This window comes from Eulemur rufifrons, chromosome 8 (genome assembly GCF_041146395.1).
Source record: "Eulemur rufifrons isolate Redbay chromosome 8, OSU_ERuf_1, whole genome shotgun sequence".
Classification (NCBI taxonomy): domain Eukaryota; kingdom Metazoa; phylum Chordata; class Mammalia; order Primates; family Lemuridae; genus Eulemur; species Eulemur rufifrons.
Genome location: NC_090990.1, coordinates 49,487,208 through 49,608,751, shown reverse-complemented (window position 1 = coordinate 49,608,751; position 121,544 = coordinate 49,487,208). Strand labels below are relative to the sequence as shown.

Sequence of the window (121,544 nt, the reverse complement as noted above, 5' to 3'; positions counted from 1 at the left end):
GCCCTAATATCCTTGGAGCTTACAGAAAGACTGAGTTTTCATTTTTCTTCCCTTTACTCTTCTCTAAATACAAAATAGTTTGCTTTTACTGAGTACATTTCTGACTTTATAGCCGAAGCTTTAAAATGAAGAAAAGAATGGTTTATAAAATGAATTAGACACACATCAACCCCAGGGAGAGTCTTCAAGGTAGTATGCTCCTGTGAAAAGTTTTAAACAGGAAATCTTTTATTTAAAGACTGACACTGTGCTTCCTGGATAACCTAATTATTACTAGCGGAAGGAATTCATATCTACGCCATACAAGAGCTTTCACCCTTTCAGAAATGTTTCACCAAATCTCTCTCACACACAAAATGATCAAATTGGGGGTTTCCCTGAAGCATACAGATAATGGCATTTATTCTGGCAAGAACTGTGCAATTTGTTACAAGGAAGATAAGGTATGGCATATATAAACAATGTTAATTATAATATGTCTCAACGGATGCAGGAAGCAGTTTTTTTCATAGCTGAAATACAGTTTCACGGTTTCTCAACATCTGGGTCTTGCACACTTCTCATCTGGAAACAAGACTGGGCTAGTTATATACGGCAAGGAATGATAACTTACGACCAGACCACATTCCCATATTAAAAGACGTCTCCACTACTGGGTTCTTCTTTTGAAACACCAGACAGACCAAGGAGTTAGTAAAAATGGAAGAGGATAACGAGAGAGCAATTCGTACTGTGAACAGGCCTTCACCTTATGAATTGCCTCTCTGGCAAAATGGACTGCAGAAAGAAAAGACACTGTGTGTTAAACAAACGGTAATAAAGGAAATTCGTCAGGTGGACACAAATGCCTCCTGAGATCCTGCAACCCAGCAGAGTACAGATGAGATGGATGCCCTCTGTATACACAGTGTGCAACTACCATGGTGACCCACTGAGTACCCTTTTCCTGTCTCAGCACCAGAGCACCAAAAGCAAAGATTCCAGGCTGGAGCAAACACATCGTTTTATCTACTAATGAGAATGGGGAGCTCAACTAGGGAAAGGCACAAAAAAGGCCCTTTTAAAATTTCCTGATTAATCCCTATAGATACATGAAATGTTTAAATTAAAAGGATTATTTCAGCTTTTAAATATAAGGAGGCAAGTTAATTGAGATATTATCAATTACCAATTAATTACATTAGGTAGTTGTTGAGGATTTAATTAGACAATGCACGTAACGTGTTTAGCGTGGAGTAAATAAATAGTAACTCATAAGAATGCCTATGCATTAACACATTTGGAAATACATGATTTGAACAAAGACCTCCAGCAGGCTTAAACTCCTTAGATAAATAGATGAAGTCAAATAATGAACTCAGGATACACTACTTATGTGTGTGTAGGCATCTTTCTATCTAAAGTTATCCTGTCTCAACATTTTAAATAACAGAAAAGGCCACAGAAATGCCTCTCTCCATGAATCCTCCTTCATGGGTGCCTATTCTTACCTTTTTCCTTCCCTACCAAAGAGAGGGGCACACCTTGGGTAATGATGGGGCTCATGTGAGCTTGGCTGCTGGAGGGTGGCAGGGAAGTGACAGGAATAAATCTCCCTCTGGTTACTGCCACAATTGTTGCATGACAAGCAGATGGTGGGTGAAGGTTTGAATTTGGCATTCAGAGTCTTGTGAATGTGTAATATTAATATAATATAGGGCCGATGGTACAAAACTCAAGAGTTACCCTGTGTTAGATGCTCAGTCACCATTTGTTCACCTACTAGCACTTTGAGAAGGATTCGTTTTATCATCGGGACCTCGTTTGGAGAGGGAGTTAGGGAGTGATTTGTTCTAATCTCAGGGAAGAAAGTGAGCAGTGTCTGGATCTGTCCAAGGAGCCCAGGCCTATGTGTGAGCACCATGTCTGGGGATGGCTCAGGGACACAATGCAGTGGACACAGAAAGGGTAGGTAAGGAACATGAGCTCACATACTCTGCAGATTAGCCTGGACCCAAGCCCAGCCCACGTGGACAGCCTATTATTCTATCTATAAATGAGGACTTAGGGAGGAGGCCTAAGGACTCAGACTCTCCTCTAGCAGCTTCCTTTGCTTATGCAAAGGGAGGAAGAAAAAAAAAAAAAAGAACATTTTCATACAGAGACTGCTATTCTTGATGTGAGGCTACAAGCAGAACCAAGCAGGCTCAGGGTCCTGGGTTGCTTGGGACAGGACACAGGTAGTTAACATCCAGGAACAAACTCAAGTCTTCTGAGTCAGGAAAACCTGGGATTGAGTCCCAGCTACACTGTTCATTGGCAGCAGGAACCTGGGCAAGACGCTTCACATCCCTGACCCTTGCCTTCTTTGTTCATAAATGGGGAATCATGCCCATCTCATAGGATGCTAGAAACATGAGATGAGATGTTTGTAAAGGTCCTAAAGCTGCACATTTCACTAAATAGGCCTTCAATAAATGGCACCTGTCATAAGCTTGCATTAGTGTTGGAGGGTATTAAACACAGCAGCATTTCCAAGTTCTAAATAAGTGGGAAGCCTGTTAAGATAATGGAAGAGCTGAATTAAGAGCTGGGTTGGAATCTTAAAGACCATCCAAACTACTCTCTTTGCTTAAATATGAAAGAACTACATGTGTAGCAATAGAAGGAAAACCAAGAAAAGATGTTCCTTTAATTTTACTTCCGGCAAAATATTTTCAAGATAACTTTAATTTGTACAAAATTACTTAAGGGAAAATTAGAAGGTTGACAAAAACCAGAAATAGGTTTTTTTTTTGGTAAGGCTACTGACCATGAAACAAACATCATCTTTCCAAGACCATAGAAAAGGTGTTTCTCTTGTTGGTCTCACCTAACAAAGGATCCTCAACTGCTAGGCAATCTCAGCAAAATCAAACATTGCTGAGACTTACTGAGTGACTCAATGTTGGCTGCAACTGTCTATTTAGCTGGAAGGGAAGAAGGAGGGAAGGATGGATGGAAGAGTAGAGTATGGCAACAGGGATCAGGCCTTTTCCCATTCCCTTCCCCAAACCCAAAGGCAGTGATCACATTAGAAGGTCTGCTAAACACAAAGATAAAGTGAAGAAAGAAGTTTGAGGATTTTCCTGCTTTCAATAAAGCACATAATTTCCTCTTTTGAGTTATCCATATAATAATTTAAACTGTCTACTTTTCCTAGTTTACAGAAATTGTCTCCATGGCAGTACTACTCTAATTGTGCAATTTGCCTCAGATCAGACTTGTTTTTCTCTGTACCTGGTTCCCCAGGAAACCTGAGCTTTACCTACATGTCTAATATTCACCCTGTCTCCATCAGCTGGCATTCAATTGCAATTCTAAATTCTAAAGTGCTCAGAGTCAATATAATGCACTGATGTTTCATAGACGTGAACTGGGCATTTTCACTGTACAAATCTAAAAGGCAAATAATCTTACTTCACTGTCATTGAGAGAACGAGGAGGGGACTGGTCTAAATTTCCACTAAGGTAGCCAAAGAACATTCAAGGACAAAAGGAAAGGAACTGGCAAGAGTAAGGAAGATGTGCTCATATCATATATCAGACAGTGAATTGACTCAGATTCACTGGGACATCCTCAGAAAGTAAATAATGTGTTTCAACACCACGGAAGTGCTGAAATAAGCTTGTTTTTTTCCTCACCAGTATGAAGGGTTAGACAGAAGCCACTCCCAGGAATAGTAAAGGATGCTCACTGGGTACAGTCATGATGCATGAAGAAGGGATATGTATTTTTAAGGCAGCAGGAATAAATTTAATTGTCCTTCCCAGAGGACAGAAAGAATTATTCAAGGTGGCCACCAAGTCTGGAAACCAGGCAAAGCTTTTAACAAATGGCTTATTGATATTCCATTACGATGAATGACAAAATATTCGTATCTAATTCTAGACTTTATGGCCACCCCATAGAATGCATCTTTGGAACAGAAAAAAAAATTAAAGATTTTATTTCCCCATAATCCTAAAGCTGTTATACCTAGTCTAGGCACAGTGAGTGCAACATTCTACTCAACTGCACAGGCTCCATTCTCTGTAACAACTATTTATAATATGCTTGGGCCACTCACAGGAGCAAAACACTGTCAGCATCAATAGCAGCATTTTTAAAATACATTTTGTTGTCTTGAATAAAAAGCTTAACTATTTATTCTATTAGTCCAGTAATTCCATATGGTCTTATTACTTCTATATATAAGATATGATCTTTCAACATTTAGGTAGGTAAATATTTCCCATGTTTTTTTTTTTTGTTTTTTTTTTTTTGAGGATTCCCAAAAGACTTTTAGGAGTTTAATTTTTTCATAATAGAAGAAAGAAGCGGTGTCAATTTATGAGAGTCAGACAAGCAAGTTTAAGTAAGACCCTCTGCATAGCTCAATTCCTGGTGCATGAAAAGATTCAATACAGCCCCTTCATTCTCCGTTCTTAGAAGAACTTGAGAAGGATAACAGCAATAACTATCTGTATTATTTAATAGCCTCGGAAGAGAGAAAACAGATGTAAAACATATATAGTCTTAAAAAAAATAGAAGCTAAATCCTCTCATCCCAGGATGTCTGAAAAGGAGATTCTATATGGAGCATGGATGCAGAAAAGGAGTCAATCCTACCAGAAAAAATGAATTGTGGACATAGTCACTCAAGACCAGAGAAACAACCACTGAGAGCAATTAACTTCAATTTCATTGTCACCAGGAGGGCACACACCAGAGAAAGCCTGGACTAGAGCCCTTGCCATTCTCAGGCTTACTGGTACTATGGTTCAACAGTCTTTGGGGGGATGGAGAGAACCAGAGACCACCACCATAACGTGTAAAAAGACTACTATAGCAACAACATGGCTGTCAAAAATCAGCTAGAGCTCTGGTTATGTATCATTTCAAATCCAGCCTGTACTTGCTTCCTTGTGAGAGGCTTGAAACATGTGCAAAGACACCTTAAACATAGGTAGGTGACCATTCTTTTGAAAGACAGAGGAGGGCCTCTTCGTGAATTCTTTCTACTCATTAGTTTTCCTATCAGTTCATCATTTAAACTAGAAAAGATGCTGCAAGCTATCTCGGCTAGCTTCTAATTTGGACACAGCACCAATACTACACACACGATTGGATGAATGACCACATCTTCCTGATTCTTCCACTGGGCAGGGTCAGTATGCTTCTTTGGACTGAATAGGTGTGATCTTGTTCGAGAAAAGCGTGTAAACGTAGGGCCAGATTTTGTTAGTCTCCGTCCCAGAAAATTGGTGGAGCACTCCTCGGCTCCTGAAAAACAAACAAAGTCCAACATACAAAGGCATTTTAGGTTTCTGTTTAACATATTAGGACAGAGGAGGATCTCAGATATAAAACAAACACAATCTCATGGTCTACATCACAGATCACTAAGTGCCAAAACAGGCCCTTTCAAATGTATAAATACTTCCACTGGGTGTCCCTAAATAAGGCCACAGCTTCTGCAATTCTGGTATGCTTGCCATGATGTCACCATTTTCTCTCCCCTTTAAAACATATCCAAGAATGACATTATAGGGGCAATGCAAAATGTGCTTTTCAAAAGCAAACCATTAAAAAGTTTTGGTATGCTAAAACCCTATTCCTTAGAATAAGCAATCACAGAGCATAGGCTATTTTATAATATAATCAGAAAACTCAGATCTAAAGGTTTGCTAGATTATTTGGGGACTACAAGGTCAGAAACCAATTATATCAGAGGCTATAAACTGCTCTTTCGAAGGCGGTGAGCATATGGTTTTGTTTGGCTTGCACGTTGTTTAAAAATGGTTAATTTGTTGCCAATATAAAAATTGGCATTTTTTTCCCCCACCCAGAAGGCCAGATTTCTGCTTCTCCTGAAAAATGGGAATTGTTAGCCACAGTGGGCCTGCATGCCTCTGGGGTGATTTCTGCCTGCACCAGCCTAGGAGCTGTCCAGTTCAACTGTCACTCATTGCCCAGCTTGACACATCCCCCACATTTCCAATACCTGCCTGGCCCCTATAGTCATTTGAATTTTCAATCTCTAGTTTATGATTTTAGCTTTTATGTGTTAAACTCCCTACAGACATGTCAAGAAGGGACACACCAAACGTCCCCAATCTTCTATCCAAATCAGGTATTTAAATGTGGGACCATCAAAATATAGACCATTATCTCAGCCACTTAAAAAAGAAAATGAAAATAAGTCTCGGTGCAATTTTACATCTAAAACACACAGAGGTGATGAGGTTTTGTCCCTTAGGCCCTGATAGTTTCAGCATAAAGGCATTGGATTTTACCTCACATGTACAACTCCAATATTTCATCTGACTTCTGAAGAAGTATTGGGTCTTTAGAGTTTATCTAGCCTCAAGAAACACTACTCTGCCTCAGCCCAATGTCCTTCCCAGTAGGCTCCACACCTTCCTAGCTGGCCCTTTGTGATTAAAACATTGAGGCCTACTCACTTGTATAATTCAATGACTGGCTTTGCCACATCCTTGTATTGTCTTAGCCTGGCAGCAACTGCTTCGGGTTTATCATCCTCCTGCTGGACTAACGGTTCTCCAGTGATGTCATCGATCCCCTACAAATTCCAGAAAAACAGTTAATGTGAACAGTTGGGCCATTCCATAGGTAAAATCTTTCCTGTGCAAAACTATATATAAATTCACCTTTGACTCCTACCACATGGTGAATTAGGTTTCGGTGACAGCGGTAATGGTGAGGGTAGTTGAAAAAGAAATAGCACACTTAACAGTATGTTAACCTTATTTCTTGAGAGCTGACATTAAATCTTTATTAACTGCTAGATCTTTCCAAACATCTTTCCAGTGGTGTTGACGAATGGTACTTTCAATTCAATCTAAAATTCCATGTAACAGCCAGGCGTGGTGGGTCGCCCCTGTAATCCTAGCACTCTGGGAGGCCGAGGTGGGAGGATCGCTTGAGCTCAGGAGTTCGAGACCAGCTTGAGCAACAGCAAGACGCTGTCTCTACTAAAAATAGAAAAAATTAGCCGGGCTTGGTGGCACGTGCTTGTAGTCCCAGCTACTCTGGAGGCTGAGGCAGGAAGATAGCTTGAGCCCAGAAGTTTGAGGTTGCAGTGAGCTAGGCTGATGCCATGGCACTCTAGCCCAGCCAACAGAGCAAGACTGTATCCCAATAAATAAATAAAATTCCGTATAACATTCCCCAGCAACAAACGTTAGACAATGTCACCTTGGCTCTCTAAATATTCCTAAAACTGCCTTGCTTTCTATAGCCTGAGTTCTTAATATGGAAAATAAAATATCTCAAAGAAGCAACCTGGCTTAGTTAGAAAAAGTATTAATGAAGGAGAAGACACTTTAGTACCATCTCTGACAGATTTCAAACTCTATCATGTAGTTACTCTGAAATTTATTTTATTCGGGTTATTTTACCAAATAATGACATATCTAAAGGTGTTTTAAAATAGGTATGATTCAAATATCCATGATAATCACAGACAAACATTCTGAGACCTGAAAAATTATAATTTTTTAAAAACCCGATTTTCAATGTGCCTTAACCACCCCAGGAATGATACCTCCTTGCAAATTGCAAAATGGACACATATTTGATTTTGCCTCCCATGTCCATGGCTATTACTCACCAGGAGCGATGGCCACAAGAAATAAATCTGTCAAAAGTAGACTAGAACAGAACCAAAATGCTCAGGCAACTCAACTGGATAATCAGAAACAGGCTATAAATTTGAAATGCACTAAAATTCCATTACAGTTCAGGGCCCTGGGCATATGGCTTATGTTTGGGATTTATTGGTGAACCACATAATTATCATATGTATATGCCATGGTTCTTAACCTGACACAACAAGAGAAGGGATGGGAGAAGGGTGTGTATCCACCTACATTCCTCTCTTCTTACAGCCACAAAGCTCAGAAGTCATTTCCAGGATTTCAGAGCACGAGCAAATATAGCACTGCTTCCAGAAAGAACAGAACGAAGCTAGAGCAACAGCATCCTGGGGAGCTTGGCCACCATAGCTGGTAGGGTCAGGCCAGGTTAGCATTTTCACTGCTGTCTTTAGGAGCAGCATTGTAATTGTAGATGTTCATTTAGGGAAACTCAGACTTTGTAAAGCAACTCAATGGTCAAGGTGTTCAAATTTTATGAGAATATATTTACATCAGCGGGTCTGGACAAACCCAAAATGTGAAGCACCTGTGTTGGACTTCAGTGTTCCCATCTGCATTTTCAGAACTCCTTTTTTTTCATCCCCACACATTTTCCCCCCTATTATAACTTCTTGAGATGGAAACAAGGAAGGGATCTAATAAAAAAAGTTACAGGCCAGGCACGGTGGCTCACACCTGTAATCCCAGCACTCTGGGAAGCTGAGGTAGGAGGGTCACTTGAGCTCACAAGTTCGAGACCAGCCTGAGCAAGAGCGAGATCCCATCTCTACAAAAAATAGAAAAATTAGCTGGGCATGGTGGCTCAAGCCTGTAGTCCCAGATACTTGGGAGGCTGAGGCAGGAGGACAGCTTGAAGCCAGGAGTTTGAGGTTACAGTGAGCTATGATGATACCACTGCACACTAGCCGAGGTGACAGAGCAAGACTCTAAAAAAAAAATTACAGAACTATATATATATATATATGGTTAATATATGTGTTTTTTTTCTAATTTTTGGTAGAGATAGGGTCTTGCTCTTGTTCAGGCTGGTCTTGATTTCCTGAGCTCAAGCGATCCTCCTGCCTCGGACTCCCAGAGTGCTAGGATTACAGGTGTGAGCCACCTAGCCCAGCCTATTTATATTTTTAAAAGATGGCTTCAAAAGGAGACTAGTGCTTAATCCAAATGAACCAGTCTCACTGGGACTTTACTGACACAATGGCACCCAGGAGTTGGGGAATCATCCTTAGCCCTTGAAGTAATTTTCTACAGTAATTATTGCCTCCATCTATATTCAAGTCTAATCTTTTCCATAAAGATTAACTCAGTATGACACAGTGCCACTTCTTCCACATTTGGATAACAAGTAATACTATCACCCAATAACTGGACTTCAGTATTATCAGACTGAATTAATGTGTTAGTTCAATTTGTCCTTATCAGAAAAATGGAGAAAGTGGTTATCAGAAAGATAAATCAGATAGTCTTTACCAGAAACAACAATAACTCTTTTAAGTGAATCTGTTCATGTATCTTTATACACAGACCATTACACACGTTTAATTTTAGGTAGTTATATCAACGTTATATTTTGAACTTTTTAAAGGCAACATTTTTATTCCTTTAGCCCTGGCCAGTCACCTTAATCCTCCCCTCTACCCCCAGGCACAGCAACCCTAATGCCCTTCCCTCATCCGGCCCCAGCCTGGGCTGCACGCCAGCCCTGACAGAGCCTTAATGACTTTCTCCCTGATCTTATACAGCGGGAAAGCACATACACACTCACAAACAGATAAACATAAAGAGGTGTGGTCACTGCTTACAAAAACGAGATCATTCTGCTGTTTGTTTTTCTCACTGAACAATATCTTCAGGAAATTTCTCCATGTCAAAAAAGTATAGTGCTAATTCATTCTTTTTACTGACTACATTACATTCCAAGATAATGGGGACGTTCTCAAATGTATTTACGAATCCCTTACAGATGAACATTCATTTGGGTTTGGGGAGGGGGGTTGTTTTTGGTTTTCTGGCCACTACGACAACATTGAAATAAGCACCAGGTGACCTTACCTGCAAGCTAGTGCTCCCATTTCCATAGGCCATTCTCCCAGAGGTGGGGTGGATGAAATATTTACTCAAAACTCTTAATGTACATTGCCATGTTGCTTTAAGAAGATGCTAGCTAATACTTTACCTAACAAAAATGAGAGTACCACTTTTCTCAGATCCTCATCAGCAATAGACGTTACAATCTTTTCAGTTTTGCCCAGTCTAAAGGATCCAGACTGATATCCTATTTTGACTTAAATTTCCTTTCCCTGACTACTGCTGAATTTGAACATTTTAAAAACGATTTTTGGCCACACAGATTTGCTCTTTTTTGAATAGTCTATTCATATCCTTTGCCCACTTTTCAGCTGAAATTGTTTGTCTTTTTCTTGTCAGTTGGCAAAAGCACTTTGTATATTCTTACATGTACATGAGGTGGATTGAAGTCCAGGTTATACACCCTTCCGCTAGGAGGGTGAATCCAACGACGGCTGAGACGATCTTTAAGCGTTTCAAATGGAATGTTCAAAATGATCACTAGGTCCAGGTCACAGATTTTGTCCAGGGCTTCAGCTTGTCCTAATGTCCTAGGAAAACCTAAACACCAAAAACAAAACATGTCAAATGCAAGATACTGTCCAATTCTAATTTGTCCTTGAAATATTTTCAGTGACAGAATGAAATCTGCATATGCTATTCAAAAAGGAGCTTAAACCGAGAATTTATATCAATCTCCATAAATTTAATATTAAAAGAATATGCTATTTTATAACCTAACTTCTACATTTGGAAGACTCAAAGATTAGCAGTCACATGATAAACTAAAAATCACTAAATCTGTCCTGGCTCTAGTCCCTTCTCTGCTCTTAACCACCTGTGTGACCTTAGGCAAGTTACATTGCCTCCATTTCCTCTTCTGTTAAAGAAATGAAGGGACAAAATTACATCTGTGTCCTTTTAACTCTAACAGCTTATAAGTAGGTTCTTAGGTTAGCACAATTTTATTCAGAGTATAAATCAATTAGCGTAGGGATCCCTCACCACACTTAACCAAGATGGGCAATCTATTTACAGCATGGTGACTATACTTAATACTGTCCTGTATACTTGAAATGTGTCAAGGGAGTAGATTTTAAGTGTTTTCACCATACACACATGAAAAAATCGTACCTATGTAAGGTGAATATGTTAATTAAGCTTGACTGTGGTCATCATTTCACGATGTATACGTATATCACAATATCACTTTGTACACAATATGGATACTTTTTATCAAGTATACCTCAAAAAGCTGGAAAAATTTAAAATAAAATAAAATTTTTAAGTCTAATATTAAAAAATTAGTGTGATAGTGTACACCTATAGTCCTAGCTATTTGGGAGGCTGAGGCGGGAGAATCCGTTGAGCCCAGGAGTCCAAGTTCAACCTGGGCAACATAGCAAGACCCAACTCCAAAATAAGTTTAAAAAATAAATAAATAAAAGGCTGGGTGTGGTAGCTCATGCCTGTAATCCTAGCACTCTGGGAGGCCCGGCGAGGTGAGAAGACCGCTTGAGGTCAGGAGTTGGAGACCAGCCTGAGAAAGAGTGAGACCCTGTCTCTACTAAAAATAGAAAAAAACTTAGCTGGGCATCGTGGCGCATGCCTGTAGTCCCAGCTACTTGGGAGGCTGAGGCAGGAGAATCGCTTGAGCCCAGGAGTTTGAGGTTGCTGTGAGCTAGGCTGATGCCACAGCACCCTAGCATGGGCAACAGAGCGAGACTCTGTCTCAAAGAAAAAAAAAAATTTTGTTTCCTTGTCTGATGAGGGTACAAGGCAGTTTGCTCAGCTGAACTCTGGCTCCCTCTGGAGGAGGAAAATGGAAAGTGTACAAAATAAACTGAATTCAGCTGGACTAGATTTCAAAATATATTGGGTAGTACCTACCTATTGGACTTTCACATTCAGACCTGCTAGCGACCACAAGGAATAACTAATTCTGGTGGTTTAGAGGTCCTCTGTTAGGACAAGAGCTCCTTTTCATGTCCTTGCACCTCCAGAATAGGATTAAGTTTAAAGAACCATGGAAAATACAGAAGCCTAATGAATAAGCAATAAAAGTTAAAATAGAAGAGTTACGTTTTAAGATGTTACTATTGCTTAGATGCAACCATGTTAACAGTGTAGACTACAGAAATAAGTCATCCCACAACTTCGAGGGTCCTCCACTTGATGGGACATAACAAAATCACCAGGGAAGATTTAAAAAAACAAATGACTATGGATACTCAGATTCTGTCCCAGACTTCCTAGCGTGGAACGTCTGAGAGTAAGATTAGGACTTAGGTATTTTTTTAAAAAGTTATCCAGGCCGGGCGCGGTGGCTCATGCCTGTAATCCTAGCACTCTGGGAGGCCGAGGTGGGCGGATCGTTTGAGCTCAGGAGTTCCAGACCAGCCTGAGCAAGAGTGAGACCCCATCTCTACTAAAAATAGAAAGAAATTATATGGACAGCTAAAAATATATATAGAAAAAATTAGCCGGGCATGGTGGTGCATGCCTGTAGTCCCAGCTACTTGGGAGACTGAGGCAGGAGGATCCCTTGAGCTCAGGAGTTTGAGGTTGCTGTGAGCTAGGCTGACGCCACGGCACTCACTCTAGCCTGGGCAACAGAGTGAGACTCTGTCTCAAAAAAAAAAAAAAAAAAAAAAAAGTTATCCAGATGATTCTAATATTTACTGCCGATTGATTAAGCCACTAAACTTCTCAGTGACAGCAACAGTGGAAGTACAATACTACATACTTGTTATTGGCCCCATCCTTCTTGGTAAGCTTAACTCCACTTCCAAGCAGGCACAAACTACTTTGAAGAACAAGTCTCCTTTACCTCAGTTCACTGGAAGAGAACTGGGAAGGAAAGTCCCAAACAGACAAAAATCTTTCCACATTTACTAAGCCCCTAACTTAGGAACCTGTTTGGGCCATTCCTGTCCAGAGAAATTCATGTACTCGTCAGTGTCTTACCCCTAAGGAAGGTGGTGTGGCAGAGGAGAAAGCAGGTACATTAGTGAAAACAATGCACAAGAAGTCAAAGATCTGGGTGCCAGTTGCTGTTTGAAAAGTGAAAAGAAGAACGTCTTTTTTTTCCTTCAGGTAAGTACCCAGTAGTGGGATTGCTGGATCAAATGGCAGTTCTACTTTTAGTTCTTTAGGTACATTCTATAAAAAAGACATCTGCACTCGAATGCTTACAGCAGCACAATTCACAATTGCAAAGATGTGGAAACAACCCAAGTGCCCATCAATCCATGAGTGGATTAATAAAATGCGGTATATGTATACCACCGAGTCCTACTCAACCATAAAAAAAAAAAAAAATGGGGAACTGGTACCTCTTGTATTACCCTGGATGGAACTGGGGACCATTATTCTAAGTGAAGTATCACAAGAATGGAAAAATAAACACCAGATGTACTCACCATTAAATTGAAACTAATCGATCAACACTATGTGCACATATGGAAGTAACATTCATAGGAAATCTAGCAGGGGGGAGTGGTGAGGAGGGGATGGGTAAATTCACACCTAAGGTACAATGCACGCTATCTGGGGGATGGGTATACTTATAACTTTGACCCAAATGGTACAAAAGCAATTTATATAACCAAAACGTTTGTACCCCCGTAATATTCTGAAATAATTTTTTTTTTTAAAGTGAAGAGAAGACACACTCAGGAATCATAATATGTTAGTTATGGGTACAAGTTTTGGAGTCAAACACACCTGGACTTAATCCCAGCCCTACCTAGCCATAACTGTGAGAATTTTGGCAAGTGTCATATCCTCTCTGATCCTCAGTTTCCTCAGATGTAAAACAAGGGTTTTTGTTCAGGCTGCCATAACAAAGTATCACAGACTGGGTGGCTTAAACAACAGAAATTTATTTCCTCACTATCCTGGAGGCTAGAAGTCTGAGATCAAGGTGTCAGCAGGGTTTATTTCTTCTGAGGCCTCTGTCATGGGCTTATAGATAGCCTCCTTCTCCCCGTGTCTTCACGTGGTCTTCTCTGTATGCATCTGTGCCCAAATTTCCCCTTCTTAAAGGACACCAGTCAGACTGGATGGGGACCCACCCCAATGACCTCTTTGTAACTTAATTACTTCTTTACAGAGCCTATCTCCAAATATAGTCACATTCTAAGGTACTAGGGTTAGGGCTTCAACATATGAGTGTTGAGCGGGGGAGGGGGGAGGGGAGAGACACAACTCAGCCTATAACAAAGGGTAATGCCTATTGCAGTCTTGAGGATTAAAAGAGAGAATTATAATGTTTAGGATGCAAAATGCGAGGCATACAGCAAGTACTCAATAAATGGTGGCTGCTGCTCTTGGTATAGTTCTCCTAGGAGCTCTGCTGGTTTCCCAATTCCATCAAAAAGCAGCAGGAAGGAAAGGCCCCCCTGCCCACCCATATTTAACTTCCCACATTTGGTTCCTTTTCTGAAATTTTTTAATAGTTTTGGGAATTGCTGGTGCTCTGTGCTCTCTGCGGCAATTACAGCTCAGCACTTGCAGTCATTAGTCACACCGACTCCACATTCTGGTCCCCACCCACCAAGACGGGAGCCCTCCCTGGGCACAGAACAGAACAGAACCTGGCACAGCACAGCCGCCACTTCCATAAGCTTCCCGCACCATGATTTTCGGTTTGCCCCTTTCATCACCTACCTCATTTTTTAATAGCAAAGCTCCTTAATCTACTCCCCTGATCCTGCTCAATACCTTATCGTGATGAGCTTTTATTTGGGTTACAGACGGATAAATTCAGCACAAAGACTCAGTCTTAAGCTGCTGGTAGTATAAGAGCACCTTGAGGCAGCAACGTGACACAACTTCAAGGAACGTGCACATGCAGGCTGTGTTAACTATAACAGAGAATCCAAATCAAGAAAGGCGAGAGAGCGCTTTGCGGTATTTTCCAGTAGTGAGTGCCCCTTTTCTAGAGGCATGCACACAGACAAGACAATCATGCTTTGGAGGAAGCTGAACTAGGTGGCTTCCAAGTCAGCAATTCAGCAAACACAGCCTTTATGCTTCCTACATATTGTATTAGTTTACTGTTCACAAAGCATTTATATAAATTTGCTTATGGCAAATTTGTTATGAGATGGGCAGGGCAAGAATGATCACCTTCAGTTTAACAGGTTAGTTTAGATTCAGTGAGGGTCGGCAGCAGAATTCAGATTTAACATCTCTGGATTTCTACTGAAGTGTTCTTCCTACTGTGCTGCTGTTTCAGGGGTATGAAAAAATAATTGTTAAAAGAACCCTAAAATGTTACCCCATCTATCTTTCTTCCACCAAAAGAGCAGAGCACTATTATGACACCCTCATCATCACGGTTACCATTTTGTTGAGCATCCCTGATCTGCTAGATAGATTTACATGCAGAGAAAAAGCTAATTTTTTTTACAGGCCTAGAAAATCCTTCCCATCTGGGCCCCTGCCCTGCCACCTCTCTCACCTCATTTCTCCGTCCACCTCACTGCGCCAGCCACACTAGCATCCTCGCTGTTCTGAAGCAGGCAGACGTGCGCCCACCTTGAACATTTACAGTTCATGTTCCCTCTGCTCAGAACGCTTTTGCTCCAGGTATCCGTGTGTGTCCTCCGTTCCTGTAAGTCTTGGCTCAAATCATGCAGTCAGTGAGGACTTCTCTAACGGCCCTATTAAACCGCACCTCTGCTGCACGCCAGCACACAGACTCACCCCCTATTTTTTCCTTCATAATGTTCATCACCATTTGTCATATGATACATGACTGACAATAAATTTATTGAGTGTTTTCTATTCCCACTGGAATGTAAGCTAAATTAGAGCAGAACTTTTAAAGTTCTTGATTACTTCTATAGCCTTAGTGCCTAGAACACTATTTGGCACGTAGTAAGTGCTGAATAAAAGTATTTGTTGAATGAATGAATAAATACTATCTCAGATGTCATAATAATTCCACAAGGTAAGGCATTATCCCCATTTTAAAGCTGTAAAAACCAAGGCTGAGAAAAGTGACTTGCCCAAAATCACACGTTTAATAACCTGAGTGCCATCTGTCTCCAGAACCACACACCGTGTACCACACCACACTGTCTTTCTCCTGCAGAGAAAACTACCGACAATGAGAAGGAAATTCTCAGACAAGGAGAAATAACCGATCGTGATGTCTGCAGCATTCACCTTATAAAATAACTTGAGAAATCCAAATCCTATGTAACTTCAGGAACTGCCTGATCCAGTGCTGCAGACAAAGACATACAAGATTTTTTCCCCACAAACCCACAACAAACACTCTGTGCCTTGCTTTTTCCTTTTACTATATGGAGATTTCTTTCTACATAGTTCATATTACTGTCTCATTCTCTTTAATGACTGCAAAGGACTCCATGGTTTAGATATACCATAATTTAACTGATCTTCTAATGATGGACATCTAAGTTGTTTTCAATCATACTGCGATGAATATCATCACACACGACCTGAAAACACGACTAGGACAAAGTAGCTTAGCAGGCAGGAATCTAGACTTCAGAGACAAACTGTCTGCAGCTGAGGTCCAGCTAAGCCGTTTTCTCACTTTGTGACCCTGGTGACTTAACCTCTCTGTGCCTACAAAATGAGGATAATAATGCCTAATTCAAAAAGCCGTTGTGAGAAATAAGCAAATTACTACGTGTAAATCCCAGAATAGTGGCTGGCTCAAGGTCAAGTGCGTGGGGAGGGGTGACACAGGGAAGAGCCAGTATTGGGAACAAATGAAGGCAATGTAGGGCTGGAGGTAAAAAGGCAGACAGCTCGTTTGATAACAAGAAAGACATGAAGGATAAAGATAGATTTGAGCTTTTTTTTTTAATAAAAGGATGAAAGAGGCATTAGGGAGACAGAATACCACCATCACGCCACATGAGGTTTTCACATAGGAGAATAAGTCCTCAGTAACAGAAAAGATAAGAAAGAAAGTAGCATCCTAGGGGGAAATCCAGGTCCTCTCATTACAGAAGGTGGAGAGAGTATTCTGCAAAGCGTTAGGCAGCATGTGTATGTAGAGAGGAGGGCAGGGGAAATTCTAAGGAAAAAGGATTCCAGAGGCTACAGTGATGAGGGGAATCACTAATAGAGAAATGGAAGAGGATATAATAGAAAAAAGCACAGGAGGGATGGCTCACCTTTCCAGGAATGACCAACGATCACAGAGCTGAAAGGCACAGCTACCAGCAACTGGTCTCAAACAGTGCCATTTTCAGGGCAAGTGTGGTTGCTGTCCTAGGCTCTAAGTGGTCACGAAGGCCCTAGAGATGGGCTAGGGCTCCCACCGAAGTCTGGGGTGCTGTGTCACAGGCCTGGGGTATCTCAAGTCCTAGAGAGGAGCCCTCTGTCACTCTGGTTAGGCATAAGGGCAAGGGCTCCACAAAGTGAGTAGCGGTACTTATCTGTCTTCAAGACTCTTACAATATGGATGCTCTTCAATCTACTTATATCCTAACTCTAAGGCTTTACGGCATAAATATGAAATAGCATCCTAAATGATGGATTCTGTAAAGCAACATGATAGCTGTAGATTCTTCCAATTGATTTGTATCTGTGTCTGAAGTTGGGCTGCACAAGGCATCAAAGTAATACAAGTGCACCTCTCACCTCAATCAGCTGCCAAGAACACAATGTCTGATAAGGTACAGTCAGACCAGCATATTTTAAGACATTTTTAGCAGAGTATCCAACCATACATATTTTAAAAAACAAACAGTGGAACACAGTATGAAGGTTAGTTGATGCCTATCAACCAATAATCAGGACATGAGATGCTCATACTGCCTTTGGATGAGAAGAAATGTGGGCATTTTGTTCTCAAATGCATTTAGTTGATGTGTGATATCCGCTGATCCGAGTTCTCTTCTAGAGATCTAGGATATTGGTTCTTGAAAGAAATCCCTACCATGAGTGGCAGGTTAAAACATGATCCGTGGAGAAATCTGGTAATAGAAAAGCTTTACCTAAATAAGAACAGCCAATCTGAACCTCAGGGTATTTAAATGTTTGTATAAAGTACTTAAATGCATTCTATTCCTTCAGTGTGCATCTCACAAAATAATAAATAAGTGCACGCAGGCATGCATTCTAAGAGAATATTTCCACTTAGCGAAGAGACTAGGCAGGCTACTGATTACACATTGGTGGGCCACAAGAGAATTTGCTAGTCTAGCCGTGGGCGTGTATTCCTCCAAACATGCTTCCTTGTAGCCCCTATTAGAATTGCAACTTCCTTGAGGGCTGGCGCTGTGTCTATTGCTGAAGTGCCCAGGACACAGAAAGATCCCTGTGAGCAGGGATCACTGACAAAGTGGACTAGATGCACACTGAAATTTTGACAACAGGTGGCAGTATTATAATTTTTTCATTTAGAGAGAATTACAAGTTGAGGGATGCTTTTTGCATTTGTAAAAAAGTAACCCTCAGAGACAGGCTTTCTAAATGACTGAATAGCAGTATTCCAGCTTCCCTAATTAGACAGCCTGTTCCAAGTGAATATATGCCATTAACTGTTGAAGAGGTGGAGAAGGTAAAGTAAAACGAAAGTCACGTTTAAGCATGGATAGCTTGCTTTCCTCCCTTTAGCTGCGGAGGGGGCTGTTCTGTCGCACAGGTTCTTACCACACTTCCACACCAGGCTATCCCTATCCCTCTCCCCTAACCAGGCCTAGAAAAGCTGCTCTGTTCTTTTCATTCAAACAGCCAATCCACTAACTATGGTACCTACCAGTTGTTTTTTAGATCCCCAAAAAGACTCACTAGGTGCAGTGAGATGCCGCTAAATTCCTGACTGGTGTTGTGCTCACAGCAGTGCTGGCCACTGGACTTTGGCCCCTGCTCCTCCCAGCCATGCCAAGCGGCTGACGGAGGGCAGCTGAAGCAGGAGGTGCCGCAGCAACAAGCTGAGGCAGTAGAGGGGAAGAGGAAGTAGGACACTTCTGCTTTTCTAATTTGGAGTGCATTCATTCCACAGGAAGGGTGCAGAGTCAGAGTCCACCACCACACTCCCAGGCAGCAAAGCCTGACAGAACTAAAAGGGCAGCTCTGGAGGGTGACTTCCAACATCCGTCTGGGGTCGGCAGCTTGTGAAAAGGCCATACAACGGCAGCCCCCTTCCCACCTCCATAAAGATCTGGAGCCAAAATGGTTGATTCTGACTGCCCATCTCTTCCCAGTCGTTGGGAAAGCAAGAACCAAGTTACGAATGCAAGTGGCCGTGCAGCGCAATTAACCACTGCATGATTAACAAAGCTGAAGGCAGGCGGTTATTCTTCCACAGCCCTCCCTAGCCCAGAGGAGTTCAGACCATTCCTACCATCAACCAGAAGCCTCAGTAGCAAGTTAAAATTAATCACCATCAAAACCTACTTCATGAAGACCTTTTCTCTATCCTATCTTATAATTACCTTATCTGTTTACACAATGTTTATTTACACAAGTATACAAGACCTCCATATTCCGTTTCATCCAGTTTCTATTAACAGATGGGGAAAAGCAGCAGCAGCACATCACTTCGTGAGCTCCACATCTCCCACTGTGCCGAGAGCTCTAGGACGCACTTCCCATTTATTGAAAGCTCCCTGGGACACTTGCAATCTACTCTGTTATATGCCCTAGAGTTTAAGAGATTTCTAATAAGTGGGTCCTGCCCTCAAGGAGCTTACAGGTTAGTAGAAAACGACTTAACAACCTAGATACGCTACAATCACTACTGAGTGATCCACTGATAAATAGAAGATAAATTATACTACAGAAAATTTGGCTTTCAACCACGAGTTTGTGTCTTCAAAGGGGCTTAGTGAAATGCAACATGAATCCCTTTTAGGCATGAATTCTTGGGGAAGTTCCCAAATGGCAATGAGATCCTCTGGCATCATCTCAATGATTTTTCCTGTATACGGACACAGATAAAACTACTTACCTTATAACCCTTAGTGTAACCTAAGTTTTACTAAAGTCACTGGAGCCCTTTTCTCCACAAGGGAAGATTCATACTACATTGAGGAAGGAGCTGTCACCTGCAAACCCCTTGCTTCAAGGCTATTCTGTTTAAGAATTCGACTTGTTTGTTCTTTGAATATGTGTCTCCATAAACAAATTAGGGAAAAACTAGTCCCACTGTATCTCAATGAAGACAAATGGAATTTGTAAATGATTTCAACAGAGGCCCAAATTTCTACCCCAAGGAAAATAAAAGAGGCCAAGTATACCCTATTTAGGCTCAGCTATAGACTGCAGGTAAGACCTGTTTATAATTGGGCATATATTTTTAAGTCTTTACTATGTGCCAAGCACTGTTATAGGTACTGGCAAAACCTCTGCACATAACCGCTGCTTTCTGGGGCCCGCACTGTGGGTAGAGGGATAGGGGAGCAGCTAAAAATGAAATTTGCGGTTAAATATGTAATGTCATATGATTATAACATAAGAAGAAACAGTAATGTGGGTAGACAGAATGATCCAAGAAAGACCTTCCAAGGAAGGGATATCTCAGTACAACACTGAATTCAGCAATCTACATGGATATCCGGAGCACAGTGATGCTGGGAGAGGGAGGAGGAAGTGCATGGGCCGGGCCCACAGCACCAGACACACAGGTGGAGAAATCATGACTCACATGGATAGAGAAATCATGCAGTAGTTATGGAATGTAAACAAGGTTTTGTTCTCTCTTGCCCTCAAAATAAAAGGTCTAAATATGCATGAAAGCAGAAGGAAACTCAGAAACAAGAAAAATTCAAACTATGATAAAGACAAAGAATATTCAATATAATATCCAATATAATTGGTATTCTTGAAATAGGAACACTAAACAAATGGACCGGGCTCAGTGGCTCACACCTGTAATCCTAGCACATTGGGAGGCCAAGGTGGGAGGATCACTTGAGGCCAGGAGTTTGAGGCCAGCCTGAGCAAGAGCGAGACTGTCTCTACAAAACATAGAAAAATTAGCTGGGCACGGTGGTGTGCATTTATAGTCCCAGCGACTCAGGAGGCTGAGGCAGGGGCATCACTTGAGCCCAGGAGTTTGAGGTTGCAGTGAGCTATGATGACGCCGCTACACTCTACCCCAGGCGACAGAGTGAGACCCTGTCTCATTCATTCATTCCTTAATAAATAAATAAAAGAACCAGTGCCCAGAATTCATTTAAATGCTTGGGACAAAAAACTTGGGAACTGCATTTACAGAAGAAAACTATAATAAATGTTATGACAACAACAAAAGCCAACAAAAATTGAGAGGGAAGAAGGTGGAGAGCAGATCAGAGGAAGTATAAGTGTATTAATCCCCTCACCATTCATTGTAAAGAAATGAATTCTGTCTAAATTTGAAATGTGAATTTTTTAAAAAAACAAATGGCAGTCTTCTAATAGCTTTTATACTCTTAAAGAGTTCCCACAGGAATGAATATCTTTGGTGATGAAGAAAGATCTGATGTTCAGTTATAATTTCTTCAGGTTCACTTTAGTTTGGCTATTGTTGGTATATTTAAGTGAAATTAAATATTTTTTAAAGTATGATGCCTTCTTATACATTTCTACCTACATATACACACAGGGAAGTGTCTAGAATGATGCTTTTCAATTGTTAACTCTGGCTGTTTCTGGCTGGTGGGATTTTAGGTGATTTGTTGCTTTTCTTGCATTTCTCCATATGGCTTGAATGTTTTATAGTGATCATCCATCATGGAAAAAGATAAAATTAAATGCTCTGCATTTTTCCACATCTCATTCTCCTTTTAGATCTAATCAACCTGTTCATCTCTCCAAAATCTGGGTTCTCTTATTAGTGATGGGACAATCAGAGCTTTATACTGTTTTGTTTTCTATTACTAGGCAAGGTTTAGTGGAAGATGGGTGATTTGTTTACTTATGTTTTGCCCAAATACACTTAATGGGGGCATGAATATGTTGATCCTTATTCATTAGAATGACAACATTTTTGTTAAGTTTCTCAGTTTGTTATTGAAGGTTAAGTTCTAACATCTATATAAGTATCAGGATATACACATTAGAGCTTAACATCAATAACAAATAATGATAACATGTATACTCTTTGACCATCTACTATGTTCCAGAACTCCACTAAGAGTTTTGCATTTGTTAGCCAATCCTTGCAAACCTAAGCCATAAATGTGCCTATTTCATGGATGAGGAAAAAGAATTCAAGAAAGGTAACTTTGCTTAGTCAAGATGATGGAGGGGATGGGTGCGGTGGCTCATGTCTGTAATCCCAGCACTTTGAGAGGCCAAAGTGGGAAGATTGCTTGAGCCCATGAGTTCAAGGCTATAGTGATCTATAATCCCACCACTGCACCTAAGTCTGGGTATCAGCCCTATTGTCTCTAAAAAAAAATAGAGAAGAAGAAAGAAAAAATAAACAAGACCACAGAACTAGCGAGCTGGTGAGTTACAGACTTTTATTCAGGTCTGGTTCATAAGGCCATTGTTTTTCCACCACGCTAATGTTTTCTTAGCATGGTGCTTTATTAAACTAACAAAGTATACCTCAAATGCTTTGGATGAAGCTTTGCAATGAATTTTCTTAATTCATCCAATTCCCAAGATACCTGTTTCATAAATTAGAGAAGCTGACTCTTAACATCTAAACTTAGGAGATGAAGTCAGTTTCATCTTGTGCCTTACAGACTTCTAATTAAGTAGCAATAGCAAACAGGCCCAGTGCATCTGAACTTGTATGACAAGACATGCCCATTTACAGAGAAACCAGTTTAATGTCTAAAGTATATCTAAATTTAAAATGTTAAAAATACAGTTAATTTTTAAATGTTAGTTGGAAAGTTAAAAAATAAGTTGTTCATACTTTTAAACTCAAAGTTTTAAATTTTATTTTTATTAGGTCATTAAATATGAAATGTCTGATTTCGAATCCAAAGTTTATTATATATCTCAAACAAGAAGTAGTACAATTAATCAAATTATGCACCTGAACTATCAACACAGTTTTGCCATCTTAATGGTAGCTTGTTTATGCCAGCAGCAAAGAAGTCTGGAGAGCAAGTGGAGAAGAAATCACAAAGGTGGTTTCCACAGCTTCTTGAGAACTGAATATTTTCTTTTCCTCAAAAGAAGTGGTCTAAAGCCTAGAAGAACGGGCAGTCAGTTGGTGCAAGGTCTGGTGAATATGGTGGATGACAGAGAGTTTACAAGTTCATCTTCCCTAGTTTGAGCAGCATTGCTTTTTGTGACACATGGTCTTGTAAGAGGGTTGGCCTGTCTCTATTGACCAATCTCAGCAGCTTAATTGCAAGCATCCTCATCATTTCGTCCAGTTGGTTGCAGTAGACATCCGTTGTAATGGATTGACCAAGTTCCATGAAGGTATAGTGGATACCACCAGTGCTGGACCACCAAATAGACACCATTAGCTTTTTTTAATGAATATTTGGTTTTGGACTATGTTTCCATACTTCATTTTTATCCAATCATTGTGCCAAACACTTGCAGTTGTCAAAAAGAACTCATTTTTCATCACACATAACAACACAGTGTAGGAATGGTTCAGCTTTATGTCATGACAGCAAAGAAGGGCAAGTTTCAAGATGATTTTTCTTCTGACACTCGTTTAATTCATGTGGAACCCATCTATCCAGCTTCTTTACCTTGCCCATTTGTTTCAAATGGTCCAGTATTGTTGGAATAGTAATGTCAAACCTTGCTACTATTTCACAGCATAGGTTGAGATGGATTTGCTTCCACTACAGCTTTCAGCTCATCATTATCCACCTTGGTCTCAGGTCACCCATGTGGCTCATTTTCAAGACTAAAATCACCAGAATAGAACTTCTCAAACCACGGACATGTATTCATTAGCCACGTCCTTCCCAAACACTTCGCTGATATTTCAAGATGTCTGTGCAGCATTGGTTCCACGATGGAACTCATATTTGAAAGTAATATGAATTTTCAACTTGTCCATGATTTCACAAAAATTGCTCTAAAAAAATAATCACAAGACAAACCATACGTTTGAAAGAATGAGGAGGTACCTTCACAATAAAAATAAAACAAGAAGTGTCAAAGTGAAATGTCAGATATAAACTGTCAAACTTAGTACTTAAGGAAATCGGACATTTCATATTTAATAACCTAAGGACTTCCAACTCATTTTTAATATTAATGCTGACATTTATTCAACTCCCTATTTTTTGAATTTCATGAAGGTTTAATTTTTGTCCCTGTCCACTTGTCCAGCCTCATCTGCTCATATTTTCAGCTCAAGGATTATTAAATTACTTGTGGCTTCCAGAACATACAATGACATTGCATGCCTCCATAGCTTTTCCATATAATATTCCCACCATCTAAAATATGCTTTATTCCCACCTTCAAATAATGGCTTAGTTGGCCAGATGCAGAGGCACACACCCATAACCCTAGCACTATGGGAAACCAAGGCAGGAGGATTGCTTGAGGCCAGGAGTTCAAGAACAGCCTGAGCAACATATCGAGACCCTGTCTCTATAAAAAATAGAGAAATTAACAGAGTGTGGTGGCACATGCCTGTAGTATCAGCTACTTGAGAGGCTGAGGCAGGAGGATTGCTTGAGCCCAGGAGTTTGAGGCTGCAGTGAGCTACAATGGTGCCACTGCACTTCAGCCCTGGTGACAGAGCTAGACCCTGTCTCAACCAACCAACCAATCAATATATGGCTCACTGTCAGCTTCTCCAGAAGCCTTGCGAAGAGTTGCCTCCCTCACCCCCAAAGGAGGGTCAGTCACTTTCTCCTCTGTGCTGGCTCTCACCTTTCACCCCCTTCACTGGTGCTCCCAAGACCCTACCTACACTGCAACTGTTTTTGCAGCACTCCTGGACTATGAGGTCAGGAAGTGTGCTACTCCCTCCTGGGACCGACCGATGCCTCATTCATTGGGACCCACAAAAATGTACAATTTGTTTTTTGATATCTGAACCAAGATTTTCTAGGGTCTGCTCCAATATCTGTATACATATGTTTTCCATATGGCCCTTAATGCCTTTTAATGTCAAAATCTAGTCAATCTCTGAGGACACAGAATAAACCAAGTCACCATTGTCTGTTACACTGAGATTGTTCCTCACCCCAAGGCAGCATTCAGATCAATCAGAAGCTACCAGAAATGGACACAGAGGACAGGATCTCAGAAGAGAATCAACATCCAATGAAGAAGAGAAGAGACCCAAGGCTTTACCATGTTTTTCTGTCGGGTACTCTGAGCTCACATTGACATCAAGGGTGCTGAATGCAGCAAAAGTCACTAAGATAAAAAACAGAGTTCTTACGGTTTGGATGTAAATGAAAGAAATAAAAAATGACCCTGTCTAGGGTAGCAAAAAGGCTGAACACCACTAGATTCGGAACACTAGGAGGGCCAGGTCCTGCCCACTTTCTTTGTTGCTCTACTGTGGTGCCTGGGCACTGCCTAGCACAGAGGTGGTATTCAATAAATACTTAGTTATAGGAAAAATTGAGTGCTTAGCCCCAAAAGAAATTCACACAATTGCACGGGACCACTAACAAAGGAGCTACAATACCTTTAATGGAATCAGCAGCTAGATATGAAGTCTGAACAAGCTATGCTCTTTGAATAAAGTGTATCATAAGATGGGAATATGCCAAAATTTCAGGTCACATGTCACCCAAATGTCTCTTCATAACCTCACCCCAATGAGTAGTGGCCTTGCCTGTGTAATTCAACCAGTATTGCTGTGTTTAGAAAACTGTTACCTAGTCTTATTTAAAAGAGATACATTCTTTCTTCTTATTGCCCACCTTCCCTGGTGAGGTCATATGCTTTCCCTCAGTATACTATTCAACTTGAAATTAATTATATGTCTATAAATTCTTTCATTTGAGAATATCCAAATACTTAACAATCATATTAGAAAGTACGAGTATTTTCCTTAATCTGAAAACCTGAATGCTCCAAAATCTGCAACCTTTTGAGCACTGACATGACACTCAAAGGAAATGCTCATTGAGGCATTTTGGATTTCAGACTTTTACATTAGGGATGCCCAAATGGTAATTATAAAGCAAATATTCCCAAATCCAAAATAAAAAAAAATACAAAATTCATAACAATTCTAGTCCCAAGCATTTCAGATAAGGGATATTCAACCTCTATAATCAAACACAGGTCCTGGGTTTTACAATTCCTTCTTCCAAGATGTTAAAAATTGTCAAATCTGCTTTAAAATACAAACTTAAAGATGCACCATTCTGGGGAACACTATTATGCCTATCTGGCTACAAAAACAATTTTTTAAATCAATTATCCCAATAAATAGTTACTGATTCTTCCTGAAAACCAAACACACAGTAAAGAGATGTCTTAAACACTATCTTCTAAGTCCCCCCCCCCCGCCCCCGCAAAGAGTGTTAACAACAAAGCCACAAAGAAACTGAGCAAAACATTCATTTAAGGGCTGCTACCCAAATTCTCTCCTCAAGTCAGAAATTTGGATGCAGGAAAAAAGATTTGTCAGATATATTTACACCGTCTTGGGGCATGGATGGTTATCTCTAGAAATGTAGCACTAAGACTAATCTAAACACACACCCATCTTTTTAGATGCTGTCGTTTTGACCAAGAAGGCCACTCCTTCTTATAAATGATCATTCCATTTATTTCTCAGAACACCTCACCTGTACCATGGTTGGCTGCATATGTGCCTTCCACACCTCCCCTCCTGTGTCAGGACTCCTTGACAAGCTTACTCTACCTCTACTCTCTCTTTCCAACACACTTTCCCTCCTTTTCTCCTTTTTTTTCACTGCCACTAGCCCAGGGCAAAATCATTCATACCTGCACTTTATTCACTTTAGAAACATCCAGGGCCTGACATGGGTATGTCAAGGACAATCCTAGTGAGGGACTGGAGGTTTCAATGTTCAATCCATGCTTGGCAGGCAGGGATTGTCACAATACCCTAGCAGAGTTCCATAAATTCTATAACTGCTCTTCATTCCTTAGGAATCACTCCAATTACTGCAAACCTTCCATTCAAGAGATCAGAGTATCCATCACTGCCTTAATAATGATATAAGATAGAAAGGTTATCCAACAATAATTTTTCAGGACTAAACATTTGAAGATACATGGCTAAGATAATCTATTTTTACCCTCTTCCATACACACAAAGAGAAAGTCTGATTCATTTTTATTCAAAAAGAATTCTTCAGTGACCTCTGAACAAATTATATATTTTATTCTTGAAACACATCCTACATTCACAAGGGTAACAGAAACATACCCTACATTCACAAGGGTAACAGGAAAAAAATTGCCCTTGGCATTTCCAAAAACATGAGATTCAGAAGATGCTGTCAGCTTTTTTCTGTAGACATATGCTGCCCAGTGGGATGTGACCCTCTGCAGAGGTCTGATTCAGAAAGAAAAATATGGAGGGGATAAGGTCAGAGCAGGTATATGTACCAGTCTACTATGGTAAAATGCACTTGCAAAATCAGGGCAAAATACTCTGGGGCTCCAACATCTGTAGTTCAGTTTCTAGACACATACCCTTTAACTGGGCCACAAGAGTTCTGAGTGATCCTGTACCCAGGAATATCTCAGGTCTGAGATCATTTACTCTCAGGAAAAACAAACACACACACACAAACACTGCACACATTCAGGGAGCTCTGACTTCTGCTAAAAACAAACAAACAAAACAGAATTACCTTCAGAAAGCACCAGTTAGTATTCAGTACTACTCAGATGAAATAAATAAAACACAGTCCAAATACAACCACGGACCAAATGATGACGCTTATTCTAAAGGTATCCGTTATTTCCAATGAAAAGGTTTAAATTATATTCCACTTATAATTCCAAAATTTAAAGCCACTTTCCATGAAACCAAACCTCGACACCAAGTTTAAAATGTTTTGATAGCTACACCTAAAATCATATGGCAGATAATTCAATTACATCTTGGTATGTGGAGAAATTAGAATTCAGTTGTAGAACTCTTAGGTTACCATTTAAACGTACAAGTCAGCGGTCAAGTTTAGAAATGACAAAACCAATTACTAACACACTTCTCTACATCTCTACCTTACTGGCAGCCCTTTTGTAAAAAGTGAAGAACATATATTTGTTTTTAAATAGCTTACTATTGTTCTCTAGTTATTATTTTACCTCAAGATCACCTAGTGAGCAGTAAACACCCTTTCTATAAAACTTAAAAAAAAATCCATGGTTTATAATAAAATTAGAAGACTTGTGCATCACAATCCTCTGCTAGAATATTTGTCTTAAAAATTAAAGGACACTAACTAAAAAAACTGCTGTCACTGACACACTAAACTTCCAAGGAAATAAGAAAAAGGGAAAAGAGTGGGGGTCGGGGGGAAGAGGAAAAACTCCTTCCATATACACCACACACACACACACACACACACACACACACACAATAACACACATTAAAGAGTATTTTTTACCCAACTCCAAGTACCGTGAAGGCAAAGTTGTGCTGAACTTTTTCTTAAAGCAAGGACAGAGCCGACCAGACACAGGGCACTCACCATCTCTGAGTCCTCCCCGTGCCCCCAACTTGAGGTTCCCTTGGCTTGGATCAACTCTACCCATTTTCACCCAAGATTTGCAGGATGCCTCACTAGAGCCATATGGGCCAAGATGATGAGTCATCTGTCATCCAGAATTCCTTTCTGGACCTTTCCACATTCAATCACCTTTAGCACACTTAACAGGCACGTCCTCCGCAGAGCCTGTGCCTGTGTGACAGAAGGAGTTTAAAGCTGAACACAGGAACTAGGCATTCCTTACAGGCCACACTTTGCCAACTGGATTGATTCCAGAGCTTTAAAGAAAAACTGCAACTGAAAAAGTGACCAGATGGGTTTTCAAGGAGAAAAATACAAACTAAGTCATTTCTGAGAGGCTGACGCACATTACTAAAAACAGGCCTATGATGTCAAAGAACTTCAGTTATTCAACCCTGAGAGGAAGAATCATGGCAAAAAAGCAAGCACTGAAAAGATATATAAAACATTCTATAACTGAAATGGACTTTTCAACTCTAAATGGCTAAATATTTTTAAAGCTATTTTTTGAACTTAACACTTCAAACAGTCACCCCCCTAAAAATTCAGGACCTACACAACAGCCACAGCAAATAATAATGACAAAATGTCATACTTACATGTCACCTACTATATGACAAGCTTTCTTCTAAGCACTTTATATATATGTTCACTGCACCCTTAAAAATTCTTTTCTGACCCATTTTTCATGAGCAGTGAGATGTAGAGGATGGTGACCTGCCAAGGTCACACCACTGCCAGCAAGCGGCAGGGCTGGGATTCAAACCAGGCAGTCTGGCTGCAGGGCTCACGCTCTCAGTTATTGCACGAACCCTCTTTCCAAAGGACTTTAACATAGATGATCATTTTTTAACACAGATTTTTAAGTTCACTAAAACCATGCAAATTCATTTTATAAGATGAGAAGCGCTACAATTAAAGAATTTAAACTAGAGAAATTACTGTTAGGTGGTGGCAAAGCCAAAGTTTATTAGTTATGGCAAATACCCACACAAAAAGTATTGGGGGTGTCATGGTTTGAATGTCCTCTCCAAAACTAATGTTGAAATTTAACTGCCAATGTAACAGTATTGGGAGTGGGGCCTTTAAGAGGTCATTAGATCATGAGGGCTCCACCCTCATAAATGGATTAATGCCATCATGTTGGGAGTGGGTTGGTTATTGCAGGACTGGGCTCCCCATAAAAGAATAAATTTGACCCCTACTCCCCCTGTCTCACATGTGCATGCATATGCTTTCTCACCATGTTATGATGCAACAAGAAGGCCCTCACCAGATGCTGGTGCCATGGTCTTGGATTTCCCAGCCTCCAGAACTGTGAGAAGTAAATTTATTTTCTATATACTCAGTCTGAGGTATTCTGTTACAGTAGCATAACACAGCGGCAGGGCATGGTGGCTCATGCCCATAATCGTCGCACTTTGAGAGGCCAAAGCAGAGAGGATCCCTTGAGACCAGGAGTTCAAGACCAGCCTGAGCAACATAGCAAGATCCCATCTCTACAGAAAAATAGAAAATTTAGCTGGGCGTGATGGTGTGTGCCTGTAGTCCCAGCTACTCAGGAGGCTGAGGCAGGAGGTCAGCTTGAGCCCAGGTGTTTGAGGTTGCAGCGAGTTATGATGATGCTACTGCACTCTACCCCGGACAACAGAGTAGGAAAAAAAGCCCAAAAAACCAACAACAACCAAAAAAACCAACTAAGACAGAAAATTGGTACTGAGACATGAAGCTGTTGCTATAACTAATACCTGAAACGTGGAAGTGGTTTTAGCACTGGATAATGAGTAGACGCTGGAAGAATTTGGAGGCGGCAGCTATAAAAAGCCTAGACTGTCGTCAGTGGGGCACATTAAGAGCAACTCTGGTAAGGCTCGGAAGAGGTGAGCTGGAGGAAAAGTATGAATCTTTTTAGAGGTTACTTTAGTGTTCATGACCAGAATGTTGGTAGCAATATGGACAGTAAAGGCCATTCTGATAAGGTCTCAGATGGAAATGAGGAACATTAGCTATTGGAAACTAGAATAAAGTCCATCACTGTTATACAGTTCCAAAGACCTTGGTGGAATTATGTCCCTGTCCTAGGGCTTTATGGGACGTAGAACTTAAGAGAGATGAACTAGGATATCTGGCAGAAGAAATATCTAAGCAGCAAAGCATTCAGGCTGCTGTGTTGGTTACTCTTAACCACATATGGTGAGATGCAAGAGCACGGATGACTTAAAGACAGAATTTACAATTAAAAGAGATGCAGATCAGAAAAGTTTGGAAAACTTGCAGCGTGGCCATGTAAAAAGTGAAAAACACATGTAAAGGAGAGAATACTAAGAGCCAATTAACCCTTTGCCAAAGAGAGTACCATGGTTAGAAAGAAGCCAGGTGCTACTAAACAGGACAACAGGAGAAATACTCTAAAGTCATTCATAGATTTTTGAGGCTATCCCTCTCATCACAGACCCAGAGCTCTAGGAGGGCAGAATGATTTCAGGGAGACAGACCGAAGGCCACTGTGGGACTCTGCTCCAGCAATGTGCACTCCTTGGCCACCCCAGCCTTGGCTTAAGTGGCCCCAGTTGCAGTTCATCCTACTGCTCCAAAAGAGAAAAGCTTAGACTTGGTGGCATCCACATATTATTATGTCTGCAGGCTCACAGAATGCAAGAGCTGTAGGGACATAGCTTCTTCTACCCAGATTTCAAAGGATGCCACAGACCACATGGGAGCCCAGGCAGAGACTTGTTGCAGGGGTGAAGCCACCACCGAGAACCCCATTAGGGCAATGCACAGCAGAACTGTGGAGTCTGGCTGCTACAGAGTCCCCATTAGGTCCATGCTTAGTGGAACCATGGGTGCAGAGCTGCCATCAAGACCCCAGAACTATAGGACTATAAGCATGCAACTCCAACCCATGAGAGCTGCTGAGCGGACTGAGCCCAGCATAGCCATGGGGTGGGGCTGCCAGAGGATGAATCATGCCTTGAGTCTCACCATATCTTATTCAGATGAGACTTTGGACTTTTGCGTTGATGCTGGACTAAGACTTTGGGGGCTATTGAGATAGAATGAATGTATTTTGTATTCATGACTTTTGGGGAACCAGAAATGGAATGCCATGGTTTAAATGCCTCCCCGCCCAAAACTCATGTTGAAATTTAATTGCCAATGTAATGGTATTGGGAGTAGTGCCTTTAAGAGGTCATTAGGTCTTAAGGGCTCTGCCCTCATGAATGAATTAATGCCCTTATCACAGGAGTGGGTAAGTTAGCACGGGAGTGGGCTCTTGTAAAAGGAGCCCACGTTTACCCATTTCCACTCGCATGTATGCACTTCTTCCCCACGTGACTCCTCCGCATGTGATGTGGCAAGAAGGCCCTCACCAGACACTGGCACCATGCTCTTGGACCTCCCAGCCTCCAAAACCGTGAGAAATAAATTTCTTTTCTTTATAAATTACCCAGTCTGAGGTACTTTGTTATAGCAGCAGAAAAGAGACTAGGATAGGGGGATAAATTTTGTGAGTTAAATGTAGAGTCTGGAGAAATTAGCATGCCTGGGGAAGTGCAGGGAGGGTGATGAAAGCCAAGAAACTCAGTAAGTCTGGAAGGCAATGAAAGAAAACCCCAGGGCTGTAGTACCTAACATCAGTCACAGTGCCCATCACTCGTGAATGGTGCCTGTTTTCCACCCCACTGCTTTTGCTCAAATTCAGGCCTTTGACATCCCTTAGTCCAGTTATTCTAATGATCCCTTATTTGGTTATAGGCACCACCCTCCTCTTCCTGATCCAGTACCTAATCTCTCCTGTGCTGCTAACAGAAGAGTTTTTCTGAAAGATAAATCTGACCATGTTATGCCCCTACTTAAGTCTTCAGTGATCCCCACAGCCTACAATTTCCAGTTCTACCACCTTTTTACAGAATCAAAGGCTATCCACCTCAGAATTTCCCCTGCCAACCTCTGCTCACAGGCTCAGAAAAATACTAAGCTAAGTCATTTCACTCTTACCCTGTTCGAGTAGCCCTTCTGCTGAAAAAAGTCTTCTTCTCAACCCCCATGCACCACCCCCCAACATCTACCTGTTCTTCACTCTCCATAAAGTTGTTCCAACACCTCCTCCCACCAATAGAATAGATAATTTTCTCCTTTATGTTCTCAGGGTACCACATATATATGATCCTTGTATAGTGTCAGTAACTAATTTTTTGCACTTCTTTACATAACTGTCTCCCCTACTGGGATATAAGCCCCTTAAGAGCAGGCACAGTATCTTCCTATTTGTCAATAATGCTGAAATAAACATCCTTGAATCTTTAGGTAGAAATCCCGAATGGACTTGCTGGATTGAAAAGGATATATATTGCTAAACTGCTCTCCAAAGATTGCCCATTTTATATTCTCAACAATACTCGTTTCTTACATACTCACAGGATTTTCAGATGTTCTATCCCTATTAATCTCACAGGTGAATATGATGACTCGTAGTTTTACTTTGTGTGGCCTATGGTGAACGAAAGAACCTCGGATTGAAGACGAGTTACACTTAAGATGACTTATTTATGGAAACAAAAGGCATCATCAAAACTGAAACAACAGTAGCTGCAACCCTAGAAAGATGGCGGAGCAAGAGGAAAGGAAAAAAATCCCTTTGGTTCCAGAAAAATCTCCTGAAAAAGAGGAAGGCTTACCAAGCCCTCAAAGCCACCCAGGCAAAACAAGCACTTTTGGCAAAGAAAGAGAGGAAAGGAAAAGGGCCCAGGTTTAAGCGACTGGAATCACTTCTGCATGACTCCTGGCGGCAGCAACGCGACAGGGTGCGTCTCAGACAACTAAAAGTGAAACCTCATGCCTTGGAATTGCCAGATAAACATTCCTTGGCCTTTGTTGTACGCATCCAGAGGATTAAGGGGGTGAGTTCACTGGTGCAAAAGACCATTGCAAGACTTCTCCTAAAGAAAATTTTCAGTGGCGTCTTTGTTAGAGTCACCCCGCAGAGCCTAAAATTGCTGTGTACGGTGGAACCTTATGTGACCTGGGGATTTCCAAATCTGAAGTCCGTCCGTGAACTCATCTTGAAATGTGGATAAGCCAAGGTCAAGAATAAGACCATCCCTCTGACAGATAACACAGTGATCGAAGAGCACCTGGGGAAGTTTGGTGTCATTTGCTTGGAAGACCTCATTCATGAAATGGCCTTCCCAGGGAAGCATTTCCAGGAGATCTCATGGTTCTTGCGTCCTTTCCAACTCTCAGTGGCCCGTCATGCTACCAAGAATAAAGTGGGTTTCCTCAAGGAGATGGGCTCATCTGGCTATCAAGGTGAACACATCAATCAGCTCATCCGCCAGCTGAACTAGACCCAGAATATCTGAAAGCACAGTGCATTGGGAGCATGTGTTTTTGGGTTTTGGAATTATCAAGTATCTTCAGAGAAGATAATTTTCTGCTCTGTCTTCAAAAACGAAGGGAAGGGTCAGGGAAAAGACAGTCGGTTATGCTCATGGCAGGAACGTCTCATCACAGTCCAGTTCCAAGGAAAAATTCAGTGTTTTCTACTTTGGCTGCTGCCACCTCTGAAATCACATGCCATGGAGAAAGGAGTCCTGCTTTGTCAGATCTTGCTTTGTCAGATCTTCTATCCTGCGGTTAAACATCGGTGAATGAATGACTCAAGCATGTGTATGAGGATCCCTAAGACTCCTGCAACAGTGGACCAAGCCCAGGGGCATACTTGAATCTGGGTATTTCCAGGGCTTTGTTTTGAAGATTTGAAATACAATTAGAAAGGAGAATGCAAAAACAAGTGCTCAGTTGTCTCTTTGAATCCATGTTCCAAGTTCTCAGTGATGGCTTTGAGAACTCTCAGACTTGGCTGGCTCTAAGTGTATCTGGTGGCTTTTGTATCCTAGTCTTCAATTGGTTTAGTCTCTTTCTCTAGTTCAGGATTTGAGGATGAAGGACCACTTTTGACTGGTACATGCATATACTCAAAATTTTGCTTACAATTTTAGGGTGTTCATAGACTCTTCTCCCCATGGACCGTAGTAGCACTTCCTGTGAGGAAGTCCAGCTTTTCCCAGGATTGGTCGCCCAAGCCCTGATCTTGCTAGTCTCTGGTTCCATTGTCTTGTGGAAGACCAAAGCTGACCAAGATAGCTTTTCCCCTTCACAGTGGCAGACTGTGTTGCCCCTGCACCTTGAAGTCTGGGAAATGCCCACCATTCCTCCCCCTCTCCCTAAGGTTCGGGATGGAATTTCCTGGTTTCTGTGATGAGCATCTCCTTAAAACCAAGATCAGGAAGGAACCATTTTCTTGGTTTGGCATGGATGAACTTAGCGCTACTTGGCTTTTTGAGCATCTGGCAGGCAGCTTAATTGACCTTTATCTTGCATATTCGGGACTCCAGAAGTATTGCCCTTTGTCCTGGTGGTAATATAGACACCAGCAATAGGCTTTCTGAGGATGTTAACCTTAAAGAAGTCAGTCTGATACTCCTTGTGTTTTTTCATCAGTGTCCACTTCTAAGCGGGCCTTCACTTGGTTGCCTCACAGTTGGTGAGGATGTGCCAGGCCTAGGTTAAATTTGGAAATAGGCTTGACCACTGTGTTCCTGGTCCTTTCAGATCAGCTTTGCTGCAATTTTGGCTCATGGGGCCCTCAAATATAGCTGTGAAATTGAGTTAGAGGTATAACAGTGCCTGAAATGTGCCAGGTTATGAGGTAATTAATTAGGTTGGTTGGCTCCAGAGTTAACCTGCCAGCAATAGATATTATAGATGTTACTCTTATGTTTTAAAGCATTGTGAAATCAGATTACTTTAAAATGATGTATCACAAAGTCACGAGAAAAAAGCTGTTGTGAGAATGGAAACTCAGGTCTTAAATTCCAGCTATCTTATATAAATATGGGAACAGTATTTCCATTCTTGCCTGTGAAATGGAGATAATACTCTCTAGCGTGTGTGCCTCATGTCATGGTTAAAAGGTTTGAGCAAAATAATAGTTTGTAATTTATAATTCTATATAAATAAAAGGTTATCACAAAAAAAAAAAAAAACACCTGAAACAATATGGGGAATTCAGTGAAGGTTTGCTTCAAGTCAGCGGTTCTCATTATGGTAGTCTGGAGACAGAAGAATTAAGAGGCTTTGCCACAGTGGGTTTCTATCATGTTGCCACATTAGAATATCAAATAAGTGCCACAAATTTAGAAAGGGGTGCATTTTCCAATTGGCAAGAAATTAAGGGAGGATGCAAGGTGACCACAGCCGACTATTCCCAGAAATCCAGTGTACCAAAAGTTCCAACTCACCATCTAGTAGCCAGGGCTGGCTGCGCCTATTCTCCAACTCTGACATCATGAGGCGTGTGATCACATGATCTGGAACCAAAAGACCTTTCTCTATGTACTGCTTTGCCATGTCACCAACTTCTGTTAAAAAAACAAGAAAAAGAAAAACACTCAAGAAAGCTTCAAAAAAAAAAAAAACTTACAAACTTTTCTGACAGTTTTGCCTTCTATCTCATCCTTCCTAGCATCGGGCAAAATTGTAGGTAGTTGTAGACAGATATTTTTAGTGTTTAATATATAGGCTTCAATAAGGGTAGCACTGTTGCTTATTTAACCCATTTGTCTTCCAAAGACTTATAAAAGCAGCTCTTGACATACACAGCCAAAGGAAGGCTTGGGAAGGAAGAAGAGAAAGAGGGGAAAATATATAAAATGGGCAAGAGAAAATAAGAGTAGAAAATACAGTTGGAGCCAAGAGGGAGGACAGTACTCAAAAGATTGAGAAAGAAGTCCTGCATATTTCCAAGAGGTGAGCCACAAATTTGGCATTGGACTTCTCAACAGTTTATGGTAACAAGGAAATGTGATCAACCACATGGCGTATAGAGACTAGAAAAAAGTTCCCCTGATCTTCAAAAAAAAATGCTGCATAATACAAAATAGCAAGTTTATTCCTTTTCATGAGCCTCAATATGAGCAGATGGCACCTTGCTGACATAGCTGTAAAAGCAACTTAGGATTATTAGTGCAATCTCAAGTTCATAAAAGAAAGAATTAAAAAAATAATAATTTCAAGAGTAAAACCACTTCTATCTTAATTTGAAATAACAATTTCTCATATGTAAAATTTTTGGGGGGGCGGGGCGGAGACAGGGTCTGGCTCTGTCACCGGGGGCTAGAGTGCAATGGCATCATAATAGCTCACTGCAACCTCAAACTCCTGGGCTCAAGTGACCCTCCTGCCTCAGCCTCCTGAATACCTGGGACTACATGCTCGCACCACAATGCCTGGCTAATTTTTCTATTTTTTGTAAAGATGGGGACTTGCTCTTGCTCAGGCTGGTCAAACTCCAGCAATCCTGAACTCGAGCAATCCTCCTTATTAAGAGCAACAATAACAACCGTTAAGCTGAGTACCCACTAAATCCCAGGCACTGAGCTTTAAGCACTTTATATGCATTATTTCATTTAATCTTCATAAGATCCTCACCTTCAGACAGACGGTTAATACCCATATTTGTTTATGACAGCTTAATTGAGACAATTCACATACCATAACACTTGCCATTTTAAAATGTACAACTCAGTGGCTTTTAGCATATTCTCAATGTTGTGAAATCACCACCACTCCCTAATTTTGTAACACTTTCATCACCCTAGGAAAAAAACCTGTACCCATTAGCAGTCACTCCCCCTTCTCCCCTTCCTCCAGCCTGCAGCAGCTACTCATCTACTTTCTGTTTCTATAAATTTGCCTATTCTGGACATTTCTTATAAACGGGATCATACAAAATGTGGTCTTTTGTGTCCGGTTTCTTTCACTTAACGTAATGTTTTCAAGGTTCATTCATGTTGAATTAACCACATATCAATTCTTCATTCCTTTCTAGGGCTGAATAATATTCCACTGTCTGGCTATACCACATGTTGTTTATACATACATAAGTTACTGGACATTTGGGTTGTCTCTAACTTTTCCACTATTATGATGCAGTGAATATTCATGTACAAGTGTTTGCATGAACATATGCTTTCAGTACTCTCGTGTAATGAGAACTGCATAGCATCCATGTTCAATGTCTAAACAATCACTATCAGAAAGGATGAGGGAGTAACAGACAAGCTGGGTGCTGTCCTACTCTGCAATGGTTAGGCCAGGCCCAGAGCCCTGTTCTTAGTCCCACCTACCAAACTTTAAGGTGGATATAAACAACAAATATACATCTTCCAATGCGAGAAACCAAGATGTGTACTTTGCATTGTTTACTAGAACTTCAGATCTTAATATTATACACTGATATACTTATTCATTCGCTTTTTGCCTCCCCACTAGAATATTATTTCAATGAGAGAAAAATGAAACTATTTTATTCAATGCCATATCCTCAGTGCTTAGAATATAGTCTGGCATGTGTTAGATGCCCCAGAAAAATGTGTTGCCAGAATAAACACCCTAAAAATAATAAACAATTTTCTTTCTTTCTTTTTTAAGAGATGGGGTTTTGTTTTGTGCCTGGGATGGAGGCAATAGTGTGATCACGCTCAAACTCCTAACTCAAGTGATCCTCCCACCTCAGCTCCCCAAGTAGCTGGGACTACAGGCACATGGCACCACACCCAGCTAATTTTTTTCAATTTCTTTTTTCTTTTTTTTTTTTTAGAGATGGAGTCTTAATGTATTGTTGAGGCTGGTCTCCAACTCCTGGCCTCAAGGAATCCTCCAGCCTCAGCCTCCTGAGTAGCTGGGATTACAGGTGTGAGCCACACCCTTGTCAAGAATTTTCTTTTACCCTGGCAAAAATCAAGATGATCTTCCTGGAGAGTTATTACAAAACCATTATTGCAAAACTAAATATGGCCCAACCTTGCCAGATAGCAACTTTTTCAAAGGAGGTATGAGACAAACAAAGTACGATCAGGACTAGTTGAGATGGCCATGTTAGGTTTCACAGCCCAATCTTATTTCTTCAGCATTTCAAAACATGAACCAGTTTGGGTAGGGGAAATAATAAGGAAATAACAAGAGCAAATGTGGCAGGGGCATGGGGCCACTTGGGATACCTTGAAGAACTTCAAGCAGTGACAGTTGAAGAAAAGCACACCATTGAGAGATGGTGTTAGACAGTCGAGATGAGGAGTATGGACTTTGAAGGATTTTTTTTTTTAACAGATAGATTTAGAAATGCCACTCCCAGCGCCAAGACCAGCTACTTAAATTGTAGGGACTAGTGCAAATTGAAAATGTGGAGCTCCTTATTGGAAAATTAAGAATTGCAGTATGACAACAGCAGAGCACTAAAATAAGGCAGGGCCTATGTGACTGCACAGGTCACATGCCCACGGCAACGTGACATTTGGATGTGAGTAGCATGGTACAGGCAAAGGAGGCTGTGACAATAATCCAAGTACAAGATGAAAGCCTGAATGAACTAAAGCAGAAGCAATGGAGGAAGACCTTCATCTGCCCCTTGAGAGAGTGCCTTGAGTTAATCCAACACAGGCTGTGCAACCCGAAGTTTAAAATAACTCTGTGGAAGACTTCCAGAGCCATCTTATTCCAATTTACTAATTAAGAGAAACCTCTAAGTGCAGCATACTTTTCCAGCTATTTTTGGCAGCCTTGGCTCCTCTCTGGAGCAGGACAGGCAACATGTCCTCTAACCTGATACAAGATCAAACTTCTACCACATCTCTCAATCTCTACCACAAAAACCCAGAAAGACCCACAGCAAAAACAAAATGAACTTAACGTATCTGCATCTGAATGAAGACTTCATCACAATAGCAAACGGAAATAAAACATCTTATCAGAAGACAGAGGCCCATTCCAGAAAACTGCACCTTCATCTGCCCTTGTCAGTTAGCTTGGAAGAGAAAGCAGTATCACTAAATGCCAGTGCTAGCATGTTTGGATAAAATACATACCTACTCTAATTTCTCAGGTAGCCTTCCAAAGAAAGGCTGTGGACACACATACATTGTCTTACACAGCTTTTGCACCCTTAGCATGCCAAAAACAGGTTAACAGCTTTGCATTCCTTTTTAAGCTTTACAACACACCCAAGAAATAATTCCATCATGTACTTATGAGATCAAACCAAACACCAATGATTAAGGCCGCATACAGGAAAACTTTCTCCAGAAAGAGAAAGATGAAGTGTCAAATTACAAAACAGTATATATTATAACATTATATGTATGTGTGTGTATGACAGATATATGGAATCATCACTATGTTAAATATATTAGAAGACAATCAATGCTCCACTTATTTTACAACAATATAAATTTTGTGGCAACGTATCTTTTTTTTCTTTTTTTTTGAGACAGAGTCTCACTCTGTTGCCCAGGCTAGAGTGAGTGCCGTGGCATCAACCTAGCTCACAGCAACCTCAAACTCCTGAGCTCAAGGGATCCTCCTGTCTCAGCCTCCCGAGTTGCTGGGACTACAGGCATGCACCACCATGCCCAGCTAATTTTTTCTATATATATATTTTAGCTGTCCATATAATTTCTTTCTATTTTTAGTAGAGATGGGGGTCTCGCTCTTGCTCAGGCTGGTCTCGAACTCCTGAGCTCAAATGATCTGCCCACCTCGGCCTCCCAGAGTGCTAGGATTACAGGCGTGAGCCACCGCGCCCGGCCGTGGCAACGTATCTTAACAGCCAGTCAATCACTACTAAATATAAATTCAAATGGATATAATCTTGGTAACCTTGAGAAATATACATTTTCAACTTCTAACAAGCTCAGATAATATACAAATTTTTAGAATTTAAGACTACCTATTAAATTGTGTATTTAAGATAATACCAAATTTAAAATTAGAACATAACACAGAATTTACGATTATCTATTAAGTTGGTCATCTCTCCAAAAAATTCATGTTTCCAGGATATGGAAAAGACATTTTATTAGCTTCAATTCCTTCACATTAAAATTGCCCACATTCACATTAACAGACTGAAACAGATCATTGTACTCAGGGCAGCAAATATGCCAAAACACTGTCAACTGCCAAAGGGGTAGGATGTTGGACTCACATTGTGAATTATCTTAAGACTGGTTAAAAAGAAAATATCTCTTTCTAAATAAGTAGGAAAGCCAATAAGGAAATGATATTTCTTTAGAAAAACCATGAGAATACACACACACGTGCACACACACACAGATAGTGTGGCATAAAATCCATTCTACAGCCACCCTAGACACTCAGGACAGGACAGCTAAACATTGCACAGACTGAATGACTTCCAAACAGAAATAAATCCATAAAGATCCAAAATGTAAAAGACTAGACTGATTACTGTCATGACATTGGGGGCGGGGAAGGTGCACTGCTCCCTGACGGGGAACTAGAGAATATAAAGTATGGTTAGTTTTTTGGCTTAAGTACTCCCTAACTTCACCAAATATTCATTCAGCTAATATTTATTAAGCATTTACTATGTGCCAGGCCCTATACCAATCTGGTATGAGGCTTGTCCCAGAACTTAGAGCCTAAACACTGGAATTGGGTGCTAATCTACCAAAAGTTTTCAACAGCAAAATTGTACTCCATGTCAGACAGAAAAATTAAAGTCAGTAGTTATCACAATTAAGTTACAGAGGCTCTTACATTACCAATAAAGTCCCATGCAAATAGTCCAGGCATGGTGGCTCACACCTGTAATCCTAACACTCTGGGAGGCTGAGGCAGGAGGATCGCTTAAGTCCAGGAGTTTGAAACCAGCCTGGGCAACATAGCAAGACCCCATCTCTACAAAAAAATAGAACAATTAGCCAGGTATAGTGGCAAGCACCTGTAGTCCCAGCTACTCGGGAGGCTGAGACAGGAGGATCGCTTAAGCCCAGGAGTTTAAGGTTGCAATGAGCTATGATGATGCCACTGCACTCCAGCTGGGGAGACAGAGCAAGGGTCTCTTTCAAAAAGAAAAAAAAGTTCCATATAAATATATTATGAAATACAAATAGGTTATAGGTCACAAACTAAATGAAAGTGTTTAGTCAAACACTGAATCTGTCACCTAATGCACTTTTGACTACCAAAGAGTTATCCCTAAAGTACTAGTCCAGAGTTATAGAAAGCTAATCAGGCTCTCAATTTCTTGACATTGGAGACAAAAAGATTTATTTTAATGGAGGTGGCGATTAAGACCTCAAGATAATCGAGTTTAGTCCAGTAAAATCCATCAACTTGAATGGAAGTCTCTCAGTATCAAACCTCAATTACTAATACTTTAAGCAAAGTCACGTGAGGTCTTTTTATTTCATTACAATATTTGTCTTGTTTCTCCCTTTCTCACATACTTTTTCAATAAGTAGCCCAGGAAGTGCCAGCATAAGGACAAGTGTATTTTGTGGCACAGACAAGGAAAACTACATGCTAGCAATCTGCTGTGCGATGACCCTGCCCAGCACGCGAGGAGAGAGCTCCGTGTTACTCCAGATCATCACCTCGACCCCAAAGTCACTCCATTACTCAGAACCACAGGTGAAAATTCTGTTTTCTTTTTATGTTTTTGTAATTTCATTATTACTGTTATCTTATTTCAGAGTATTATGGGGGTACAAACATTTTGGTTACACAAATTGCTTTTGTACACTTTGAGTCACAGTTACTGCACCTTTTAGGTGTGAATTTACCCATTCCCCTCCCTCCACCTGCTAGATTTCTGATGAATGTTATTTCCATATGTGCCCATAAGTGTTGATCGATCAGTTCCAATTTAATGGTGAGTACATGTGGCGTTTGTTTTTCCATTCTTGTCACACTTCACTTGAAAGAATGGGCTCCAGCTCCATCCGGGTTAATACAAGAGGTATTAATTCACCATTTTTTATGGCTGAGTAGACATACACATGGTTTACATATACCATAGTTTATTAATCCACTTATGTATTGATGGGCACTTGGGTTGTTCTGTTTTCTGCACATCTACTATATGCCAGGCACCATACAAGGCACTAAAGATACAAATATAAAAGTACTCTCGGGAAGCTCCCTAATGAGAGAGGAGTCGAACAGACCCATGAAGAAATAGTTATTTTAAAAAGTGTGTGCTTACTAATATAAGGCCAGTCACAAAAAACCAAATATTATTACATGATTCCACTTACATGAGGGCTAAAGAGTAGTCAAACTCACAGAAACAGAAAGTGGAATGGTGGTTGCCAGAAGCTGGAGGGAAGGGGAAAGTGGGAGTCTAGTTTAGTGAGTATCAAGTTTCAGCTGTACAAGATGAAAAAGGTCTGGAGATTGGCTGCACAACAATGTAAATACAATTAACACTACTGAACTGTATACTTAGAAACAGGTAGGGTGGTAAATGTTATGTGTTTTGGGTTTTTTTTTGCCACTAATTGTGGCAGAATAAATAGGAAAGATATTGTAGATGTAAAAACAGCTTAGGTGTGAACAATCTGCACGTGGAGTAAGGGACAGAGGAGGAGAGAAGTCAAGGACAACCTCAAAGTTTCTAACCTGAGCAACCAGCAGGACAGAAATGCCATTCATGGCAAGGCTGAATCCCTGACACTACTGAAGGAAGGAAGGGGAGATAGTTAGTAGCTAGTCCGAAATACAAATTGAGAGCTGAGGAGGGAAGACAAACTAGAGATAGATGTGGGGGTTCCTTGTGAAACCATGGGAGCACATGGGGACATCAGGCACAGTTCGTGAAAGAAGCCAGAGTTCTTCTGGGCAAGTCCAACATACAAAAGGTGAGCAGCCCCACAGAAGAAAACACTTAGGGCCTGCTCCTAAAATGATTCAGATTTGTTCAAACAAAACACCTGCCTTATATCTAGGTCAATCAAATTAAATTCTTTAAATGATAACTTTTAGGATCTGGCACAAATTTTCAGCAAACACTGAAGCAATGCACACAAACAATCCATGACATGTGTGGAGATGGAAGTGAGTGGTTTTACCCAAGAAGGACTCTCCATTTAATCTTCAGTTTAACCTTGGAAAAGACACAGCAAACAGAGGGTTCATTACTAGGCTAAATTCTAAATGTCATTTTGCCTCTGGCATAAATCTCAAACCGATTTTTTCCCCTTTAAGGCCAGGCTTCAAAAGATAGGATTTAATATTCAGTAGCTCCCTCCTAATGCTACCCGCCCTCCCTTTTCCACAACTCATGCCACTGTTTTCCACCCTGCAGTCAGAACGGTCCGACTCTCACATCTGATTGTGCAGCACCCCTGCTTAAAATGCTTCAACAGGGTTCCACTGCCCATTCAGCAGCGTCCAAGTCCCTCCAAGATCTGGCGCTGGCTACACCAGCAGCCTCATAGCTTTTCTCTCTTTATCCATGTGCTATGCTCCGCCCCACCCCATTTCTACTCTCCAGCCCCAGGGCCTTTCTTCCCTCCCAACTTCCCCAGATGAGGTCAGCACCGCGCCCCACATGCTCCCATGGCATCCTGTCCTCCCACCTTGCGGCACTCATCACATCTGTATTGTCATTTTTCATGCCAGTCTTCCCTATCATACAACAGAGAATCATGTCTGCCTGATACATCACTGTCTGGAAAGCACGGTGAACAGTGTCTGATACAAAGCAGATGTTCAATACGCATGTGAAGACTGACCATTTTCCTTCCAACTCCATTCATTCCCTGGAGGACCAGGGCTAACTGGATCATTTTTTAACACTGGTAGCTACTCATAACAAAACAACCAGATCTATCTATAAATACTTCAACTATCACTCTGTATGCTAGATTAAGAATCTGCATTGGCAGCCTGAGCAATATAGTAAGATCTTGTCTTTATAAAAAATAAAAAAAAATTAGCCAGATGTGGTGGCATGTGCCTTTAGTTCCAGCTACTCAGGAGGCTGGGGCAGGAGGATTGCTTGAGCCCAGAAGTTTGAGGTTGCTATGAGCTACGGTGATGCCACTGTCCTCATGCCCAGGCAACAAAGCAAGACGCTGTTTCCAAAAAGAAAAAGAAAAGAAAAGAGAATTTATACGGGGATTCTTTTCCCAGTCAGGACTTCTACCTAACAACTATATGGATGTTTTCATGATAAGTACAGTTCACTGGCCTTGCTATTATAATTAAGTCATTCATTCAAAAATATTTACTGAGCAACTACTGTGTACCAGGCGATGGCACATTTCCCTAGGTATCAGGGACAGGTAACTATGAGGGGAGCCTCAGAAGTTATCTGATTGATCTGTTTCTGACAGCTTAGCCAGGCATCAGACACCTGACATGTCGACCTATTTCAAAACAAAGTCAATGCTTTCCTATCTTTTACTTGGCATAACCCCAAAATAAAAATAATGAATGCTTAATTCTATGGGGGTTTTGCCTAATGAATCAGCCCATTTATATAAAAGTCTAAAACAGACAAAATTAAACAATATAACATTAAGCACTGCACACATATGACAAAAGTATGGTAAAGCAAGAAAATAATTACCATACAATGCACGATAATGGTGGGGGTGGCGTTAATGAAAAACGAATGTACTGAGACTATATATTGAGGTAATGTTCTACTTCTTAGGCTGGGTGGTAGATACACAATCGTTATCCTTTAAAACACACACCCCCACACACCCATATCCTTTTTTGTTCTAATTGCCTATAAAGTGAGGGCAAACTGGATACAGAAGACAAAGCTGTACAAATGTTCACAAAGCAGCAAATTCCCAAGATGCCTAAGTCACCAGAAACAGATAATTGCTCAATGTTCTTTTCTTTGTTCAAACCAGAAAATGCTGAGAGTGGAAGACCCCTATAAAAGAGCCTGACTCCCTTATAAGGCTGCCCTACCCTGAATGTGTCAGACTGGGCGTGAAGAGCAGAACTAGGAGAAACCTTGCTCACCCCAGTATCATCCCTTCTCCAAAACATCACTGAGAACACCAACGCACACACACAAACACACATACACACACACACACACACACACACACACACAGGCCTGGTCAAAAATGAACTGTAGCTTTGTGATTCTGCAAACTACAAGTTTTTTATCTCCCCACTTGTAAAAATATTTTGCCACTGAAGTACTTACCTGGAAAAAAAAAAACAAAGTTCAAAAAACTTCCATAAACTGTACATCTTTGATATCACTTCGATGAATCTCTTCTAGTAAGAAAATAAGCTTTAAAAAATCTTTGTTAAAAAAGATAGATGTCAAAGTCCTTTAAAAGCAGAAATTATCAAAGAAATTCCTAAATGTAAGGCACTTGGCACATAAATGACTAATTTCAGATGTCCAACATCGACCCTTCTAATGTCCTTTGCTCAAAATCAGGCTTTCTTTTCCTTCACACCAAGAATACAGTTTTAAGCTGGGCGCAGTGGCTCATGCCTGTAATCCTAGCACTCTGGGAGGCGGGAGGATTGCTTGAGCTCAGGAGTTAGAGACCAGCCTGAGCAAGAGCAAGACCCTGTCTCTACTAAAAATAGAAAAATTAGCCGGGCATAGTGGTGCAGGCCTATAGTCCCAGCTCCTTGGGAGGCTGAGGCAGGAGGATCGCTTGAACCCAGGAGTTTGAGGTTGCTACGAGCTAGGCTGATACCATGGCACTCGAGCAGGTGACAGAGCAAGAGTCTGTCTCAAAAAAAAAAAAAAATACACAGTTTTAAATCACACCTTGACACTTATCTGAATCCAGTGTAATGGTCAAGAACATATACTTTAGAGCCAGACTTGGGTTCAAGTCCTGGCACTGCCACTTAAAGGCTGTAAGACTTGGTCACCATGTACATTTTGCCTCAGTCAAGTTTGTGCCCCAGTTTCCTCATCTATAAAATGGGAATAATACCACCTAGGGTTGTTTTGAAAGCTGCACGTGATTAATATTTGTACAGGAGTTGAATGATGCCTCTTTGCAAAGTTCATTCAAGGTCATGGAGACAATAAGTGCTTGCTCCTGTGTGTGTCAAGGGTTGTTCTAGGTAGTTTATATACATGCACTCCTTTAATCCTCACAAATACCTAGGAAGTCAGTGCTACTATTTTCCCCATTTCTTAGATAAGGAAACTGAAACACACAGAGGGTAAGTATCTTGCCCAAAGTAATTCAGTTAATGACTGGCAGAGCCTGGACTCAAACTAAAGCAGGTTGGCACCAGAGTCTTTTTTTTTTTTTTTTTTTTAAGACACAGGACTTTGCCATGTTGCCCAGGTTGGAGTGCAGTAGCTAGTCACAGTTGTGATCATAGTGCACTTCGGCCTTGAACTCCTGGCCTCAAGTGATCCTCTGCCTTCAGCCTTCGGAGTAGCTGGGACTACAGGTGAGTAGGTGGGACTACAGATGTGTGCCATCGCACCCAGCAGAGTTCATTTTCTTAAACCCTATACTACACTGTCTGTCAATGTTTGTGAGCATTTCCTTGAACAGAACCCTTTGGATGTTAGTGTACATGCTTCTGGAATGGTGAGCACCTGTATAAAATGGACAAGAACATAGTAAGAACTGAGCTTCTTTGCGAATTCAGAGAGTATTACTGGTGATAATATGCTCTGTGAGGAAATAGCTGGTCCTGCTCTGAGTAACCACCTTGCTTCCATTAGGCACTTGTATCTATGACTAAATAAATGAAAAACTTATAGCAAGTGTATCAGTGTAGCTGCTTCCTACCAAACCACAGGCACCCTGCAATCCTGTACCTCCTAACTAGTCAGCCTTCTCTCTTCTCTCAAAGGCCCTCTGCCTCCTCTGATCCATCCTCCATACAACTCCCAGAGGGACCTTCCAAAAACCCAAGTTGGCACAAATCACTTCCTCCCAACACCAACAATGTGTTCCCTGGCCTACAGGATGGCATGGATGGATACTCTTTAGGACAGCATTTGAAGTCTTGTCTGGCCAGGCACGATGGCTCATTCCTGTAATCCCAGCACTTTGGGAGGCTGAGGTGGGAGGATCACTTGAGGCCAGGAGTTTGAGACCAGCCTGGGCAAAAAATCGAGACCCCGTCTCTACAAAGAACTTTAAAAATTAGCCAGGCATAGTGGCACACACCTATAGTCCCAGCTATTCAAAAGGCTGAGGCAGGAGGATTGCTTGTGCCCAGGAGTTTGAGGTTGCAGTGAGCTATGATGACGACACTGCACTCTAGCCCAGGCAACAAAGGAGAATCTGTCTCAAGGGAAAGAAAAAAAAAAAAAAGTCTCTCTGATCTGGCCTGGATCAAACCTCACCTTCTCAAACCTCACTTCCCACCATAGTTCCTTTACCGCCTAACTTCTGACCCCTTGTCTGTGCCAGGCACAGAGTTAAGTGAGACTGTGGTCCCTTCCCTCAAGCAGTCTACAGATTCATGGAGGAAAGAGGACAGAACACAGAGGTGGACATCCCAATCTGACCTCAGGTCCAAGGAAAGCTTCTTGGCCTTGAGGTGGGCTTTTGAAGGGCTAGGAAAAGTTGGCTGGAAGAACCACCCTTCAAGTACTACGTGTACCAACCACCTCACAGCCGTGCATTTTCCCACCTCACATACATTGATTCAGTCTCCCATTCCCCACTTACTAAAATCACTTTTATTCTCCAAGGCCTCCGAGCTTCACCTATAAAAAGCTTTCCCTGATCATTTCCTCTTCTCTTACCTTCAGAGTAATAATCTCTGCTGTAATCCACCAGTCCCTGGGCTGAAGACAGTCCATACGGTGTCTCTGTACTACAGACCAGAAAGACACATTCCCTTTGGGCAGAGATAGCCCTGTGGACACCAAGCTAAGTAACCATGTTGTGCCTATGTACACAGTTCTAGAAGATGCTGTTTCTCCAGGTACACTCAGCTGTGTGTCAACAAATACAGCATGGTGGACAGAACCAGGGCTGGACTGCAGGCCCCCCACACCCTCCAGCCAGGATTCCCCCCGCCCTCCCTATGCAGGTCATAGTTTGTGCAATCATACTCTGTGGCCTTGTACCTTTACCTGACATTTTACTCTTCTTGTTGAACAGGGACTGTTTACAAATCCTCCATGGCAGATTATAATTCCCTTGAGGCCAGAAACTATCTTATTTTAATAATCAATAAAGAGCTACTCTACTTGAGATGAAGAAATACCATACCTTTATTTATTTTTGTTTGTTTGTTTTGTTTTATGTTTTTTGTTTTTTTTTGAGACAGAGTCTTGCTTTGTTGCCCGGGCTAGAGTGAGTGCCGTGGCATCAGCCTAGCTCACAGCAACCTCAAACTCCTGGGCTTAAGCAATCCTCCTGCCTCAGCCTCCCAAGTAGCTGGGACTACAGGCATGCGCCACCATGCCCGGCTAATTTTTTTCTATATACATGTTAGTTGGCCAGATAATTTCTTTCTATTTTTAGTAGAGACGGGGTCTCGCTCTTGCTCAGGCTGGTCTCGAACTCCTGACCTCGAGCGATCCACCCCCCCCTCGGCCTCCCAGAGTGCTAGGATTACAGGCATGAGCCACCGCGCCCAGCCCTGAAATACCGTACCTTTAAACTCTCCATCTTTATCCACAGGGCCCCATAAATCATTGAATTAATTTTCTTCTCAATAAACCCCATACCATATCTTTTATCTATTGTATAGTTCAACCATCCTGATAGCCATAGTTATGACTTTAAGGCAATTAACACTCAGAAAAGCCTTCCCATTCACACAGTAAGAATCAAAATTACATGCAGCAATGTTTTCTTTAAATGCTATCTTATAGTCTAATCCTTTGACAAGCCATGAATAACTGAGTAAAATAGACTACCGAATTAAGCAAAGCATTCTGTTACTCAATTAGACTACATAACTGGGTGTTTAGTGCATGTTGTCAGTGGTTCTCACAACTACTGCTTCAGTCTACACAAGCTGGTGCAGAAAGGTCATTATCACAGGTTGCATCTGGATCCCAAGCCTGATCTCTTAAACAAGGAAGGATCTGTTCCTGCAAGTGGATGCTTGCCTCTCCTGAAGCTATCTGACATTCTTAAACACCCACAAAATGCATGAGTCAACTCTTAAAGATTTCTGAGATTAAGACTCCAAAGTGTTCTCTAACAGAAGAAGCAGAAAGTTCAGCATTAAGGAAATAACTTATCATTTTCCAACTAACATGTAGATACCTGGAAGTCACCTCAACTGAGAGATTGCACTAGGCTAGACCACCAAAATACCAGCTGCTTCTCTTTGAGCTGTCTCTTCTTCTAAGTGTCTGTGTGACACAGATAAGCTTTACCCTAAAAGTTTCCTAATAAATCACAAGCCAGCAGGGATTTGTAAGCTATTTCTAAAGAAGATAACAAATATACGTTTATAACTTGTTTACTATAAAACACAATTGTAAAACTTTTACAACCATAAAGTAAGATTTTAAAACCATAAACTAAGATTTTAATCCTATTCATTTTTGTTTCTTTGGATATCATCAGACTACGATCCCCGTGGGATCAACCCACTGACCACATGCTTCTGAGGGAAAGAGAGACTTCACATGGAGTGCACCCGTCTCCAATACCTTTTTTCTTTGCCATTCAGTCTCAGGCTACGATATTTAGCTCATGGTGAGAAAAATTACTATTGGTGTTTAACCAAAGGAAACTGTAGCTAACATTATTCAAATCTGTGTAATCAATTTTCACCTAGGTCAAAAGTAGGTTAATAGTAAAAAACAAAATTTATCATTGAACCTAGATTTGAGTCCAAAAGTACAAATGTGCATCTCTTTATCACGAATTGTGAGACTGAAAATAAAAGAATTTATAATGTGATTTACTTCCTGACATCTATATTTTACCAAGGGACAACACCCTTTGAAAAACATTAGAATGGCTTCATTAAGAGGCAAAGAGCAAATATGAAACAAGGAATTATCTCCCGGCGGGGAATCCGGAATTTTGGCTTAGTTCTGCTTCCAACTCACTGCCCACAGGACTCCGGGCACATCAAAGTATTTCACTTATCATGGCCTCAAGTTTCCTCATCTGCAGGAAGCGAGTTGGGCCATTCTACCTGTTACCTCAGCGGGAGGATTTCAACCCCCTGCCTGGCTTTGGGCCTGCGTGAAGGGTAGAGGACCCACCTCCCCAGTATGCCTCAAACCACACCAGCTTCCTTTAAGCCACAGAAGTTCCATCTCTAAGGTGAGAAGGACTTTAAAGAGAGGCCAGGCACAGTTAGTCACACCTGCAATCCCAGTGTTTTGGGAGGCCAAGGTAGGAGGAATGCTTGAGGCCAGGAGTTTGAGATCAGCCTGGCCAACATTGTAAGACCCCATCTCTACAGAAACATTTTTAAAAATTAGCTGGGCATGGTAGCCAGCACATATACTCCTAGCTACTCGGGAAGCGAGGCGGGAGGATCATGTGAGTCCAGGAGCTCGAGGTTACAGTGAACTATGATCATGCCACTGCACTTCAGCCTAGGCAACACAACAAGACACTGTCTCCCAAAAAAAACCCCACACACAAAACACAAAAACACCAAGGAGAGTCTCTTTGCTTTCATGGGCAGCCAAGGAACTAAACACTGTACCCATCCTAGACATGAGGTGTGGAGTCAGGACCAGAACTCAGGCCTGAATCATCGGTTAGTGTTCTTTCTACCACACTTTCCCTAGAACACTTCCTGGGAATAAGGGTCGATGCTTTGTTAGGCCTCTTTGCTCTTTCTCTCTAGACAGACTGGATATTTATATTCACTTAGTCTAATTTTGTACCCTGGGTCCAGAAACGTGTTGGCAGTGGGTATGTTTCTATAACAGCCAAGATAAAAAGATGCATGGACGATAGCCATGACTTTGGGTAGGGGTGGGGCTGGCATTACTGAAAAGGAAGGTGATCCACTCTCTAAGTACAAAGGACACCCAGCAGATTCTTCACCCTTAAGCTTTCTCACCCCACCAGCAGATCAATTATTATTTGACCCTTCATACTGATTCAAAGAACAAAATAGTGTAGTAGCCTCATTTTAAAAATAAATAAATCATGAAAGTAAAAGACGTTGGAGTTTCATAAGCCAAAAAATTTTGGATGTCCTGAGAGTATTTTCTTGGCCCAGGATAGGAACACAGGCATTTATAAACACACCATGAACATCTGGTGTAGTACCACATGCTGCTTTATATAAGCAGCAGAGGAGAAAAGCAGATTGGAATGGTTGCAACAGAAGTTGGGCAAAGGAGCAAATAGGAAAAAGGCAAGTAATCTAAAAGGTTTGCCAAAATCGTAGAAGAGTTTTAGACCCAGAGTGTTTAACCATCTTCTCAAACTCACATTCTGCAAATCTGCCCTGGTATCCACCATGTGAGACACTTTCAGCCCCATGGAGTAGGATTACACTTGAAATCTCATGGGCTCTCTAGATTTTCTCACTCGGCATAAACCACAGAACAGCCTCCCCGAAACCTGAGCACAGCCCAAATACTAGCCCCATTCAGAGGACAGGGAAGCATTTCACTTTTAAAGCAACACAAACAGTAATTCCTTGCCATCACAGAAGGCCCAGAGCGTGAATCTTGCTGTGTCGTGCACCTTGCCGGCTGCCTCCTGAGCAGGATCTTGGCTGCAGACCAGCGTGAGCCGAGCTGCTGTTCTCCAGTGCCATCTGCTCAGACAGGATGGATTGCTACTGCTGCCATGAGAGAGCACCAAAAATGTGTTCTGCTCACGAGCCTCCCAAAGGGAAGGGGGGAAAGGGAGAGAGCAGATGCTGACACTCTCTTCCGACAGGGCCTGCTCAGCTTGCAGCGAGGGCAAGGGGTTGTCTGAGTGGGCCCACATGCAATCACCCATCAACACCCAGCAAGAACAACAATAATGACACCAGATGCAACAGTAATTAAACACTTATTAAGTACTGGACCAGTCGCTGTCAAATTGCCATCAAGACCACTCTTTTGGTTTCTTAAAACGAAAAAGTGTTTTGTACACAAAAAGGGAAAATATTGTAAATCTTAAAATGTGCCTCCCTTACTTGCAAGGTTCATCTAATTCCTACTGTTGAGTCACATTAAAAAGATATAAAAAAATATTGGGCCAAATCTTTATACTCCCTTATATGCATTATCTCATTTAATTCTTACAGCAACCCTATGAGGTAGGACCATTAATTATCATTCTTAGTGTGTGGCTAAAGAAGTGGAGATAGAAAGTGTCTGAGTAGCTTGCCTGGCTTGGCTGGCTTCCCAGGCAAAGCGATCCCAGAGCCTGTACTCTGCCTCCTCAGCCTTCCCTCACTTCCTCAAACAATTAGTCTCTTCCTCCCCCACTATCATACTTCGTTCAATCATCTGGCCCTGTCCCCTAGTGAACTGAGAACACCTCCGGGGCAGGTCTTGTTCAGCGGACTGACTTCAACAAAGGTTCAGGGGCCAAGGGATACCATCAATATTTTTTAAATTGAGTAAGTGAATAAATAAAGAAAGGAAAAAGGAAAAAGGAAGAAAGAGAAGCCAAATCAAGTATAGTGAGAAAAAAATAATAAAAAACCCTGACACTTGAGGGTCTGTCTTTGCCAAAGGGAAATTCAATCTCTGTAATGTTCCTCTCTTTCTCAGGCACTTGGGGGAAAATAAGAAACTCTATCTAAAAATTTAATCAAGTTTAAAACAAAATCCACTAAAGTGTCAAAACTTCTGCCTATGCTTTGTTCTGAGCCCTTTGTTCAGGGAAAGCAATTTAACCAGTGTTTGGTGAATCAAAGGTAAGGCTAGGGTTTATCTTGGGGTTTGAGGGTGAAGAAGGAAACTGTTCTGGATTAGAAAGCAGCAGGTATTAGAGGGTTGAAAGCTGAGAGACAGAAAAAGAGCAAAGTTTCCCAGAAGGAAAAAGAGCAAGAAGTCAACAAGTTGAACCCTAAGCTAGGGGAGGGGCAGGCACTGGCTGGAGGGGTGGATGGGGAACAGCTGATGGGTTTTTAGGACACTGGTGTCTAATATGCCACATCAAGTGCTTGTGCCAGACTCTAGTCCCCATCACCCCAACCCTTCAATACAACCACCTTACATTAGCAGTCCTTTGGGAAAAGGAAAAAATAAGGGTAGTGTCTAACATGGGGTGAAGTCATGCAGAAAAGGGCAGCCCTTGCAAGACTGTAAAGCAGAAGTGAAAAATTCCAGAAGCATGAAATCTGAGGATGAGGTGACTAGGGAGAATAGCCCGCACTACAGACAGTAGTGTAGTTACTGTGTACCCACCGAGTAAACAATGAAGGCCACGTCTTTCTAATTTAATAGATAATGCTGGAGGACAGGGATACCTGATATTCTGGTTAAGTAAGAAAGACGTTGGTAATAGGACCAGCCGAGTGCCACAGACCAGGGGTCAATAATCACCCCCACTGTGAGAACATGTCCTCCACATAGCACAGTCACCACCATGCCGCACATTGGAATGACTCAACACTAACGACCAGAATCTGTGTTTCGAAAATCTTTTGAAAACTCAGTGCAAGCGGGCCCAGAAGCAGAAGTAGTGAGAAGAAAGAGAAGAAAGCACTGGGTTTCATCTTGCCACTCTGGAAGTCTTACTTCACTAATTAATCTAAAAATGAGTCGCTAAATTATCCAATCGGAAACACTAAACTCTGCCAGCTTGCTTTCTGGGTAGGACAACCTATTCCCATGGTTGTCTCCATTCCAGTGAGTTCCTGGATATCTGCAGGTGTTTCCCTCATAAATCAAACTGCCTGTAGTATTATGAGCTCCTCAATCTCAACCCCTAAGCTTATCCTATACCCAGGTCTCTACCATCTTCTTCTATGCCGTACTGCTATTCCAAATAGCACATATGTGAGAATGAATGCTCCACCAGATATACTAATTTTAGAGTCACTGTAAAATCTTCACACTTTCTCCACCTGCCAAATGAAAGGAAGAAAACAAAGCAGGCTTATATAGTTCAGCAGCTGCCACAGCTGCTCTCTAAAAATTGGTACAAAGAAGGTGACACATTCTCTTGAGACAAGAATTTCCCCTCCACCCCCTTTTTTTTCCAAAAATGCTAAATCAGAAGATACCTGCAGTCTCTAAAGATGATCAGCTTGGTACAGTAGAGCCACCTCACCGAGGCAGCAATGTCTGGCCACAGCCAACAAAATAAAGTTACATTTTAAACTCATTCCACTTCTCAAGTATACAATCAGATTCCACTTCTTTGCAATTTAAAAGCATGACAAAATCTTTAAGTAAAGTTAAACTGGATACTGCTAATAATCATTAGTCTATTCAGCCCTACATATTTTATGAGAAGCATCAGCAACATCCAGTTTACAGGACCTTACAGGCTCTTTTAGGAGCAGCTATTTCTGCTACTTTGTACAAAAAGAAACATCAAATAAATCTGTACCAAAAAAAAGAAGGATCAGGCTCAGTGGCTCACACCTATGATCCTAGCACTCTGGGATGATCACTTGAGCTCAGGAGTTCGAGACCAGCCTGAGAAAGAGTGAGATCCGGTCTCTACTAAAAATAGAAAAATTAGCGGGATGTCGTGGCACACGCCTGTAGGCCCAGCTACTTGGGAGGCTGAGGCAGGAGGATCTCTTGAATCCAGGAGTTTGAGGTTGCTGTGAGCTAGGTTGACGCCTCGGCACTCTACCAAGGGCAACACAGTGAGACTTTGTCTCAAAAAAAAAAAAAAAAGAAGAAGAAGAAAACACAAGACAGACAAAGGGCTACAATAGGAATGACACCCCACTGGGGAGCTGCCTTACCTGAAACCCCAAACAGAGCTGCTTTGCCTGGAGCAACACTTGGGACCATCAAGAACAAAGCTTTGAATAGTTGATTCTGCTGTTTTTATTTTTATTTTTGCCTTTCATTAGCCACTAACCATGTAACAGATTTCCAAGATATAACTAAGGCAAACAGGAACAGAACTAGCATTACAGAGAGATTCTATCATCATAATGTAACTTCTAGAAACATCACTTGCCACCCCCTAGGGAGTTCCTGGCTGCTGTCACTTAGAACATCTTCTGCCGACTAACAGTAGTTCCAGCCAGCTCAGCCACCATCTGTGGCTGTCTTTCACAATCCCAGCCATCAAGGAGAGGCAGTGTTTCAGGGCTGTTTGGTTTGGCTAGGCTCCTCTGCGCATAAGTGCATGCATTTTTTATTTTCTGGAGTTTGAGCTCCACAGTGTTTAAAACGTGACATTCAAATCACCTGTAATAGAAGACAAGAAAGCATGACATCTCTAATATCCTAAAATGCATTGTGGTCATGAGATTTGGATGGGCACTGAGACAACCTAACAGAAACATTTATCCTGGGGGGGAAAGAATCTTTCTAAGAGGCTCTGAAAATTCATTACCTCTACCAAATTAACCCCGTAGTAATCAACTACTAACAATAAACACCAACACACACCTCACACTACTGAGGGTAAGGTAGTGAGGGACTCGCCTTGGGCCAAAAATTGAAGAAGTCACCAAAAAAAAAAAAAAAAAAAAAAAATCACAACCAATGATCAAGATAATTAATATTTAATGCAATGTTTTAACACATTAACTGCCATGAGAGTTGTATTTAACTCACTCTAGTTTTGACCCCAGAGCCACATAAAGCAAATATAAAATCTTACTTGTTGATGTTTTATTGTTACAATTAATGTTGACAATTCTCAAAATATGGATTAAATGAACAGAAGTCAATATATTTCATTTTTCTACTTATGTTTACCTTCAAATTATACTTGAAGTTTTAATTCTATTTTCGTGATAACATGCTGTGGCTCCAAGGAAAAGTTTCTGGTTTTTGTGTGGCAGTCAATGTGTTAAAATATCAAAATTAATGCCCAAAAAAACTATGATGAAAAACTACCAAAATTTTAAATAAAAACAGGATCCAACCTTGTACTTGCCCAACTCACTCTCATTTATCTCATCCTAATTCCAATACTGTTGGACCTGGAATTTATTTAAAATCTTGGTATTCTGTCCATTTTATTGCATTCAACTAATACTTGATTGCTGAATGTTTTGGGTGCCCCCTTAAATTTTTCACTGGAGGACAATGCCTTACTCACTTCACTCTAGCCCTGGCCCTGCCAACACGTATTAACCTGTTTAATATTCACAAGAAAACCCTATGAGGTAGCTCCACCATTACTCTCACTTACAAATGAGTAAATATAAAAATATTGGCTACTTTGCCCAAGGTCACAGAGTTAGGATGGCCAAGTCAGATTCCAAATCAAGCTATCTGGGTCCAGAATCTATACTCTTTTTGGAGACAGGGTCTCGCTCTGTCACCCAGGCAAGAGTACAGTGGTATCATCATAGCTCACTGCAGCCTTGAACTCCTGGGCTCAAATGATCCTCCTGCCTCAGCCTCCCAAGTAGCTGGGTCTACAGGTGCACATCACCACACCCAACTAATTTTTCTATTTTTTTGTAGAGATAGGGTCTCATTCATACTCAAGCTGGTCTTGCACTCCTGGCCTCAAGTAATCCTCCAGCCTTGGTCTCCCAAAGTGCTAGGATTACAGGTGTGAGCCACAGTGCCCGGCCCAGAGCCTACACTGACTCTTAAACACAACTCTACTACCTCTCTGAGTTTTGCACCACCAAGACATTTAGCATAAATCAGTATGTTCTGAATTTCCAAAAATAACAATATATAGAAAACAATCCAAATAAACCATAATTAAAGCAAATTTGAACAAATTTAGTCACGTGTTGTTCATTGCTGATAGATGTCCTGCAATATTTAGGCTAAGGGTTAATTCCACCATGCGCTCCCAGCATTTTTGTCCTGCCATCATTTCTAGACAGCCATCCTATTCCTCAACATGAACCAAGGGAGAAGATCTGTGAGCCCTAACTCAAAGGGTAGTACTACAGATCTGAGTACCCTAGAGTAGCCAGTGTCTATACTTAGGTTCTGAGATGACCCTAGCATATGCCCCCCAAATGCCACAGGCTCTCATGAGGCTAACCGAGATAGAATGCACACTGCAGGACAATGTTCAGAAGTACTCCCCAAGCTCTTTTTCCGGCTGGAACCATGGAGGGTGTCGAAGAGAAGAAAAAGAAGGTTCCTGCTGTGCCAGAAACCCTTAAGAAAAAGCGAAGGAATTTCGCAGAGCTGAAGATCAAACGCCTGAGAAAGAAGTTTGCCCAAAAGATGCTTCGAAAGGCAAGGAGGAAGCTTATCTATGAAAAAGCTAAGCATTATCACAAGGAATACAGGCAGATGTACAGAACTGAGATTCGAATGGCTAGGATGGCGAGAAAAGCGGGCAACTTTTATGTACCTGCAGAACCCAAATTGGCGTTCGCTATCAGGATCCGAGGTATCAATGGTGTGAGCCCAAAGGTCCGAAAGGTGTTGCAGCTTCTTCGCCTTCGTCAGATCTTCAATGGAACCTTTGTTAAGCTCAACAAGGCTTCAATTAACATGCTGAGGATTGTAGAGCCATATATTGCATGGGGGTACCCAAACCTGAAGTCAGTAAATGAACTAATCTACAAGCGTGGTTATGGCAAAATCAATAAGAAACGAATTGCGTTGACAGATAACGCTTTGATTGCTCGATCTCTTGGTAAATATGGCATCATCTGCATGGAAGATCTGATTCATGAGATCTATACTGTTGGGAAACGCTTCAAAGAAGCAAATAATTTCCTGTGGCCCTTCAAGTTATCATCTCCACGGGGTGGAATGAAGAAAAAGACAACCCATTTTGTAGAAGGTGGAGATGCTGGCAACAGGGAAGACCAGATCAACAGGCTTATTAGAAGAATGAACTAAGGTATCTACCATGATTATTTTTGTAATCTGGTCAGTTAATAAACAGTGACTGCTTTCAAATTGAAAAAAAAAAAAAAAAAAAAAAAAAAAGAAGTACTCCCCAAATACTGCGTTCATTTAGAAAGAGAACAGAATATGGAGAGTAAATCTGCCACAGCTACAATGGTTCCACCACTTAGCCAGTTTTCAGCGGTGACCATCATAGTTTAAGAGGGTCATGGTGAATGGTGAAAAAGAAACTAGAAATGATATCATGGGAAGAATGGTAGAAGGAACTAGGGCTATTTTTCTGGGGGAAAAAAAGAGACAACTTAAATCAGGGATGTGGTGCCTAGCAACCATTTTCAATTATCTGCAGAGCTAGTGGATTTAATTTATGTGACACCAGAAGACTGAGTTGGACAAATGGATGACAGTTTATGGATGGCAGTTTCAAGGAGTTTGCTTTCATCTCGGTATAAGGCAAAAAATCTTTCAACAATTAGACCTATCCAGCAATGAAAGAGCCTGCTTCCAGAGGAGGCGAGTTAGCTGTCAGCTGCTATATAGAAGGGATCCAGCACAGAACGGCCACTTGAACAGAATAATTTACAATCCCTTCCAATTCCTCCAATTCTAAGACATTAAGAAATGGAACAAATAATTAAACTTAACTCATGGTTATGCACAGTATTTAGTCCCTAAGAACCCTAGAAAACCAAACAAAACAATCAGTTCAATGGAAAAGAGATCTTGCACTTTTGTCTTGCTCCAAGCTAGATTTTTGATTTTTTAAAACTAAGCCACTGAAGTAATGCAAGTTAAAAAATCAATCCCCCTTTTGGAAAAACCAAATTATGTCCTGAGACAGTATTTATAGTTACCATTTAAGAAAATTGTGAAACTGTACTCATACATGCAATCAATATTTTATAGCTCTCCTGCAGATTACATTGGCTATTCTTATCAGGATCTATTGGGGTCATATAGCAGAAAAAATATAAAAGCAGTTGAGTTAGGAAAACAAAGCAGAGCAAAAGTTGAATCAGATATATCAGCAGCCCAGCACATTAAAAGACCTTGAGAAAAATCTATCCAATCAGACAAACAGGTAGACTTAGAAAACTCTCCATCTTAATTATGACACAAATTTTTAAAAGCAATTATAAATCCCGGGAGGTACACATGTTACTTTAACACAGGTATTTGTTTGGACAAGATTGAACACAATACAAGTTCAAAGGAGAATAAAAAAGAGGCCACCACAATTAATAGAGGGTTCACAAGCAGTGAGCAAGTGTTCGTAGCCTTTGCTGGGTGGTACACATAGCCTAAATCCCACTGGACTGAGCCAGTGCTTCCATTCAAAGCACCACATTCTCTGGGAAAGATTATAAATGAAATCAAAGCATTATGAGTCCAGAGAAGAAAGGAACAAACAATAGAGAAAAGCCTCCTACTTGCCAGGCATTTTTACATAGATGACCCCATCTGACCCCTCGGAAATCAAGATTAATTAACTTCCCCCAAAGTTTACAAAGACAGTTAAGAGCTGGACTCCAAAGCCCAGCTATCTTTTCTCCATGACATATAGACAATTCCTGTGCCTACTACTTGCTATGCCAAAGGCCAATGGATGCCTCCACCCAAAAACTTCCCACAGGTATGTTAAGATCGTTATCCTCTTTAAGTATGGACTGCCCTCCTTCTGTTAAATGGGACCACTTTCCCCACAACCATTCAAGTTCAAAGAGCCGCATCTGGCTCAGCCCCGGACCACCACCTCATATAGTCATATCAGGTACTGCCATCACTACCTCCTCAATCCCCTCATATCCCAACAGAGGGAATGGCCTGGGGGTGGGGGAAATGGTGAAAATATTTTCTGTCTCTTTAACACATCCTGCACTCTTTTTTGAGAACTAAAGCCTGCGTCCCTGCCTCCCTGCCTCCGTCCCTGCCTCTGGCCAGTGGTTGGGAGGGGTAGGGTAAGTCTTTTGTTATCTGTAGAACAAGAGACCACCCAGCCTGGACCCGGTTAAGGGAGGTCCTAGGTAAAGGTCACAAGATTGTCTTCAGCTGAGATGAGATGATCAGAATCATTAACTTTAGTTGAACAGTAATTGCCTGAAGCTGAGAACCCATCCTTTAAAAGCTCTGTTATTTCTGCTTATTATTAGGACGATGGCATTTCAGACAGGAGTCTCCATCCTCCTCCTCTGCTGGCAAAGTAATAACATGTGTCTTTCCTTCCTCCCCAAACTACTTGTCCTCATTTGGCCTCATGGACAAGTGCTAAGCTTTTGGTAACACCCTCACCAATCCTCTGTTATCCGTTACTTTCACCTTAGGTCTCACCTAAATCGCTGTGGCATCATCTGAGCTGAGCTCCAGTTTCTTTCCACTACAATCCCTCCACACTTTGCTATGAAAAACAATGACAATTATGCCACCAAAGAAGTTTGAGGAAGGCACTGACTACCCAAGACCCTCCTACTTATGAAGAACTCAATTTGGAATTACATGTAAACCCCAGAGGACATTTCCAGCTTCCCTACCTACAATTTCTCCAACTCTAGGTTTCAATTAAAGTTACCTTAAGTTTTTTTTAAGAGCTAGGATCTCACTATGTTGCCCAGGCTGGAGTGCAATGGCTACTCACAAGCACGATCATAGTGCGCTATAGCCTTGAGCTCTCCAGCTTACGTGATCCTCCTGCCTGAGCCTCAGCAGGGACTAAAACCACGTGCCACCACACCAGGCAGGGTACCCTTAATTTAAAGCACCTACTCCCAGGCATGATGTCTCCATTGAAAACATCCTGCTTCTACTTTTCCACCTACCTACCAATAGGTTACCCATCCTTCATGGCTCAGTTCTAACGCCATCTTTTCAAAAGAGCTCTTTAAATCTTTCATCCAGAAGTGTAACAAACTATTAAGCACTGTATGTTAGACACTAGAGATTTTAAAAATGAACTCAATAAATAAAAGTTTATACAAGTAACTCTTCTCACCACTGTTTTTACAAAAAAAATTTTATTCCTATTTTTACAGTACTCAATATAATTTGCCTTATAAAGCAATTAATTGGGTGTATTTTTATCTTGTAAATTGCTGAAAGGCAGAGACCATTTCTTATTCTGCTTAATGGGATGCTTTTGGAATACCCTAATTTTACAAGTGCTTAATGAAGTTTAAAGTCTACCCATCTGTCTGCTGCTACTGTAACATCCTCTCAACTGGTCTCCCTAGTTTCACTCTAGAACCTTCCAATCCAATTTCCAAATAGTTTCACAGATATATTAAAAATGTGAATCAGATCTGATGTCAGTCTGTGTTTAAAAACAATAGATTCACTATGGATTAGGCAATGGTTTCTCAGCTATGACACCAAAAGCATAAGCAATTAAAAAAAAAAATCAACTGGACTTCATTAAATCAAAAACTTTTGTGCTCCTACGGACACCATCAAGAAAGTGAAAAGACAACATACAGAATGGGAGAAAATATTTGCAAATCAGGGCTGGGAGCACTGGTCCATGCCAGAGGCATGAGGACAGGAGTTCAAGACCAGTCTGGGCAACACAGTGAGATGCCATCCCTACAAAAAAAATTTAAAAAATTAACTGGGCATGGTGGCACATGTCTGTAGTCCTAGCTACTGGGGAGGCCAAGGTGAGAGGATCACTTGAGAGCCCAGGAGTTCACAGTTGCAGCGAGTTATGATGGTGCCACTGCACTCCAGCCTGGGCTACAAGACCCATCTCCTGAAAAAAAAATTTTTTGCAAATCAAACATCTCGTAAGGGACTCGTATCCAGAATATGTAAAGAATTCAATGATAAGAAGATAAAGGAGCCAATTTTAAAATGGGAAAAGGATTTGAATAGACATTTTCCAAGGAAGATATGCAAAACATCAGTAAGCATATGAAAGGAAGTTCAACATCATTAGTCCCTAGGGAAATACAAATCCAAACCACAATGAGATACCACTTTACCCTCATTAGGGTAGCTAAAATCAAAGACAGACAGACAGTAACAAGTATTGAAAATGAAAGAGAAGTCATTGCTTAAGTCATGGCTGGTGGGAATGTAAAATGGTGCAGCTGCTTTGGAAAACCATTTAGCAATTCCCACAATATATTAAACATAGTTACCAAATGACTCAGTAATTCTAGTCCTAGGTATATACTCAACAGAGATGAAAACACACATCCACACACGAACTTATATACAAATGTCCATCAGCTAATAAACAAAATGTGCTACACCCACACAATAGATTATCTGGCAATATAAAGGAAAGATGTACTGATACATACTACAACATAGATAAACCTTGAAAACATGCTAAGTAAAAGAAGCCAGACATAAAGTCACATTTATTTCTTGCTGAACACTGCTGACATGGTGTTCAGGCGCTTCGTGGAGGTTGGCTGAGTGGCCTATGTCTCCTTTGGGCCTCATGCCAGAAAGCAGGTTGGGACTATAGATATTATCGATCAGAACAGGGCTTTGGCTGATGGACCTTGCACTCAGGGACGATGATAAGCCATGCCTTTCAAATGCATGCAGCTCACTGACTTCATCCTCAAGTTCCCACACAGTGCCCACCAGAAATACTTGTCCGACAAGCCTGGCAGAAGGGAGATATAAATGTAAAATGGGCAGCCACAAGATGGGCCAAGAAGATGGAAGCCAGAGAAAGGAAAGCTAAGATGACAGACTTTGATCGTTTTAAAGTCATGGAGGTAAAGAAAATGAGGAACAGAATAATCAAGAAGGAAGTTAAGACTCTTCAAAAGACTGAAAAGCATCTCCCAAAAAAAGCACCTACTAAGGGTGCTGTTGCTAAAGTTCCAGCAAAAAAGGATGACTACTGCAGGCAAGAAGGCTCCAGCCCAGAAGGTTCCTGCCGGGAAAGCCACAGGCCAGAAGGCAGCGCCTCCTCCAAAAGCTCAGAAGAGTCAAAAAGCTCTTGACCAGAAAGCACATGTTCCAAAGGCATCTGGCAAGAAAGCATAAGAGGCTATTATAAAAGTAATACAGGTTCTTTTTGACCAAAAAATAAATAAATAAATAAATAAATAAAAATAAAGTCACATTGATATGAAATATCCAGAATAGGCAAATCCATATAAACAGAACTAGAGTAGTGATTGCCAGAGGCTGGAGGGAAGTGACTGCTAACAGATACAGGGTTTCGTTACAGAGTAATGAAAATGTTCTGAAATTAGGCAGTAGTGACGGTTTTATCGCTCTATAAAATATACTAAAACCACTGATTTGTACACTTTTAAAGGATAAATGATGTTGTATGTAAATTATATCTTAGTAAAGCTGTTATTTATATAAAAAACAAAAATACCAACCAAAATCCCAATGGATTCCCATCCAGTGACATGCCTCAAGGTCCCATCTTTCCAGCTTCCTCTTCTACCATCTCCTCCTCACTTACAGTGCTCCAGAGACACAGGCCTCCTCTCTTCTCCACTTATTGAAAGTTCACTCCTACACTAGGGTCTTTCCACACGCTGTTCCCTCTGCCCTCAAATCTTCACATCCCTAGTTCCTACTCTCATTCAGAGCTCAGCTTAAATGTCACCTCCTCAGAGAGGCCTCCAACGTTACAAGCTCAAGAAGTCTTCCCAGTCATTCTCCATCACTGTGCTACCTTATGTTCTTCACAGCACTTACAGGAGATATCAGGTACAAGGCCTAAGGTACACAAGGTGTTTTATTTTTCCCTTGTTTATAGTACATCTCCCCTCCTCCCACAATAGGCTATCAAAACATTTGTTGAACTGAAATTAATAAATTTACTATTCACATGCCAAGAGACTATCACTGAAGTTATGAAATAAAATATCTTACAGGGAGAGGGTAATACATAACAAACTAGAGGTACAGATGGGTGTGAGAGAATTTCAGAGAAGAAAATGACCTGTAGCGGCAACAGCTGTGGAAAAGGTGTGTAGAAGCAATAAGAGTGGAAACAGACTTTGAAAAATTAACATAAGTGTGAAAGGAATTACAGGCAAAATGCACAGCTGAACAGTGCACGTTGTCTATGACCTCTATGTTCACCCACACACATGCACACCACCGCCCCTCATGGGCACATAATGTGGACCTTAGAACTTGAACCCTAGACTGTAAGGGCCTCAAAGACAGAGAACAAGTTTTCCTTTTTCATGCCTCCCCATACTGATGCAGGGACATTTGTCAAATGAATAATAAAATAACACCGAGTTCAGGCATTATTCCAGAACTTTTGCCATTATGATGAAAAGCAATCTAGACCTCCTCACAACAGAGATGGTTTCTATTTTAGACCTTGTGGTCCTTTTGGAGGGGGGGAGAATCAGTGCTTCCTTTAGATTTTTTTTTTTTTTGGTAATGTTTTAGGGACAGAACAACAAAAAGCACATACCTCTAGCCCACCCTTAAAAAGCCTTCTGAACCTCAACGTACTTGTGGAGAGATTCCCTGGTCTGAATGTGTCCCCCAAAATTCATATGTTCACACTAAATCACTACTGTGACAGTAGTAGGAGGCGGGGTCCTTAAGAGCTGATTAGATTACGAAGCCTCCTCCTTTGTGAATAGCATTAAGTCCCTTACAAAAGAGGCTTCATGGAGAGCTTGGCCCATCCTTTCTGCCATGTAAGGATGCAGAGTTCAAGGCTCCATCTTGGAAGCAGAGACCAGTCCTCACCAGACACCAAACCTGCCAGAGCCTTGCTCTTGGCCTTCCCAGCTTCCAGAACTGTAAGAAATAAATTTCTGTTATTTATAAATTACCCAGTCTCGGGTATTTTATTATAGCAGCACACACAGACTAAGACGTGCTGACTCCATATGGCATTCACAAGACATGAGTATTTCACTAGTTTCCGGGCACCAGGATGGTAGCATGACATAATGGGAAGTTTAATCCTAGCAATGGAGACTCAGGTTTGAATGCTAGTTTCCCTTTAACTAGCTTTTTGACCTAGGGCAGGTTACTCGACCTTTCTGAGGCTATTTATTTGTAAATGATAACAATTGCTCTGTAGATCTGTGTGCAGATCAGAAAAAATATGCATACATTAGCCAGTCCAGGACCTGACAGATGCTTCTTCACCCACTGCAAATGTTGGTTGGGCCCAAGTCACAAGAGTTACAAAGGGTCAGGGTCTGGGTCTGCTGCCCAGAAAGAAGGTGCTGATGGAAGATCATAAAATAGTTGATTTTTAGCTTCTTAGAAATTTGATGAGCTGGAATGACTTTGCATTATTTCAAAATTATCTGGCCAAGTAAGGGATGCTTGCTGCTAGACCTGTTGTTTAACTAGAACAAGAATTCTTAGAACTTGGAGGTGAAACTGTTAAAATATAACATCCGCCGTCTAAACTGAACTTCATGAAGCTATACAAATGAGACCTTTTGTACCATGTCTTAAAGGCCAACCTGAGAACTAAACATCATGTGAAGAGGGGAAAATATACAGAGTAACCCAAAAGCCTCTACTACCCACTCATGCTTAAAAACAAATTTTATTAAAGTTTGCTAAAGGGAAATACACAGTTGACATATCTGATCTATTGTCTATTGTCAAAGTACATTGCTTAAAACCTTACAAGGAAAACCAAATTTCTAAGTCCTTAAATCTTTTCACAACATAGACCAATACAGCAGACTAACATAATATGATACCATTTAGCAATTTACTTGGTAGATTTTAAAGCGTACAAGTAGGCCGGGTGCAGTGGCTCACACCTGTAATCCTAGCACTCTGGGAGGCTGAGGCAGGAGGACTGATTGAGCTCAGGAGTTCAAGACCCGCCTAAGCAACAGCAAGATCCCTGACTATACTAGAAATAGAAAAATTAGCAGGGTGCTGTGGTGCGTGCCTGTAGTCCCAGCTACTAGGGAAGCTGAGGCAAGAGGGTCACTTGAGCCCAGGAGTTGGAGGCTGCAGTGAATTAAGAGGATGTCACTGCACTCTACCCAGGGTGACAGAGTGAGACTCTGTCTCAATAAAATAAGATAAAAATAAATAAAGGGTACAGGTAATTCGATATGTTGTTCATAATGGTTGAATTTATACCTAATAGTTTGAAACCCAATTTAGTAGTTTAATGATTGCTTGCTATCACTTGAGTTCAGGAAGTTTGAAGCAGAAGTTTAAAAGCTTCATAAACTATGATGCCACTATATTTATGTGTATCATAAAGGAAAGCACAAGTAATGGGAGCCAAAACAGGTGACATGGAGCAGGCATGATAACTCTTTCCTGTGACAGTATAATTAGAGATGAAAGCAGATTAAAATGATGATATATAAGGTATGAACAAGCCATAAAAAAGCAAGGACCTCTTGTGGACCACAAACAAACTTTAGAAGAGGCATTCCAGGTATGCCGTGACAATGACCACCTCATCTCTTCCCCTGGTAGCTGCACTCACTTGTCTAAACTCAGCTCAGGAATCACCTCCTCTAAAAAAGCCTTCCCAAATCCCACCTTCTAAATGCTGGGTAATCTGCCTCCTCCCTGTGCATGCACATCTTCCAGCCTCAATTACTTTATTTTCTACTTGTTTGCCTGCCTCTTCTCACAAAAAAAACTTAGCAGCTCCTTCAGGGAACAGACCTTGTTTCACCTCTTTGCATCCCACAAGCCAACACTGCCTGGCACTCAAACATTTGTTGAAAGACGTATTTACCAGGACATTCAGTGCAGCATGTTTTGTACACCAAAGGACTGTAAATAACCTAAATTCCCATCAACAGGGTGCTGCTTAAATTGTAGGTTTTCGAAGTATGGTCAGAGGGCCCCTGAGGGTCCATGAGACCTTTTTAGGGGTCCATGAATTCCACCTTTCACTACTACGTATCTGTATTCTCTAAATACTTTAACCGAAACAACATAGCACCAAAGACTGAAGAACCAGATATGAGAATGATGCTTTCTTCTATTAAGCCAGAGATTTGCAAATATGCAAAACAATACTACTTTTCTCATTAGATTTTGTTTTAGAAAATTGCTGTTTTTCATAGAAATATGGTAACATAAAATGGATGGATTTATTAGTTATTTTTATTAATATTTTTAAATTTCTCAGTTTTAATTTCTATTAAAATCTAAAATTCATATAAACAAAGGCTCTTTGGGGTTCTCAATATTTTTTAAATGTGTTAAAAGGTCCTGAGACCAAAATATTAGAGAAAGGCTAGCTAAAGAAACTGTGGTACATGTGTACAAGAAAAGAGAATGTGGCCAAATTTGTAAAAGAAGGAGGTAGATTGATACGTGCTGATAGAAACCAATGTCTAAGCTATAATGCCAAGGTAAGAAAAAGAAGTGCAAAAGAATAAATTTGTTCTTTAAGAGGCATTACCGTATGCTGTAGATGTACATATAAATTCTTTGGATGAACACCCAAAAAATGTTAAAAGCAAGCACCTCTGCAGAGATGAACTGGGGAGCCAGGGGTCAGGGAAGGGAGGGAAACTTTCTACTCTATTCTTGGTGTACTATTTGAAAATGTCTGCATATTTTACCTTCAAAAAATAAAAAAAGGAATAAATTATATTGGAAAAGAGAAATAGTACATGGGCATTAAATTCACATTAAAGAACAGCATTTAATGGCATTGGAAAATGTTAAATGACACATTGTTAAGTAAATCAAGCAATTTTAAAAATAGTAATGCTATAATACTATAATACAATATAGTAATAATATAATTCAAAGACTCTGTGTGTATTTCTGAAAAACAATCTGGAAGGATATGCTGTATATAAAAGTAGTAGCAGTGATTTTTTTCCTTCCAGTTAGTGGATTACAAGTGATTGTCTTCATCTTTCTCAGCTTTCTACACTTTTGATAACCTACACATATTATTTCTATAATCAGAAAAACAAAGAAAGAATTCACATATGTATGAATGTATATCTATATTTACATAAAATATTTATTGAGCCAAAAAGTACAGAATAAAGTAGCACCTGAAAGCTACCAAGAACTTAACTGGGTGTCTGTAAGTTAAGTTTAAAACTCTCTTCTTCCTCTGTGGTTTTTGTTTTTTTTTTTTTAGACAGGGTCTCCCTCTGTCACCATGGGTAGAGTGCAGTGGCATCATCAAAGCTCACTGCAACCTTAAATTCCTAGTAGGTTCAAGTATTGCTCCTACCTCAGCCTCCTAGAGTGCGAGGACTGTAGCTGGGACTACAGGCGTGGGCCATCACACCCAGCTAATTTTTTCTATTTTTGGTAGAGACAGGGTTTCCGCTCTTGCTCAAGCTGGTCTTTAACTCCTGAGCTTAAGCAATCCTCCCACCTTGGCCTCCCAGAGTGCCAGGATTACAGGCGTGAGCCACTGCACCCAGCCTAAAAACTATTTTGATTCAATAGTTTTATTCCTAGAAACCTATCTAAGGAAAGTATATTTGTCCAATGTTATGCATACAGTGACGTTCATAAGAGCTTTCTAAGCAGCAAATAATGCAAATAAACCAAATGTTCCCCATAAGATTGGTGAGACACACTCTAGTTCAACTCTATGGCACATTTACCCAGCCAGGCACTCAAGGCCAAAATTCTAGGACTGGTTGTACACATCTTTCTCTCCATCACCTGTCACAACCAACTCATTATGTCCAGTTGGCTCTGCCTTTACACATATCTCAAAAGCCCTTCATTTCTCTCCTTCTTTGCACCACCACCCAGTCCAAGCCAAAGTCCACTCTATTCATCCATGTTGCTCTTCCTCTTGCTCATCTGGAGCTACTCCTCCACAAAGCATGCAAAAGGTCACCTTTCAGAAGGTTAATCCATGCATGTCACTATCCTACTTAAAACCCTTCCATGGCTTGCCAGTGCCCTTACAATAAAATCCAATCCTTACCAGGATCCTCAAGACTCTACCTGATCTGGCACCTGCTCATCTCTCTGACCTAACTTACTTCTGCATCCCTTCTGCACTAGGCTCCAAACATACTGCCTTTTCTCTCTGTTCCTCAAGCAAGCTGTTTGTTCTCACCTTAGAACCTTTGCACTTACTGTTTCTTCTGCCTGAAACACTCTGCTCTTAGATCATAGCATGTTCATTTATTATGATATGAATGGAGGATACATTCACCTCCCAGAGAGGCCTTCCTTAATCACACAACCTAGGACAGCCACCTTGTCCCAGGTCACTAACTCATCACCATTTCATTTCCTTCGTAATATGCACTTCTCATACTATCCTTTTTATCTCACACATGCTTACCTTCTGTCTCCTGAATCCCCTCAACCCCTAACCTCCCTGTGGACTCTCACCTCTATGGACAAAGGAATATTTGAGTAAATACTCAAAAATATCTGCTGAATGAATGGAATATTTATATGGATATTTAAAATATTTTTGAAGAAACTTTAAGAACACAGGGAAACTCTCACAATACATATCTTAGTGGAAAGAAGAAAAGTTATCAAATACTATAACACCAAGTTTGTTGGGGATAGTGGCAAATACACAGAAAGGAAAAAAATAACTTCTGTTAGCATTTTAAAGTGTCAGGGTGGTATTAAGGGTAATTTTTACTTGCTTCTGCAGTTTCTTCTACCATTTCACATTTTCTAAATTTTCTACAAAGCATGACTTTGATTAGAAAAAGCTACTTTTAAAAAATGATCACACTCGAAGAATGTGCAAAGATTCACATATGCGTGTGGCTAAGACAGACTTACTGTCATGGGATGCCTTATTCAGGGCACAAATAGCACTCTTCAAATATGTGTAAAAACCCTCAAAGAAACAAACAAACACAAGCAAGCGGATGTGGAGTGGACCTTTGGACTGGAGAGAGGCCTCAAAACCAGTCAGACCCTTGCTTGACCTGTGCTACATCCTGAATCTCACCAAGCTAAGGGAAAAAATGGAATACAGTATACTCTAGAAATCCTGTAATAAGCCCAAGACCCTGTATGATGTATGAAAAAGGTTAACTCTTACAGTGAGCTATTAATCATGCAACGGTGCTCTAGCCAAGGCAGAGAGAAGTGCTGTCTCAAAAAAAAAAAAAAAAAAAAAAGGAAAGAAAAAGAAAAAGTTAACTCCTGAAAGTTGTTTTGGATACATTGTTGAGCCCTGACTCTTAAGTCTCTCTGATACAATTTCTCTATTCCTCCCTTACATAAGAAAAGATACACATTTATACTTAATCTGCAACAACAACAACAAAAACAAAACCCTAGCCCTCTGAACTAGGCCATCTTTTCAGAGAGAAGAGGCTCAGCCCATAAACTACTTTGAAATGCTAGTCCCATCTGCAAACTCCAGCAAGAACTGTACTTAATATTAAGAGCAGAAACAGGTTTGTTCTTGAACATATTTTCTCTCAATCAAGTCCAAGAGGCTTCCAGATGGAGATTTGCCAATTTTCCTGCAATTGAAGATGATAGATCCAGTATAAAATAATGTGCTTTTTAAAAACTATCACTATTTGTCCAATCCTTAAAACAGGATTTTCATATCCTTCAGATATGACCCAACAAAACAATCTACTGCTAAGTATCAGTATTTTTAACAGGACTCACTCTCACTCCATTGAGTGCCAGCCCTGTGTGTGTATGTACTCATACATGCATGTGCATGCACATACACAAGGAAAAAAGCTAATATTCCTTATGACAGAGTATGGGACCCAGATCCTGGTAATCTAACATAACTCTCTGTTCTATTTACTCATGCAGTGTGCTAAAGAAAATCTCAGTGAAAGATCTGCGGGTGTGTCTTCAAATAAGGTAATTGATAAGCCTCAGCCCTACTGCTCCAGGCAGTCTAGGAAGGGCCAACTGGGTGACAGCTATCATGAAGCTAATCTCAGATCTATACTAAGTACAAACTTTTACCATAAAGCTGACTAAAAAATAAGGACTCTATGCCCGTAGGCTGTTTGATTTCTGTGGGAAAATGTAGACCAAATTTGTGACCCATGCACTTCAACAGAAACTTGATGAACTCCTTTTATGCGTTAGATACTTTGCCAGATCCCTGTCCCTTAAGCTTGAGAGTGGGAATCAGAACATAATATAGGTAGAAGGACAACAAGGGGCACACGATAATCTTAAACAATGCTACTGCTCCCAGTATCTAGAACACTGACACATGGCAGGTACTCAGCAGATACCTACTGTATGAATTAGACAGGCATTATACCTGCATCTTACCCTGCATTATAATTGTATGTGACAGTAGCAACATAATCAACAAGATATGCGCAGAGGAGAGAGATGAATTCTGCCAGAGCAGGTGAGAGAAGACTTCTCAGAAGCAATGACATCAGAGTGGCCCTTTCCTGAGGAGTAGCTTTTCACCAGGCAGTGGCTGCAGGAAAAGGAAGGCCATGTAGATAAAGAGTATGCCCAAATCCAGGCTGGAGCAGATGGCCTGAAGCACTTTCCAATTCAAATTCCTACACGGTTCTATTTCCTGGGCTTTGTTATGCTGCATCATCTCCTTCAAACTTTCAACTATAAAAGGGTACCTACAGAGAGGGTGGTTGTGCTCCTCTAGCAGGAAATTAGCTAAAAGCAAACAGCAGGTAACAGAAAAATGAATACTGTGGAATGTTTTATTTACCAGGCAGTGAGCCTGTAAGATTCTTAGACTTTCTGAGAGAGAAAAACAACCCGATACGAACCCCTAAGTCCACTAGAAGCACATCACTTTAAAAAAAAAAATTGATGCCCTTTATTTTTCTTCTTCTTTCCCCATGAACGGTTTTAAAATTGGTTCATGCAAAAACTACTTGAATCAGAACAGAAAAAGAAAATATAAATACTTCTGTCACTTCTTACTCCAGGGTGAAACACTAGGGAGGAAATAAATGAAGGCATTTGAAAGAGAGCAGAAACCAAAATTCAGAACAAAGTTTTTTGTTTGGTTGGTTGGTTTAGTTTTTTTGAGACAGAGTTTCACTCTGCCTCAGCCTCCAGAGTGGCTGTAACTACAGGAACGCCCGGCTAACTTTTCTATTTTTTGTAGAGACCAGGTCTCACTATGTTGCTCAGCCTGGTCTCAAACTCCTGGCCTGGAGTGATCCTCCCGTCTCAGTCTCCCAAAGTGCTGGGATTACAGGTGTGAGCCATCACACCCAACCAAAGGAAAAAAATGAGAACAAGGGAAAATGGCAAGTGGAAAGTTTCCAGAACTCCTAAGAAAGTGCAGAAATAAGCTATTTCCCATCACATCCTCTTTAAAAATGGAAAAGACCACTAGTCCAGTCCGAGAATGGACAGTATGAAGCCCTTCATGCTACAAGGAAACAGATCACCAAGTCAGGTATAGGGAATTATGGGATGGGCTCCAACCCACCCTAGCCACATCCTCCCTCAGTGTCTCTCCATCTCCCTACCACGAAGCCGCCCAACCTAAACACAAAACCCTTAGGTTGAGAGCCAGCCTTCCCTCTTGGGCTGCCCCCCCCCCCCCAAACTGCATTCCAAACACAGCATTCCAAGAATAAAATGCATTTGAATGTAGTATTCAAATCAAAATAGACCCACTTGAAGTAACAATACCCACAAGTGAAAATTCAAGTGCAATCCGGTACACAGAACTCTCCCTTCCGAGACATGGGGTGGGGGGAAGTGTTTGTAAATGCTTGCTTTTACAACCCGCTTAAGAGGTAATGAATTAAACTCTGCCTTGGAGATACTTTAACTCCTTGCTCTCAAGCTTTCCTTTTGTTTTAAAGTACAGTTCTCCACTCACCTCTTCAAACTAACCTGTGCTTCAGAAATGTAGATCCTTGGATAATTACCCCATGATGGGCAATAACCACCCTGGACAAAGCGAAGACCCGTCTGCAATACAAGTTCTCGCAAAGGAATTGCTAATTAGGAGCACCTGCATCCCAGAAGGGTTACGCGCCTCGCAGCAGAATCCCCGCTACCTCTCGCCTTTTAACGCCAATTCGTCTGACCGGTGCGAAGGCGGAGCGGGAGGAGCGGGGGAAACGGACGAATTGAACACTGTCAGACGATCTATATTCCCAAGTTCACCAGGCCAGGAAAGGGAGGCTTTTCTAGCCAAGGGAGGCAGCTAAAGAAGCCATTTCCAGGAAGGCTGGATTCAAATGTAATTTATCAGAACGAGTCTCCTATTAATCTCCTAAACGCCAGGCCCCGGCTTGGGGAGGAGGGGGAGTTGGTGGGGAGAGTTTACCTTAGAAGGCGACAGCGAACAGACAGGCCTCTCAAAGCCACCCCGGGCTCACTCTGCCCAGAGGCCCGAGGCTGCGCGGAGGGGCTGGAGGGCGCGCGGCTGCGAGCCCCACCGCGCCACAGGTTCCCCGGCGCGCAGCCCGGCCGGACTCCCACAGGTGGGCGGCGCTCCGCCTCGGGGGCTCGAGCCAGAGGGGGCGCGCGGCTCACTAGGGACTCGGGGGAGTGGGCCGGGGACCGAGGGGCTGGGGGACGGCTTTGCCTTAAGGAGGCAGCGTGAGAGGGAGGCTCGGGGTTTTTCGCTGCACGGTTCTCGTTCCGTCAGCCGGGTGGTTGCGGGCTTTTCCCCAAGGCAGGAGGAGCCGGGTGGAAAGAGGAGCCGCAGGCGCCTCCCACCCTCCTCCCCGCGAGCGTCAGCCTCCTCCCCGGGCGCGGTTAAGCCGCGCGGCCGGGGGCCGCCGACTGCATGCGCCCCGGCACGTACGAGCCTGCACGACCACACGCGGGCGGGGGAAGGGCGCCGGGGATTGAGGAACCCGGCCCCTCTTGGGCCCTTTCGCGCCCCGGCCTAACCCGATCCCGCTGCGGCTCACCCCCGCCCCTCGCCCCCGCAGCCCCTCACCGGTGTTGGCCTTGATGTTCTCCCGCAAGAAGTGGCCGCTGGAGAGATGCTGGAGGCCAAAGTTCTGGGCGATCCTCTGGCACACGGTGCCCTTGCCCGAGCCGGGCGGCCCGAGGATGACCGCGCGCAGGAGTTTGGAAGCCATTGCCTTCGCGAGGAGGAGGGCGGCCAAACTGGCAGCCCAGACAGCGGCCCCGGAGGGAGCCCCGGGAACTTTGTTTCTTGGCCCCTACCTCTGGCACCCTCAGCTCGCGCTGGGACTCGCCGGCCGCCCCTACAGGGGGAAGGAGAGACTTTTGAGACAACCCCTCCCCTCAGCCCTGCACTGGGACCGACTCAAAGGCGGAGTAAGGCGCCACGCTACACCTCCCCGCCCTCCTCCGCCCCCTCCGCCCCCTCGCCCCCACGCAGAGATTCTGGAGAGCGCCAGTGCCCCCGCCCTGCGTGGTCAGCCTCCGGGGAGGTCAGAGGTCGGCCTGGCCAGTCCCACCTCGGTCTTTTCCTCTGTCTCGCTCCTCACGCCGCGTTCCAAGAAGGGAGCCGGGCGGCCGGGCATCCCCAAGCCAGTCTCTGCCGAGCCAGGGAAGCTGGGAGAAAGGGGTGACTCGAAGCGCGGCGCCCGCCGTCCCACGCACTAGGCAGCCTAGGGGGCTGAGCCCCTGTCTGGTCCCGGCACGTGGGCAACGTGAAGTCCGCGTCTCGGCCCCTCCCCGGCTGCTGTCACATCCCCCGGGGTCTCAGCGGCCGCCGCCTCCCGCTTGCACTCGGAGGGGCCCACCTCCGCCTGGGGTTGCGGATGCGCTCCCCAGCTGTGGGGCGCACGAGGAGCCCGAGCCCGGCGCCTCTCCACCAAAGCAATCAAATAAACACACACCTCAGCTGGAGGCTGCGCTCGGAGAGGCTTCCAGCCCGGATCCCGCAGGGCGGCGCCGCCTCCGCCCGCCCAGCCTCCGAGCCCCGGCCGGACGCGCGGGACTCGCTCCTTACGTAAGCCGGGGAGGCAGACTCCGCGCGAGCCGCGGGCCGGCGCCCCCTCCCCTTCCCACCCCGCCTTCCGGGCCCACGTGCTCCCCGCGACCCAGTGCGGGCTGCGGGGGCGACGGCAGGTGGAGACGACGCGAGGGAGAGACACCCCTTTTTTGCGGTCGCCTAGGGACTCAGCCCACTGTGAAGGAGAAGGAAAAATACAACTTGTTGAGCGCCTACTATGCGTCAAGTTCACAGCTAGGTGATTTCATTATGCAACAGCCTTTCCAGGTATGGCATTTACAGATGAGGAAAGGAGGCTTGGAGTGTGACCATTCATTCATTCATTCAACAAATGTTTATGGCGCGCCTAATATGTGCCAGACACACTGTTCTAGGGCCTTGGGATAGAGCCATGAACAAGAGATCGAATCCTGCTCTCAGGAAGTTGCGCTCTAGCGGGAGTTTTGAACCCACGACTGACTCCAATGTCCATATGCCCTGAGGAACAAGGAAGAAGAGGATGTCATTCACCGTGCTCAGGACCTTATAGGTAAGTGATTCCAGGACTTACACGTCCATTATGTTGGTGCTATTCCTACAACTCGCCAAGTCCAAATGGAAGCAGGCTCTCTCCCCCTCCTCAGCCTCCTCCGCATATCCCAATCCATATGCTGTTAATTCTGGGTCCACCTTACACACAGCCTTCAATTTCCCACCCCAAGTAGTGCCATAACCACCCATAAGACTCCAACTTCTGTGCCATTCCATTTTCCATACAGTTGCCAAAATATTGCCAAAGTAAAAATCAATTTGTATTATTTCCCCGCTTCCAATATTATCTTCCCTTCAGGATAAAGTGAAAAAAATCTTCAGAAGGGGCGCACAGGTGCCTTCCACACACCTTCACATTCTGCACACTCCTCCTTCACCTCCATTCCACCGGCCACCTGCCTGTGGAAATCCATTGCAGAGTTCTGAACGCCACCACCGCGGCTCAGAGAGTCTGAGGAACGCAAATGGTGGGGATGGTGTGGAAAAGAACCTCCTCTCAATTCCTGGCTGCTCTGTTGTGGGGCAGGGGTCAGAGCCTGACATAACATCCTGCCACCCAGCCCCTCTCCCCCCACTCCTCCAGGCACAAAATTGGCCAGACAACACACTCAGGCCACAAATGTCACGCCAGCATTTGTTCCATAGACTCATCTCCCTCTAAGATATCTCAGAGTGCTGTAGACCTGAGAATGAGTCCCTTCCACCCTTCACTGGGAACAAAGAGAAGAGCCTCTGTGGGGGCAGGGGTGACTTAAATGCCCCTCTTCCTCTTGCCGTAGGCTGTATAATATTAATATATAGCAGATACTTCTTTGGAGCGGTTCTCAGATGTGAGCATGTATCAGAAACACCCAGAAGACTTGTTAAAACCTATTGCTGGAATTGGACCAGGAAGTGGGGACAGAAACAAAAAAACATTGCTAATTCAGTTGGTTGGAGCTGGGGTTTCTAACAAGTTCCTAGGTGATGCTAAGGCAGCTGATCTGGATACTACACTTTGAAAACCACTGGTGTCGTGAACAGAGCATTGACACACCGGAGGTGTGTGGTATCTTGACTACTCTGCCTGCTCTTTGACCTATGGCCCTTAACCTCTTTTCTTTGTAAAAATTTTGTAAAATGAGGAGGTTGGATTTAACAAATCCCGAAGATCCCTTTGAATCTATTAAGAATTGATTCTGTAAGTTCCCACAGGACATAACGGCTTTTAGCCTACACTAGTTAGATGAACCTTACCCTAGCACCCAGTTCTTTTGCCTACTTTTGAAATATCTTTACCAATATCACCTTATAATATCATGGAACAGTGCTGCCACTCACATGATCTTGGGACTTTATGCTTTGGGCAGCTTAAATTATGAAACAGAGTTGTGACATAGGCAAACACATTAGAGAAACTCAGCCAACATCGGAATCTAGCATTTCACAAAAGAGCCCTCAGTGGATTATCCCTGCACACAGCCACCTCAAGGTCCCCCAGCTCAGCTTCTGACTTGCAAGTGCAGTGGAAAAGGAAGAAATGGGCTTTGGAGCCAGACATAGGACAACAGCAAACATTGACTAAGATTGCAACAGCATCATTCACTAAGTCTGCAAGCCTCATGGTCTCTGTGAGCCTTAGTTTGCTTAAATGGAGATAATACCCACCCCAAAGGCTTGCGGTGAGGCTTAAATTAGATGTATATAAAGGACTTAGCACAGTGCTAGGCATATAATAAGTATTCAGTCATAAATATCATCATCCCCATTATTAACCATGGGTCAGTTATTTAGCCTCTTTGAGCTCAGTTTCTGAGTTATGAGGAACAAATGAGATAATAGGTACTCAGTAAATGATAGCTATTCTTATCATGTATATTCATGTAATTAACTTCTTCCTGTGTGTCAAGGGTTTTTAACCCATTTAGAACATTTATCACAGTCTGTGAGTTATTACACAACTATTTATTAATGTGTTTCTGTCTCCTCTGCAACACTGTAAACTCCAAGCTTTCTGTACTCAAAAATATATGGCACTTTGCCTGTAATAAATAACCTTGTAATGTTGACAAGTCTCCCTCCCCCTCATAACACACTCAACATCAAGCTGCATCGCCTCTCTGGGATGGTAGTACAAAGTCTACATTTGATGACACTTTTACACATTCCTTCGTCAGATTCTGACAAGCTTGCAAACAAGGTAGGGTACAGATTATCATTCCTTTTCACAGACAAAAAAACTAAGGTTCTGAGAGGTTAGGTGAACTGCCCAAGGTACCAGAGCTAGCTGATGGTGCAGCAGGGACTAAAACACAGATTTTCTCATTCAGTGCACAGTGCTCTGTTTTCAGTCATTTCCATACTACTTGCACAATTTTGCCATAACCTTGTACCACCTTGGCTCTTATCTGCTTATCATGTTTCTTTATATTGACTCAATTTGTTTAAATAATTTATTTGAAAAAGAAACTGTATATAACTCACTAACCATAAGTAAAAGGACACACTAAAATAAACGAGAAAAATCAAATAAGGGTCAGCTGGAATCTACCGCCTGTTGATATTCTGAGCTTAATCTTTGTTTTAAAAAAATGGGACAAGGGGTAGGGGGTTTGTTTACCAAGTGTTAGATATTTAAGACATATAGCATGTAAATTAGACTTTCTGCTTATCTGTGATCATCTGGCTCAAAATAAAATTAGAAAGGGAATTTTTTTTTTTTTTTTTTGAGACAGGGTCTCATTGTTTTGCCTGGGCTAGAGTGCAGTAGCACCATCATAGCTTACTGCAACCCGCCAGCACCTGCACTCAAGCAAGTCTCCTGCCTCAGCCTCCTGGTACTACAGACATGTGCCACCATGCCCAGATAAATTTTTATTTTTATTTTTGTAGAGATGAGGTCTCACCATGTTGCTCAGGCCAGTCTCGAACTCCTGGCCTCAAGAGATCCTCTTGCCTCAGCCTCCCAAAGTGCTAGGATTACAGGTGTGAGCCACTGCGCCAGGCTACCTTTGAAATTTAATTTAATATGACTCACCAGATTTTTTGAAATTGTGTAATCTCTCAAACCACAGTTCATGGATGTGACACCGACCCCACCTCTAAAAGCAAACCCCCATTGTTCCAGCTATCACACCTCTCTGTCATTGTCTTTCTATCATAATTTCATGTTTATTTCCGTTGTATTTAATGGAGACTGTAGGCTCCTTGAACGCAGTGGCCTCATCATGTTCCTCATGGCCTCCGCACAGCTTGGTAGAAAGTGCAGCAGGTGGGGAACACTTAGCAAATATTGTAGAAAGACTGACTTACTGCTGAATGAATGAGTGGATAGAGATATTTCTCTCTTTGCCTTCTGTGAAGCTTCTCTGGACAGATATGAGAAAGGCTAGTGACTTGGGCCCAGATTCAGAAAAGAAAATTATGGGAAGAAGGGATGAGATATCTGTCTCAGTGTGCGCTGTGCCTTTCTCCCTATAGGCTCTCCATAAATACTCAAGAAGCCAAAAGGTTGTATTGAGAGAAGAATAAATGGTGGATAAAGGACTAACATGGTATTATTTGTGACCTTAGTATAGTCTTACAAGTGAAAGAACCATCTTAGCCCCCAATTTTACCAGCCCACATGGTTATTAACCTATAACATCTTAATAGTGATTAAAAAGAGGCAGCAGCATTTATTTTACAAACCTGCTCTCACATCACAGCTCTCTCAGACCATAAATAAATAAATAAATAAAGTTCCCAAGCAGTTAAAAAAAGATGGAATTGGGAAGAAAAAAGATCAGCATACCTGGTATGACCCACTATTCTCCCTGAGCAACAGACTGGAAATCATTCCTAGGATAACAGTACATGACAGAGGCACTCTCTTAGGAGATGAAGATGTTGACCTCCCACCCTTGGTCTTTTCACTTTGAAGCACTAGAAAGCAATTTTACAATCTGTTACGCTCCTCCCTCCAAACATATCATAAAATGATAATGTCATGATGATGTCTTGCCCAGAATTTTGCTTTGATTTGTACATCTGATAGTGAGCATGGACAGGACTGTGTCATTCACATTCTTCACCCTATCTTCCCAACCACAATCGATAGCAGATTCCTTCTAGAAGTTGCCTTGCAATTAGTAGGCAGGCCTGGAGATCAGATGTGTTTGGGCGTATCTTTCCTTTGTGCAAAGTTAACTGCTAGAGGAAGTACAGCTTTATTCCTGCTGCAGCTGGATGAAGGGACTGGAACTGAATACTGAGCTTATTCTGCTCAAGTCCAGCTCATCCAGGCTGGGTGCGGTAAAGGGGATCTCCCTTGTGGGAGCTTTCTAAGTTTGGGCTTCTGGTAAGAGCACTAAAGATTATAGTTAGCATTTATTGAGTACTTGCTATGTGCCAGAGAAATTCTAAGATATATTAATAGATAGATATTAATAGAGATATAATCATAAAAGTATATAAAATTATTTTTAATGTACAATTAACTATTCATTTATTTTTTGAGACAGAGTTTCACTCTGTCGCCCCAGCTAGGGTGCAGTGGTTTGATCAGAGGTCACTGCAACCTCAACTCCTGGGCTCAAGTGATCCTTTTGCCTCAGCCTCCCTAGTAGCTGGGACTACAGGCATGCGCCACAATGCCTGGCTAGTTTTTCTATTTTTAGTCAAGACAGGATCTCACTCTTGCTCAGGATGGTCTCAAACTCCCAACCTCAAGCAATCTTCCCACCTAGGCCTCCCAAAGTGCTAGGATTACAGGTGTAAGCCACTGTACCTGTCCTGTTTATTTATTTTTTAACCTTAGATGGAGGCAGCATAACTGTTAACATTTATTGAGTGCTCGCTATGTATCAACCCAATTCTAAGTGCCATCTATTTTATATATAATGTTATGAAATATATCATAATATTATATACTATAATATATGTAATACTATTTAATTCTTATAACAGTCCTATGACATAGGTAGTCTGTTATCATATGTACATCCTACAGACCTTAAAACTGGAACACGATATCTGATAACTTGCTAGAGGTCTCACAGCCATAAGTGGCAGATTAAGGACATAAATCAAAGCATTCTGCTTCTGAAGTCCATGCTCTTTCATCACTGTGCTATGCTGATTCACAAACCAATGAAGTAACACTCTTAAGTATTTGATAGAAGAGAAAGCTAAGACACCAAGAAGAGGTTAGCTAATTAATCCCCCAGTGACACTGAGCCAGTAGGTAACAGCTGGGATTTGAACCCAGGCATCTTAGATGGGGCCAAAGCACTTAACCACCACACCCTACTGCTTCTCAGTAGTTTAGTGAAGAGGTTCCTAAGACTCTGGGAGGAAGGTTCTGCACCAGACCACTGGTCTATAGAGAAATAGTTCCAGGAAAGAGGAAGCCACTTGTGTTGAATTGGCTCCCTCAACAATCAGGTGAGACCACCAGCATCCAATGAAAGGTGCTGCCCTCTCAGGAACCTTGCCAGGTTTTAGCTTACATCTGTCCTCCCAGACTTGTCAGTTCATCTGTCAGCCTCTTGTTGCCAAATATTGCGTGTTCCAGGTATTGGTCTTGCTGCCAGATCCTTTTGATCTGACACTTGACTCGCTGTTAACCTGGCTCCCAAACAGCATTCCTGCTTTGTTCTTCACCCCATGACAACAGGCCAGCCTACCAACTCTGGGGTTGAGTTCCAGCTGCCCCCTGCCACCCCCCACCTCACTAGCACACCAGTCCCAAACTTGGCTCCCAGATCCCCAGCCCATGTCTCAGTCCCCATTTGCCTAAGAGGTCACTATGGACAAGTCATTCCTAGGCAAACTAAAAAAGTAGAAAAGGGAAAATAAGTTTAAAAGTGTGCCTTCTTAGAGGGTTATGCAGAGGACCCAGAAGATCAGAAATGTGATGACCAGAGGTAAGAGAACATACACCAGTTAAATGAGAGTTTCCAAATGAATTCTAAGAGTAGAAAGTAGAAATAGCGTAGAAATTAAGAGGATGGACTTTAGAGACAGATCAAGAGATTTAAGACTTGGCTCTGCCACTTACTAAATATGTGACTTTATCAGTTCCTTAATTTGTGCTGCATTTTTTCTGTGTTAAAAATTGGCCTAATTATTAACAGTTCCATGTCATAGGGTTTTTGTGAGCTTGAATGAGTTAATATACGATGGCTATCGGGAAAGTATCCAGCCATAGATATAATGGCTACGTGGATACAATGTAAAGAGGCTTGGAACATTGCTTGACATGTAGTAAGCACTTTATGTGTTAGTTGTATTATTGGTCCTTAAACCACCACAAAGCTCAATGTGCTTCATGACACTACAGGCAGGTTCTTAGAAGAATTAAGCTATGGCAGACAAATTTATTCTACCACTAAGGCTATTTTCTAAGAACCCTCAGGATACATGAAATTTGTGTTCACATAATGACTCCATATATTTCGCCCAGGTACAGTGGCTCACACCTGTAATCCTAGCACTCTGGGAGGCCAAAGCAGAGGATCGCTTGAGCTCAAGAGTTCAAAACCAGCCTAAGCACAAACGAGACCCATCTCTGCTAAAAACAGAAAAAAACTAGCTGGGTGTGCACATCTATAGTCCCAGCTACTTGGGAGGCCGAGGCAGGAGGATCACTTGAGCCGGGGAGTTTGAGGCTACAGATAACTATGATTGTGCCACTGCACTCCTGGGTGAAAGAATGAGACCATGTCTCAATGAAATAAATAAATATAAAAATGAAAAAAAAAAGACTTTATAAATTTGAAAACAGCCATCTTGTCCCACCCGAAGCTTCTCTTTTTTGTGCTAAATATTCTACATTACTCAGCCATTCCTTATGTAATATGGTAGCTTCCTGGAGACAAGCACACCAGTGTGTCTTTTGTTGCTTGTTGAATCAAAACCAATTTAGAAAAAGAAAGAGGAAAAAAGCACTGGAAACTTCTCCCGTTCATCTTCAAAAACATAGATAGGCAACATAGAAAGAATTTCTCCTTCTTAATGGCATATTAACAATAATGACAAAAATAACTAATATGCATTAAATATTACTATGCCATGTACTAGACTTCATTTTCGCTCTCCCCCTGGACTTCATTTTGAACTATGCAAGTCCCTGGGAGTTTTTAGATGATCATGGAGTATCCCTGAAAAAGGATGATACGAGATTTCTACATGGTAGATAATATTTCTGTCCATGAAATATTCTAATTTCCCTTTGTGAGATAGCCTTCCCTATCCTGTTATCTCGGGGGTGCATGCTGAATGCTGTACAGCACTCTTATTGATTTTGCTAATGTAATTTCAAATCCATTCACCTTTTAGGTCTCTTTTGGATGAATATAAACCTAAGGTGAGACACATGGCAACATATAAGACATTATATGTGTTGGGGCTCAGGAACCAATACCCCAAAATATGGTGCTCTGACATGTCAAACTCAAGAAACCTCAAGGTTTCTCCGACCTTTCCCCAGCCTTCAGGCCCCCCGATGATTCCCAACCCCAGGTCTCCCCAAAGCACAGGATGAAGTTGAAGTTCCTTTATCACCTAAGATTCAGACTCATCAAGGAGAACAATTGTTTTTTCTTCTCCTCCCTATCAGACCAGGAATGTAACCACACCTGAACTGACCCTTCCACAAGATAATGTTTGTTGAACCATTCATTCTCCCTGCTAATCCTTTATTTCCCTTCAACAGAATTCCTCTTCTCCCCCTTCCCACAACCTGTTTTGCCAGGATGGTATATAAGCTCCTCAACCCTGTTGGGAGGTGGGTAATCACTCACTGGTTCTCCCCGTGTATAAGTCAAATAAATTTGTATACCTTTTCTCCAATTAATCTGCCCTTTGTGAATTGATTTTTCAGGGGAACTTCAGAGGGTGAAGGGGAAGTTTTCCCTTCGCCCCTTCACAGGTGTAGTCTGATAAACCGTCCTGTGTTCTGGACATTATATTTCTTCTATTGCAGGATAATGTTTTCCCAAATTTCACCTCATGATCCTTCTCCCTCTTAATGCAACAACCAAGGAATTTTATGTCCATTGCCTTAAGGAAGAGATTAATACAACAGAAAGAGTCTTTCCTTGGTTTTGAAATTTGGATTAGGCTCCCTGGAGAAGTACTTGTGCTTAGACAATACAAATGATTCAGGAGCCCACAAGTGGTTTAAGGCTTTCTGCTTCCCACATCCAAGACTAGGAGAAATCCCTTAGCTAGGCAGAAGGAAGAGTCGGGGGAGAATGTAAGTAGAAATGATGTCCTTTTACAAAAGGGGGACCTGTATACCTGTTTATTTCCCAGAGCTGAGCTCTAATAGGGAAGAAGAAAGAATTGGCTGTTAGGTTGGAAAGGCCCAAATGCAGAGAAGGCTTGTATTCCTTTTCCCAGGTAGTACTTAGAGAAGTAGCAAGACCCCAGATTAAAGTGTACAACAGACTAACTCTGGTCCACAAACAGGTCCTGTTTGGCAAGCACAGGATTTTTTTTTTTTTGAAACAGTCTCCCTCTGTCACCCCAGGTAGAGTGCAGTAAAGTCATCATAGCTCTCTGCAACCTCAAACTCCTGGGCTCAAGCAATCCTGCTGCCTCAGCCTCCCGAGTAGCTGGGACTGCAGGCAGGCATCACGAGGCCCAGCTTATTTTTCTATTTTTAATAGAGATGGGGTCTCGCTCTTGCTCAGGCTGGTCTCAAACTCCTGAGCTCAAGCTATCCTCCCGCCTCAGCCTCCCAGAGTGCTAGGATTACAGGTGAGAACCACCACGGCCTGGCACAAGCACAGGATTTTTAAACAAATTGATTTTGAATGACTTTGGGAAGAGGGTGCCCTCTCTAGGTTTTCCAGTCTTCATTTCCTATTATCTTAAACCTAGTCTACTACACTGACTTGCCCTTAAAGGCATTTGAGTTCAAAGTCTCTGACTATGTAGAAAGACATGAAAAAACTGCAAGTGGTTCCCCACGGGCCTCAGCAGAGTAGCAGCATTTACTCAAGAGAGTGGTGAGGGAGTGGGGCAGAGGGGAGAGAGAGAGAAAAACAGACCAAGAGGAGCCTGACAGTCAGGCACAGAGACAAGTCACTTATGATTGAAAATCAGTTGTTAACAGCTCTTCTCAATGAACATTGATGTATGTGGTGGGTGAAAACAAAACATGGGTGGGGGGACAGTGAGGGGGGGGCTTTCTCAATGCTGGGCACTTCCCGTGCCCCACTCTCCACCACAACTGGGGTAAGGCAGAGGAAGACTGAATTGACTGAGATTAAGTTTTTACTACTTGGCAGAAGAGATGGTTTGTGTTGAACATCAGGATTGACTCCCCAGCTTCGATTCCATCTCACTCTCTCTGAGTACCAGCCATGAAGCTTAGGGAATTGATCTTGATTCAAGTGATATACCTGATTGGTCCTAAGAAAAGAAAAATAGCTCACAACAGTCTGAGCTATATGAGGTATGCAAAATTTGTCAGGCCCAGAGTGACATGACTATGGAACTTCAGTCATGGTTCTCCTCACCATGGCTGGAGCGCACTTGTGTGATCTTAGATCACTGCAGCCTCAAACTCCTGGGCTCAGGTGATCCTTCTGCCTCAGCCTTTTGAGTAGCCCAATTGTTGTTGGCTGCTACCTTACAGTCATGAGGGGGTCCAACGTTAATATGAAGCCAACTGTGTGGATGGCAGAGCAGAAAGGTGGAGAGGACTTGGTTTTGATGACATAAATTCACCCTCTAAACCAACCCTGAATTCTTCCCTACTTTTGGACTTCCTCTTACAGTAGCCAATAAATCCTTTATTGCTCAAGTCAATGAATATTCTATTGTTTGCAGCTAAAGCATCCTAACGTAGGCATATAACAAAAATTAGTTATAGAAAAATCTAAAAGTTACATGAGAGTTGAAGGACTAAGATTCTTTTTGCTAAGATTTTATATAACCTAAAATTCAAGTTGCTTTTTTGGCAAATCTGGTAAGTAATAACTGATCCTAACATATGGTTTCCTAAAACCCTGTAGACACTTTTTAGGATGGTTCATGGGTAATCACTGGAAACTAGACAAATCCACTCTTAGGTCTGCCTCATTCATTCAATAATATTTATCAAGCACTTACTATGTGCCAGGCACTGAATTAGCCCTGAGGACATAATGGTAGTCAAAAGAGTCCCTGCTTTCATTGACTTATAGATTATCAGATGTAAGGAATTTAGGTCCATAAGTGGTTTAAACATCTCTGCCAGGAACCTTTCAAATGAAAGAAAGAGAGGAAAGTTAAGTTCTGGAATGAAGGAGAATTCAACAAGGCAGGCAGCTCCAAACACTAGCCAAATGGAGTCCAGGTTTCTTTGGTTATGGAGTCAAAAATCTCAGGGGAGTTTTAAATGGAAGTACTTTGAAGATGCCTTGTCTTAAAAGAGATTATGTCCTAGGCTATATTCAAAGCTTTTCTACGAATGGTGAAATGGCTCCAGAAAACCTTATCTCCCATTCTTCCCCAACATAAGTATGTATAAACCACTTTTCACTTCATTTATTCAACAAATATTACTGAGTTCTGACTACGTTCCAGGATCTAGGCTAGGTGTTGGGGATACAGAGATGAAGAGGGTCCCTGCCTTTGATAAACTTGAAGTTTAATGGAGAAGACAGACATATAACAACAAAAAATAAAACAAAAACACAAAAATTTGAGAGTATGGGCTCTAGGGTTAAAGGGACCTTAATTAGAAACCTGTATCCACCATTTACAACCTGGGTGATTTATATCCATTGGTTAACCTTAATTCTCTCATATCTAAAGGTGAACAATTATTACTACTACTGCTACTAATATCTATTTCACATGGTTTTTGAGGATTAAATTACCTCTGAAAAATCACATCAAGCACATAATAAGCACTCAATAAATATTAGCTATTGTTACTCTTCATTCAATACCATATATCTAGATGTTTGTGACACATCAATGATTAAAACGCAAAAATCTCTCTCCTTGTGCAGCTTACATTACTATTTTCATGCAATAGGGTAAAATATGAAAGTTCACCATTTTATCCCCAGAGTCTAGATTTCTTGGCTTGGGACTCCTCCAGATCCTAAGAAAAGGAATTGGGTCAAGTCATTTCTTTGAGGAGTGATTCTAGGAAACACAGTGAAGGAGAGAAAAAGTGAAACAGGAGAGGGAGGAAGGCCAGTGCAGCATACTGAACCCGTGGGCCACCTCTCCGGGCAACAGGAGCTCAAGCTCACAGGGACCCTCTGGATGACTGTGTAGAACACACCTCAGAATTGTCCTGGGATATTTGTCCATCAACTTGTTTTTCATTGGTAAAAGGTGGTTCCTGAGGCATCCCTCAAACAAAAAGACCCAGGAAGCCATCCACATGCACAGAAATTTTCTGAAGGTGATCTTGTGACAGGGTCAAGGGGATGTGGGTTTGGAACCAACAGCTCGGCTATACTTGCCCAGTGCCAGGCCTGTGACAGGCTCTGGGTAAATACAGAAAAGAAAGAATAAAAGAAAAAGAAAGGAGGAAAGCACTCAAGTCTGCGTGAGGGAAAGATAAGGAAGCCTCCCCAGAGAAACAAATAATTCTTGACTTTAGACTTGGAGGATCAGTGGGCTAAAGGGACCAAAGCATACAGTGTATTCCAGGCAACAGGAAGAACATCAAGAATGAGAGAATGAGGCCAGTGCAGTGGCTCACAGTTGTAATCCTAGCACTCTGGGAGGATCACTTGCAATCTGCAATTCACTGCAGATCACTTGCAATCTTGCCTGAACAAGAGCAAGACCCCCTCGCTACTTAAAAAAAAATGGTGGGGGGCTCAGGCCTGGGGACTCACGCCTGTAATCCTAGCACTCTGGGAAGCTGAGGCAGGAGGATCGCTTGAGCTCAGGAGTTTGAGACCAGCCTCAGCAAGAGCGAGACCCCCGTCTCTACTAAAAATAGAAAGAAATTAGCTGGGCAACTGAAAATAGAAAAAGTTAGCCAGGCGTGGTGGCATGCAACTGTAGTCCCAGCTACTCGGGAAGCTGAAGCAGGAGCATCACTTAAGCCCAGGAGTTTGAGGTTGCTGTGAGCTGGGCTGACGCCACGACACTCTAGTCCGGGCAACAGAGCGAGACTCTGTCTCAAAAAAAGAAAAGAAAAGGGAATGAGAATGTTGGATATGGAGGGAGTTAAGGACCCAGAATTACAGGAGGATGGAGAGCAAATGAAGGATTTGTGTATAGATTTTATTTTAAGGCAATATAGAATCTTTTTTGGTTTTTGTTTTTTCCCCCTTTTGAAACAGAGTCTCACTCTGTCGTCCTGGGTAGAGTGTCGTGGTATCATTGTAGCTCACTGCAACCTCAAACTCCTTGGCTCAAGTGATCCTCCTGCCTCAGTCTCCTGAGTAGCTGGACTACAGGCATGTGCTACCACACTCAGCTACTTTTTCTATTCTTTGTAGAGACAAGGACTCGCTCTTGCTCAGGCTTGTCTTGAACTCTTGAGCTTAAGCCATCCTCCTGCCTCAGCCTCCCAGAGTACTAGGATTACAGACGTGAGCCACCATGCCCAGCCAATATAGAATCATTGAGTTATACAAGAGTGATGTGACTTGACTTGGGATTTTAGAAAAATAAATCTGGGGGTGGCTGCAGTGGCGAATGCCTGTAGTCCCAGCTACTGGGGAGGTTGAGGCAGGAGGATCAATTGAACCCAGTAGTTCAAGACCAGGCATCTCAAAGCACATTTAAAAAAAGGAAAACAATAAATCTGCCCTCCTTGCAGACAGCTCAGTAGAAGGGGTTGAGTCTGATGTCAGGCAAACTAATTAAAAAGATGTTAACAATATTCTAGGAGAAGGATGGTAAGGTCTTAAAATAAGACAGCGGCAGTGGAGATGAAAGAGAAAAGATGAATAGAAGCTTTATTTAGAAATAGGGTAAATTGGCTCTTCTTTTTTAATAACAATTCTGAAGAATAAAGAATTAAGTTATCATTATAATTAGTAGTATACTAATGAACAAAATGATCAATGCATTACTAATTTCAATCAAAATCATTAAATAAAAATTAATGTTATAACAAATGCCTCTCTTACTAAGATAAATTATGATTTAAAAAAATAGTTCATGTGAATATTACATATGAATATTATTGCTTGACTGAGATAGTATTCAACATTAATTCCACTCTATTTTCCATTTTCATAGATATAAGTGTTAAAAAAAAAACCTCATCGATTTAAATCAGAGGATGACAATAGAAGTTTTGTTACAGCAATGCCATTCAATTCTTTGAACTTTTTCCAAGTTATATTCCAACAACCGAAGAGTGATCTATCATTAAAGTGCAGTTTTTAGTGACCTGCTAAAACTTATTTCTTCCCAAAATTTTGTTGCAAGCAAAGAATTAGAAAGCACCTGACTTAGACGAGGGTCTGCTGTTTAGTCATGCAAGTCATTCACTTTCTCGATCTCTGGGAAACTTATCAAAAACGCTTTCTTAAAAATTATCAAATGATTATTAAATTATACCTGTTATGTTTCTACCTAGAGACATTTTGACTAACCTGATACGTTCAGAAAGGGTGAGAAAATTAAAATATTATTAATTTCAAAATACTTTGGGTAATAGAAATTTTGACAGAGCATTTCTCTCTCATCATGTGGTTTAAATATATTTTATTCAAAATCTTGGTGCTGTATTTTTAGCCCATTTGATTTATGGAAAATGTCCACGTATTACCTAACTGGCAAAGTCAGCCTTCACTGTCAAACCAGCAGGCCAAATAAAACTTTTTTCTGTCAGAAAAGATCTGACTACATTTTTCTATTCAAATATACATATTAAGACACATCCCCATGACAACCATTCACTTCTGAATTCAAATACAGAGAGAGAGAGAGAGAGGTAACCTGGCTGAGAATTTATTCCTAAATGAAATTGTGTCATTCTCTTCAATATTTTTTACCACTCCCACCACCCTCACCTCAACACACTTTTTTTTTTGACCATCAAAAGGCTCTATCAGGGCTAGGCGTGGTGGCTCATGTCTATAATCCTAGCACTTTGGGAGGCTGAGGCAGGAAGGATCGCTTCAGGTCAGGAGTTTGAGACCAGCCTAGGCAACGTTGTGAGACTCTATCTGTACAAAAAATAAAAAAAAATTAGCTGGGTGTAGTGGTGCATGCCTATAGTCCCAGCTACTTGGGAGGCTGAGGCAGGAGGATTGCTTGAGCCCAGGAGTTTGAGGTTGCTGTGAGCTACGATGACACCACTGCATTCTAGTCAGGTGACCAAATAAAAATTCTCATCTCCAACTGGTTCAGGTTATTCATTTAGTCCAGTGGTACCAGATAAATCAGAATCACCTGGGGAGCTTTTACAATATACCAATGCCCAAGCCCTATCCCAGACCAACTGAACCAGAATCTCTAGCAGAAGATGTAGGATTTTTCCTACATATTCAATTAGCCAAAAAATAATAAGTATTTGCCAGGCACCATTTTCGGCATGGGAGTGAATAAGCAGTCCTTGTCTTCGTGGAGCTGTACACTCTTGCCTCACCATAGAATTCCTTCCTACCTGTGCAGCCCGGTCCCTTCTGCCTAGTTCTCTTTCCTTCTCAGATTTCTGGGTCTTTGTTCAGGCCCTGAATCCTCTTCTTCCCTTTCTCGGCCTGCTCATCCCTCAGCGTCCAGCTTACAGGTCACCCCTCTGGGGTCCCACCTGGCCCTGCAGCTGAGTTAACTGCTTCCTTCTCAGGACTCCTGCTGCTGGTTTTTCATATTGTCACCACCATGGGATTGCCCTTAGGGTGTCTTGTTTCAGGTGTGGGACTCAGGACTGCTAACTGTGAAGAGGAGGAGACTGTTGTATTTGACCTCATAGCCTCGTCACTTAGGAAAGTGCCTGGAACATGGCACAGCCTCAAAATTGTAAACAAACAACAAAGACCAGTTCATACTGAATCTAAAGGCAGTCACTACCTCTATGCATTGCCTGTTTCTTGGGACTAATTCTGAATTCTTTCCAGATGGTTTGAGGGATGTTCTGTTCTACCCAAAGGGACAGACATTAGACTTTGCAGATGTGAGATAATGAAGGGCTCTGGAGACTTATAAATAGAGTTTTTAAATTTTTCTAAGTCCTCCATTGAAAACTTTTTTAAAAAAGAACTTCTCCCTCCAATAGAATGTTGTAATGGGAAATGTCCTTGAGAAGAAATGTCATGAAATAGCCTGCCCAGCTTTGCAGGAACAGTGTGGGCCTTGAAGTCAGATGGCACAGAGTACGAAGTCTCACCTCCACCCCCACTATTTGTTTGACTTTGGAAGTTTACTTAAGCTCTCTGAACCTGTTTTCTCTCCCTGTAAGATGCAGACAAATATTCTCACCCTCCTCACCCCACATTAGACAGTAAGCTTCGCCCCACATGAATGCTAGAAGAATAACATTAATTACCAGCATGTACTGAGGGCTTACCATGTGCCAGGCACGGTGCTAACTCCTTTCCAATTCAGCACACAAACTCTTCAAGGTGCTATTATTATCCCTGTTTTATAGGTCATAGAACTGAGACACATTAAGTGAGTTGTCAATGATTATACAGCAAGGAAAGTGAGGATTCAAGCCAGGCAACCTGGCTCCAGCTGCCCTGTCCTAGGGACCTTGTTTGCCTTATTCACCCTGGGTCCCCAAGTCCTAGAATAGCAAGTGACACACTGGTGCTAAAAATAACTGTTAGGTGGATGCATCAATAGCTTCTTGCTGCATTGTTAATAAGGAGGAAGGAAGTAATATGTATTGAGTATCTACCATATTTCGGGCTCTTTTGTGTGTGTGTGTGTTTGTGTGTGTTTTGCGACAGAGTCTCACTCTGTCACCCAGGCTGGAGTGCAGTGGCGTTACCACAGCTCACTGCAACCTCAAATTCCTGGCCTTAAGTGGTTCTCTTGCCTTAGCCTCCCGAGTAGCTGGGACTACAGGTGCATGCCACCAAATCTGGCTAATTTTTCTATATTTTGTAGAGATAGGGTCCCGCTCTTGCTCAGGCTGGTCTCGAACTCCTGGCCTCAAGAAATCCTCCTGCCTTGGTCCCAGCATGCTAGGATTACAGGCGTGAGCCACCTCACCTGGCCTCTTTAATGTGTATTATCCAGCTTAATCCTCCCTAGGAAGTGTGTGCTATTATTAAATCTCTTATATTTATTATAAATCCAAACTGAACTATGAGGTAAAGTAACTTGCCAAAGGATAACATGGCTGGGAAACAGCCTCTAAGCCTCCTCACTCCAAAGCTTGTATTCTTTCCTCTATACCTATGGTCTTCATAGGTTTTTTGCTCACATACCTCTAAAAAAATTTTGTATAATATATACCTTTTGCACTTTTTATGTCGATATCTAGAATTCTTATCATTAGTTTAAGTAATTGAAAAGGCTGCAATTTCCAGGGCATTATAAATATTGACATTTTAAAACCATTGCATCACTTTTTTAAAAAAAGTTTAAAATTCCTTAATTTTTTTATTTCTGTTAACACAACCACAATTTACAGGGCAATATGCCTGATGCAATAAAAAGAAAAAGACCTCAGAATGTACACCTAATTGACACTGGACCGCATTAATCATTATTTGCATCTTTTGCAAACTGTGGCTATGACAGTCTTGAATAAGAAGGGTTTCCTGGGCCGGGCGCGGTGGCTCACGCCTGTAATCCTAGCACTCTGGGAGGCCGAGGTGGGCGGATCGTTTGAGCTCAGGAGTTCGAGACCAGCCTGAGCAAGAGCGAGACCCCATCTCTACTAAAAATAGAAAGAAATGATATGGACAGCTAAAAATATATATAGAAAAAATTAGCCGGGCATGGTGGTGCATGCCTGTAGTCCCAGCTACTTGGGAGGCTGAGACAGGAGGATCGCTTGAGCTCAGGAGTTTGAGGTTGCTGTGAGCTAGGCTGACGCCACGGCACTCACTCTAGCCTGGGCAACAGAGTGAGACTCTGTCTCAAAAAAAAAAAAAAAAAAGAAGGGTTTCCTGTTTAAGCTGCAGTAACTTTTCTGGCTATGGATGATCATTGTTTCTTTTGTGGGAGGTTTTTATAGTTCCTCTAATGCATTGGGATGATGATCTGAAAGTAATTTGCAGCTTTTCTGAAACTCTTCATTTTCTCTCCTGCTAAGAACCTTCTACTGTCACACCCACTACTTATACCACCAGATCCATAACCACCACCACAGAGATGGCCAGAGCTTCTTCCACCAAAACGACCCTCTGCTTTATGGTTCTATAATTTGATTGCTGTTGTCCACTATAATTTCTAAAATTATTATAATTCCCAGCACCACTATAGTTAACATCCCCAATGTTGTCTTCTTCATTGTAAACCATCATAGCCTCCAACACTGCCACCATACCTTCCACCTCGGTTTCCACGTCCTGGTTCACCACCTCCTCTACTTCTGTAACCAGGACCATGTCTGCCAGAGTTTCCACCATGACCTTCACATCCATTAGATCCACCATCATGTCCTTCATAAGTACCTATGCAGCAACCCCCTCCACCACCATAGCCTCCTCTTTCATTGAATTTTCTACCACAAGCAGAGTTCCCTCCACCACCTCTAAAGTTTCCTACATGACCCATAATGCCAGATCCACCTCCAAGATCTCTTTGGGATACAGTAGACTGTACCTCTTGTTTAGAAATAGCCTTTTTCACTTCACAATTATGTCTGTTAATAGCATGGGATTTTTTTTGCTTCTTTTGTTTTTTAAAGACAGGGCCTCACTCTGTCACCTAGGCTGGAGCGCAGTGGCACGATCATAGCTCACTGAAGCCTGGAACTCCTGGGTTCAAGTGATCCTCCCACCTAAGCCTCCTGAGTAGCTGAGATTACAGGTGTGGGCCACTGTCTCCTTCAGTTTTGCTGAAAGCAAAGTATTAGTAACTACCCAACTTGCAAAAGGCACTGATAGTCATTACGGTCCTTCAGTTCTCAACACCTTCATCAATATTTTGAATTGCCTCTTTTTTGTATAGTTTTACACCTCAGAACAATGCACCAAAGTAAGATTGAGATGAATGAATGCACATCTTTCTTTCCTTGAAGTAGGTAGGTAGGTAGCTAGGAAGGTAGAAAAAGAGGACCTGTACCTCCTTATGGCCACTTTCTTAGGCAGATCAATTTAGGACTAGCACGTATGGAAGTTCAGGATCTGAAAACTAATTTCTTTAAAACTATTTGTCTCAGTCCTTTGGGGCTACTATAACAAAATACCATAGACTGGGTAGCTTATAAACAACAGAAATTTATTTCTATAGTTCTTAAGGCTGAGAAGTCCTCCATCACGGCCCTGGCAGATTTGGCATTTGCGAGGGCCCGTTTCCTGGTTCATAGATGGCACCTTCTATCTGTGTCTTCATGGGGTGAAAGGTGTGAATGAGCTCCCCCAGGCATCTTTTATAAGGATACTAATCTCACTCAAAAGCTCTGTCTCCATGAACTAATCACCTCTGAAAGGCTCCCACCTCTTAATACCATCACCTTGGAGGTTAGGATTTCGACATATGAATTTGGCAGGGTTGGGGGCTGGGAGGGACACAAACATTCAGACCACAGCACTATCCATACCTGTGTTCCCCGTGGAAGTTTTCCTAACTCAGAGGAGTGTGTACAAATACCTCAGTTTGAAGACCACTGTCTCTCTATACCCTATCTGGAGTTGATAGGATTAGAAATAATAGATGTTTAGTACATAAAGTAAACATATTATAACATCTAGTTATTATTACTTTTATTTTTTACTAACCTACTTAGGGTAGTGATAAATTGGGAGCTGGGACTAGATCCATCCAGTGAGGATGACCAAGCCCTGGAGGAATGGGCACAAAAGCAAATCCAGATGGAAGAAACTAGGTCTGGCCATCAAAACAGGACTAATAAGAGTTGGGACACAATAAGGACTGGATAAAAGATCTCAGGACTAAGAGACAGATGTCCTACCCACCAAAAGGTAATAAAGAATGGGACACTAGAGTGGTGGTGGCCAACTATGGAGAGGTCTGCCAAAGGGCACAGAAATAGTGAAAGTGAAATAGTCTGAATCAGAAGACTGTGGTTTGAGTCATACCTCTACAGCTTACTGACTGCATGAACTAATTCCTCGGCCCCAGTTTTCTTTTCTTTTCTTTTCTTTTTTTTTTTTTGAGACAGAGTCTCACTCTCTTGCCTGGCCTAGAGTGCCATGGCATCAACCTAGCTCACAGCAATCTCAAACTCCTGGGCGTAAGCAATCCTTCTGCCTCAGCCTCCCAAGTAGCTGGGATTACAGGCATGTGCCACCAGGCCTGGCTAATTTTTTCTATATATTTTTAGTTGTGTGGCTAATATCTTTCTATTTTTAGTAGAGATGGGGTCTCACTCTTGCTCAGGCTGGTCTCAAACTCCTGACCTCAAGCGATCCTTCTGCCTCAGCCTCCCAGAGTGCTAGGAGCCCCAGTTTTCATGAAGGTAAAATAGTAATCTTGCATAGTTGTAGTTTAGATTAAATAAAATGGCAACACAATGCCTGGCATATAATAACTGCCCACCGAATGGTAGCCACTTGAATGAGAAAGTTCTGAACTACCCACATCTCCCAAACTTACCTACATGACACTAACCCTTATGCCATTCTTCCTCTTCTTGCTAGAAGAGGAGTGCCTCTGCCCATACAAAGTGAGTTGGCCCACCACTGCTTTGAATCCCAGCCTTGCAATCTCTTTTGTATCTTCCACTTCTCCCTCTTTCCTGTTTTCCTATGCTGATTATATATGCCAGCTCAAGTCTCTCACATCTTGAGCCCTCTTGTTTTCGCTAGTTCTTTCTCCTTCCCTTCTAGAAGGAAGTGTGTTCACTTGATGTCTCCATCATCTGCCATTCAAGCCTTGTCTATTGCTATCTGACTTCTGTCCTAACCACCCCACTGAAATTCTTCTTACCAAGGTGATCGTTCAGTCACTTACTCTTTCCACTGTATTTATTGAAGGCCTACTCTGTGCCAAGCACTGGGAATACAGCCATAAACAAAACAAATCCCTGCTGTTACAGGCCTTCCATTCTAGTATGGATGACAGAAAGTTAACTAAGAAATAAATATTGTAATGTCAAGTAGAGATAAGTACCATGAAGAGAAATTCATCTGGATAAGGGGCTAGCTAGAGACTAGAGTGCTATTTTATGCAAAACAGTCAAGGAAGATTTCTTGCAAAGGTAATATTTGCATAGAGACCTCACCAAAGATAGGGTATAAGACAAGCAAATACTTGGGGTAGCAGAGGGGAGAGGAGTTTACTAAGGGAGAACAGCAAGCAGAAAGATCTTGAGGCAGAGAGTCAAATGAGAAGGGAGAATGGCCTCTTCTTAAATCCAATCAGAGAATACTTCTCAATATTAACCTTGTTTGACTCTCTACAACATATACCAACTGTGGACTTCTACCTCCACCTTGAAAGTCCTTTCTCTGTTGGCTTCTACCATACCATTGTCCTCTAGTTATCCTGCTTTTTCTCTGTCCATTCCATCTTAATTTTTTTACTTGAGCTCCTTATGCTCTACTCAATTCTTAAACAAGGTGAGCGTTTCCCGACGGCTTTGCCTCTGGCCTGCCTTTCTGTCACTGTGTATTCTCTCACGGATTGATCTTAGCCATGGATTTGGCTTCAACTACCACTCACATGTTGATGAAGCCAAGGTTTATATTTCTAACTCACACTTCATTTCTGAACTCTGAATTCATGTATCTAATCATTTTGTACACTTCTACTTGGATATATCCCAGAAACTTCAAACTAAGTATATCTAAATTTGAGTTCATCATCTTTCCTTCTAAATCAGCTTCTCGTATAGTAATCCATATCTACATTGGTGGAACCACCTAGTTGCCCAAGCCAGAAACCTGAATGTCTCCAAGATTCTTCCCACTTCCTTTCCCTCCATGTTCAAAGAGTCCCAGGACTGGTTAATCTCATCTACTGTCTAGCTCTCCATGCCCAATGCCGCTGCCTAACGCAGGTCCGCCCACACCGTGTCTTGCCATTTCCTATCAGCTTGCCAGCTTCCCAAGTGTCTCCCTGCTTCCAGTCTCTTACCCTTGATCTCACCTTCTGCACTGGCCCTAGAATGGCCTTTATGAAATGTATTTTTGATCTTGTCACTTCTATACTTAAAATTATCTCATTTTCATTAGGAAAAAACCTAAACTTCTTAGCAAGGAATACATGGTCCTTTAAGATCTGGCCCCTGCTGACCTCTCCAACCTCATATTCCATTATGCCACACAGCCACCCTATACTTACTTGGGCTACTTCAAATCAATTTCAATCACAACTGTTTTTTTGGTTGTTTTGTTTTGTTTTGTTTTTGAGACAAGGTCTTGCTCTGTCACCTAGGCTGGAATGCAGAGGCACAATCCTAGCTCACTAAAATCTCCAACTCCTGGGCTCAAGTGATCCTCCTGCCTCAGCCTCCCAAGTGCTGGGACTACAGACATGCACCACCATGCCCAGCTATTTTTGTATTTTATTTTTTGTAGGGATGGAGTCTTGCTGTGTTGCCCAGGCTGGTCTTGAATCCTGGCCTCCCTGATCCTTCTGCATCAGCCTCCCAAAATGCTGGGATTATAGGTGTGCACTACCATTCTGGGCCCAGAATTCCTAGTCAATCTTAAAGTCACAGCTTAATCTGTTTAGCCTCTTCTCACTGCCCATACACCCAGGCTGTTGCTATGTTAGGTGCATGTCCTCTGTGGTCTGTGTTGCCTTAGGACCTGCACACATTTCTACCATTCCTTTATAAATGTAAGTCTACTAATTTTTCTTACCTGTTATTTGTAAGCTCTTTGAGGCCAGGGTCTGTGTCTTTCCTCTTTGTCCCCAGGGCCTAGCTTAGTGCATAGCACACAGAAAGCACTCGAAGTTCTTTTGAAGGAAAGAAAGAACTCAGCACAACTGTGTTAAGGAGGAACATAGACAGTAGGAACAAGATGAGACCAGACACAATGGGGAAGACAGATCAGAGGACATAAGGCCCCTTCCAACCTTAAGCTTTGATGAGTCGCTAGGGCAGGAAAACTAAAATTAATAATGAAAGAGGACTTTTATTGTGATCTCATCTCTCTCATTCATCTGGCTCCCTTTCTCCTCCGATCTGCAGAGAAGAAAGATATACTCAGACCCTAAATGAGAGAAAAGCCGAGGATTTTGCAGGTGCTATCATTTAATTATTTGCCTATTAAAGCCAGCAATGTGCAGCTCTTCCTTTTTTCCTCCTCTTCCTTATTATCTGCCTTTTCATGAAGGAAAAAATAATGCACCAAAAGACTTACTGGAGGAATATGTGGTTGTTCAATTGGGACTCCTCTTGTATCCTCTAATAACCCAGCAAACTGGTAATTCTTATTCCTTGCTGAATTACAAAGGATATATTATCCCGGCCCATTCTATTGCAAGAGAATAATAGTGTGCGGAAGGAACAGAAAGGGACATTATAGAAAGGGACGTTATTTTTCCTGGCCTCGCTCTCAACAAAGAGGAAAAAGCTGTCGCCAAAGGGCTATGTGTTTTGCTAAGGCACTGAATCTTTCCCTCTGGCAATAATATCTAAAATCCTCAGGTGAACCCAGAAATTATAGTTTTGGAACTCTCTTCTACTAAACTAAAAGCATGAATAAATACAAACATAGGGACACTAATCTTTTATGTAATATTATTTGAAGTGGCAGAAAACAAAATACCGGAAACCACTTGGATATTTATTATAGGGGAACATAGAAATAAAATATGGGCTATCAAACTATAGATATTATACAATTATCAGAAAATAATAAGTTAAATCTATATGTATTCACCTGGAGGAATTCAAATGAAACATAGGTGAAAAAAGAAAGTTATTTTTTTTGAGTTTATACAGTCCCATTTTAAAAGATTATGACAATCATCTTTAAATATGTGAGTATATATGTGTGTATATGTGTACATGTATACATATGATGTGAAATGATATGAAATGTGAAATGATATATACCAAAAGTTCATATGGGGGGGTGGAAATTAGGCAGAAGGGGATATTGTTGACTGTTCTATACAATGGTATTGTTTGGTTTGTTGCCTCAACCGGCATTGCTTTTGTACTTCAAAAGGAAAACCTAAATTTAAAAACCATACTGCACGCACACACACGCACACACACTTTGAACATAAAAGCCCTTAACTAGTCCTTTAAGTCTAAATCATTCTAATAAGCAGGATCCCTTTGACTCCGCTTAAAGGCTCCCCTGGTTGGCTTGTTATAATAGTTCACCTGGAGAAAAAAGGGGGGAAAGGAAGCTAAAACTCTCTAGCTGGGCTGTGTAAGTCTTTTCTTCAGCTGACCAGCCTGCTGAGTGACAGCAGTGAGGGCCGTGGAAGCCCACTCTCTGCAACGGCCCGTTGGACCTCTGTGTTCTAGGGAAGGCGAAAAGTAGGAAAAGGCAGGCTGATTGCCTCTTGGCTCTTAGCCAAAGGAGTTGCTAGCGGTGGGAGTGGAATTTTCCCATGGCAGAGGAAGAGGAAGAATCAGATCGCTTTTCCCACTGGCAGGTCCTATTTATTCAGGAAGATCTTGGGGCCCTTGCTGTTAGTAACAGGAGTGTGTTCATTGTGTCATGCCTTAATTGTCACCATTAGAAATCTTTTCTTTCTTTTTCCTTTTTTTCTTTATTGCCTTCAAGTCTGAAGGTGTTTCTCCCTAAACTGCAAACACCCTAGAGAAGTGTCATGCATGGTCATTATTGGAGTAAGTGCAAAAGGAAGTCAAGGCAAAACAAATGAGAAGAACTATTGGGTCAGCAAGGAAAGTGACTTCCTCTGGAAAAATCAGACATTTCTCCAGTTCTTACCTTACAAAGCCAACCACATCAGCAGCTTTTAGAAGTCTTGAGGGCCCACAGAGAAGGCTTCTCTTCTTCACCTTCTTCCACACTCCCCCAACCAGGGTACTTGGATAGGACTCACAGACATTCAGAAACCATTTTTATAAAATTTTACTGGATAGCAAAGAGGTTAAATGCAGAACCACAGGGTCATGTACTTGGAAGAGACTTAACGGCCATCTATTCCCTCCTCTACCAATATACTAATAATATATGATGCCAGTGTCTGGGTGCCGACTACCAGCTATGTGCTCGTCATTCTGGGCAGTCCTCGTAACATCCCTGGGAGGAAGGGGCTTTGTTTACCCAGCTTACAGATGAAGAAACAGGCTAAGTACCTTGCCCAAAGTCACACAAGCAATAAGTTATGATGACCAGGCAATCAACCTCCAGATTCCTTACTTTTTGCCCCAGGAGCACTGCCTTTCTCTGCAATGTTGCTGATCACAGTCTCTGCTTGGACACTTCCAATAATAGGGATCTTGCTCTTTTTAGAGGCAGTCCATTGGTAATTACGAGGAAATTCTTTTTTTATGTTGGCTGTCCAGAAAACAGCCAGTATTACCATTGGTCGTGTTAGTACCTTTGAATGCCAAATGTATTTAATCCCTAGGCGTTCTCTGTTACCTCTTCTTATTTCTTTAAATGGTTCCGTCCTGTTTTCACCATCCTGGTCCTACTTCTTAACTCACTGTCCAGTTTGTCACCATCCCAATGTAATTGTGGCCAGAACTGAAAACAATAACTGTCCAAATGTAAATTCCATAATGGCAGAGACTGTATGTTATCTTGTTCACCAAAATGAATAACTCTTTTAGATGTGGAAGGTTCAGTCCAGAATAGAGCAGGACTCTCCCCTCCTCGTTCTGGTTGTCTCTAAGTTGGCTAATGCAGTCTAGCTCACTGCTCACTTTATTGGCAGCCCTACCCCCACCTCACCCAGTAGAGACAGCTCAGCCAAAGGTCACTGTCACTCAGATTGCCAAGATTTTGTATAGTCTACCAGCCAAAGTCTGACAGGTCTTTCCCAACCCTTTTTTGTAAAATGGGCTTTTTTCTTTTTAACTTTTTGCCTGTAGAGACAGTGTGCTATAGTGGAAAGAGCATACTCTTTGGCCACATGCATACCTGGGTAAGAATCTTGGCTCTACCATTCACTGGCTGCAAAATCTTGGATCCATCACTTAGCCTCTCTGAGCCTTGGTTTTTGGCACCTATAAAATGGGGTAACAGCACCTCTCTCATAGGGATGCTTTGAGGATTAAAAGAGATAATGGATATAAGTTACCTAACATATAAGAAATGCTTAATAAATTGTTAATTTACTCAAATAAAAACATTACTATTAATATTATCTTAAATTCCTATGCTATATATGCAGCTTCAGCATGGAAGGACATTGTATATAGTCTGACAAGCAGAGACAAAGAAGAATATATTAATATGAAACCTCGGGTGCTTATATTAAAAAAACAACATCTATAGGAACTAAAACAACTGGAAAAATAGAAGATCAAGGTTGCTCTGCAGAAGACCACACAGTCAGACATCTCCCTGGCATAGTGCCAAGCCCAGAACAAGCAACACACAGCCTGTAGTTATGAAACATCGATGGCCCAAGGAGCCATCTAGTAATGCAGGTGCCATCCCAATGCCTCCAGGCAGGCCTCCTGGATGTCAGAAAGATAAATCCAAGGCAACTTGACACCAGACATCAGGAAAGAATCAGGGATTTAATCCATTCAGTTATTCATTAAGCATTATGGAGCACCTAGTATAAGCCAGGTATTGCGCTCAGCTGTTGTTCATACGGAAAGGACAAGGACACATAGTCGCTGCCCACAAGCAGCTCTAAGTCCAGTAGGGAAGACAAGGACACAAATGTTCACAATGGGGTAAGTGCACAAATGGTATGTGCAAAGTATGGTGGAGGGAAAAAGGACTGACGAATATGTCAAAGAAATGACCTTCTTATTTCTATTGATACAATCTTATCTTTGAGCAAGGGGCAAGATGTTTGCTTGAAAAGCAATGAGCTGCGACTCAGGAGACAGGAGTTCTCATCCCTTCCTGCTTTTCTTTGTCTTTACATAAGTATTTTCTCCTGCTTGGGCTCTATGTTTCTTAAGGTTCAGACAGGGACTTAAGCTCTCTGTGTCTAAGTTTTCTCCTCTGTAAAATGGAGATAGTAAAAATGCCTGCTTCATAGGATGAAGTGACTTAATGTTTGTAAAAGTACTCAGAATAATGCAAGATTTATAATAAAGCACCATACACCTGCTAAAGAAAATAAATATAACTATCCTAATTGTTTCTGTCACCAAGCCCCTATTTTAAACTTCTTAGTGAAAGAAATCAACTTTTCAAGGACCCTACAAGGCCCATCAGTGAACCTCATATTATCAGACCACACTGCCCACGGACCTCCTCGCTGCAGTTATCTCCCAGGACCTGAGTCGCACTTCAGCTCCTGGATCACTATAGCTCTCCCCAACACTATTCCCATGACAATTCTTATGATTTATCTACATAGATGATTATTCTGGTATCTTGGTGTCTTTATTATTCTCTACCCTACGTGAGAATCTCACGTGCATGAGTCACATTCTTTTTTTTTTTTTTGAGACAGAGTCTCACTCTGTTGCCCGGGCTAGAGTGAGTGCCGTGGCGTCAGTCTAGCTCACAGCAACCTCAAACTCCTGAGCTTAAGCGATCCTACTGCCTCAGCCTCCCGAGTAGCTGGGACTACAGGCATGCACCACCATGCCCGGCTAATTTTTTGTATATATATATTTTAGTTGTCCATATAATTTCTTTCTATTTTTAGTAGAGACGGGGTCTCACTCTTGCTCAGGCTGGTCTCGAACTCCTGACCTCGAGCGATCCACCCGCCTCGGCCTCCCAGAGTGCTAGGATTACAGGCGTGAGCCACCGCGCCCGGCCTATGAGTCACATTCTTAACACTGTTATTTTGACTTTTAACAGAATATAATTTATGTTTGTGTTTACTTAGGGAGCTCCCACCTATTCCTAGTTTGTACAGAGCTATTTATATCATACAGATTTTTGAACATATATTCAGTTTTGCTGATGAAGGAACTAAGTGAGTCATAAAGTAGTGGGTTGGAATAACATGGCTCATTATTACACAAATTAAGCTAACCAATCCCATTACTAAAACAAACATTTTATTTTAGATGTTTCTTAGTTAAAGTTGCAGTCCTTGGAGATTAAACACATAGTCTCTAACATTAAATGGGTGGGGGTGAGGAAAGCCTTTGCATTGAGTTGCTCAAAAAAGAATCTATGTGTGTGTCAAGAAGGTTGTTTGATTCTATTATAGAAAGAGAGAAAATCTGTTAAAATGTAAATAAGGCCTTTTCTTCACTTCTAGATGCTCTCATCTTTGCGTTACCAAGTTAATAAAATATTCCTCTGCCCTCTTTTCCTGTCTTCACCAGCCTTTCCATTTTCCGTCACAGAATTCTTCTCCTGTGGGTTTCACCTCTAGCCATCTAGACATGGACGCCCCCTGTAGCCTCAGCCCTAGCGTTGCTGGAGCCTGGGCTGCTCCCTGGATGTGTCAGCAGCCCTCGGCCCCTGCATAGCCACCTTCACATTCCAGCCTTTCAAAATCCTGATCTACTGACCCAGATTGTGCAACTGCATGAGGGCTCCTGATTTCTTATACGCATTTGAATTGCCCGCTGGGCTGAGAGCTCTCCTCTGAATCTTCATCTACTTATTTGGGTCCTGACACCCTACTTAGTCCTCACTGGAATTCCAACTCTGTCACTAGTTGTGAGACTTGAGGCAAGTAACCTAAGCTTTGTGAATTTCCATTTTCTACACCTTGGGGCTGTTGCAAGGACAAAATGAAGTACAACAGACAGACAGACAGACATACAGATACACATAAGGATACAGATAGCGATATATGGATGTTCAAGAAGCATTAATTTTTTACACTGCCTTTATCAATCTCAGCTTCTGGTGCCATGGCCATCGCTTCAGACCTCCTTGACTCTCTGTGGAAGCCTGAGTAGCCCACACTCTCACAGACACTATCCTGTGTGCCTACCATTCCCATGCCATCCCCTCTCCCTTCGTCTTCTCTCCCAGCCTGCACTACTGAGGTCCCTGCAGGCACTGTGGCTGAGCCAGCACAGCTCACAACAGAGCCATCTGTTTGGATCGTCTTTCCTTCTTCTTCCCTATCCCCACACCCATACTCCCCAAATTCCAAGTTTGTTCTGAGGGCCAGCAGCAGTAGTATCACCTGGGAGCTTGCTAGAAATGCAGAATGTGGTGGTACCCCACTCCACACATGGAAATCCTGCATTTTAACAATATCCCTAGGTGATTTGTAAGTACACCACCATTTGAAAAGCATTTCATTAGATTATTCCTTAAGGCTTAAATCAAAGTCATCACCTCTATGCAAGTTTCACTAATCCTAGCCAACTTGTCCACTTACCTCCATTTGAGCACTGTTATTTACTGTTTCCTCTGTGCGCTCATCCACCCAACTGTTCACCCATCCCTCCACCCATTCGCTCATCTACTCACCCACCCATCCACCCATCTGCTGCCCGTCTACCCATCCATCCATCCTTGAATCTGCAAACACTGCTCACCATGGCAAAACACTCTCCTCACTGATGGAGATGAAAAGATGAACCCTACATACTCCTTTCCCTCAGAGAGCTCACAGTTTTGTGGAGGAGGTGACTAGTTTTTAGACAATTACAACATATTGCCGATGAGTGCTATTTATTCAGTAGTCACAAGTATTTATTTTTGCTAGGATAAGGGTTTGGATAGGGGGCTTGGGAGCATAAAGGAGTCACATCCCACTCAGCCAATGAAGTCAAGAAGACTAACCAAAGACAGTGACATCCAAGCTGAATGCTAATCCTTTAAGTTTCAGTTTACACATTCCTGCTCCAGGAAGGCTTCTCTGAAGTCCCTGTGCTAGGTTACAGGCTCCAACACTATGCTCTATCCCACAGGAATCAGCCTGCCATAGAGCCAAGGAAACACATTCCTGGCTTTGGGAACTGCATGTGTACAAGTCTATGGGCTAAAAATATCATGGAGCATGTGGTATATGTATTAATCTATCCTCTGCATGGATATGATTTATGTACTTGTCTGTTTCCCCCTATTCATCTGCGAGTTCCTTAAGGGCAGGAACTGGGTCTTGTTGATCTCTGTATTGCTAATACCCAGCAAAATTCCTGGCACATAGTAGGTGTTCAATAAGATGGGACAGTAACAAGAAGATAGGTTTGCAGGGGGATTTCTTCTGAGTTTCATTCGTTGTCCATCAAACTGGTATTCTGAGTTCCCTTCTAGAGCAGTACAATAAGACCACTAAGACAAAACAGGTTTTTATAATTAAGGGAAGAAATTGCAGGTGGTGGTAAGTTCTATAAGCTAAAATTATCCTTTAAAAAAACTATCTTATTCATTGGTAACAATCAAAAAAGGTGAGGAGGAAAAAGTTCAAAAGTAGCTGGATAGTGAAGAATGAGCGTATGTTTTTGGTTTTCCTGCCTCTCCACTTTCAACTCCAAAGGCTTGCATGTGACTTAGTTATAGCCCCTGTGCTACATTTCGTCTGCATATAGCACAAGGGCAGGTGCCTCTTCTGTTCATCCCTGAGAAGGGAGCCCAAGATCAGCTGGTTTGTTCTGGTCACACGAGCTGAAGCAGAGAGAGCCTCAACAACCACCTCCTTTCAAAAAAATTTCTATTGAGAACTTTAGGATCAATCAGATATTAAAAATCCTCTAACCCACCAGTGTCCAACTTGCACACCTTAGGTTCATGACAGCTATTGCAGAAGATCCACAAATCTATGTTGGCATCTAGCGTTGGGTGCAGACTGAATAAACGTTATGCCTCTACCAACACTAACTCTAGAGCCACACTTCCTCGGTTTGAATTTCAGCTCCACCAGTACTAGTCGTGTGCCTTTAGGCAAGGCATTTTCTGTGCCTAAAATGGGGATAACTATACTTATTTCATGGGATCAGATGAGCTAAGATTTGTATAGCTCTTAGCGCAGCATCTGGAACATATTGAGCACTATATAAATGTTGGTTAAACAAAACAAATAAAAAATAAGCTGAGTGCAGTAGTACATGCCTGTAGTTCTAGCTATTCTGGAGGCTGAGACAGGAGGACCACTTGAGCCTAGGAGTTCGAGGCCAGTCAGGGCAATAGAGTGAGACCCCATCTGTAAAATAACTAAATAACTAACTAAATAAATAAATAAATCGAACTGCTTGTCATATTTATTACAACTCTAATAAATAATTATTTGTCCATATATTTAGCATTGCCTGTTTCTCCCTAGCCTGTAAGGGCATAGGAGAGCCACGCCTGCCTTGTTGTTAGTGATATGTACAGTGCTGGCAGAGTAGCTGGCACCTAGTGTTTGGTGGATCCTATTGTGTGGGATAGGCTCTTGACTTCTTTCCTCACCACATCCTCCCACTCAAGAACCTATATGGCTCCCTATTGCTTACTCCACTAAATCCAGTTTCTCGTCTGAATGTTAAGGCCTCAGAAACCTGGCCACATTTGGTCTTTCTAGTTCAGGGGTCCCCAACCTATGGTGAGTTGTATAATTATTTTGTTATATATTACAATGTAATAATAATAGAAATAAAGTGCACAATAAATGTAATGCGCTTGAATCATCCCGAAACCATCCCCCCCCCCAACACTGGTCTGTGGAAAAATTGTCTTTCATGAAAATGGTCCCTGGTACCAAAAAGGTGGAGGACCACTGCTCTAGTTCATGCATTCTCAACAGGGACGATGTCTCCCCCAAGGCGGCAAATATTGGTTCTTGGGGGTTGGGGAAAAAATCTTACTCTTTTTATGGATATAGAAACACAAACAAATCTGTAGTACACAACAGAGATACAGTATGTCTGTGGTATTAAGATTTCATTGGAGGGGTTGATTAAGAAAAATGTTCCCAGGTGAGGGGAAATAATGAAAAAAAGTTTAAGAAAGACTGATGTAGCCTTATTTCCCTCGAGAGGAAGAGCTCTCACAGCACAAGGGGTTGAGGAAATCATTCTGTCTTTTCTTTGGTCCTCAGTTTTCGCAGAAGTAAAATGAAGGAAACTTGCTTGTGGCCTCAGAGGCCCTTTTCAACTCTGACGGTTGACACCTCCAGGACTCAGGGGCTCACCAAGACCACCCATATGCCCTCACACAGAGCCTGTGCCTGTTCACTTGTGAATGTCACTGCCCCCACTACCATTACCTACTCTTTTTTTTTTTTATTTCAGCATATTATGGGGGTACAAATGTTTAGGTTACATATATTGCCCTTGCCCCACCCAAGTCAGAGCTTCAAGCGTGTCCATCCCCTAGATGGTGCACATCTCACTCATTAGGTGTGTATATACCCATCCCCTCCTCCCCACTTCCATCTGCCAGACACCTGATGAATGTTATTGTTATATGTGCACTTAGATGTTGATCAGTTAAAACCAATTTGATGGTGAGTACATGTGGTGCTTATTTTTCCATTCTTGGGATACTTCACTTAGTAGAATGGGTTCCAGGTCTATCCAAGAGGTGCTAGATCACCATTGTTTCTTGTGGCTGAGTAGTACTCCATCGTATATATTAATCCACTCATGTATTGCTGGGCACTTGGGTTGTTTCCACATCTTTGCAGTTGTGAATTGTGCTGCTATAAACATTCGAGTGCAGATGTCTTTTTTATAGAATGTTTTTTGTTCTTTTGGGTAGATGCCCACTAATGGGATTGCTAGTCAAATGGTAGATCTACTTGTAGCTCTTTGAGGTATCTCCATATTGCTTTCCACAGACGTTGTACTAGTTTGCAGTCCCACCAGCAGTGTATGAGTGTTCCTATCTCTCCACATCCACGCTAACATTTATCGTTTTGGGACTTTTTGATAAAGGCCATTCTCACTGGAGATAAGTGATATCTCATTGTGGTTTTGATTTGCATTTCCCTGATGATTAGAGATGTTGAGCATTTTTTCATATGTTTGTTAGCCATTAGTCTATCTACTTTTGAAAAGTTTCTGTTCATGTCCATTGCCCACTTTCTGATAGGGTTGTTTGATTTTTTTCTTGCTGGTTTTCCTGAATTCTATATAGATTCTAGTTATCAGCCCATTATTGGATGTGTAACATGCAAATATTTTCTCCCATTCTATAGGTTGTCTGTTTGCTCTCGTGATAGTTTCTTTGGCTGTGCAGAAGCTTTTTAATTTGATCTGGTCCCATTTATTTATTTTTGTTGTTGCTGTGATTGCTTTTGGGGTCTTCGTCATAAATTCTTTGCCTAGGCCAATGTCTATAAGAGTTTTTCCAACATTTTCTTCTAGAATTCTTATAGTTTCATGCCTTAGATTTAAGTCTGTTATCCACAGTGAGTTGATTTTTGTGAGAGGTGAAAGGTGTGAATCCTGTTCCAGTCTTCTACATGTGGCTATCCAGTTTTCCCAGCATCATTTACAGAATAAGGATTCTTTTCCCCAGTGTGTGTTTTTGTCTGCTTTGTCAAAGATTAGATGGCTGTATGAAGATGGTTTTATATCTGGGTTCTCAGTTCTGTTCCATTGGTCTTTGTCCCTGTTGTTGTGCCAGTACCATGCTGTTTTAGTTACTATAGCCTTGTAGTATAGTTTGAAGTCTGGTAAATTGATGCCTCCCAATTTATTCTTTTTGCTTAAGATTGCTTTTGCTGTACGGGGTCTTCTCTGGTTCTATACAAACCATAAAGTTATTTTTTCTATGTCTGTGAAAAATGATGTTGGTATTTTAATAGGGATTGCATTGAATCTGTAGATCACTTTGGGCAGTATAGACATTTTAACAATGTTGATTCTGCCGACCCATGAACATGGTATGGTTTTCCACCTGTTTACGTCCTCTGCTATTTCCTTCCTCAGTGTTTCATAGTTCTCCCTGCAGAGGTCTTTTACCTCCTTAGTAAAATGTATTCCTAGGTACTTTATTTTCTTTGTTGCTATTGTGAAGGATATTGAGTCTTTGATTTGGTTCTCAGTTTGACTGTTGTTGGCGTATAGGAATGCTATTGATTTCTGTACATTGATTTTGTAACCTGAGACTTCGCTGAATTTGTTTATCAATTCTAGTAGTCTCATAGGAGAATCTTTGGGGTTTTCTAGGTATAAGATCATATCATCAGCAAAGAAAGATAGTTTGACCTCTTCTGCCCCCATTTGGATGCCCTTGATTTGCTTCTCTTGCCTGATTGCTCTGGCTAGGACTTCCAGCACTATGTTGAATAGAAGTGGTGATAGAGGGGAACCTTATCTGGTTCCAGTTCTAAGTGGGAATGCTTTCAATTTTTCCCCATTCAGTATGATGTTGGCTATGGGTTTGTCATATACGGCTTGTATCATTTTTAGGTAAACCCCATCTATGCCTATTTTATTAAGTGTTCTTATCATAAAAGGGTGTTGAATTTTGTCAAATGCTTTTTCTGCATCTATTGAGAGGATCATGTGGTCTTTGTTTTTTTTTCTATTTATGTGGTGAATCACATTTATAGATTTGCATATGTTGAACCATCCCTACATCTCTGGGATGAAGCCCCCTTGGTCATGAAGGATTATTTTTTTTTTTTTGATAAGCACCTTACATGCTGTTGGCTAGATTAACAAAAAGCAGAAAAGAATCAGGAATGAAAAAGGAGAAATTAAAACTGATGCCACAGAGATACAAAATATCATGTATGAATACTATAAAAACCTTTATGCATATAAACTGGAAAATGTGGAGGAAATGGAGAAATTCTTAGAAACACACAGCCTCCCTACACTCAACCAGGAAGAAATAGAATTCCTGAGCAGACCAATATCAAGTACTGAAATTGAAACAGCAATAAAAAACCTTCCTAAAAAGAAAAGTCCCGGACCAGATGGTTTCACACCCAAATTTTACCAGACCTACAAAGAAGAACTGGTGCCTAGCTCCAGAAATTATTCCACTGCATTGAGAAGGAAGGATTCCTCCCCAACACATTTTATGAAGCCAACATAACCCTGATACCAAAACCACCAAAACCAGGAAAGGATGCAACAAGAAAAGAAAACTACAGACCAATATTCCTTATGAATATAGATGCAAAAATTCTCAAAAAAATCCTAGCAAACAGTTACCTACTCTTGTCATTCCCCCTCCACACACCTCAAGAACTTCCCTCTTCTCCTCCCCTTTTGGAGGCCCCACCTCCTACATACGAAGCCTCCTCTGATAACACTCCCACCTGCAATCTGGACAGTGCCGGGAGGGCGTGTGAGCTAGGATTTGAGTGATGGGTGGTTCCTCAGAGTCTCTGGAGATGGGATTTCTAGACAGTGCCTAGCACAGTGCTTGGCATGAAATAGATGCTTCATAAGTACTTGCTGGGTGAAGAATGTATGAATAAATACATGAAATGTATTTCTGACTCTCTCTCCCTTTTACTCTCCAGCGGCTTCCACAATGTTGAAAGCAGCAAATAACTCCTTGGACAGGGAGGGACTGTCCTAGTTTGGATTTCCCCAGAAGCAAACCACAAGAACAGGAATAGAGTATAGTTGTCTATTTGGAAGTAACCCCTGAAATTCTGGTAGAGGAGTAGAAAAGTAAAGTAGGGAAGGAACAGCTACCAGTAAAAATTGTGTTACCAAGCAAGTCACCACTGTGGGCAACCAGAGCTTAATTTCGCTGGAGAACTCCAGGAGCCAGTGTAGTTACCCCACAAAGGAGAAGGAAGCTGGGGTACTTATTCACCAAAGCCCATCTGACAATGACTGAGCGCCACTCCCAGGCAGCATTGACCCCTGGTACTTCCAACCTGCAGCAGGTGAGGGCACAGTGGTTACCAGCATTCAGAGAGTGCCTTTAGGCAAAGAGACCCAGTTGTTGACGGTCACTGTTCAGACCACAGGAGCAGTTAATGCCAAGGGATGTGTGGGGAGCACCTACGGCATCCGCTATAGGGATCAAGGTCAGGAGTGAGGTAAAAAGATCTGTTTGAAATCTTTCCCTTCTCCCCTTTCCCAGGTCCTGAACACAGACCATCCCAAACAGGTAAAAGTGCTGTCTAGCATTTGTGAAACACCTTGCATGTTTTAAATCTTTCTTTCTCCTTTACATCACATCAATCCTGAGGTGACACCCCTGCAGTGAGCACCAATGGCCATGGCTGGATGGGGCTCCCGGGAGTTACGAAATGTCAGGGAGGGCAGGAAGGTGGGTGGCAGTGGTGCTATTGCTATTGTCTCCATTTGGCAGATGAAGACACAGGGGTACAGAGACTTTAAACATTCTTTAATCAGAAATGGAATGGATTAGAAGATAAGCACTTCTGCAGAGGCCAGAACTCTTTTCCCAGCTGCAGGACATGTTACGTGCAGGATATTGTGGCCTTGTTATGGTCTCTACTCCTCCAGCTCCTTCCTGTCTGGTAGGGCGACCACCCTGAGCCACTCCCGTCCCCCGGCGGGGTTAGAGGCAAGAAAACACAGCTGGTCTTGGCAAACGCCTCTGACACTCCATCCCACCCTGAATTGGGAAGGAAAGCCGTGAGCTTTAGACTCCACTCTGCCATTCACTTCCTGTAAGCCTGTGGCCAAGCCATTTAGCCTCTCGACCCTCTGTGTCTTATCTATAAAATGGTTAATCCGTGAGATAAGGCAGAGAATGTTTTGTCAGACTGTAATGTGCTATGAAAATACCAGATAGTAACATTACTGTGGTTAATAATGTCTCCTTTCTCTGAATTCCTACTGTGCTTGTGTAGGAGCCTCACGATAGCACTTCCAATGTCTCCCCTCATTTCATTCCAGACACCTTGTCCTTCCCTGCAGGTGCCACGTTCTTCCTTGTCTCCATGCCTAGGCAATGGCTTGTCCCTCTGCTCAAGTTTTCTCCCAGGTACCTCCTGCTCATCTTTCAGGACTCTGTCCCAGTGACATTTCTTCCAGAAATTCTTTCCCTGAGTACCACCCTGTGCAGTTTACATAGGATGTCCCATCTCTGGGAACCCATAAGTCCCCCGGCCTCGTCTGTTGCTTGTTGCCTTCTTCATCTCCCCCATCAAAGCTGTAAAGTCCTGCAGAGCAAGGGCCCTTGCTTTCGTGTTCCTACTCCCAACTTTGAACAGATAGTGCTCAGTAAGTCCTTGTTGAGTGAATGAATGAACAATGAACAGATATGAGTTATATGTTTCCTCAACCTGTGTGTGAGCTACTTGAGGACAAGGAAAGAACACTGGACTTGGAACTGGGGGACCTGGATGATTCTTTTCTGCTTCATGTTAGTATTGGAGGAGAGACTTTTAGCAGCAACATCAGAAGATGTCCCCTAACCTGGGTCTAACATGATTTGGAGCATTTATTTTCACAATGTCTAGAGCACTTGCTCCAAAGGTTGAGTCAAATTCTAGACCTTAGTCACCTGCGATTTCAACCTGAGAAAATGCCACTGGCTGCTCAAAAAATGCAGATTTATTGTTGGCCGTCCTTTGCCTGTTACATTCTCTTCCAGGGAGAAACCGTGTTTCCCTGCTGGGTGAGTGGTTCTTCCGTAGCCACTTAGTAATCACTGGAGAGTCTATTGTTTTTATTATTGTGGCTTGATTAGACATTAGTGTTTATTCAGCCTAAATGTTCCGGGTACTGCACATGAATTACAGCACTTTGGAATTGCAAGGAGCCTTAGAAATCATGGGCTTTGGAGCTTGAGACCCGAGTTTAAATCTTGGGTCCTTGAAAAAAAGCAGGGGGGCAGAAGGGAGATGAGGCAAAAAAAAAAAAAAAAAAAAATCTTGGATCCTTGGACAAACCTTAGTTTTTTCATCTGTCAAATGGGGATAGTAATATTTCACAGGGTTTTTCTGAGTATTCAATAGGATAAACATTCTTTAATTAGAAACATTATTGGGGGGGTAAGGGGGCAAGGCCAATATACATAACCTAAACTTTTGTACCCCCACAATATGCTGAAATAAGAAAAAGAAAAGAAAGAAAGAAAGAAACATTATCAGTATATAGTATGTTGGACATAAGAAGACTGAATAACTGTTTTATTCTTCTCTTCATTTTACAGATCAACAACTTCAGGCCCAGAAAAGTAAAAAGCTGTAACCAGCAGCAAATCACTAGTCTGGGTCAGGCGCAGTGGCTCCTACCTGTAATCCTAGCACTCTGGTAGACCGAGGCGGGAGGATTGCTTGAGCACAGGAGTTTGAGGTTGCAGTGAGCTATGATGACGCCACTGCACTCTAACCCAGGTGACAGAGCAAGACCCTGTCTCAAAAAAAAAAAAAAAAAAAAAAAAAAATCTCTAGTCTGTAGAACCCTGAGAGTTTGAACCCTGGTTTCTTGATTTCAAGTCCTAAACTATGGTTTTGTGCATATGGTAAATTTATAAAATCTCTTAACTACCCACTAAGGAAGTAATTTTTCCTAGGCCACAAGCAGCTATCTTGGTTAGCAAAACACTGAGTAAAGAACAGCAAATATGTTAAAAAGAAACGCATGACTCTCTATGAGGCTGGTGTTCAACATCTAGGATCTTTTGATAAGCAAAGTCAACTTCCCTCAAGCACTTTGTCACCAAGGCTAGTCTAGCCCATTATTGAAGTTTAAAATTCAGCCCAATTGGGAAAATTGTGCAAAATGCATTTATTTCCCTACTGTAAACTCACTTCTGCACTGGTACCCTCAGCACTACCCTCTATATGTTTCTGGACCTTTCATCAAGAGATTAGTGCCTTCACTTGAGGGCAGCAACCTCTTCATTAGATTTCTTACTCTTAGTCTTAACCACCTTTCCAACTCATTCTCCTGGTTGACATCAGAATTCTCTTTCTAGAACATAAATCTTGTCACTCCTGTGCTCAAAAACTCTCAATGGCTCCTGATTTCTATGAGATGAAGTACAGGCTTTTTAACACAGAGAAAACATCAGTGCATTTTAAAATGCATGTATAACCCGAGGGTGGTGGCTCATGCCTGTAATCCTGGCACTCTGGGAGGCCGAGGTAGGAGGATTACTTGAGGTCAGGAGTTCGAGACCAGCCTGAGCAAGAGTGAGACCCCATATCTACTAAAAATAGAAAAATTAGCCAGGCATGGTGGCGCATGCCTGTAGTCCCAGCTACTCAGGAGGCTGAGGCAGGAGGATCACTTGAGCCCAGGAGTTTGAGGTTGCTGTGAGCTAGGCTGAAGCCTCAGCATTTTAGCCCAGGTGACAGAGTGAGACTCTGTCTCAGAATAAATAAATAAATAAAATGCACGTATATATCTGGCCAGCTCACATATGTGTTAGTTTGCAAGGGCTGCCATAACAAAGTACCACCAATAGTTGGCTTAAAAAACAGAAATATATATTCTCACAGTTCTGGAGACTGGAAGTCCAAGATTAAGGCATCAGAAGGGTTGGCTTCTACTGAAGGCCTCTCTCTTTGGTTTACAAATGGTTACCTTCTCACTGTATCCTCACATAGTCCTTCCTCTGTGTGCTCACACCCCTGGTATCTCTTTGTGTGTCTAAATTTTCTCCCCCTCCCCCTCCCCCTCCTCCTCCTCCGCCCTCTTCCTCCTCCTCCTGTTGTTGTTGTTGTTCTTGTTCTTCTTCTTCTTCTTCTTCTTCTTCTTCTTCTTCTTCTTCTTCTTCTTCTTCTTCTTCTTCTTCCTTTCTTCTTCTTCTTCTGCCAGGTTCTTGCTATATTGCACAGGGTGGTCACCACACATGGCTAATTTATTTTTTAAATTTCTTTTGGAAACAGAGGTCTCACTATGTTGCCCAGGCTGATCTTGAACTCCTAACCTCAAGCCTCCCAAGTAGCTGGGATTACACACCCAGCCAAATTTTCTCTTTTTATAAAGACAGCAGTCAGAATGGATTAGGGCTGACCCCAATACCCTCATTTAACTTACCTTTTTAAAGACTGTCTCCAAATATAGTCACATTCTGAAGTACTGGGGGTTAGGGGCTTTAACATATGAATTTTGGGGGGATGCAATTCAGCCAGTAATAATATGTGTACATTAAATATTTCTTAAAACTATAAGTTCTAGAGTATATCAAAGCGATATTATAAGTTAAATTATTTGGTTAATTTTTATATCTCAGGGGTAAATTCTCTTTGAAGGAAAGGCCAAGAATTTGGTATTAGTAAATGCCTGACTGGCTTGAGGTGGGCATTGGGAACTGCGATAGTGAACTCCCAGAATTAGCGATGCTGCCAGGTCTCAGTCAGCATCTCCAGGATCCCTGTCAACAAGACTGCGACCCAACTGGAAGCAGAGATTCCGTCTTATTCAACTTTCTACCCTAACCTGATACCTAGTCAACACTCAATCAATGTGGGTTTTTTTAGAATGCAGTGAAATCAATCACCCCAAAGCCCTGCCCTTTCTAGACCCGTTTTTGGCTTCACTGAGCATCCTTCTCTTCCTCAGACACATCTCTCACTCTCTCATGTCTTCGCTTTTCTCTCATCCTTGAATGCCCTCTTTCCCCCTGAATTCCAGCTTATTCACCATGTCCTGACTTGTATGTTGCAGATAAACACTTCCCCCTTGGCTCCCATAGTATCATGTACATTATGTTGTTTAGTGGATACCAGGACATATTTTAAAGGTCATTTTCCTGTCTCTCTCACTAGATTTTAAACTCCTTGAGGACAAAAAAAATGCTCCCTCACACAGCAGGGACTTAGTAAATGTTAGCTAGATGAATCAGTCTGCAATTCTGCACAGCAGCTTGGGTGATGGTTGTACACATGGCTGGACCCAGGGAGTGAGTTTGCCATAGCCCCATTTTTTTCCCAGACCCAAGAACAGTCACATGCCCAGCCTGGCTTTAAGTCAGATAGAGGACTGAGGTCATTTCATGATATGGCCCCATGATCCTCAGGGCTACTCCCAAAGAGTGCCCAAATCAAACAACAGCTCTGGAAATTGACTGCCCACCTCCCCCACCCACTCTTCTTGCTCTCAGCACTCTTCTGTCTGACCCTGGCACTGCCAGCCTCTCAGTTCAGGACTCAGACTGTGCTAAAGAATCAACAAGAATGATCTGTCTTTGGAAAATGTGTATGATGATAGTTAACCGGAGGGAGGAGGAGGTATATTTTGTTATGAATGTGACTGGAAAACAAAATTGTTAATAACTGTTCCTGGGTCATGATATTATTGAGTGTCTTATTGTATTCTGTAGAATAGGTTGCATTGTCTAAATTTTCTACAAAAAGCATGTTTGACTTGTTTAATTGAAAATAATTATACATATGATGAATAGAATAAAACCCCACCATAACATCCTAAATGGGGTCCATAAAATGCAATCGTAACATGTGGGGCCTTGATATTGTGAGACTGAGACTTGATATTGTGAGGCTGAGACCAGAAAAAAACCTGAGCAGCTGGCTGGGGGGGTCTTCTGGGGGTCAGTTTGTGCCGTCTACATCTGTCCCTACCTTGGCTGTTGTTTGGCCCTTCCTATTGGTGATTGTCCCCTCTTACTTTAAATATTCACCAAGATGATTTTGGGACCTGTGGCTGGCTGGGTTTCTGGACAACAGCAGCAATTCACAGACTTCCAGTTGGCTGATCCTCACATTGTCAACGCAGTTCACAGACATTAGCCCAGGAGCATCTGCCTGGAACCCCAGGGACTCTGCATAACAGAGCTCTCTGCCTTTCGCCCACCCGGCCTTCCTGTCCACACTTCCTCACAGGAGAGGTGGGGAGATATTTTTGGAAGTGACAGGCAGGGTCAGTCACCTCATATATGAATTTGTGTGATGGGGAGGGTCATTATCTTGGGAATTGTGGCAACCATAGAGCTGCATCATTCAGATCTTCCTTCAAGAAAAAAGTTGCTGCAAGCAGTGCGGGTACCCGACAGCCTGGAGTTGTTCTCATCTTTGGGATCTGTCTCAGCTTTGGCGCCGAGGCCACACTTTTCCTCCAGACCATGACTAAGCACGGCAGGAATATTAGGGCCTGGCTGGTGTTGTCCCATGTGGGACTCTTCCAGTAAGTGACCTTTGTTCCACAGTTTCCCATTTGGGTCATCCAAGACCTTCTCAAATCTATATCACAGTCTGAAGCTCTTCCTACCCAAGCCTGCCTCTTCCTCCTTTATCTTTCATACGTGTAATTACTCCCCACAAACCTCTTGCACTCCTAATTTCCGCTCAGTGGACCCTACTACCAGAATTTTGTGTCTTTGAGCACACGTTAAGTATGTGTGTGTGTGTGTGTGTGTGTGTATACATATTTTTTTTTGTTGTTAAAGGACTCAGTATGACTAACACCTAAGCCATACATGTAGCCTTGAAGGACCTACTCATTCAGCCAACATTTACTAAGTACCTACTCTGAATAGGAACGTTGCTCCTGCCCTCCACGAAGCCCAGTCTAATGAGGGAGACAGAGAGGAAAATAGATCAGCAAGATACATTGTGATATCTTTGTGTATACACATAGGCTTCTAATTTTTTAAGTAAATGAAAACCTCTAATGAGTTCCCAATATTCTCATCTTATGTTTTCTTTAGTAGATTGGACATTCCTCTTGCAATCTTGTTTGTTATTTTGCTTCACAAAGTATTTTTCTACTGACATAACACAGTTAAACTCGAATGCACACCCAATTGGGAAATTCTAATAAATTCTAAATTGGAGATTTGAATTAATGTGTCCTTGAATAACACAGTTGATTATATTGTCCTCAGTATTTCAGTTTCTGGTGCTTTGTTGTTTTTGGTCCTAAAATGACTGATGATCAGCAGATCTAATAATGACAGTAATGATTGAAGTCCAGATGTAATAAGATTTAAGCCATAGTCACATTAAAGCTGATAATAATAAGCCTCTACCCATACATTAAAGCCTTAGTTCACTAATTGTACCTGTAACCTAAGAAACCACAGCAAGCAACTGCTGAAAGGAGAACCAAGGACACAACAGAGGAGCCAATACTCTGTAGCATCACAGTTGGATTGTCTCTGTTCTAAGAAACTCCAAAAGGATTTGTTGCCACCTTTGGGTAGTTCATAGCAAGGAGAAGTTGGGGCATATATTAATTTTCTGAATTATGTATAAAAAGACCTGAATGATGGTATCTTTGACATAGAAGTATCAAAGTCTACCACACTTCTGGCATCATCCTTTCTGTACACACACACACACGCACACACACACACATTTTTTAATGGATCATCAGTGACAATGAAAAAGGAAGGGAGAGAACTAACATTTATTTGAGCACCTTCCATGTACCAGGTACTATGTACTGCGCTTTATACTTATCATCTAATGTTTGGAACAACTCTTTTGTAATTATTAATCTCCATTTTGGGGAAAAACAAAGAAACAAACTAAGAGTTAAAAAAAGACAGATGATGTACCCCCAGTTTTTTTTTAACAGTGCACAAGGACAGAGAATAAAATCCAAGTGTGTTTGACTTGCAGGATTTTATATTACACTCACACGGACACTTTTTAGAAAATTTGACACATAGAACTTTGTAAGAACTACATTGAAAAATCAAGCCTTGGTTCTTAGCTGCTGTAAGGTATTAACTTTTGAATGGTTTGTTTTGTGGAAATCATACCTTTAAGATTTGGGATTTTTTTTCCAAGCACACATGAAGAGTGCTGTGATTTGGCAAGCTGTATCTGGCTTCTACCACTGTGAGTCCTAGATTCCATATCACAGTTGATCATTGAGGGGCAGACTATTTTCTCCTAGAAACAGCTTTATCATTGGTGGTTGCATTCCTGAGCTACATTCTCAGCACCAAAAAAAAATCAAATGAAAAAGCAGTGATAAAAGCAAATATAAACCTTCATAATCATTGTGAATAGTCAAACTGTGATTCACACCCTATAAAATAAGCACAATTTTCCAAAGGTTGGTTCCCAGGGTACTGTTATAAACTCTACATATGGCATATATCACATACAAATCTAGACTATTGATAAATGAATCAAAAATTAATAGCCTAGCCATAATATATATTAATTAAACATTTAAATAAGTATTTGGCTTGCATTTTAGAATTTTAGAGGTGTTTTAAAAGGTCATTTAAATTAACCATAACTCTGCAAACTAGCTATTAAGTTACCAAGCAGGTTGATCAAGGGAGTACTATAGATTTAATGTACCCAAATATCCTCAAGATGAAAGCAAGTATATAAGATGAATGTTCATAATTATCATTGCAACAAATACTGACTGAGAGTGATGCACTGTGTTAAACATTCTACCTACACTATTTCATTTAATCTTCACAACAAACTTATAAAGAAGGGACTGTTCTTACAGCTATTTTAAAATGAAGAAACTGAAATTCAGAGAAGTTAAATAACTTGTCTAAGGATGCACAGCTGGGAAGTAAAAAGGCAAGGATAAAGGCCATGCTGTTGACTGCAGAGCCCTTGCTCCCCAAATAATGACTTATTTTCTTGAGCACTACTCTGTGGTAGGCACCATTCTAAGGCATTACATGAGTTTAGTCATTTAATCTTTACAACAGTCCTATGAAGGGGGTAGTATTATTATCCTCATTTTACAGTTGAGGAAAACAAAGCACAGATAAGTCAGCGTGTAACTAGCTGAGCACCCATTCCCAAAGAATGTGAATTGCTGATCAAAAGCACTAGGGAAGGTCACCAGTGGCACGCCACAGTGATCTGCCCCTGCCATGAGCTTTCTGTCCAAAATTTACTTGGATAAAGACTATGATCTACTCCCCAAATATGAGAAAGCATGAATTTAGGATAACTAATATGCTAGATGGCAGAGTCAGTTTCCAAAAATATAATATTTCAGTGGTCTGGAATTAACAAGATATAACTGTGAGAAAATGAAACAAAGTCTTAAACAGGTGCAAAAAGCCAACTGCACAGATAGATCAATTGGAGGCCAAATGAATTAATAATGATACATGTAAAAGAGTTGTGAAGGGTTTAACTGACTAACAGCATGACTTGAGTAATGGATGACAACAGTGTAATCACTAGACACCCACCTCCGCCCTTGCACATGCATACAAGCACGCATGTCATTTGAAATAAAAAACAAGAATGCCCTCTGAGAGTAAAACTAGAAAATAAGTAATAGATTAGAGCAGACAAAGACAAAATTATTACAAACAGAAAATTATCTAAAAGGAAGAATATAGCCATCAGTAGAGTATACGATGGTTGGTCAATAATTGAAACAAAGATATAGGCAAGTCACAGAGGCAAAAGGGAAAAGAATCTTGGGTCCATGAACACGTGGCTCTTGTAACATGTTCATCTTCGTACTAGAGTTGGGTGTAGCAGACTACCATAGCTGGAGGTCAACGCTACAGTTAGTGGAACATTCCAATCTTTAGTAGAAATTTAAGACGCCCTACCTTTAGAAGAGAAGTGTTTGGATATTTCTGGGCTATGGTGTTGGGTAACAGAGGGAGTGAGAGGGTTGGCTGAGATACAGTGAGTGAAGAATTTAAAAGCTATTGTTATTCTCAGGCAACATGATCTTGTATGTAAAATACTGCAAAGAATCTACATAAAAAGTATTGGAACTAGTAAGTGTGTTTAATGAGATCACAGGATACAAAATTAATATATAAAACCCAATTGTATTTCTAGAAACTATCAATGAACAATTTGAAAATAAATTAATCCCATTCATAATAGCATCAAAAGAATAAAATACTTAGGAATAAATTTGACAAGAGAAGTGCAAACCTGTACAATACATTGCTAAAAGAAATTAAAGAGGACTTATATAAAAGGGGAGATATACAATGTCCATGGGTTGGAAGATTCAATAGTGTTAAGAGAGCAATTTCCTGAAATTGATGTATAGATTCAGCATAATACCTATCAAAATCCCAGCAGGTTTTTTTAAAAATTGACAAGCTGTTCGTAAAATTTGTATAGAAGTGCAAAGAATCTAGAATAGCAAAATAATTTTGAAAAAGAAATAAAAAGTTGGAGGACTTTGCCTGATTCTAAAAATTACTACAACATCACAATAATCAAGAAAGTGTTATAAGGATATAACAATAGATATTTAGCTAAATAAAAGAGAATAGAAAGTCCAGTAACAGATCTTTGCATTTTTTATCAATTAATTTTCCAAAAAGGTGCCAAGTAATTCAATAGGGGAAGGATAACCCTTTCAACAGAAGGTGTTGGAACAGCTGAATAACCACATGCAAAAAGATGAAACTCAACCCTTACCATTTACAACAACTTGAACAAAGCAGGACAAAATCTTCGCAACCTTGGATTAGCAAATTTCTTACATGTGACACAAAAAGCATGAATAATCAAAGGCAGAATCAACAAATTGGACTTTATGAAAATTAAAACTTTTGCTCTTGAAAATATACCATCAAGACAATGAAAATATTTGCAAAACATATATCTGATAAAGGACTTTTATCCAGTATATATAAAGAACTTCTAAAATTCAGCAATAAGGAAACAAAAAACCCAATAAGAAATGAGCAAGATATTTGAATAATCACTTCACCAAAAGAAGATATATAAATGGCAAATAAGCACATGAAAAGATGCTGAATAACATAAGTTATCAGGAAAATGCCAATTAAAACCAAAGTGAGATACCACTACACACCTACTAGAATGGTTAAAACAAAAAAGATTGACAAAGTGCTGGCCAGAATATAGAGAAACTCATACATTGCTGGTGGGAATGTAAATTGGCACAGCTACTTTGGAAAACCAGCACTTTTTAAAAAGTTAAACATACACTCATCATTTAACCTAGCAACTCAACTCCTAGGTATCTACCCAAGAGAGATAAAAATGTAGGTCCACACACAGACTTGTATACAAATATTCATAGCAGTATTATACATAATAGCCCCAAAACTAGAAACAACGTCCATCGACTGGGGAATCAATGAACAAAATGTTATACATCTGTACAGTAAAACAGTATTCACAAAAAAAGAAATATAAGACACTTGATCTTAGCCAACAGGCCAAGAAGTGATAAGAGAATTACAAGAAATGGAGGGAACAGACACAACAGACTACCTATTGTATGAATTTGTTTATATGAAAATTCTAGAAAAGATAAAACTGTAGAGACAAAGAGACCAATGGTTGCCTAGGACTGGGGGTGGGAGAAGAGGTGGATTACAAACAGGCATGAGAGAACTTTTTGTGCTGATGAAAGTGATCTAAAACT

General features: G+C 41.7%; 1 protein-coding gene and 3 pseudogenes across 8 annotated transcripts; 3 read left to right on the top strand and 1 right to left on the bottom strand.

Annotated features, from left to right (window-relative positions):
• Positions 1-4,278: 4,278 nt before the first annotated feature.
• AK4 (adenylate kinase 4) lies at positions 4,279-74,818 on the bottom strand. Of its 7 annotated transcripts, XM_069478032.1 has the most exons (7): positions 74,721-74,818; positions 74,337-74,433; positions 73,847-74,120; positions 35,654-35,773; positions 10,136-10,308; positions 6,466-6,584; positions 4,279-5,284 (listed from the first exon to the last, which is right to left on the bottom strand). In XM_069478032.1, exons 3-7 carry the CDS (start codon positions 73,989-73,991, stop codon positions 5,170-5,172), a joined length of 672 nt encoding a protein of 223 aa, XP_069334133.1. In that variant the 5' UTR covers positions 73,992-74,120; positions 74,337-74,433; positions 74,721-74,818; the 3' UTR covers positions 4,279-5,169. The 7 variants fall into 7 exon arrangements, with proteins under 7 accessions (XP_069334133.1, XP_069334130.1, XP_069334137.1 ...); XM_069478029.1 differs by having other exon boundaries at positions 74,337-74,818; XM_069478036.1 differs by lacking the exon at positions 73,847-74,120.
• Positions 32,956-33,969, top strand: LOC138389579 (large ribosomal subunit protein uL30-like 1 pseudogene; annotated as a pseudogene).
• On the top strand, positions 57,288-58,110 carry LOC138389578 (large ribosomal subunit protein uL30 pseudogene; annotated as a pseudogene). The gene has a single exon (XR_011234508.1). The product of XR_011234508.1 is annotated as a large ribosomal subunit protein uL30 pseudogene (transcript).
• LOC138389577 (large ribosomal subunit protein eL14 pseudogene) lies at positions 62,434-63,051 on the top strand (annotated as a pseudogene).
• Positions 74,819-121,544: the final 46,726 nt, after the last annotated feature.

What these genes read in the sequence shown, in the direction of transcription:
- AK4 (XM_069478029.1), bottom strand. Translation starts at nt 73,991, where the DNA reads ATGGCTTCCAAACTCCTGCGCGCGGTCATCCTCGGGCCGCCCGGCTCG. An exon ending in GAACATCAAGGCCAACACCG is followed by an intron (nt 35,774 to 73,846) that starts GTGAGGGGCTGC and finishes TTTTTTTAACAG; the next exon opens with AAGTTGGTGACATGGCAAAG. An exon ending in CCAGCCCTGGCTACTAGATG is followed by an intron (nt 10,309 to 35,653) that starts GTGAGTTGGAAC and finishes TTTGGTGTTTAG; the next exon opens with GTTTTCCTAGGACATTAGGA.